This window comes from Eschrichtius robustus, chromosome 20 (genome assembly GCF_028021215.1).
Source record: "Eschrichtius robustus isolate mEscRob2 chromosome 20, mEscRob2.pri, whole genome shotgun sequence".
Classification (NCBI taxonomy): domain Eukaryota; kingdom Metazoa; phylum Chordata; class Mammalia; order Artiodactyla; family Eschrichtiidae; genus Eschrichtius; species Eschrichtius robustus.
Genome location: NC_090843.1, coordinates 53,651,744 through 53,757,473, shown reverse-complemented (window position 1 = coordinate 53,757,473; position 105,730 = coordinate 53,651,744). Strand labels below are relative to the sequence as shown.

At 42.0% G+C, this 105,730-nt stretch overlaps 3 protein-coding genes across 5 annotated transcripts; 1 reads left to right on the top strand and 2 right to left on the bottom strand.

The window, feature by feature from the left end:
* Positions 1-2,407: 2,407 nt before the first annotated feature.
* Positions 2,408-55,330, bottom strand: RPA1 (replication protein A1). Its single transcript, XM_068530682.1, has 17 exons — positions 55,185-55,330; positions 42,129-42,179; positions 40,592-40,670; positions 39,837-39,945; positions 30,702-30,790; positions 20,024-20,116; positions 17,627-17,759; positions 16,348-16,450; positions 14,714-14,782; positions 14,375-14,567; positions 14,077-14,216; positions 13,504-13,652; positions 10,315-10,447; positions 8,154-8,330; positions 7,514-7,621; positions 4,969-5,055; positions 2,408-3,359 (listed from the first exon to the last, which is right to left on the bottom strand). The coding sequence occupies exons 1-17, from the start codon at positions 55,215-55,217 to the stop codon at positions 3,252-3,254; spliced, it is 1,854 nt and encodes a 617-aa protein (XP_068386783.1). The 5' UTR covers positions 55,218-55,330; the 3' UTR covers positions 2,408-3,251.
* A 95-nt stretch (positions 55,331-55,425) lies between these two features.
* On the top strand, positions 55,426-91,397 carry SMYD4 (SET and MYND domain containing 4). 3 transcript variants are annotated; one of them, XM_068529709.1, is made up of 11 exons: positions 55,426-55,765; positions 56,632-56,777; positions 66,176-66,320; positions 70,074-70,163; positions 71,401-72,565; positions 82,883-83,065; positions 83,500-83,663; positions 84,842-84,974; positions 86,164-86,280; positions 86,485-86,608; positions 91,198-91,397. In XM_068529709.1, the coding sequence occupies exons 2-11, from the start codon at positions 56,644-56,646 to the stop codon at positions 91,220-91,222; spliced, it is 2,280 nt and encodes a 759-aa protein (XP_068385810.1). In that variant the 5' UTR covers positions 55,426-55,765; positions 56,632-56,643; the 3' UTR covers positions 91,223-91,397. The 3 variants fall into 3 exon arrangements, with proteins under 3 accessions (XP_068385810.1, XP_068385809.1, XP_068385811.1); XM_068529708.1 differs by lacking the exon at positions 91,198-91,397 and adding an exon at positions 87,750-88,626; XM_068529710.1 differs by lacking the exons at positions 55,426-55,765; positions 56,632-56,777; positions 66,176-66,320; positions 91,198-91,397 and adding an exon at positions 87,750-88,626 and having other exon boundaries at positions 70,100-70,152.
* SERPINF1 (serpin family F member 1) lies at positions 89,815-101,414 on the bottom strand. Its single transcript, XM_068529711.1, has 8 exons — positions 101,179-101,414; positions 96,846-96,931; positions 94,944-95,142; positions 94,173-94,328; positions 93,586-93,789; positions 91,989-92,131; positions 90,669-90,879; positions 89,815-90,200 (listed from the first exon to the last, which is right to left on the bottom strand). The coding sequence occupies exons 2-8, from the start codon at positions 96,921-96,923 to the stop codon at positions 89,941-89,943; spliced, it is 1,251 nt and encodes a 416-aa protein (XP_068385812.1). The 5' UTR covers positions 96,924-96,931; positions 101,179-101,414; the 3' UTR covers positions 89,815-89,940.
* Between the last annotated feature and the right edge of the window lie 4,316 nt (positions 101,415-105,730).

Genomic DNA, 105,730 nt, shown 5'->3' with positions numbered 1-105,730 from the left:
CAGATCTATTTTTATTGAAGTAGGAAAGAGGTCCATCCTTTAGTGCTAGGAGCAAAGTGTTACAAAATAATATGCATAATATCATCCCATTTTTAAGTTAAAACTATATACACATACAAGCACAGAGAAAAGTAGTCAGCTATACAAGCAGTTATTGCTGATTGGTGGGACAATTTTGTTTTTTGTTTTTTCTTGTCTGCAGGTTACTTTTCTACGATGAACATGGATTACTTGTGTTAAGAAATAATCAATGGTCCTAACAGTACCCATTCTTTTCCTTTTTTTCCTTGACATTAACAATACTTATCAGCTTAATAATAAAACATGATCGATCAGTTGAGTTTTTTTTTCCAAAACAATGAAAATTAAACATCTAAAGTCTCTCTTTTTTGAGGAAAAAAATGATTGTTCCCAAAAGTGTTTCTGAAAGCCAGAACTCTACCAGCAGAGTGGATTATAAAACTAAGAGCTAACAAACCGCATAAAAAGGGGAAGGGGAGTACGAGGGGGGAAATCCTCTCTTTGAGATAAGGAAACAATCAGTTTACTAGGGGGAGAAGTGGCTTTCTAACAAGTGACAAGGAAAGGAGATGGAACAGTTTCATTTTCTATAAATAAAACCTCAGAAGGCATATTGCCAAAGAAACACGTCAATATATAAACCTTTATATACTGGGCCACCAAACTTCACTTTTAGACAGTATATTAATTATATAGTCAATAACCGTGGGTTTCATTAGTGTATTAAACACCACGATCGATGTTATTTATACTTTTCGAAGACAGGCCACTCAGGAAAAAAATGTCGGGGAGGGGAAGTTTTCGACCCTGCAGTTCAAAAAGTCAGAACAAGCACACTGGAGATAAGCAAGGCTTTAATGGAAAGCATAAAACACTGAAAATACGGACAGAAATCAGATTATTACCCTTTTGTTTTCCCCCCTGCCTCCTTCACAATGAGACTGGAGGGAATCCAAGAGCCATTTAAAATAAAGGTGAAATGATTAGATTTTTTCCTAATTGCCTAACGCTGATGTCATGGTGTACGCAAAATAAACATTGATCTCTAAGTGAAAGATGAGAAATAGAACACGAACAGCCTTTCGAGGTAAACTATCTCCAAGAGAATTCTAAGAACTGTGGGCCAGAATCTATTTAGGCAACCCTTAGGGACCTGAAGCTCTTAAAAGCATAACAGTGGAGACGATTTCTGATGCTCCGCTACTGGTGATTTGATTTTTAGTAGGGAATCTGCTAAACATCCTCCCTTGAGGGAGCCGCCCTATCTCAGAACATCCCCTGTGGACTTCTAATCGCATCTGCGTAGACGTACTCGTGTCACCGTGTGGGCATCGAGAACGCGTGGCAGCCGGTACAATGTTCCAGAGACGCGTCAGGGTCGCACTGTTGGTCAGTGCTCTTCACGGGGTGGAAGCCGTGATGGGGAAAGAAGGCAATGCTGGGAGCAGCGGATATAAAAGACTCATTACCGGACTGAAAGCTAGATTGCCACTTCTAACCCACAATTTGTCAATCCACCAGAGTGCTGAAGAGTATAATCTTCTAGTCAGCGCTTTACACGCAAGGTCAGACAGAAAGGAGCTTCCATAAAAATCGTTGAGGCCTTGGCCAAAGAATCAAGTGCAGCCCAGTGGCCATCTTCTGAGACTAGAACGTGCTCAATTAGTGGGCCTGAGAAAGGGCCGCTCTACGTTCTGGGAAATGGGAGTCACCCTGCCTAGCGCCGGCTGGTTCCTCCCGAAAGAGGACAGCTAAGGATGACACAGACAGGACGTGATCACTGCCCGCCTCCACCAAGGGCCTCCACGTGCCCCACTTGCCCAGATTAAAAACCAGGGCCTGGTGCTGCACGAAGACTGCGACGCTGCCTAGATGCTTGGAGAGAGGTGCGCAGCAAATGCCAAGCGGTGGGCTGCAGCAAGCAGATAGGTAATTAATATGATTAGGAACACAGAGAGGAGGCATGCTCTTGCCGACTGAAAAGCCCAGTAGCATAATTACTGTTTTCTTACCAGCTCACTGTCTGTTCACATTTCAAAGCCTGGCTGGTGTTAAGACTGCTGTGTAAACATCAATAAAATCCCAAAGTGCCAGATCATCAGCATTCCAGGGCACAATGGCTCTTTGTTTTTGGTATTTTCATTCTTTTAAAGATGCATTTCGGGGTTGCAAACATTAGGAAGAATCATCTCCATGCTTTGGACTAATCTTCGAGTTTGTAATGAGTTAACATCTCCCCCCAGTGAACATTTATTATGAAGGCTAATTAATTGCTTTCCAGTTACAAGAGCCCTTTGCATTCAAAGAAAGTAGGATTCACAAGCAGAGAATATACTGTTTATTAAACAAAGCAATGGAAACAAAGGGCTTCTCCTTTCAAAATCCGTTCTATTTAACATAGCTTTAATCAAGAAAAGAAACATACAAATGCAAGAAATATGTACAGGTGGAAAAGGCATACCAACCAAAATGCAACATTAACGGAAGGGAAAACTAAAGCAGTGCTCTGTAGTTGCCTGGATGTCCCTAGGGGACAGCAAGTCAATGCTTAACAGCCTTCCTCAGAAGAGACAATTTTGATTAATATCAGACCCATCTGACTCAGTCCATTAGACCCTGAAGGAAGGATAGTTTCAGATAGAAAAGATATGACTTTGATTAATAATTCTACCCTATTGCCATTCCAAGCATTAACAACTACGTGGCACCTCTGGAAAGAGAGCCTCTGAATTCTAGGAAGACACGCCTACTGAAACACCCAGGTTCCGCTGCACAATCACTCCTCGGCTCTCCCTCCCGAGAAGGGACCCGAGTCCTGGAAGTGTCACCACTGGAGAAGTGGAAACCCTACTTACATAATTTATTTCACTGTCTGCAGATTTAGGGTCAGTTACTCGTGACATAATTCCTGGTTGAAGATAATGAAATCTTAATAAAACTGACAAAAGCCTAAAGACAGAGGGAGTGACTGTACTACACTCCCTGCCAGCTGACCCCCAGGTCTGACACGGTTTACACCACAGCCCTCCGAGCGTATTCCCTTTGCTGCCAGTGGGTTCCCAGATGCGCACAAGAGTTAATGGCTTAGTCCCCCCACAGAGAGGCACTCTGCACCGTGCAGCTAACGGAGTCGTCAGGCAGGGGGGTCGGGGGGGGGGGAGGTCGGGGGTCGGGGGTCAGTTCGCTTTAGCCCTCTGTCTACAAACTCCTGCCCCGTCAGCAGGCTCGGCTCACATCGCCGCGGCGTTTCTCCTGATGCTCGTGATCAACCTCCTGCCATACTCTCTGTAGTCCACGGGCTTCACGTCCATCACAGTGGCCTTAATTCGAGACTCATCCTTTGAAAAGAGAAAAGCGATTTGTGAACGGAGGAAAGCCTGTGGCCATGGGGCCATGGTTTCAATGATCCCAGCAGGAGAAATCACAAAGACACGCTGGGTTCAGAGTTCTGTCATTCCGATAAAGAAACAATGATGGTGAGAGCCCAGGGCAGAGTTTCTGGTGCCGGGAGAGTGGACAAAGGCCTCCCTTCGCTACAGACCCCTTCCACCTGTTCCTCGTGCTCCCAAACACTCAGGAACCTAGACTCCAAGTGCGATGGACCTTAGAGGGCTCATGAAGTTCAATTTATTCTCTTTACAGAGGGGGAAACAGGAGCCCAGAGAAGACAGTGACTTCCTAAAGCCACACAGCTGGCTCTGAAAGCAGGGACTGTGGGGAGAGGAGAAACACCCGTGGCAGAGGAGGGAGGCCTGCCATGGGCCCACCTCAGCCCTGAGAGAGGCGACCTCGCTGCCCTTCACCTCCCCTGTCCACACCACTCAGGGACCGAGCGACCCTTCCATCCCTCCCTCCCGACACCACCCTGACATCGTATCACTGACATCTGGAGTCCCTGTCTCATTTAACGCTCACAAAATCAAGCACAGCTATCAGCAGTTATTAGGGTTAAGGTCTGACAATAAAACAGAACGAGTAAACCCTGAGGCAAGCAGAGAAGTTTTCTGAATTCTCTCCCCTCGCCGGTTCACTAGGTTGGACGTTGCCTGCAGAGGCAGAACAGGGTGAGGCCAGCTCAGGGGCTCACACACTACAGTGTGCTCTGTACTGACTAAACCCAGTCGTATTTCTAAGCATGGTTGAGAGCAAAGCTCTGAGGTTGGACTGCCTGTGTGCCATTATTAGCTCTGCCACTTGCTAGCATATGAATTTAGGCAAGTTACTCATTCTCCGTATGCCTACATTTTTTTGCTGGTGAAAACGGGGCTAACAATAGTTTCTACACATAGGGTTACTGCCAGGATGAAGCGAGACAATGTATGTAAAGAGTGTAGAACAGTATCTGGCAGATAGTAAGTACTCAATAAAGGCCGTTTCATCATGACTTTACAACCGTATGATGTTATGAGCAATTTAAGGAATTTTCAAGGTAATTTTAACTACATATGGTCTTTGTTTCACATACTGACTTTAGAACCCAATCCATGTGGAAGATGTGAGTCCATTTTGTCGGGACACAAACCAAAAAACCCCAGGTTTTAACTGAAAAGGCCACACAGCGGGACTTCCCTGGAGGTCCAGTGGTTAAGACTCCGCACTCCCAATGCAGGGGGCACAGGTTTGATCCCTGGGGAAACTAAGATCTGGCTTGCCGCACGGCACGGCCAAAAAAAAAAAAAAAGGCCACATAGCGTTTTTTCTCTGGATGTTGACACTGGATGAGACCCTTAACCTCTCTTTAAGTCTGTTTCCTCATCTGAAAACAGGATGATGCTTGGTACCCCAGTGCTGGGAAGATTCAACGAGTAATAAATGCAGGGTGCTTAAGGTGTTGGGTCTGGAACACAGTAAGCAAGGAACTGACAGTTAACACTATAATGTTGCTGGGGGTGACAAACAGCAGTTCCCCACTGCTAACCCTCCTGCACCTTGGGTGATGTTACTTACATTGTAGGTCTCCAATTTGACCCTGATCCTGAATGTAAAAGATCTAAAGTTGGCATTCTGGAAAACTTCCTCAAATGCTTGCTCGTTCTGCAAAAACAAACGTAAAACTGTAGGCATGGAAACTACCAGACCATCTGAAAATGTCCGTAAGATTTCTGAAAAGACTTTGAAGAAAATCCTTGAGAAAATGATCACCCCCAGTGGTTTAAAATTTCTTAGGAATGACTAAGGTGACATTTCATCACATAAAACTGTTTAGGTAGAATTTTATTAAAAATTAAAACACTCTACCCGGAGTACTCAAATTCATAGGGACGGAAAGTGGAATGATGGCTGCCAGGGGCAGTGGAGAGTTAGTGTTTAATGGGTCCAGAGTTTCGGCTTAGGAGGATGAAAAAGTTCTCGAGCTTGATGACGGTGATGGTTGCGCAACAATGTGAACGTATTTAATGCCACTGAACTTACACTTAAAAATGGTTAAAATGGTAAATTTTATGTATATTTTACCACAATAAAAAAAAACTGAAACACTCTTAGGAAACACATTTCTAAACTTTAAAAGTCTGTGATGGAATAGATCTGAGGCTCCTATCTTCATCACAAATTAAGAATGGGAGGACACACTCAGAAAAAAGTTCAAGTTTTCATATGCATTATTTCAGCCTCTGGATTTACAGCTATGGATTTGGTGAGGAAGTGAGGAAGACAGGAAAAGTAGGCAAAGGTTAGGGAAAAAGTTTAAAAACGATACTCCTCTCTCCCTCTTTCTCTGGCCCCTCAAATACTATTTGATTAAGCTTCTGAATTAAAAAAAAAAAAAGTCTGGTAAACAGAGAGGGATCAGAGAAAGCATTTTATATAAATATGCATAAAATAAATGTACAGGAACTTTTTAAAAAATAGTTCTTTGCAAGCCACTTGAAACATGAAAATAGCTTTATTATATACAGAACTGTTCTGTGTAAAGGTTACTACACACACACACACAAAGTCCCCAGGCTTTCGGGTATGTAAATAAAACAATGTGTTAAACCTTCAGAAAATCATACCAGCTGCCATCATTCTTTCAAGATCAGTGAAAGCATGGAGCGCATACTCCAAGAATATCACGGTTCCTGAGGAAAGAATTTCTATATGTCCTCATTCACTGGCAGTGAAACCAGCCAAATGTAATAAGCTCATAAAAAATCCTGAAAGGCTGCCTCAAGCCTTAAAATCTGGTATGAAAATAGAGGACCAGGCAAAACAGATAAAAGATACCATCATACTTTAAAGTCAATTCCAGTTATTTCTGTAAAAGGGTTTGTTGGGATTATTTTTAGAGAGCTCATGGACAATTTCAAAGAGACACAGGGGCAGAGCTAAACGGACAGAAGAGAAGACAGAAAAGAAAAACACACACACACCAAAACAAATGACAAATCCTTTTTTTGTTAGTGGCTTTTATAAGTATCCTAACCGATTTGGAGGAAAACAGGGGAAAAAAATCTACAGATAGATGCTAATTTGTGTGGCCCAGAAAATATAGCTTTTATTGGTCTTTACATGTTTTATCTGAGCAAGTACCTTTCTTAAGTTTAGGATAATTAGTAATCTATTCCCTGAATTAAATAAAACTAATATGTGAAAATACTAATTTACAAAAATGAAATGGAGAAAGTTATCTTATGAAAGAAAGTTACTTCGTAAGAATTCCATCTGACAACATGAAATAAGCAAGTACCTTATACGTGAATTTAAACGAGGATTTGACTCAACTTTTCAGAAAACTGTTTATTACATTAAAAAGGCACATCTGGAATGGATAAAGATGTGGTACATATACACAATGGAATACTACTCAGCCATAAAAAAGAATGAAATAATGCCATTTGCAGCAACATGGATGCAACTAGAGATTATCATACTAAATAAGTCAGAAAAAGAAAGACAAATACCATACATGTGGAATCTAAAATATCACACAAATGAACCTATCTACAAAGCAGAAACAGACTCACAGACACAGAGAACAGACTTGTGGTTACCAAGGTGGGGAGAGGTGGGGGGAGAGGAATGGACTGGGAGTTTGGGGTTAGTAGATGTAAACTATTACATTCAGAATGGATAACAAGGTCTTACTGTAGCACAGGGAACTATTCAATGTCCCGGGATAAACCATAATGGATAAACCATAATGGACTTAAAGTCCAACACACACTCAAAAAAAAAAAAGGCACATCTGTACTTCAGCTTGTTTCAGAAGACACCTTCCAGATCTCAAGTGATTGCAGGCACACCAGCTCTTGGTGTGCTAACAGTAACAGGAGAAAAAAATGCTGGAAAGTGCTGTTTTTAAAGCATTTTATAGACACTACTTCATGCCTCATTGTTAGCACATCCAAGGTGGACACAATTAGACAGAATCGGATGAGCTCTCAAATAATCATCAGTGAGAAACTATACAACACCCAAAAGCAACAAACCAAAAAATATTAAAGAGCAAAAAATGGGTAAGTGTTACAGCATGGGAACTATTACAGTAATAATACAAGACGCAGCTGACCTTCTCTTTTAACTCCCCAAGATAAGCAGTGCTTTGTCCAAGGATGGCCTCTGCAGACTCCTGGAAACATGTGACCCACTGATTCTCTTGAAAATCAGCAATATTTACCTAAAAAACACAACTCTACGTTATTTCAGCTAAGAAATAATAAAAGGAAGACACACTAAGGAGACTGGGAGATTAACTTTTTCTACTCATTAAAATAATTTCTAGGGAAAAAACCCATTTCCACTATATATGCCATATTCTTTCCAAAGAATGTAAAAAGCATCCAAGAAAGAAGTTCAAAATGTAAGTCTGGATCACAGCAGGAACACGATGTGGTGTGGATGTGTGATTTCAGATCCCAGTGGAGATACAGCCCAGCTAAACTCTCCTTCAGACACAGAATCTGGGCACAATGGACTCAGTGGCCCTCCAGCCACAATGGCCTTTGGACTAAAGGTTTTAAACAAGCCACCAAAGTCCTCTGCCTTTTAAATTGTACATCCTTCAGTCACCAGGAGGCACTCCATAAGACAGCTCTCAGTCACTGCTGGCATCCCAGACAATTTGAAAGCCTGAACTAAGAGACAGTGCCAGGCACGTGGTACAGACTCAAGAAACACCACAGTGGTCCTCATCCACCCATTCTACTTACTGACAGGATCATGCGGTACTTGAAATTGGGAAATTCACTGTCACACTTTTCGCAGCGGTACAATCCATTCTGTTGATCAATCACTTTCTTATTGCAGTCCTGAGTTGGGCAGGCCTGGTACATACAGTTCTCTTTGCGAAGATACACCACTGTCGCCACAGAGCTAAAATAGTCGGGCTTCAGGAGAAAAGAGTGACATGAGACACAGAGCACAGGCCTATGTTCAGGACTGGACTTGCCCTTACACATGAGGAGTAAGTGTTTACATATTCTGATTCTCATTGATCACAATGTGATTACTGGGAATAATTCATTCTACATTTTTAGAAGTCACTTGTGCTGATTATAAAACCCATGAAGGTAATAAACCAAGTTATAAAGCATATTATTCCTTAACAATAAAAGAATTAATTCTAAATTAGACTAAATTAATTAAAACTGAAACAGATTATATGAAAGACAAAGACTTCAAGAGACAAAGACTTGTTCCTCCTGTTCCTCTGACCCTCCAAAGGTAACAGAACCAGGAAATACAGAGGAATGCAGTAAAATCTAGCACAGTTATGTTCAACCATTCCGCCCACACTAAAAACAACAGCAATGATTTCTAGCGTCTAGATTCAGCTTTATTTGGCCAGGTGTCAGCAAGCTTTTTCTGTAAAAAGCTAGACAGTAACTAATTCAGGCTTTACAAGCCATTGGGTCACAGTCTTTGTTGCAGCCACTCACCCTGCTGCTGTGGTGCAAGATCGTCCACAGACAGTACGGAGATGAGAGCGGGTGGCTGGTTTCAGTGCACTTGTATTTACAACAGGCAGCAGGCTGGATACGGCCCGTGGGCCTGTTTGTGAACTCCTGGTCTAAGTCATCAAATTTAGAATGCAAAAAGACTGAACAAGGGTCTTCAAAGTGGAGTCGTCCCTGATAAGTAAGTGTAGCAAGGGCCAAGTCATGTGCATGGGCTTTATGTTGCTATTTGCTTTGCCTTTTAACTCTCATGGAAAGGATACGGGATGAATAATTTTGGGGGGCAAGCAGTTCCCTCTGGGTGTACTCAATTCAGGGCCAGGTCAGCAGCCTCTGGGGCTTCCTGATGTTTCAGAACAGAAGAGGCAAAACAATATGGTGGATGTTTAAAGAGCTCGGGCAAATCCTCACTCTAAAAGGCCCTAGAGAAGGGGAGTCTCTGAGGAGAATGCCTGAAGGGTGTTTTCTGTATTTCCAGGTAAGGTCCAGATTCAAAGTGTGACTTGAAAGTTTGGGTGCGAACAGGTATTCTCTAGGCCTGATTTCTTGTTACACACTGTCTACCCTTAGATCTAAGAAAGAAACTGGTTGACAAGAGACACAGATCTGTCCAATGTTTCATTCTCAGGATGCTGTATAACAGCATTATGAATTGCAGTCATTGACAATGATGAATAAGAGAGTACAGCGAAATGAGACAGTAAGGAATAAAAACTATATTGTATAATATGAAAATAATAAAGCAGGAATTACTGGTTTGGGGAGCATAAAGGAGAAATAAATGATTTAAATATTGAACTGCTGACAGAATACAGGTTTAGATTAAGATGGGAGGAGGGTCATTAAATACAAACATTGAAAGGGAAGTTGCAACTAAAGTCAAATACCAGAGCCATTCTTGTCAGAGAATACCAGCAGCGCTCAGCCCACGAGACGTTAATATTCTACAGCCATTGAGGGCACATGTGAACCGCCCGATGTCTGATGCTGAGACTGACTAATGCTCGGTGTGAGCTATAATGTCGAAAGCCACCTTCTTCATATACGGGCATTTCAGTTTGCAGGAACAATCAGAGAAAAGAAACACGGACCCGAAGGCAGTTCATAAAATACACAACCTGATTACTACCACTTCGCTAAGATCCCTCTGAGAACTACACAACTCTCTAAGTCAAAGCTTGAACATCTTTCTGCCTCAACCTACCTGAGGGATGTAACATACTCCTATTAGAAAGCACAGCTCCTTCATTCTGGCTGGGATCCTCAACCATCACGCCATGCTCTGGGCAGAGCCCCAGGTAAGACTCATAGCTCTGAATTAAGGTCTAACAGCTGGTACCAGAACTGGGATCTGAAAACTTATTGTCTCGCACATTTTACATGCTTTTGTGAAGAAAGTTAGGAATGCAGATACCTTGTCACCTTGGCCCAAGTTCTCTGATTTAACCTCATATAAAGTTTTCCAGTTGGTGTTGCTCCCTCCTATTCCTCCACTCTTTAGATCAGAGATGGAAACGCCAGCTAAGGCTTGTCCTTCCGAGTCAAACCTGAAAAACAAAGAATAACAGGCACTATATATGCTTACTGAATATGATACTTGCTCCTACATGTTATATACGGGCTATCCACTCCCCATCCAACTTCTTTTTTTTCTTTCTTTCTTTCTTTTTTTTTTTTTTTGGCTGCGCTGGGTCTTCATTGCGCGGGCTTTCTCTAGTTGCGGCGAGCGCGGGCTACTCTTCGTTGCAGTATGTGGGCTTCTTACTGTGGTGGCTTCTCTTGTTGCGGAGCACGGGTTCTAGGTGTGCGGGCTTCAGTAGTTGTGGCACGCGGGCTTCAGTAGTTGTGGCACGCGGGCTCAGCAGTTGTGGCTCACGGTCTCTAGAGCAGCCTCAGTAGTTGTGGTGCATGGGCTTAGTTGCTCCACGGCATGTGGGATCTTCCCGGACCAGGGCTCGAACCGCGTCCTCTGCACTGGCAGGCGGATTCTTAACCACTGCGCCACCAGGGAAGCCCCCCCACCCAACTTTCACAGGTCATGGCCAAGTGAGCTGATGGTACTATCTTCCTCATTGTATCTTAAGTCTACTGAAGAAATGGAATGACCTCTTTTTTAATCTCAATTGCTTTGATGCCCCCTAGTGGTCAAGAAAGACAGTGCCCAACTACCACAGAAACTTTTCTTAAATGAGCCTTGCATATCAACGCTGGCCGGAGGGTCCAAGGCCTAAAAACAGTAACCCAGAAAGTCAACAACAAAAAAAGCAACAATGGAGAGCTGTGGTATAGTTCTTTGGGCTACTGATGCTCATTCTTGCTCAGCAGCTGCATTTTTATCATCACTGAAATGTATCAGGATAGAAGGGGACAGTTGACATATTTTAACAGGGTAGCAAAAAATGTTCCCATGGTGAAAGATCTTTTAAGCCTGGTATAATTTCAAAAGATTATATGATTCAAAGTAATTTATTAGACGGTATTTATCTGTTTCCTTGTAGATTTACCTTCCTAGCGAGATTTTACTCATGCCTATATATATATATATACACATATATATATATATATGTATATATATATACACACACACACATATATATATATATATTATAAGTTATTTTCTTTTTTTAATTTTATCTTTGGCTGTGTTGGGTCTTTGTTGCTGCGCACGGGCTTTCTCTAGTTGCGGCGAGTGGGGGCTCCTCTTTGTTGTGGTGCGCGGGCTTCTCATTGCTGTGGCTTCTCCTTTTGCAGAGCACAGGCTCTAGGCGCACGGGCTTCAGCAGTTGTGGCACGCGGGCTCAGTAGTTGTGGCTCACGGGCTCTAGAGTGCAGGCTCAGTAGTTGTGGCGCACGGGCTTAGTTGCTCTGCGGCATGTGGGATCTTCCTGGACCAGAGATCGAACCCACGTCCCCTGCATTGGAAGGCGGATTCTTAACCACTGGGCGCGCCACCAGGGAAGTCCCATTTATGCCGTTATTAAAGTTGAAATTAATTTATGTTAAATTATTATAAAATTGATTACATTTCTTGATCACATATCAGCTAATACGAAGGAAAGGGGGCCCGAGAGGAAGTGTCTCAGAAACATACTTGTGGCAGGGAAGAGTCAGTCTGAGACTAAAAACATGCCAATGTCACCCAAAAGGAGGGTAACTAGAAGTAACCACATACAGAACAGGCTCCTTAAAAAGAGAGCGTGGAACAGAATGGATGCTGCCCTAAGCTGCAGACAATTGCCTTTTTGTTCTGTCAGATCAGCGGCTAAATCTGTCACAGAGGCACAGCAAGGTCCATAAATCTGTTTCACCACAACTAGCTACATGAGTTTACGGTTTCAAAAACTCCAAGGAGACATTTGCCACCGAAGACAGCTATCCGGAGTCAACAGAGCAAGGAGAGAGGCAGCCCTTCTTACAGTAAAAACTCCACATCATTGCAACCAAGATCCAAACATCTCCAGTCCTTGCCTAGGTGGGACGTGTACACTGAGCTTCTCTTTGATCAATGCCAAGTTCTTTTATTCTAGAGGCAGCCATGTCTTTTTATGTTGACTGGGATCACAGTTATCGACAAGAAAAATATGAAGACCTTAATGTGGGGCACGCAATTAAACTGGGGTCGAGCTCCAGAGCCTGAAAGGAAATCAAGCAATAAGAACAAACCAAAGCTGTGATTACGTCTGGTCAGGTTATTAACGAATGGGCCTTCCCTTATAATGCAATGCCAGCTACCAGAAGAGTTAAATACAGATCCACAGGGACCACATGCACAAGGCTGGCTTAAGTGACATGGTCATGCCAGTAGATATTTCATGAAACTATTCAAATACTAGTGCAACTGGTTCACATGAGGCTCAAACGAAAGTGGGGAGTATGTAATATGAGCTAATTCCTTAGTCACTCAAACCCTAAGACTCCCTCGTGTGACCGCAGCTACACAAATTATTTAAGCTCAAGCTAGTTCCAGGGCTTTCCCTGACCACATCAACGCTTGCATACCATGCTTCAGTTTGAAGTGCTCTTTTAAGGCAGAGTTTTAACACCCTAAACAGCTAGACATAGCGAGGAGATCTTAGTAGGCTCTCCTCATCCCCCGAGTGCTCCATGAATAACAACGCGACGCCCACAAAGGCCCATTGTGCCCACCGCACTTGATCAGAGTCCAGTGAATACATACTAGAAGATGCAATCGGCACCAGAGGCTGGACGGAGCAAGAAGCACTCTCTCCCCCGACGCCGCAGAAGCCCACAGCTTTGAGTCATGAAAAGAAAGACGCCGCCGCTCACAGAGCTTCACCATACAGCTGCTACCGCCGGCCTCACCTGCTTCACAGGATCAAGGTCGGCAGGCAGCATTCCCGTCCTAATTGCTCCCTGCGACTCTCCAGGTTTGTCATGGGATTACAGGTCTGTCAGTTGAAGGGCTTTAGAGCCATCCTCTCAGAAGGCACATTGTCTCCAAGAAACACAGGCACTGCTCCACTCAGAAACGAAGCTCTCTGCTTGGCAGACAGCTCATATACCGATCGTGGGAACCAAAAGAACCAGCTCTTCTCCAAACTAAGGCTCAAATAACCCTTGTGTTTAGCCCCATAAAACCTACCATCCACGAAGCTTGTAGGCCTCTGGGATGTCAGGGTTCACAATGACGGTACTTGAAGACAGTACAGAGAGGCTCCGTCCACCAAAATCAGAAACTCTCGCTCCTCTGATAGCTATCACGGGTTGTCTAGAACCATCAAATCTATCAGCCTGCATAACAACAAAGACAACAAACAAACACAAACAATTGTCACTAGCAGGAAGAATGCACAGAACATTTTTACAGAAAACAAAGGAAACAGCCAACAGTAGAGTGAATGCAATAAATGGCACATGGAATCTATACAAGAGAACCTCACACACAAGAATCTGCTCAGAGATACATCAAAACTAATCGAGAATTAGAGGAAAGAGCGTTTCACTATGTAAAATCTAAATCATAGCAAATCTCACAGAAGTAAATCAAATAAATGTTTTCAAATACTCCCCAGATAGTCCAACCCTTCATTAGGAAGGGTCTACACAGACGACATGGCCAAAGCCCCACAGCTTCCGGGGCAAGACCACCACCCTGGAAGCTCTTTACGTCTTCGCCTCTCTGCACATGCTCTGACCACTCAACGTGGGTACTCACATCTTCTCCCCACAGAGTAGCATTCACCACTTTCCCTGACATGTCCATCAAATAGATATTCCTCTTAGAGACTTCTCTGTTGTTAGACTTCACTGTGATTTTAGTGACATCTTCATAGCTCTTGCAGATCCCGATTACGTCTAAAACACAGGCACAACGTTTTAGCAAGAGATGGTCAAGGCTCCCACTACAGCATGACCAGAGGCTGGACAGCAAGCACTGAAGTCTCATGCCTCCCCTGTATGTTGCAAACGCAACTAATAATCACCACTCTCTTCATTCTCACACACATACTTACCTACAAGTGAGTCTTTAGACTTGCTCTCTAGGTCACCAATCCCTGTGAAATCAAACTGAACTGTGGGTAAATGATGACCATCTTCACAGGGCATGACAGAAGTCTCATTATTGAAGGTCATCTCATAGTCGTTTTTGACAGCTGTGAATTGTTTGTTGGCGATCTTCAGGGTGCCTTTAGAGAAGTAATAGACCTGTAAAAGAGGCCAAGCTATGGAACGTGGGATAGGCCATCAAATCGGATATAAAAACCCTTTACAGATCACATAGCTCTCCAACAGACAGCACCCCCTCACCCCGCCGCTTGGCTGTTCCCGTTCTAGACTCCATGCTACTGTACCTTGTTCACATCAATAAGAGGAAAGAACTTGTCCGCTTGCTCATTGAAAGCAGTCGCTCTGATTTCGCCCTGCAGAAGCGTGCGAGAACAGGTTAGAATTGGGGAGTTCAAGTTTTACCAGTGAAAAACAGGACATCTTAGTGTCAAAACGACATCTTTAAAGCAGTAGCACAGTCACCCCAGAAACACACAGTTCACAGTCACATATTCAAGTTAGTAACCCTAATGAAACAACCCAAGTTTAACTGGTTGATCCCGTTACTGTGCTTCATTAACCTCAAGTTAGAAACCTAAAAAAATTAAAAAATAAATAAAAATTTTCGAACACTGAGTGACACGACTGAAGCCCCCAGGGAAGTGTGCTGAGCCACTGTGATTCACCAGTTTCCCTCATGTTTGCACCCAGCAAGGAACTACTTCATACTCAGGAGTCACTGCCAAAAATGTTAAAAACAAGTCATACTTTCAAGTTGCTTGTGATTGGATTTTCACTTTTACTTTTCCATCAGTCAAAATGCTACAGATGGAGAAGAAACTTAAATTAACAGCTGAATTTTTAGCCAAATGACAGATGAGACCAATAATTTGGTAAAAAAAAAATTAGGTTCTGACACCGATTCTGCCCTCACAGTCAATACATTTTAGGGTATTATCCCATCTTCGAAAAACAAACAAAAAAATAAAAACAAACCAACTGTTTTTTTCGGCCCTGTTAGAGGTTTGAACAAATAGGAAATATGCAGCAGTTTGAAAAGAATGCTTGAAGTATACATTAGGAGTTATAAACAAAACTAATGGACAGAGAAATAGCATGACAAGACTTTGTGGAGACTCCACAACGTGGATTTTTCGTCTCTTCATCATGGTTTGGTCTTGTTTAAGAAAAGCATATAGAGGGACTTCCCTGGTGGCACAGTGGTTGAGAATCCACCTGCCAATGCAGGGGACAAGGGTTTGATCCCTGGTCTGGGAAGATCCCACATACTGCGAAGCAACTAAGCCCGTGCGCCACAACTACTGAGCCCGCGCGCCTAGAGCCCGTGCTCCGCAACAAGAGAAGCCACGGCAATGAGAAGCCTGTGCACCGCAACGAAGAGTAGCCCCCGCTCGCCGCAGTTAGAGAAAGCCCGTGTGCAGCAGTGAAGACTCAACGCAGCCAAAAATAAATAAATAAATTTATTAAAAAAAAAAAAAAGAAAAGCATATAGTGTCTGCACAGCCAGAATCCATCTCCCACAAAACTGATCACTTATCACATATCAAGGCTGCTGCATGCCTTCTGCTGTGGCCCAAAGCTCCACTTGGCTCCTAAGCAGATATAACCCCCTGGGGCTTCGACTAAGCCTGCCAGCAAGTCAGACAGTGTCTCTGGTTTCTCCTGCCCGTGAGGCTACTTACCTTTAGAAAACTAATTTCTACTGCAACAAATGCTTTCGTTTGAGATCAAGGATTTTATTTATGACTTTAACCCTTTGCCCCCAGACAGCATCAGAAGACTACAATAGAAGAAAAACAAGAAGAATCGTGTTTCTTCTTGGCTTACTATTGTTTTTCACCTCACAGGCCTGCACAGAGATGGGCCCTCTGTTTCTCAGAGTCGAAGACTCCTCTTTCCCCACTTGACAGATACTCACACTCTCATCAACTAGTTCTATAGAGAAAAGCTTCCCTTCCCCTCGGGAATTGCTCCAGGTACGGATCTGACTTTTGTTGGTAACACGAGCACAAATAGTCCACCTAAAAACCAAATAGATTATATTAGTGTTTGGAGTCTTACTTGGGAAAGATCTGAAAGGTTCCCTATCATCTTCTTATAGCCTTTCTTATCTTATGCATATTCCATTTTTCAGTGTAAGCTGTATTTTAATCCAGCTAATTAAAACCCCACGATGACATCCAGGTTTGACAGTTTGTAGAATAAGCAAATAGTAAAACACACAAGGTGATTTAACACTGACTCATTCTCCTGTCAAATAAGTAAATTTATGAACGCTCTCCCTTCTCCAAAAAGCATCACCAAGGCAACACTATCCCCTTAATGAAAGGTTCTAAGCTAGAAAATGCAGTAATACCAGCAATTATATTTTGCCACTATTTTCAATCATGGGAGCTGATATAACTGAAGTCAAACTTCTGTCTCGTTTCCAAGACACACTGAATATAAATACAGGGGTATGGAACGCGGTGTTGGTTCAGGCACCAAAAGAAAACACCCTCAAGCACTATGACCTCAGACAGAGGCCACTAAAAAAGGAGGCACAAGGTCTGACATCCAGTCCTAGTGCCCATCCTGAATATAGGTGCTGGGCACATTAGCTACCTTACTCATAATTTCACAGGGGAACAGATCTTCCCTATATTGCAAAGAATTGAAGAACAAACAAAAACATATCTGAAAGAATTCTGAAACGAGTACTCACTAATTTTCCGCAGCTAAAATTAATTTTGAATGGAAAGAAGTCATATAAAAGAAATATCTGTTCAGGTTATATTACTATGGTTAATACAAACAGCACAGATTCTTTTAGCCAACTAAATCAGAGTAATAATTTTTAGACTAAAAGTCACCTATTTATATGATAAGATGAAATACCTTCTGAATTAGAAAATTTATTCTTACTCATAGGACTACCAACTGATTCTTGAAACATTAAATCTTTTAAATTTCAAATTATTTTAAAACGAATGAAATTCCATAGGCTATGGATGATTGCTCTTTTTGCCATTCTTTTATTGAGAGTTAAAGGTTGCCACAATTTGTTATCTCCTCCCCCTCTAGAGAAAAAAAAAAGGAGGAAACCTATTTTATGTGTGGTAATCCTGAAGTTCACATACAAGTAACTCAAGAGCCCATAATAACCTCTTATATTCTTTTCTAAGTCCCTTCTGAACTTATTCCATGAAATAACTCACTTGGACTGGTAAGGGGTGAGGCTGGCAATGGGTACCACTTTGGCCTGTGTTCCCCCGGAGGTGTTCCCTACGCTGGTACCTCCAGGTTTTCCAAATGTCTTTGAGGCACCAAAAATCTTAGATACAGTGGTACCTTTAAAAACAAACACAAAGAAGGACAATCATTATTTTATTTAAATTTTATAGTAAGCTTTGCAAGAACTCTCAATTACTAGTGACATCATACAAGACGAGAGACAAAGTTTTTCCTTTTAAATAATCAAGAGATCTGGACATCAAACAGAGACTGAAACAGGAGGCTAGAGGCAGATCTAGGATGAAGGCTGGGCACACAGATGTTCACGACTGTATCTGCTGACTTACGCCCTGAGGTCAAGATAATAATGGTAATGAATCCAGACACTGCTATTTCGGAGGTCAACCCTCTTAAACCTTTCCCGTGTATCAACAGGCAGGATAATGGGTCAGAGAAAGAAAATCAACCTTCTTGACTGGTAAAACTGATGACAAGTCACTAGTTGCATAAGAGAAAAAGCAAAAGGAAATGCTAGGAATTAAGGGACACAGTGGGTGAACCATCTGAGGTGAGGGATACCTATCACAAATATATCGCCTCAAAACATCCCCAGAAAACTCCCAGTTCTCAACTGGTCTTACAGGCACGGAAAGTCTAGAATGAAGTTTATGGGATTGGGTTTAGTTGGGAGCAAAGGGCAAGAATCAGTTTTCGGTTCAAGACAAGTAGGTGGCTGGCTTTCGGGACCCCTTCTTGACTCCTTTATCCAAGCCTAAGAAGCTGTCTTGCACTTGGGAAGGATACGTAATTACGTAAAGCCTGTAAGCAGATGAAATCTTTTACATGCATGCTGTTTCTATAAAGCTTCAACCTCCAAATTCAGAAAAGATAATTTCGTCCAATGATTTCATATATTCTATATCAAAACATTTCTTCAGAATGGCATCTGGCTAGAAATGTAAATCTTCCATTACTTGGCATTTATTTATTGAGTTTCCACAGCCCGTATTGCACTATTCTAGGCATTTGTAGCACTTAGTAAAAAATATACATACATGGTCCCAGATCTTCAAATTTTCTCTTCTAACTGGGGAGTCAAGAAACGACTACACACACAACAGTAACAATTACCTCAAGGTGACACAAGGAAGCACACATACTCTGCAGAATATGTGTGTGTGTCTCTATACATACCTAGTATACAATACACAATTACACAAAACACACACACATCCAGTTCTCATGCTGGCAGGCAGCCTCCCCTCATACACTTCCAGTCCTTTTTCTTTCAGCACCCAGTTATGTGTTATGGGAATGTTAACTGATTTTTTAAAATCAATCTCAATATAAGCCAAAGATAGACAACTGGAAAGATAAATCTGTAGGGGTGGGGGGTGGGAAGAAGAATAACATACTATTTGTATTTTAGCCTAGTAAGGAAGTGACTATTAGGGTATTTACCATTTTAGATAATCTATTCTACCACCCCCCTTCAACAGTACATAATTTGAGAGTTCTGTATAAATAGATCCACTTAGAAAGGGAGATGGATAGAAGATAGCTACCTCTTGCAAGGTAGATAAAACATCAAAGACTAATGGGGAAAAAGACTTATGTCCTGCAAGTTTCACAGAAACATCAGTGACGTCTTAACCCTGCTTTTCTTAGAATCTTAGCACTGAGAAACGGAAACTAATAGTTGAGGGGAGGGGAATAGGTGGTGTATGTGAAGCTGGGACAGAAAAAAGAAACTCTAAAAATAAATTCCAACCAAACTCTACAAATCATAATTTTCAATGGTGACATCCCACATGAGGAGGTTCCTAAAGCAAAGGCCAGAAAGTAAACAAGATGATTCCATTACAGCCTCTCAGGACCTGCTCAAGAGAAAGTTAAAAAGAAGAAACTATTCCTCATCCGTGAGACAGAGAAGCAGGACCTATGACCAACATAAATGATACTGTCTTCAAGCTAAGATAAATACCCACAAGAGCCCCAGATGGGAAACCTGGAGACAGACAAGCCAAATTTAATAAGCGGATCCTAAAGAGTTAAAAGGCGAGAATTTAAAAGGTATGTAATTCACAAAGTCAAGACGGTGTAAGTGAGAAACTACCAGATAAACTGTTAGCAAAGAACAGTGTATCATTCTGATTTTTTTTAAAAAAAGCATATTATGTATCTTTAAAAGACAGTCTTTAATCATTTTTTCAATCACACACTTTACAATAATTCCAAGAAGAACTGGAATTATTCTTTGCAAGAAGCAACTGTCAGGAATAGCATTTTGAAAACTCCCTTTAGTCTCAGATTAAATTTCAAACCATCATTCGAAAGCCTGCCACACACAATCAGCACGCATCCTCACGTGGCCGCCTCACCCACTCCCGAGCTCCCATTCTGTTGCTGGGGCCTGCTGGCTGGCGGACTTGCTGCTGAGACTGGAGGAGGAACTACTGGCTGTTGTCCGTGCCCTGGTGATCAAAAGAGAAAGACCATTTTAGTGCAAGTAATTTGGGTTAAGAGACTTAAACTTAAGTAGAAGAAATACTCTGAGGAAGTGTAAATTTGTGCTTTTGTCAAAGACTCTTGTGGGTTGGAATTCACGCTGGGGCACTCAACTGCATGCAGCGAATGTGCTAGGGGTTCACACTTATGTTTTCATTACCTAAAAGGCTGGCTCCATTTACCTTTCACCTGCTTATAATTGATAGCTTTTGGTTTTAATGAGGTTCTCCCCTAAAGCCTTGCCCATTTCTCCCGCGTGAACCTGAAGTAAAGTCCCTGAGCTGAATCTGTGACATTACCACTATTTCCATAGCAACAAATCGATGTTATCAACAGAACTGTGTTCACGGCAGGATCTATCAGAAGAAAAAGCTGGGTGGTAACAAAAACCTAAAAGCAGTTCAATTGTCTCTGAAGTGCTCCTGCTTCAAAGGGAAAGAAGACATTCAGAAAGGATTCTACCCTTTCCCTCCCAAACAAAGCAACCTTATTTTGCAACTGACAGTTGGTGGAAAATAAGAGTTGAAAGCGCCTTCGGTACTGTGAAGGCTAGTGAACTGTCACAGCAGGAGAGATGAGGATGGAGTTCAGAAGCAGCTGTGGCGGGGAGACAGTAAGATTAAAAGGAAAAGGAGGGGAAACGAACATGTCTCTCAAGCAGAAAATAAGAAATGCCACACCATCAGAGTATTTATTTGCCCCTCACCCCTTCTGCAAATGTTTATGAAACTGAAGAATGTTAAAATTGCAAAAATACACTTACTTTAAAAAAATAATAGATTTATGGAATTTGATGTTGCCTTTGTGATTGGCACTAAAAGTAGAAGTCAACCCAATCTGGGCTGCTCACTAAGAGTGCTTGCAGCACACAAGTGCAGCTCAAAACATATCCTGGAGAGCCCTAAGAACAGACATGGTGAGCACCCCTGGAAAAGCTCCCTGCCTGCCGCCTTGCCTCTGCTTCTTCCACCACTGAGTTTATTCCTGCTGGGTTTTCCAAGGCCCTAACTCACATGGGCACACTGCACACTGATTTCCTCTCCTCCTGCCAAAGGTACTCTTAACTGGTACAACTAAATGAGAGTTAACAGTGCCATTAGAGTAAAATTAATTTAGCATCAAATTAAAAGGGTTAAACAGAACTGTTTATTTAATTCTTCCTATAGAGAGAAAAATTGAGAGGCCTCATTTACAGGGAAAAAAGAGCCAAGATTATTGACAATGAATTTTTGTGTTTACGTTTTAGCTTTTCCATTACCTCTGAATTTATAGAGTGTCATATGAGATTGCTTGGGAGGACTGTTCTCCTTTGACAATGTGTCTTATGAAGGAACATTCTGAAATTCTACAGTGAACCTTTTTTTAAATCAGTAGGGAAAAGATGAATTGCTCAGTAAACAGTATTGGGGCCAAGTGGTTGGAAAAAAATTAATCTGTAATTTTTTTTTTTTTTTGGTTGCATTGGGTCTTCATTGCTGCACGCAGGCTTTCTCTAGTTGCGGCGAGCGGGGGCTACTCTTTGTTGCAGTGCGCGGGCTTCTCATTGCGGTGGCTTCTCTTGTTGTGGAGCACGGGCTCTCTAGGCGCATGGGCTTCAGCAGTTGCAGCACAGGGGCTCAGCAGTTGAGGCACGCAGGCCCTAGAGGGCATGGGCTTCAGTAGTTGCGGTACGTGGGCCCAGTAGTTGTGGCTCGCAGGCTCAGCAGTTGTGGCGCACGGGCTTAGCTGCTCCACGGCATGTGGGATCTTCCCCAACCAGGGGTCGAACCCGTGTCCCCTGCATTGGCAGGCGGATTCTTAACCACTGTGCCACCAGGAAACTCCCTTAATCTGTATTTTTACCTGCTTCATGAAATTTTATTCAAATGAACCAAAAGATTTAAACATTCAAAGATGGAACCATGAAGATACACAAATCCCTGCCATACTCCACCCTAGTTCCTCCCCCTCCCACTGTCTCAAACACATCTACACTCTCAAGTCCCTTCCTCCTCACCACGCCTGCTTCTCCAAGTATCTTGCTGAACAGGACATGGTCACAGGATCTTGCTGATCTCTTACATTCATTTCCATCAAAATGTAACTAACCTTTATGAGGTATCTATAGTAGAACGGTGGTTACCAGGGACGGGTGGGAGTGGGGAGTAACTGTTTAATGGGTGCAGAGTTTCAGTTTGGGGTGATGAAAGAGCTCTGGAGGTGGATGGTGGTGGCGGTTGCATGACAATGACTGTACTGAACGTCACTGAACGATACAACACAAAAAATGACTAAGATGTAAATTTTATGTTATGTGCATTTTAACCACAATTTTTTAAAATGTAACTTATCTATTTACCTATTGCCAGATCAAGATTTTTAAACATTTTAACATATGGATTAAAATTAATGCTATAATTTCTTTTTAGTAGTACATAATATAATGGTATAGTTTTATAATCATTGGATTCTTAGAGTCAATGAAAATAGTATATTTAACAAGACTCCAATTAGGCCCTGTAATAGACATGTTCATAATAGCTACAATTTTTTGAATGCTTACTATGTACCAGGTACAAGGTTAAGTGCATTATTCCGTTTACTCTTTAGCTCTCTCTATAAAATATATATAGATAGTATTATTGTACTCATTTAACAGATGAGAAAAGTGGGTTTAAGAGGTCAAGGAACTTGCCCAGAGTCACACAGGAAGAGACAGAACCTAGTCTTGAACCCAGGTTTGTCTGACTAGATCTATTCAACTTCACCACCATCTAGTTAATTTTTAATCCTAAGCAACCAATTCTGGAAGCCAGAACTCTAATTATATAAAACATAACTAATAACCACAATATCTGGTAGTTAGGAAAAGCTACTAATCCATTTATTAGGGCAATCCTTAATTCCTGCTTTGGACCACATTTGTAAATCTGGCACAAGAGACAAGAGACATTCCCAAGCCAAATGGATGGCAAGAATGTTAGTGCATTCTAAATAGCAACAACTGCCCTTCAATTTAATGCACTACAATACAACCAATGACCATAAGATGTAAAAGAAATCAGTACACAACTAAATAATAATCTCCCTAAAAATTAAAATTATACCCCAAAGCAGTAATACAGATATTCAGCTTCTGATAATCTTCAGTTTTATGTCACCTGCAAACCAAATCATTCCAATAAGGTGGATCAAGGTCATAATTCTTAGACCTTTTTGCTGTATGCTAGCTTCCTATCACCGGCTCTGACCCAGGAGGGATATAGGATATTTAAAAGCAGACTCTAGCTCCTCAAGTTACTTGCACTCACTTTTATTTTATTTTTTATTTTTTATTATATCATTTTTATTATCATTATAATAGTAAATGAGCCACCAGCTGAGAAAAATCAGCCAACCGACAACAGAGTATACAGAGTAACAAAAAACTCAATTTCTACCAACAATTACTTTCTTAACTTACTTTCTTAACAACCACCACAAAGAATTTAAGGAAGAGTCAATAATCCATTTCCAAGGCATTTATCCATTGATCCAATAATTACAATTTCTTATTGGCAGAAAATGGACAGAGTCAGGCTGAAAAAAATTCCAGCTAGTATCCTTCAATAATGAGTGATACTAATAACTAAGCAACAAGCTAAGAAATTTAAGTCTAAGTATAATACTGTGGTTAGAAACAGTGTAGGTTCATAGAACTAATATACATACTGATTAAAAACTATATAATGGTAAATATGGGAGATTTAAAGCCATCCAACCCAATATTGTATGAAAAATGAACTATGTTTGAAATTTTACTTCTCACATTTTGAAAATTCTCTAAGTATCTTTACTTAATGTGGTACTAGTACCATGAGACAATTTCAATGCACATTTTGCAATTCCTCTGCCTATTTCTGGGCTGGGTCTAGTGAGTTAGGTCATCTGATACGTCACAGGTCTGGGTTAGGTGCTAGGAGGATACAAATCTAACTTTAGTTCTCTATCTACTAATAACAGTCTCCTTGCTTTCCAATAGACAATTAGAAACCACTTCTGTCAAATACACCCATAAGGTAGTAGTCACTATAACAAAACTATTTTCATGATGGCCCAAGTAACAATGTGTTACTGATCCAGTTACAATGAAATTCAATAGCAAATACTCTTTAACAGCAAAATTTCATCTCATCCCTCTGCACTTTAACAGACCCTGAAGAAAGGGAAGAGCCAGAGGAACTGGGTATTGAGACAAAGGAGTGTTTTCCACAGTTGTATAGTTCAGACCTCAAGTGGTAATCATCTTTTAACCCTTTCATCTCCATCTTTACCTCAAATACTTTTGCCCCTGAAAGGCAAAATGTCCAAAGCAACCATTCAATTAAATACAACATAAAAAATGTAAGAAATCTGGCGAAAGGTGATAAGTTGGGCATAATCATCTCTCCCTCACCCCTAAGGCATCCAAAGATTTCATAGAGATTCTAAGTATCACTTTCCCTTGACTCTCCTTCCTAAAAGCTGAGAATAAGATAACCAATGTGCTCATTTTAACAAAATTTTACTACTGCAAAACAATTGTGATGTTCCAATTTAATATTTTAGAATTTTACCTGAATAGGCTCCAGCTTTCCCTTTCCAATTTAAAGCACCAAATTATTATGTTTGGTGTAGGTAAAAATTAAATCTAGAACATTCCATTTCTGGAAGAAGCATGGTGATGACCTAGTCCAAAACCTTCCTACTTCTTCTAAAAATCATAGAGAGCAACAAGAAGAATGAATACCCGTCCCATAAACAAACATTCCCACATACAGACTGCATCTTTAGTGAAACTAGGGGAAAGACAAATTGCAAATTATGTGAAAGTGAAGCCCAAAACACCACAAATCAAGGCATCACAACTGTAAGAGAGAAGCAGCATGGATGATTTAAATACAAACAATGAAACCGCACAAGTACTAGAATAAAACATGGGTGAATACCTTTATAACTCAGTGAGGAAGACCTTTCTAACTACGGCTCAAAACCCCAAAGTCATTAAAAAAAAAAAAAAGAACTGGAAAATTCAACTTCATAAAAACAAAAGTAAACTGCTGCATAGCAAAAAAAAACACCATAAGCAAAGTCAGAAAGACGTTGTAATTCATATCAGAGACAAAGGACTAATTCCTCTATTTTTTTTAAAGAACTCTCTTAAAAATTGAGAAGAAAAAGATACACAACCCAAAAGAAAAATGGACAACACAACAGTTCACAGAGAATAAAAAGCCCTTAAACATTTAAAAGGATACTAACCTTGCTCAGAATACAAATTAAACACTACATTGAGATGTGAGTTTTCATCTATCAGATTGGTAAAAAAAATCAAAAGATTAACAACATATTCTGTTGGCATAGCTGTGAAGAAACCAGTATTTTCACATACTGCTGGAATGCAAAATGATACTATCCTATGGAGGGAACCCAAGCATATCTACCCACCACAAAGGCATTTATCCATTGATCCAACAATCTCACCTCTGGCAATCAAACCCCCTCTGACCATGTACCTGCATATGTATAAAGTTATCTGCTGCAGCACTGTTTTATTAGCCAGAGTATGGAAACACCCAAGTGCCCATCAATAAAGGGCTGCTTAAACTATGGAATAGTCACACAACAGAATACTCTATACTGTTAAAAATAAATAAATAAAAATAAGGAAGATCTCTAAGTATATGTATGAAAATATCTCTAGGCCGAAATTTTAAAAAAACACAACAGGATAAAAAAAAGAGACAAGATAGTGTACACAGTATCCTGCCTTTGGTGTAAGCAAAGTGGATTATGAATGAAAATATATAATTTATGTATTTGGTTATATTTTCATTAAGAAACACCTGAAGGGGGAATTCCCTGGTGGTCCAGTGGTTAGGACTCCAGGCTTCCACTGTAGGGGGCCTGGGTTCAATCCCTGGCCGGGGAACTAAGATCCTGCAGCTGCATGGCATGGCCACAAAACAAACAAACAAACAAAACAAAAAACCACCTGAAGGGACTTCCCTGGTGGCACAGTGGTTAAGAATCCACCTGCCAATTCAGGGGACATGGGTTCGAGCCCTGGTCTGGGAAGATCCCATATGCCATGGAGCAACTAAGCCCATGCGCCACAACTACTGAGCCTGCGCTCTAGAGCCCACAAGCCACAACTACTGAGCCCGTGTGTCACAACTACTGAAGCCTGCGTGCCTAGAGCTTGTGCTCCACAACAAGAGAAGCCACTGCAATGAGAAGCCCACGCACCGCAACAAAGAGTAGCCCCTGCTCGCCGCAACTAGAGAAAGCCCACGCACAGCAACGAAGACCCAACACAGACAAAAATAAATAAATTTTTTAAAAAAACGATAAAAGATGTGGTCTATATATACAATGGAAAGCAAAAGCTTCATTCTTTGAAAAGGTCCATAAAATTGATAAACCCCTAGTCAGACTTATCAGGAAAAAAAAGAGACACAAATCACCAATATCAGGTCTAAAAGAGGTGACATCACCACAGTTTCTACAGACACTGAAAGGATAATAAGGGACTATATTTATTTTATCCAGTCTGATAGTTTCTGCCTTTTAATTGGAACATTTATTCTATTTACTTTGATATAGGCCAATAAATTCAACAACTTAAATAACATGGTCAAATTTCTTGCAACACACAATCAATGTGAATGACTATGTATCTGTTACAGAAACTGCATTTGTAGTTTAAAGCCGTTCCATAAAAAAATATATATGTATCAGGGCCAGATGCTTTCACTGGTAAACTCTACGAAATATTTAAGAAAGAATTAATACCAATTCCACATAAACTTTTGCATAAAATTTAAGAGGGGACACTTTCTAACTCATTCTCTGAGGCCAGGATTACTATGATACCAAAATTAGACAAGGTATGACAAAATTACAGACCAATACCCCTCATAATATAGATGTAAAAATTCTAAACAAAATCACATCACATCAAGTGGATTTGCTTGATTTAGCAAATCAAATCCAACAATACGTAAAAAGTAGAAAGAGATCATGACATAAGACGTACCCCAGAAATCATAGATTGGTTTAGCATTCAAAAATTAATGAATATAATTAACCAATGAAAAAAGAAAAACGATATGATCATCAACAGACACAGAAAAAAAATTGGCAAAATTCACCTTTTATTCCTGATAAAAACTCTCAGCAACCGAGGAATAGAAGTAAACTTCCTCATAGTGATAAAAAGAATCTATGAAAAACCTACAGCTAACATAATACTTAAAGGTGATAATACTTAAAGGAACAAGATGTAATAGTTAAAGGAACAATACAAAAATGACCAGTAAGGGTTAATATTTTTTCTTATGTATTGGCCATTTGTTCTCCTTCTACTGTGAAGTGTTTCTTCTCATCCAATGCCTGCTTTCCTACTGGAGAATTTTTCCTTGAAAAAAATAATATCAATAATAATAATAATAAATACAAAAAAATTTTCCCTTGTAAAAAATTTAGTAAATATTAAAGATTAACACTTTGTCAGACTTATCTTTTGTAACTATTTTATCCTAGTTTATGTTTGCACACCTTTCTAACATGCAAAATTTAAAATTTTAATGTAATCAAATATTCATTGTGAATTATTCCAATCCATTTATAGAGCCCCATTCTATTTCTTTAAAATATTTATTTTATTTTTATTTATTTATTTTGGCTGTGCCAGGTCTTAGTTGCGGCATGCAGGATCTTCACTGCGGCATGTGGACTCCTTAGTTGCGGCATGCATGTGAGATCTAGTTCCCCGACCAGGGATCAAACCTGGGCCCCCTGCATTGGGAGCGCAGAGTCTTACCGGCTGGACCACCAGTGAAGCCCCCCATTCTCTTTATTTATTTATTTTTTTAAATTTATTTTTGGCTGCGTTGGGTCTTCATTGCTGCGTGCAGGCTTCTCATTGCAGGGGCTTCTCTTGTTGCGGAGCACGGGCTCTAGGCGCGTGGGCTTCAGCAGTTGTGGCTCATGGGCTCTAGAGCGCAGGCTCAGTAGTTGTGGAGCACGGGCTTAGTTGCTCCACGGCATGTGGGATGTTGCCAGACCAGGGATCGAACCTGTGTCCCCTGCATTGGCAGGTGGATTCTTAACCACTGCACCACCAGGGAGGTCCCTATTTTTTTTTTTTTAATTTTTATTTATTATTTATCTATTCATGGCTGTGTTGGGTCTTCGTTACTGTGCAAGGGCTTTCTCTAGTTGCGGCAAGCGGGGGCCACTCTTCATCGCAGTGCGCGGGCCTCTCACTATCGCGGTCTCTCTTGTTGCGGAGCACAGGCTCCAGACGCGCAGGCTCAGCAATTGTGGCTCACGGGCCCAGCTGCTCCGCGGCATGTGGGATCTTCCCAGACCAGGGCTCGAACCCACGTCCCCTGCATTGGCAGGCAGATTCTCAACCACTGCGCCACCAGGGAAGCCCCTTTATTATTTTTAATGGTTTCATTTTTTAACTTTTCAAACAAATCTGGAATTTATCTTGGAGAACAATGAGGCTCTACTTTTTTTTTTTGGCCGTGCCGCACGGCTTGTGGGATCCTAGTTCCCAGACCAGAGATTGAACCCGGGCCCTCAGCAGTGAGCACACGGAGTCCTAACCACTGGACCACCAGGGAATTCCCTCTCATTTCATGTTTATTTGACTTGATGGAGGGGCAGACAAGCCTTCTGGAGTCAGTGATTTGATGATTCTTTTGACTTTTTTTCTCAACTATTATTGTCTCTCTTGTTTAAAGTAATTAAAATTTTCTGATTTCATTGGGCTTTCCTATATATTTTCACAAGAAAATAAAAGTTATTATCAAGAGATAATCACTGTTGAAAGGATTCTGGAAAGACAGCAGAGTAGGAAGCACCAGGAATCTCTCTCTCAACCTAGACTACAACTGCACTGGCAGAATTCGTGTTATAACTACTTTGAATTCAGAAGTCTATAGAAGGCTTGCAACTTCAGGGGAAGGCTTGGTTGGTGAATTTCCACCAATACCAGCCCTTAGCACAGTAACAGCTACCCATTCCCCACCCCTCAGCCATGTGGCACACAGCAGTGGACCTGTTCCTGGAGCAGCCTGCACACAGTTTCTGGAACTGAGGTGGGCAGAAAGGACCCTGTCCTCCATATATTGGCGATCTGTGCTGTGAATGCTGCTTCTGATCACAGAGGTGCAAAGAGACAGTGACCATTGCTGTTGCTTCCTCCAGTGTTGCAAGCCCTGAGCCCTCTGCTGAAGTGCTTTCCAGGGATTTAAGGGGCTGGCACCCTTTCTTCCCACTTCATTTTTCTCTTCTTCCCCTTTTGGGAGGCCGACATTACAGACTAAGATACTCAAAATAACTGCTAGAGGGGCTGGAGCAGCCCCTCGAACTAATCACCAATGATTCAATCAATCATGCCCAAGTAAGGAAGCCTCCATAAAAACCCCAAAGGGCAGGATTTGGGGAGCCTCTGTTGGTGAACACATGAAGGTCCGAGGTAGATGGCACACCAAGGGCATGGAAGCTCTGCACCCCTTTCCCCATACCTCGCCTTATGCCTGCCCTTCTACCTCACTGTTCCTGAGTTATAGCCTTTGTAATAAACCGGTAATCTCGTAAGTAAATTGTTTCTCTGAGTTCTGTGAGCCACTCTAGCAAATCACTCTAATTGAACCTGAGGAGGGAGTTGTAGGAAGCTACAATTTATAGCCAGTTGGTCAGAAGCATAGATAACAACCTGGACTTACTTTTTTTTTTATATTTTTAGTTTTATTTATTTATTTCTGGCTGCGTTGGGTCTTCGTTGCTGCACGCGGGCTTTCTCTAGCCACGGCGCGCAGGGGCTACTCTTCGTTGCGGTGCGCGGGCTTCTCATTGCGGTGTCTTCTCTTGTTGTGGAGCACGGGCTCTAGAGACGCAGGCTTCAGTAGTTGCGGAGCGTGGGCTCAGTAGTTGTGGCTTGCAGGCTCTAGAGCACAGGCTCAGCAGTTGTGGCGCACAGGCTTAGCTGCGCCGCGGCATGTGGGATCTTCCCGGACCAGGGCTCGAACCCGTGTCCCCTGCAATGGCAGGCGGATTCTTAACTACTGCGCCACCAGGGAAGTCCCAGCCTGGACTCTGGACTGAAGGGGAGAGGGGGTGAGGGGTGGAGGCAGTCCAGTGGAACTGAGCCCTTACCCTGTGAAATCTGAGGCTAACTCCAGGTAGCTAGTGTCAGAACTAAATTGAATTGTAGGAGACCCAGCTGGTGTCCACAGAGAACTGGAGAATTGCTTATCAGGGGGAAGAAAAAAAACCCATACATCTGGTCACAGAAGAGCCAGAAGTATGTATGACTGCTGTGTGTAGAGAAAAACAGAGAGGTTTTCCTTTACAGAGTCCTACCATCATTTCTTCAGTACTGAAAAAAAAAAAAAAATGAAAGAATAACCTGGGTTGCTAGACTCCCAAATCACTAGTTTTAGTAAGAGTAACAAATCAAACTATATCAAAAGGAAGAACTCCAAATCTATGAAGAGGTATTCAATTGAGTGCTACAACCTATAAAAAACATTTTACCTTCATTATAGGGCACTGGATTGCCAATCTTTAATCCAACTTCTTCAGCTGATTTCAAAACTTCTAACTCCATCAAAATAATCACTCTCCTACAAAGGCAAAGAAATAGAAACATGTTAGAAAAAATAAATTCAGAAGCCCTTCAAACGACAAGCTACTTAAAAAGCTTCCCCCAATAATCACTGTGATAAAACTATTTCCCTTTGTCAATTGTTTTTCATTACTGAATAACTTGAGAAACATATGATATCAATTCCTACATAAATATTTCCCTAATCTTTCATTGTATCATTATCAAGGGCTTTTATGATTGCAGGGTTTTCATTTCCCAGCTAGTTCCTTAATTAAAATGCAGTGTCCTTACTACATACTGTATCTTCAAGGAGCAAATGACATGATAAGAATTTAGATTACTAAACCCAAGAATATGTGGCACAAGAGATGATCTGTTTTCAGAAACATATACTTAGCTGAACAATTACCTTTTCCCAGTGAAAACCGTGACTATAGATATTTTTTAATTGTGATTACTATTAACTAAGAACTTCCAATTCTTTGTCCATCTTTAATTCTGATTAAAACCTTTCAATAACTTCTCAAGGACCTTCGGCCAAAAGTTAAAAACCTTTTCACACAGCCTACGAGGCTCTGTAAGGTCTGGCCTCGCACTAACCTCTCCAGCTCACCTCGCGCCGTTTCCCCGTGGTGCTCTGCTCTCCACCATCTGTTTCCTTCCAGCTCTTGGTGTACATTCCGCTCTCTCCTGCCACAAGGCCTCTGTACACGCCGCTTTCTGATTGTGATGGTCTCTCATTCTGCCTCATCTAATATTCAGACGCTTCCTTAATCTTTGGTTTAGATCAGTTTTCTGTTATACTCCTTTCTACAGCCATCATTTCTTTCCTTCAGGTCACTTCTCTCAGGTTTAATTAATATATATTGACATATAATTATTAATATTTGGGTTAATTATGTTCATTATTTGATTATTTACTCACATATGATATATTTTAGTTGTGTATTCATTATTTATTATCTATTTCTCTTACTAAACTGCACTTTCGGTAATGGCAGGTATCCTCCAGTGTTTACTGTAGCAACTGGTCCACAGTAGTTGCTCAATACGTGCTTGAACAAGAATGTCACAATCACGTTCGTATTTTAAAGAGGACTGCAATATGAAGGAGTCTGAGGGGAACACAACTGGAGGCAGAGGGAACAACAGAAGGAAGAACTGACGGGGCCTGAATTAGCATAGTTGAGATGGACATTAAATATAGTAGATGGGAAACTCAATTCCCTGGTAGTCCAGCGGTTAGGACTCCGTGCTCCCACCGGAGGGAGGACAGGTTTGATTCCTGGTCGGGGAACTAAGATCCTGCATGCCACACAGCGCAGCCAAAAGGAAAAAAAAAAAAGAGTAGATGGTCTGGAGCAATTATTTAAGCAATAATAAGCCCAACCTCATTGTGATGGATTCTTTAAATGGTCTGACTGCTGTATTTTGGATTTTCACATGCAATTGATCAGTTTGTGCTACCTTTATCAAGTTTTCATATCAAGGTTATATTACTTCAATAAAATAAGCTTGAAACTATCTGTTTCCGAATATTACATACAGATTCACTATAAAAACTCTCTGATAGATATTTAGTGGTATTTTAACTACCTTCCAAAAGTATCCAAATTTTGGATAACATAGAAAAATGGAAGGCTTATTATCATTTAGCATTACCCTAATACCAAAACCTAAGAAAAAGCACACGAAAAAAACCCACTAATTTTATTTTGTAATATACATACATCCTAACTAAAATATCAGCAAGATGAATCCAGCAACACATCAAAAGAATACACCAATATCAACTCACAGAAAACACAGATGACAAGGACACATTACAACTTTATAAAGATATAATCAGCAAAATCCAGACTGTGGGAAACGGTGCATGAGGATAAAGTACAAATGACCTGGTTTCTTCAACAAATAAACACTAAGGGAGGAAAAAAGATATGGAGGAGGAACTAGATTCATAGAGACTTAAAAGAACTATCAACCTACTGCAGTGTGAACTTTACTTTGGATCCTGATACAGACAAATTAATTACACACACACATGAATAGTTGGAAACTGAACAGTGACAGAGTATTTGATATTTTAGGTGTAAAAATGGAATTTTTAGAAAAGAATTACTACCTTTTAAAGATATATACTAAAATATTTGTGGAGGAAAAAATATGTCCGAGATTTGCTTCAAAATTATAGAGGAGGGTAGATGTGGAAGGTATTTAGATAAAACAAGATTGGATATCAAGTGATAATCTGAAGACAGATAACAGGATATATAGGGATTCACATACCATATTCTTGAATGGACTTAGTATGAAATACTATGTAAATTTACTGCAGTTCTTTGTATTCCGACAGGACTTTTGTTTTTTTTTTTTGATACTTGAAAGAATAAACATGGAAGAAGAATAATAAATATGGAAGAATAAATATAGAAAAACTACCAGGTGGGCTTCCCTGGTGGTGCAGTGGTTAAGAATCTGCCTGCCAATGCAGGGGACACACGTTCGAGCCCTGGTGTGGGAAGATCCCACATGCCGCGGAGCAACTAAGCCCGTACACCACAACTACTGAGCCTGCGTTCTGGAACCCACGAGCCACTACTGAGCCTGCATGCTGCAACTACCGTGCGCCTAGAGCCCGTGCTCCACAACAAGAGAAACCACCGCAATGAGAAACCTGAGCACCACAACTAAGAGTAGTCTCCACTCGCCACAACTAGAGAAAGCCTGCGCACAGCAACAAGGACCCAACACAGCCAAAAATAAATAAACTAAAAAAAGAAAAAAAAAAAAGAAAGAAAAACTACGAAGAAAATTTGGGGGGAGAAAAAGTAAAGGAAGACATCATCTGTAAGTTACTAAAATATTCTACAGATGATACTTTACCTGGAAACACTATGGCAGATGTAATTATCTGTGTTGATGAAGATGTGGAGAAACTGGAACCCTCATACATTGCTAGAGGGAACGTAAATTACTGTAGCCACTCTGGAAAATAATCTGGCAGTTCCTCAAAAATCTAATCATAAAGTTACCATTTGACACACAATTCTACTCCTAGATATATATAAAATAAATGGAAACATGTCCACACAAAAACTTGTACGCAAACGTCTACAGCATTATTCACAATAGCGAACAGGTGGAAACAACCCTAACGTCCAAACGACTAGATAAACAAAATGTGACATATCTATACAATGGAATACTATTTGGCCATAAAAAGGAATGACGTACTGACATGTGGTACAACATGGATGAACCTTGAAAATATCATGCTTAGTAAAAGAGGTCAGCCACAAGGGACCACATATTATATGACTTCATTTATAAGAAACGTCCAGAATAAGCAAATCCTATAGAGACAGAAAGTAGATTGATTAGTGGTTGTCTAGGGCTGGGAGGATAGGGAGTTTGGGGGTGATATCTAAAGGGTACAGGGTTTATTTGGAGGGCAATAAAATATTCTAAAATTAATTGTGGTAATGGCTGCACAACTCTGAATATAGTAAAAACTATTTTACACTTTAAATAGATGAACTGTACGGTATATGAATTACATCTCAAGAAGATGTCACCAAAAAAAAAAAAAAAAGAAAGAAAAAACAAACTCTGGCACTGACAACGGGACTAGACAAGCAGATCAAAGGAAAAGATGGCAAACAGAACAGTCAGATAAATGGAATACTAGTCTCTCTTTATCTGTTTTTGTCACCAACCATCAACTCTCCACACAGCTATGAAAATAATCTCTTGGAAACTAAAAAACTTAAATCAGACTGTACCAATACTCCCCTGCTCGAAAGCCTACAGCTTCCCATCACATTTAGAATAAAATAAACTCCTTACTGTAAGTCTTCCATGATATGGACTATCCATTTGGGAAAAATTAAGCTAAATTCCTCCTTCATACCCTATATAAAAGGGTATATAGGGTATCAACTATACTTCAATAAAAAACAAAATCAAAACCTTAAATAACTTAAAATAATCCCACTGCTTTTAAAACTAAAAAACAAAACAAAACCTCAGATGAACCAAAATCTACTTTAAAAAATCCACAGAATGTCTGAAGAACTAAGAAGTATTTTTAAATAACCCAGTCAGGAAGCTTCCTAAGCAAAATACAAAATTCAGAAGCCATAAAGAAAAAAATGGACAAAACTGACTAAATTTTTAAAAAATTCTTTAATTCCACAACACAAGACACCATAAACAGTCTATAAAGGTAGACTACAAGGTCTAATAAAGAATTAGCTAACAAAGAATTACTTGATATCCCTGATTTACAAAGCACATCCTCCACATCTCCCTGAACACACACACGCAAAAGACAAAGTATATCATCAAAAGCTATTCAGAGAAAAAGTACAAAGCGTAAGTATATGAAAAGACACTTGACCTCACTAACGGGAATTTATTATTTTATATATCTATTGTTTTCCTTTTATAATACAGAAATTTAAGTTAAAATAATGATGACTGGCAATTATTTTTTAAAAATCAGTAATATCTGCTATGTTGACAAGGTTAAGGGGAAACAAGTATTTTTTCCCCCTAAAAACAGGTTTATTGAACACATACCATAGAATTTATCCTTTAAAAGTATAATTCAGTGGTTTTTAGTATATTTACAGAGTTGTGCAAGCATCACCACTACCTAACTTCAGAACATTTTTACCACCCCAAAAAAGAAACCCTGTGCTCCATGGCAGTCACTCTCCATTCCCCCACCACTGGAAACCACGAATCTAATTTCTGTCTGTGTATTTGCCTATTCAGAAACAGGTACTCTTACACAAGGCTCCTGAGTATGTTAATTGGTATACTTTCTACAACAGACGTCCTTTGATCCCCACAACTCCTAAGAAATAACAGCATGAGCATGTAAAGATAAATGTACAAGGATGACTGCTAAAGCACTGTTGGGAATAAACCTAAATGACCATCAAACCTAACTGACCGTCAAGGTAAGGAATAAACCTGGTCGTACACACACAGGTTCTCAGCAGAGGCAGGAAGGAACACACGGCATGCAGCCATGCTGAGGCGGTGAAATAAGGCAAAGCCCACGGGAGTGGAACTCCACCCCAGACTGGAGTGAATGGAGCTCGAGGTTTAGTACTCAACCACAGCAATGCTCTCCACCCTCCCCTATACCATGCCCTAGAGGAGAGAAAAGTGGCTAGAAAGCACCACTCAAGCACTCCAAGGTAGCCTGGAGTGGAAGATAACAGGTCCCAAGTGGGAAGGTTGGCAAGGGGATGTACCTAGCCTAGACTATGTCAGAGCAAATGAAGTCTGGACAGAACTGTCCACATTAAGCATGAACAAGATAAAAAGAAATGACATAGCAACAATGTAACACACAACAGTGTATAAAAATAAAAGGAACAGAAGAGGCAGAGACAATTAACAATCCCATCTAGAGGAAAGCATAAGCCAAGAAAGGGAATACTTCCCAAGTGTGGTGTGCAAAATAAGACTAAGAGTTCAATAAAAGTCAAAAGATGAGATGAAACAAGAGACTGAGAAGAAAAGGGAGCTTGAAAAGTTAAGGAAAAAACAGAACAAAAGCAGTATCATTATACTTCTCATACTTAAACTATAAACGTCAAGGAACAGAACAGAGAAAGCTAAAAACTGAACTATAATATATAATATGTTGGAAAATCTTAAATGAATCCAATGCATGCATTAGAAAAAAGACTAGAGCAAACTGAAGACATACATGGAGAACAAAGTTATCCTGGAACTCAAATGAAACAGAAACATAAGTAAAAACTGGAACTCAAATGAAACGAAAAGATCATTAAGGAATAACTGAACAATCTCAACAAAAAGACAGATCTAACTCCTAACTGCAGACTGAAAGGGCACCATGCACCAGGGGGGGAAAAAAAAAAAAAAAAAGGAACCACTGACATTTGAGACATAGCCTGGTTAAGTTACTGAACTTGAAACATAAAGAATTCTTCCATCTAATCCACAGAATCCATTCAAGTTTCATAAATTGTCTTAATGATATGCTTAATAGCAATAGGATCCAGTTCAGGATCACTTGTTATATTTAATTATATCTCTTTAGACTCCCTGAATCTGGAAGGATTCTTTTACTTTCATGCTTGAAATTTGAAAATCAGTTATTTTATATAATGTCCCTCAATTTACCTGAGGCTTCCTCATGATTAGATACAGATTATGCATCTTTGGCAAGAATATAATAGTACTGATGCTATGTTCTTCTCACTGCATCCTACCAGGTAATACATGACTTCTGTTTGTCCCATTACTGGTAATGTTAACGTCAATCATTGGAATAAGGTGCTGTCTGCCAGCTTTCTCCACTATAAGTTGCTTCTTTTCCTTTTACAATTAATAATTATGCTCTGGGGAGGTACTTTTACCCTATAAATAACTTGTTCCTCCATCAAATTTTTACCACTTGTTTCAGCATTCGTGGTAGGCTAAATGACCACCCCCAACCAAAAGATATTCAAGTCCTAATCCCTGGAACCTATGAATGTTACCTTATATGGCAAAAAGGGACTTTGCAGATGTGATTAAACTAAGGATTGAAGTGGCAATTTTATCCCAGATTATCCGATGGGCCTTAAAAGCAACCACATATCCTTCTAAGAAGGAGGCAGAGGCAGACCTGGCATAGACAGAAGAAGAGATAATGTGACCATAGAGGGAGAGATTGGAGTGATGCAGCCGTAAGCCAAGGAATGCTAGCAACCACCAGAAACTGGAAAAGGCAAGGAATGGATTCTCCCAGAGCTCCCAGAAGGAGCCGGGCCCTGCCGACACCATGATCTCAGCCCGGTGAAACTGACTTCAACTTCTAACTTCCAGGGAAAATAATTTCTGTTGTTCTAAACCACCAAATTTGCAGTAATTTGTTACGGCAGCCACAGGAAGCTTACATAGCACCTATTAATGTTTCCTGCCTGAATTAATACTACGACGGTTGCCAAATGGTGATTTTCTAATTCCATCAATCCATTTACATTTTTACATGGCATTCTATTGTAAGAAAAAGCTTTCTGTCTGAGTGAACTGATGAGGATGAGTATAACTTTTGTGACTTTCTGTCTGAATTTAAAAAAAAAAAAAATCCCACAAGGACTCAGAGGCAAAGAATATACAAATCAATTTTCACTGCAAAGTAAAGGAGCTGTTACAGTGGAGGATTACTGGACTGAATGTCAATATTATGACATAGTATGAGTGTGTTTCATGTTTGGTAATTGCAATCATTGTTGCTTTTGTTGTGGTCATCCATGTACAATGCTTGGTGTCAGTCTATTTATCCCTTGTAAAAATAAAATACAGTGTGTGTGTGTGGAAAAAAAAAAAAAGACAATAAAACTATCAGAACTGCAAAAAAAAAAAAAAGAAGTTGAGGAATCAAGTGGGTTCGCGGACCCACTGTAAGAAGGGGACACCAGGCCTATGAGAGCTTGGGCGGGGTGACTCATTGCGAAGTGACAGGCTGCGGATGTGGCAGCGCCTGGAGCCGGTTCGTCGGACTAGCCTTTGGTGCATTTTGTACCTAAACCGAATGCCAGGAATTGCTTAGAGGTTCTGTCAAAAAAAACGCCCAACCTGGTGTTCGAACCAAGGACCCTGAGATTAAGGGTCTCACGTTTTACCAACAGAGGTAGCCGGGCACCCATGCTTGGTAGACTGCGGCCACGTTTGGAAAGTTGACTGGCTGTGGATAACCCAAAATGACTGGGCTGGGTAGGCCCCGGGGTCAGCTGGGACGTGGAGCACCCTCGGGCGACCTGCGTGTTGAGAATGCCCGGAATTCGCCGTGTCCCCAGCCGGAGAGCAGCTGGGGCGGGGGGAGGGGTAAGGCTCCACACTGACCGACGGACGACGGAAGGACAGACAGCGGCTCTGCCACCCCCGGGAGCCCTGAGGCACTGATAGAACTCGGGGCGGGCCAGCCCGAGATGATCCCGCGACGCGCGGACACGCGGCCCGAAATGGGACAATGTCAAGGGACCCACCACCGTATATGCGCAAACAAGCCCTTGAACCCAAAATAATTGTTAGACTTAACCGGATTCCACTTGTGCGCATAACTCCATCCATACTTCCTTTGAATTATCTAAAAGAAATTTATTTTTATTTAAAAACTTAAAAAAAAAAAAAAAAAAAAAAAAAAAAAGCTTTCTGTTCCCCACCCCCCGTATTCATTTATTCAGTATGGACTTACGAATTCTTATTTTATTCAGTAGGTTGCAGTCTGTTACTATTTATTTATTTACTTACTTACTTACTTTCAATTAATTAATTAATTTATTTATTTGGCTGCGCCGGGTCTTAGTTGTGGCAGGCGGGATCTTCGTTGCCGCGTGCCCGATCTTCGTTCCGGCATGAGGATCTTTTAGTTGCAGCATGCGGCATCTAGTTCCCTGACCAGGGATCGAACCCAGGCCCCCTGCGCTGGGAGTGCAAAGTCTTAACCAGTGGACCACTGGGGAGTCCCTATTTTTATTTCGACTTTTAAATTGCCCTAGATTTGGCAAATATGACTCTGCTAGCCAACAAAAAACGTCATATTTCAGCAGCGGTTAATCAGGTGTGAATAACAGTTCTGTTCACCACTGTATCTCTAGCATGTAGCATCTTGTAGGTATTTAGCATACTCTGTTGGCTGAAGAAAGCGTTTACTATGAAAGATTCAAGACTGCAAAAAGGGCAGTGTTACATAATTAATTATACCTTCTCCTTTGCCCTAATAAGTGATCCCATTTCATTAAAAGATACTTAAAAAGAGAATCCTAAAATCAGTGCTGCTGAAGAGATTAGAAATAAGAGTTCTGCATTCGGCTTTAATTTCCTGCTGTGAAACTTCCAGTTCGGTTCCATATTTTTCTCCTTTTGGTGCCACATTTTAGTTGCCTGAGTTCAGAACTCAATAGTTGTAAATTCTTAGCTGAAAGCTTTTCGACTTCTAATTGAATTTTGGCATCCAATGAACTTCTCTGTTCAAAAATTAGTCCCATTATACAACACAATAGAACAGAAAAAAAGATACCACATACCTTCCATCTTTCAGAGTGTTCACAATAAATCGGTTAATCTGGCAAATACAGTTGCTAGACAATCGTTCTTCCTCAACAAGAGGGTTCAACTGTGTTGCCAACATGAAAGCTGAAAAGCACAGAGATTACTTCAGTCTCTAAAACATTTCAGTCATGACAATCTAAAAGCCGATCATACCTGTACCAGCAAAGAAAAACAATGCCTTAAATATTAAAACTACTCAGACTCTGCATAGTGAAAAACAGTATTAATTTGATGTGCATTAAACAGCTGCTGCTACTCTGAAATTAGGTATTTCTTAAAGTGCCCCAAATCATCTTTTCCATCATTCAGGTTTCATGACAAAGACTAAAAAATCTTTTCTAGGTCCTTCACCTTGTGACTAGAGATAGTAAGTATATACTCTGCAAATTCTCTTTCTCCCTGTAAAGCTTCCAACACAGAAATAAAACCCCAAAAAGACAAGTATAGGACAGCTAACCAATCATATTCACTAAATGTCAATATCATCCTAAGGGAAATTAATCAAAGAAACCACAGAGCACCAGTTAGACAAAATTAATTAAGCCAAGTGGCAGCTTTCCACTCGACCCAGTCTATTGTTAGAATGCTCTCTGCCAGCTGCAATTCTGTCTTTACGAAGGCAGAGCCAAGCCAATGTAGACTTCTGGAATGCTCCAATTACTGCAATCAAAGTGTTGGGTGCACTTTTATTACTTAAATACAAATTCCTAGATTTATACATCATACGTACAAGACAGAGTATTCAATCCATCACTCATAAGCAGTCGATAACGGGGTGGATTATTCCCTGTAGCAATGGGACGGATGTTCTAGGAGAGAAAACATGATTCATTAGCCAGGTTGTCTGCTCAGTCCCCAGGGATCAGTAAACTTAAGTGGCAGGAGAGTGCGTTCGCCATAGTTCAACACAATTGAACTGCTTGCCCATTCTCTTGACACCTAAATCCAAGTAAAAGAAAATTGGATTTGATGATTCTCCCACCAACCTCTCTCTACTAACATTAAACACAACATAAACGAGAATAAAATAGGTTGCCAATACTCTTCTGTTCTCTCTCCCTTAACTCAAATTTGATTGAAAATTAATTAAAAAAAACATACAATAAGGCACCTAATATATGTATGGTACTGTGCAGGAAACATGATAAAGATACAAAATGGAAGAAAAAATCCTTGCCCTGAAGAGGCTTACAACTGGGGTGGAGACGGAGGCAGAGAGACATAGCAGAGGTGTGCACATAATGACAAGACATTTATTCCAGCTTGAAGGAAATCAGAGGCAGCTTTCTGAAGAAAATGAAATACGAAAACAGCCTTAAGACGACTGGCAGGGAGGGACTTCCCTGGTGGCACAGTGGTTAAGAATCCTCCTGCCAATGCAGGGGACACGGGTTCAAGCGCTGGTCCGGGAGGATCCCACATGCTGGGAAGCAACTAAGCCCGTGCGCCACAACTACTGAGCCAGCGCTCTAGAGCCCACGAGCCACAGCTATTGAGCCTGTGTGCCACAACTACTGAAGCCCGCACGCCTAGAGCCCATGCTCTGCAACAAGAGAAGCCACCGCAATGAGAAGCCCATGCACCGCAACTAGAGAAAGCAAGCACGCAGCAACGAAGACCCCAACAACGAAGACCCATCACAGCCAAAAGTAAATAAAATTTTAAAAAATAAAATAAAATAATAAAACTGGGATATTTGCCTTTAAAAAAAAAAAAAGATGACTGGCAGGGAGTTTGGGAGTAACAGGGAGACAGATCATCGGGCTTACTGACTCACAATCTGCAAGTATGATCCAGGATTCTGCTCCTATTGATTTTTAAAATTCTCACTAAAATTTGAGACCTCCTTAAATGAATGATAGGGTTAATGAAGAATTTTAAGCAGACAAGTTCCTTTCAGGTAGATCTCTCCAGAGGCCATATGTAAGGCAGATTTGAGCAAGACAAACCCCAGGGCAGACAGACAACCAAGGAGGCAGAAGTAATGATGCGTAGCGCTACAGTATCCACCAACTGTGGAAAGAACAGAAAGGCAAAGCCTCAAATGTGAACCTCCAAAGGTCAAACTCTGGCTAACACAACATTAAAATAAAGCCTGGTTCCTCTCTCAGAGTTACAACATGGACTGGACTATTTTTGTGATGATGAAGAGAATTTTGTAAAGTGGACACGTTTCCTAAAGTGGACTGTATGTCCTCTATCAAATGTAATTTATAATTATATGTAAGTTTAAAAAACGTTTGACATAAAAATATGTAGGTACTCACAATGACTTGGAGAATGGGTTTTATGGCTGTATCTCCCTGTTGCATTATGGCCTGGAAAAGTAAAAACAGATGCTTATGAGATAGGCACTCAAATCATGATTAAAACTTGACATATTTTTAATTTGGTGTCTGGAATAAACCACAGATGACATTATTAAAAGATCCTTTTCAGAGCTTATCATTTGAAAATCTACTTCAAGTTTTATCACTCTGGACAAATCATAAAATCATAAAAGTGGGATTCATACTTACGACAAGGATACTACATCTAAAAAGCTGGCATCGCATATGTACTCATTAGTCATAATAGCACATTTATTTTCCTACACTGCCCATTAATACGGAATCAAACAAGTAAGTACAGCAAATCCTTAAAACAGAATATTATGCAGCCTTAAGAAGATGTTTCTAGGGACTTCCCTGGTGGCGCAGTGGTTAAGAATCCACCTGCAATGCAGGGGACACGTGGTCGAGCCCTGGTCCAGGAAGACCCCACGTGCCGCGGAGCAACTAAGGCTGCAAGCCACAACTACTGAGCCTGCACGCCACAACAAGTGAAGCCCGCGTGCTACAACTACTGAAGCCCACGCGCCTAGAGCCCGTGCTCCGCAACACGAGAAGAAGAGAAGCCACTGCAATGAGAAGCCCGTGCACCACAATGAAGAGTAGCCCCCGCTCGCCCCAACTAGAGAAAGCCTGCGCGCAGCAACAAAGACCCAACGCAGCCCAAAAAAAGAAAAAAAAGAAGATGTTTCTATACCACTGGTTGCCTCTTGTGAGAGGAATTGGGTGATGGGGGACATGTGTGGGAGGCAGACCTTGCACTGCATCCTCTCTTATACTTTTTGAATGTTAAATCTCATGACTCTATTAGCAATTATAAAAATAATTTCTAACAAAAGCAAAATAACTATTAATCAGGCTTTTAGTTCGTTTTTAAAAAGGCATCATTTAAAGGTAACCATCAGAAAAACTAGCTAGCTAAAACTCATTGTCTGACGTCTGCTTTTGCCAATGCTGAAATAAGTGATACCAGACTAGCTCTTCCAACCATAAACTAAAAACTGGACAAAAATATATAAACTGTTTTCAAATACCAGGCAACAGGTAGAACAAGACTGTGATCCCTGAAAGGAAAACAAATGAGTTTCTGCACAGAGGCACTTTTGGACCATAGCATAGCGAAGGGAACCCAAGAAGAATATGGCAGTCCTGCTGAGCACAGATCAGTTTGGGGAGGTGAGTTATCTGGACTTCCTGGAGGCAGAGTACCCGACAGGAGGGAGCTACATAGAGAAAGAGCTTCAATAACCTATGCAGGGGTTCCCTTGAGTTTTTGGCTGAATTCTAAGTTGTGCATACACAGAATGAGGTGCCACAGGCCAGGTAAAGATTAGAGAACTACAAGCTGAAAAATTACTGGCGCTCACCCAGGCTAGAATACATTTGAGTTCCAATTAGCCATTTGAGTGGAGAGAACTCAATAAACACCTGGTGCATTCAGTAGAAACCCCAGAAAGGCCATGCTTTAGAAACAGACTAAACTATCCACAAAGTAAAAGCTACTCTAGACCCACTACAGTCTCAAAGGGCTCAGCTGATCTGCAAGTAAGTTAACAGTCTGCCAGAACAACTCAATATTCTCTATACACATAATCTAGACACTGAACAACGTATTGTTCATAATGTCCATTGCCATCTGGGGTCCCAAGACCTTTTCAGAGGGTACATAAATTGAAAACTATTTTCATCATAATAAACAAGCTTTTGTCCTTCTCACTCCCGTTCATTGAATACAACGAAAAACTGGCTGAAGGACTAATAAAACTTCATACTATTACCACTTATGAATGTCTACTGGATGAAAAATCAGTAATAGAAATCACAGCAGTTCCACTTTCTAATAATAAAGCAACTTGTTGAATTAAAGAACAAGATACATCATGAAGACTGAGTTAATATCTCTTCCGCGGAATTCTACTTTTGCCTTACGAATGGATGAATAGATAGATGTGGCTGGGCCGGCTGCTTTGCTTGTGTTCATCTCGTATCAGCACCAACTAATCATCTAGTAAGATCTTCTTTCGTGTGAACGCTTGACAACAAACACAGACTATGCTGAAATACTCAAAGTGTTGAATCACTTTCAAAACTCATGGTTTATCCTGAAACAGCTGTGTTGACATTTGCACTGATGGTGCAAAGCAGTGGCAGGTAAACTACGGGTGCCTTAGCCGAGTTACTATAGCAGCCGTCACTGTATGCGTCACTGCCCTGAACACACTGGGGAGGGGAGTTTCACTAAAAAAAAAAAAAAAGAAAGAAACTTGAAGAAATAAAATTATTTATTACATTAAATCTTAACCTTGAGGACAAAAAAATTTTAATATTCTATGCAACCATACAGAAAGTATGCCAAAGTACTTCTGCTGAAGTACGGCTGCGGCCTTGAGGAAAAGCACTGCTACAGCTGTTCGAGCTGCAAGTTGAACCGGCCGTTTTTTTCTCATGGAACGTCATTTTAACTTGAAAGGGCAAACGACAAACTGGGGTTATTCAGACTTGGGAATTTAGTGGATATCTTCTCAAAAATAAAGTGAGACAATTAACTGTATTTGTTGCCAATGATAAAAGAGTTTTCTAATGAAAGTCAGGACTTCTGAAAACCTGTATTCACCAGCTTCCTAATACTTACTGACTTTTCTTAATTAAATCAGTAATGATGTTAATAAGCATACATTTTTGTGATATAACAAAATATACCAACATTTGGAAGATCTGTAAAATGCAATGAACCAATATTTTCCAAATGACTGAAACATGGCGTTACAAATAATGCATAGGTAAAAGATCTATTCAAAATGGAAGACAGGCCAAATCTACATTCCAACTAACCTTTAAGAAACTACCATTTGTTGAGTTTTGATACAGTGCTAAAGGAAACCTGATTTTCTATTCAAAACACTTCTGACACCAAATGTGTGGGTTTTCCACATGAAGCAATTCTCTGCAGACACCAACTGGGCGTCTCACAAGTCAACTTAATTTTGACACTAACTGCCCAGAATTAGTGTAGACCCCACAGGTTAAGGGCTCAGTCCCACAAGACTGTCCAAGTGCCCACTTCATACACTAATCTCAAGTAGTGGGTCCCCAGGTGACCCAGTTTACACTTCTATTTGACTTGGCTACAAATTGTGTGGCTACAAATTCCTTGGAGTCCCTCACAGAACTCAGGGAAACACTTTACTTAGTATTACTGGTATATTATAAGAGAGAGTCAAAAGGATACAAACAAAAATCAGATGGAGAGGCACATAAGACAAGGTCTGGATGGGTCCCAAGCACAGGAGATTCTGTTCCTGTGGAGTCTGGGGGTGTGCCCCCTCCCAGCATGTAGATGTGTTCACCAAACTAGAAGCCCTCTGAATTTTGTTGTTTAGGGATTTTTCTGAAGGCCCCATTACATAGGCATGATTGATTAAATCGTTGGCTATTGGTGATTAGCTCAATCTCCAGCCTTTATCCTGTGGGGTGAGGTGTAGAGCAGAAAGTTCCAACCCTTTAATCACATGATTGGTTCCTGGCAATCAACCCCTGTCCTGAAGCTACCCTGGGGCCCACCAAGAGTTAGCTCATTAAACTTCAGGTATGGTTGAAAGGGGCTTATCATAAGTAACGAAAAAAGCTCCTCCCACCCTATCACTCAGGAAATTCCAAGGGTTTTAGGAGTTCTGTGTACCAAAAACTGGACAAAGACAAAACATATATTTCTTATTATATTACAAGATCACAAGGATCAGAAAAGAAGCCTGAAAAGGGTATTAAAATACTCCTCCTTTTTCCAACTACATATTTGAAGCCAGATTTCCTCCATATAGTTCGACCAAAAAAACCATATATCCATATACTGAACGCAGAAGCTGGTATGAAAATCTAGCTGTCACATCTTCTAGTAAGCCAGATATTAAAGCAATGTGCAAAAATGTAAAACAATGTCACTTTTCTATTCGTTTTGAACTATATAACTGTTTTTCCTAAAACATGTTATTTATGTTAACAGATGAGTTTATTACTATTTTAAATGAATAAATATTTTTAAAATATCTGTTATAATTTCAAATATGGTAAGGGAGATATAACCCACAAAAACAAAAGCTTTTGGCAGGGGGGGCGGCACTCAATGATTTTTTACAAATGAAAGGTATTCTAAAATCAAAACATTTGAGAACCACTGTGTTTTGGACCGAACATTTGTGTCCTGACCCCACCTCCCAATTCATATGTTGACGCTCTAACCCTCAGTGTGAGAGTATCGAGAGATGGGGTCTTTGGAGGCAACTACTTTCAGATGAGGTCACGAGGGTGGAGCCCCCATAATGAGATTACTGTCCTTATAAAAAGAGGAGGAGGGCTTCCCTGGTGGCGCAGTGGTTGAGAGTCTGCCTGCCAATGCAGGGGACACGGGTTCGAGCCCTGGTCTGGGAAGATCCCACATGCCGCAGAGCAACTGGGCCCGTGAGCCACAATTACTGAGCCTGCGCGTCTGGAGCCTGTGCTCCGCCAACAAGAGAGGCCGCGATAGTGAGAGGCCCGCGCACCGCGATGAAGAGTGGCCCCCGCTCGCCGCAACTAGAGAAAGCCCTCACACAGAAACGAAGACCCAACACAGCTATAAATAAATAAATAAATAAATATTAAAAACTCCTCACCGCATCTCAGTGTTCACAGGATAAAATCCAAACACTTAGAATAACATTCAGAACAATTTACAGACTCACAGGCCCCCAACTTGCTTTAAAAAAAAAAAAAAAAAAAAAAAGAGGAGGAGAGGGACTTCCCTGGCAGTCCAGTGGTTGAGACTCTGCGCTTCCACTTCAGGGGGCACGGCTCGATCCCTGGTCATGCAACTAAGATCCTGAATGCCACAAGGTGCAGCCAGAAAAAAAAAAAAGAGGAAGAGACACCAAAACTCACTCTCTCCCCACACAAAGAAGAGGTCATGTGAGCACAGTGAGATAGTAGCTGCAAGCCAGGAAGACAGCCCTCACCCAGAACTAAATCTGCTGGTGCCTTGATGGATTTCTCAGCCTCTAGAATTGTGAGAAATAAATCTGCTGTTTACATCACCTAGTCTACGGTATTTTGTTATAGTAGTCCAAGCTAGGATGCGTTGCCCTAAAACAGTCATTAAAAACGTAAAGCATCGCTAATAAGCCAATAGTGGAAATAAATTTTAATCATAAAAAATACTCAATCCAAAAGTCGGGAAAAGTTAAAAAATAGAAAAACAACAGCAAAGAAAAGATGGAACAAATAAAAAAAACAAGCAGCAAAATGAAAAACTTAAACCCAAACTTGTAATTATATTAAGTGTAAATGGTTCAAGTACTCCAATTAAATGGAAGAAATTATTGTAATGAATAAGACAGACCCAACTATTTGCTCTGTACAAGAAACACACTTCAAATATAAAAAGACAAATTAAAAATAAAATACTGGAGAAAGATGTATCATTAAAAGCAGGCAAAGTAGACTTCAGGACAAGGAATATTACCTGGGATAAAAAAGGACATTTCATAATAATAATAGGGTTGATTCCTAAAGGAGACACAATGGGGACTTCCCTGGCGGTCCAGTGGTTAAGACTCCATGCTTCCACTGCAGGGGGCACGGGTTCAATCCCTAGTCGGGGAACTAGGATCTAAGATCCACTTGCTGCACAGCATGGCCAAAAAAAAAAAAAGACAATGATAAATGTGTTCACCTAACAACAGGGGTTCAAGATACATGAAGGAAAAACTGACAGAATGAAAAGGAGACATAGACAAATCCACTATTATAATTGGTGGTTTCAACATTCTTCTCTCAGTAATTGACAGGGTAAATAGACCAAAAATATAGAAATAAGAATATAGAAAACTTAAACTATCAACAAACTTGACCTAATTAGATCATCTAACAACTGCAAAATACACATTCTTTTAAGTGTACCTGGAACATTTTCATCAAGATAGTCCATATACTGGGCAGTAAAACTCTCAATAAATGTTGAAAAGTTCAATTCATACAGAGTACGTTATTTGACCACACTAGAATTAAACTAGAAATCAATAACAATATGATATCTAGAAAATCTCCAGATACTTGGAAGTTAAACAACAACCTTCTAAATAACCCATCTGTTGAAGAAGAAATCACAAAAGAAATTAGAAAGTTATTAACAATGAAAATTAAAATACAATCTATCTAAATTTGTGGGATGTACCTAGAGCAATGCTTAGAGGGGAAAATACAGCTTTAAATGCTCTCATTAGAGAAGAAAAAGCTCCAAAGTCAATTATCTAAGATTCCACCATAAGGAGCCAGAAAAAGAATAAATTAAACCCAAGTACACAGAAGGAAAGAAATAATAAAAGAGCAAAAATCAATGAAATAGAAAATTGATAAATAATAGGAAAAACACAATTGAACCAAAAGCTGGTTCTTTGAAAAGATCAATAAAATTGATAAACTTCTAGCTAGTCTGGTAAAGAAAAAGAAAACACACATTCTCAATACCAGGAATGAAAAAGGCATCACTATAAATCATACATATATAAAATTTTATATATATTTATATATATATAATAAGGGAATATTAGGAACTTTATGAAACAACTTAAATGGATAAGTCCCTTAAAAAAACACAAATTATCAAAACTACATAAAAATACAGAAAATCTAGATAATTCTACATCTATTAAAGAAATTAAATTTATAATTTAAAATATTCCAAAAGAGTAAACTCTAGGTCCAGATGGCTTTACTGGTAAATTCTATCTAACACTGAATGACAAAAAAAACCAATCCTGCATAAATTATTTCAGGAGATAGAAGAGAACACTTTACAACTCATTGTATGATGTTAGCTTTACTCTGATAGAAAAAACAAAGTCATTGTAAGAAAGAAAAATTACAGATCTATATATCACTCATCAATAAAGATGTAAAAATCCTCTAAAAAATATCAGTAAATCAAATATAGCACTATATAAAATGTATATAATATGTCAAGACCATGTGAGGTTTATTCCAAGAAGGCAAGGTTTACTCAACATTCAAAAATCCATTATTGTAGTCTGTCACATTAACAGAATAAAGAAGAAAAACCACAACCATCTCAATAGATGCAGAAAAAGCATTTGACAAAATTCAACACTTATTCATTATAAAAAGTCTCAGCAAATTAGGGATAGAAGATAGGGTTAAAATGATAGCAGGCATCTACCAAAAAATCTAATTACCAATCACACTTAATGGCAAAACACTGAATGACCTCCCCTAAGATCAGGAACAAGGCAAGGATATAACTCTCATCACATTTATTAAATATGGCAGTAGAGCTCCTAACTAATGCAACAAGACGAGAAAAAGAAATAAGGGCATAGGGACTTCCCTGGTGGTCCAGTGGGTAAGATTCTGAGCTCCCAATGAAGGGGGCCTGGGTTTGATCCCTGGTCGGGGAACTAGATCCTGCCTGCATGCCACAACTAAGAGTCCGCATACCACAATGAAGATCCCATGTGCCACAACTAAGACCTGGCGCAGCCTAAATAAATAAATAGATAAATAAATAAATATTTTTTAAAAATATATTTTAAAAAAAGAAACAAAGGCATAAAGATTGAAAAGGAAATAATAAAACTGTCTTTATGTGCAGATAAAGTCACGTATGTAGAAAATCCTAAGGCATCTACAAAAAACTACTAAGTCAATTTACCGAGTTTTCAGGATACAAGGTTAATATGCAAAAATCAACTGTATTTTTATATACTGCCAATTAACAACTGGAAAATGAAATTTTCAAAAATACCATTTTAATACCGTTAAAAAAACCTAAGTCTAACAATACATATGCAAGACTTGCATACTGAAAACTACAAAACACTGAGAGAAATTAAAGAAAACCTAAGTAAATGAGAGCTATAGCATGTCCATGGTTTGAAAGATTCAATGTCTGTAAGAAGTCAAGTGATCCCAAATTGATCTATAAATGTAATGTATTATCAATCAAAATCCCATCAGGCTTTCTTTATTAGAAATTGACAAGCTGATTCTAAAATATATATGAAAACATAGAGAACCTAGATTCAGTAAAACAATTTTGAAAAAGAATGAAGCTGGAGAATTTATACTACCCAATTTCAAGACTTACTATATAACTACAGTTATGAAGACAATGTGTAAGTACTGACATACAGAGCAATGGCAGAATAGGCATTCCAGATATAGACCCACATATATATAAATTTTATCAAAGGTGACAACACAATTCAATGGAACATTATAGTCTTTACAACAAATGGGACTGAAAAAACTGAATATCTGCAATGGAAAGAATGATCTATACACCATACATAAAAAGGTAAACTTGAAATGGACTACAGGCCTGAATATAAACTAAAACTATAAAACTTCTAGAAGAAAACACAGGACAAAAGATTTGTAACCTTGGGGGAAACAAAGATTTTTGGGGACAGAAAAATACAATTCAGAAAAGGAAAAACAAAACAAAAAAAACCAACTGAACATCAAAATTTAAAACTGCTCTTTTAAAAAAACACCATTGAGTTTCCCTGGTGGCCTGGTAGTTAAGAATCTGCCTGCCAATGCAGGGGACATGGGTTAGAGCCCTGGTCCAGGAAGATCCCACATGCCGTGGAGCAACTAAGCCCGTGCGCCACAATTACTGAGCCTGTGCTCTAGAGCCCGCGAGCCACAACTACTGAGCCCACGTGCCACAACTGTTGAAGCCTGAGCACCTAGAGCCCGTGCTCTGCAACAGAGAAGCCACTGTGATGAGAAGCTCGTGCACCGCAACGAAGAGTAGCCCCCGCTCGCCGCAGCTAGAGAAAGCCCGTGCGCAGCAACGAAGACCCAACGCAGCTGAAAATAAATAAATAAATTTATTTTAAAAAAAAACAGCATTAAAAGAATGAAAAGCCTCAGATTGGGAGAAAATATATGTAATGCTTTTATGTAACAAAAGACATGTCCAGATTAAATAAAGAATTCTTACAACTAATAAGAACACGTCCCAATTTTTTAAACAGGCAAAAGATACGAACAATACACTTCACAAAAGAAGGAATACAAACAGCCAATAAGCACATGAAAAGATGCTCAAGATCATTAGTCATCAGCAAAACACAAATTAAAATCACAGTGAGATACCACTACACATTCACTAGAATAGGTAAACCTAAAAAGACTGACAAAACTAAGTGTTCGTGAGGAAATGGAGCAAACAGAATTCTCATAAACACTTTGGAAATAGTTTAGCAATTTCTTATAAAGTTAAATGTTCAGTTATCACATGACCCAGCAATTGCACTCCCCAATATTTATCTCAGAGGAATTAAGATATATTTCCATAAGAAGACTTGTACATAAAAGTTCGTAACACCTTCATTCATAATAGCCAAAAAGGAAAATAACCCAAATGTTCAACAGGTAAATAAACAAGTTGTGTTTATTCATACCATGGAATACTATTGGGCAATAAAAAGGTGCAAACTACTGAAACAACATGGATAAATCTCAAAAATCATTTTGCTGAAAGAAAGAAGCCAGACACAAAGGGTACATATTATTTGATTCCATTTATATGACGTTTTAGAACAGTCAAAACTGACCTATAGTGGTAGAAACCAGAACCCAGAACAGTGGTTGCCTAGGGTAAGGGCAGGGGATGGGAAAGAAGCAGATTGGGGTGGTGTATACATTTGTCAAAACTCATCAAACTGCATATAGTTTGATGTATTACAGACTGATATAGTTTGTAAACAATATGTATTATAGCTTTTGTTACATGTAAATCAAATTGAACTTCAGTAAAGGTGGTTTTTTTTTTTTTTTTAAAGGAACAGAACTGGGGGAAGGGACAGGTCAGTAATTTCATCAAGCACCTTTCTGTTTTATTTGATTCTAAAACCAAATACATGTAGTACTTTATCATTCTTTTAAATTTATTTGTGTCATCATAAATAGTGAATATAAGACTTGCTCTTCTGGGACATATAGCATGATATATACACTTAAGACAGAACTGACTTAAATTTTCCAAATTAACATTGCTAATAAAAATACAAACAGTGGTGATCATTTTGTAATGTACAGAAATATCAAATTACTATGTTGTGCACCAAGAAATAACACAGTACTGTAAGCCAATTATACTTCAAAAACAAACAAACAAATGAACAAACTTATAGAAAAAAAGAGATCAGATTTGTGGTTACCAGAGGCAGGAAGTAGAAGGAGGAGGAACCGGACAAACGTGGTCAAAAGGTACAAATTTCCAGTTATAAGATAAATAAGTACCAGGGATGTAACATACAATATGATTAATATAATTAACAATGCTATATATGAAATATAATTAACAATGTTATATATGAAAGTTATTAAGACAGTAAATCCTAAGAGTTCTCATCACAAGAAAAAAAAATACTTTTTTCTTTTTATTTTGTATCTATATGAGGTGATGGACATTCACTAAACTTACTGTGCTAATTGTTTCATGATGTATAAAAGTCAAATCATTATGCTGTACACCTTAAACTTATACAGTGCTGTATGTCAATTATATCTCAATAAAACTGGAAGGAAAAAAATACAAAACAACAGAATGGAATGGTTCAGAGCACATGTTCAAACCTCACCTCATGCACAAATTACTTAACTTCTCTGGACTTCAGTTACTTTATCTGTAAGATGGGGTTAATGATAAAAATCTACTTTACAGGGTTACTGTAACTACTGACTATAATAAAGTATCTAGCACATTGGAAATGATCAAAAGTATTTGTTCCCTTCCCCTTTCTTTGTATTACCTAATTACTCAAGATACAAATGCTATTAGTTCTATTTACTACAATAGTTCCACGCATAATCTCTTATGTTAGCTCTTGCCGAAAATGCACTATTTGTGTGTTAGTGCTTACCCTTTGGGGTCTATGTCTTTTGAACTAAAATGATATTACCTGCTTTAGCTGATAAACAAACTTGACAAAGGTACTCTACACTCCTTCACCACAAACACACACACACACAAATTTTCCTCATCATTTACGAACAAAACCTAAGTGATACTTCACCTAACACTGGAAATATGTTTCCTAAATTTTGAATATGGCAAAAACTAACTCATCAAATTATTTGAAAAATACCAGTCACTTTCCTTGAAAGTGAAGAACAATTCCTAATTTGTCTTAAAGATACAAGGTAGCAGCTATAAAGTAAACAAGGACTACAATTTGCAATCACTTCTCGGGGTTATTTCTAACTTATTAAAATATTCACTCAAAAAAAAAAAAAATATTCACTCAACTCTGCCAACTGTTCTTCCCCATCCATCTCTGTCCCTTTCTTTTCCCTGCCTCGTGCAATTAGCAAACATTTATTGGGCACCTAAAACTTGCCAGCAGTCCTTCCGGTATTGGGGAGACTATGTTGAGCAAAAAACGACATAATTTCAGGCCTCAAAGAATTTACAATCCAGTGGAGGGAGACAGAAAGTAACTGATATGAATCAAATAAACAACATATAAATGTAAGATCACATCTGTGATTATTAATAATAGGTAACATATAATGAGCATTTATTATGTATCAGGCATGGACTAAGCACTTTAAATTAATAGCTCATTTAATCGTCCCACTAACCTTAGGCAATAGGTACTAGGTATGATTAACCTCATTTGACAGAAGAGGAAAGGCAGAGTTTAATATCGTGAACAAACAGGAATTAGGGGTTGAAAATAAAGGGATTTAGCCTAGCAAGGGGAGTCAAGGAAGGCTTCTCTGAGGAAGTAACTGAGCAGAGACTTGAAGGTTACGTTAGTCAGCAAGGGGAGAATGAACAACCACCCAGGCAGTAGGCACAGGTTAAAGAATGTCCAAAGCCCCTGTGGAAGGCAGGAGTATGAAATATACCCGGATTTAAATTAAAAAAAAAAAAAAAGGAAAGGCTGGGAAGGAGGAAAGAACTGGTGGGAATATGCTATGATGGGAATGGCAGGAGGAGGGTTATGCTGGGTAGAAGTGAGAAGGCCAGGCAGAAACAATGGTGCCAGTGTGGATAGAGAAGTAGATGCATTTAAGAGATATGTGTGGAGGTAAAACACACCAGACTTGGGGAGGGACTGGACATCCAGGGTGACTGAATGTGTAGCAAGAATGATTCCACAATTTCTGGCTGGTATAACTTAATGAATAATGGTGCCATTCATCCAGACAGGGAACGGTAGAGGCCCAAATTTAGAAAGATAATGGATTTGCTTTGGGACATGTTGAATTTAAAATGTTTTTGAGATATCAAGTACGCAGCTGAGTACTCTTCGGAGTAAAGGTGGCTCCGGACACAGAAATTTGTGAGCAATTGACATATAGATGGTAATTTGATTGTCTCGGGAGAAGAGTCAACAAAAATTTACAGAGATCTCCAAATAAGACGGGGAAAGACAAGCCAAGCTGAGCCACAGAAACCGAAAGAAGAGGGTGTTACCAAAAGAAAGCGATGCTCAATAGTCAAACGCTGCTGAGAACTCGAGTAAATTTAACTCTCAAAAGTGTCTGTTGGATTTAACGACCTGGAGGCACTGCTGACTTCAGCCAGGGTTACTTCTATAGTGATCAGGGGAGTGACTGATTGGAGTCTGTTGAAGGGTTAATGGGAGGCGAGAAAAAGAAAGAACTGAAAACTGACAACTCTAGGAAAGTTAGGCTGCGGATGGGGGAAGGGGAGGAGAAAGAGAGTGGCTGCGGGAGAGAGATGGGCGAAAATCAACAGTTTATTTTGTTTCATTTCCTTAAGCAGGAAAAACATGAGCGTGTTTAAAAGACGATGGGAAAAATGCTTTGAGGAGTGATGATTCTAGGGAGTCACCCGGCGGTTCCTCCCCGGCCCCCTATGTCTCCTCCTCCCGTGTTCTCTACCCCCTTCTCCACCCCGCACAGCCCCAGGGCCCACAGCCACCCCGGCCCGCGCCCGGCTCGCAGGCGTCTCCTCACCGCAATGGCCCCCTCGCTCAGGTGGCCCACCATGGTTCCGCCGCCACAACTCCAGCTCTCCGACTCCCCTGCAGCCCTGGCTTTACTCCAGGGAACCCGCGCGCTCCAAAGCGATTGGCCCCAGGACCTGCGTGCACCGGGACGGCCTCCCGACGTGCGCACGGCACGGGGGCGGGTTTAGGAGCCGAGCAGCCACTTCATTGGCCGAGGCGCGGCGGGTGGCCCACGTGACTCACCGGAGCCCAGGTCCGGGGCCTAGTCGCTGGATTGCGGGGCCAGGGGGCGGGGCGCGGAACCGCGGAGCGCGCGCGAAGCGTGATGCGCGAAGCGTGACGCGGACGCAGCGAAGGGCGCGGAGAGGTCGAGTTCTGGCAGCTTTCCGAGCTGACTCTCGGAAACGTACCCCACTCGGCCTTTGGTGGGCAGACACTGACTGGTAGCCCAGAGGAGTGGTAGAGCTGTTGCCATAGTAACTCTGCTACTACATGTAGTCAAAGCATTGACTTGCTTCCTTCAGCAACCCAGAGTTGAACTCCCGCAGGTTCCAGACCCTGAGCTTGGCACAGTGGGGATCTCTCAAGGTAAATAAGACCTGGTCCCTACCCTCAGAGGAGAGCACAGTCTGTCGAGGGAGTTTCTGCTGTGAGGAGCACTAACTCAAGGTAGACGTGGTTTGGGCCCCAGGAGAGACACACAGTGTGCTGCTATCACAGGTGGAAAAATCAGGGAAGGCTTCCCGGAGGAGATACCATTTGAAATGGGTCTTGAAGAATGTTTGGAAATTTGCCAGGTGGACTCCAAGTGAGGGTAGGGCCAATGAATAGTCTTTGTAAAACCTAGGGAGATGAATAGCCTGGCAAGCTGGGGATAGCTTTGAGTAGCTAGGATAGTAGGGTACAGAGGAGGAAGTGAGACTTGAGCATTAGAAAGTAAGCCAAGAGTTAAATAATGAAGGGTTTGTACTGGGCTTCCCTAAATGCTAAGAGGAGCATTGATGAATTTAAGGCAGAGTACTGACATCTGTCTCAATGTGGAGGATGGACTGAATTTGGAATGGGGAAGTGGGGGGTCTGAGGGCGTGTAGACTAGTTATGACACTCCAGAAAGAATGCCGGACAGGAAATGGTGCGGGCTTGAACTAAAGGAGTGACCTGGGGATTGAAAAGAAAAAACTGAACTGGGTAAGAGTTCTGATTCATCATTGTATAACCAGTACCTAGTATGATGCCTGGAACAAAGTAAGCTTTCAATAAATATTTCTGAATGAAGGGATGTTGAGTGAATTGGGGTGAGAAACAATAGATGCTTCCTCAGCATGTAAACAACTATAGGAAGAGACCACAAGAATTGATTTTGTTGCTTCATGCATGCTTGAATGAAATCTGGACTTTCTAGAATTGTGCATTTGTAGAAATCCGAATTCCTTATTTTCTTATTCATTTTTTAGATTTAAAGTAGCATGGATCTGCCCGTGGATGAGTGGAAATCATACATACTTCAGAAGTGGTCTTTGCTCCCCAAGTCCATTCAGGTTACAATTTCTACAGCAGAGACTCTAAGCGATCTCTTTCTGCACTCATCTTCGCTTCTTCAGTAAGTGAATGGAAGCTTTAACCAGGGAAATTTTGATGTGGAAAACGTTGTCTTTTGTGATTTGCTCTCAAATTATATCTTTTTTTTTTTTTATAAATTTATGTATTTATTTATTTTTGGGTCTTCGTTGCTGCGCCTGGGCTTTCTTTAGTTGCGTTGAGTGGGGGTTACTCTTCCTTGCAGTGCGCGGGCTTCTCATTGCAGTGGCTCCTCCTGTTGTGGAGCACAGGCTCTAGGCACGCAGGCTTCAGTAGTTGCAGCACACGGTCTCAGTAGTTGTGGCACGCGGGCTGTAGAGTGCAGACTCAGTAGTTGTGGTGCACAGGCTTAGCTGCTCTGTGGCATGTGGGATCTTCCCAGACCAGGGCTCAAACCTGTGTCCCCCGTGTTGGCAGACGGATTCTTAACTACTATGCCACCAGGGAAGCCCATCAAATTACATCTCTTTTTGATGGAAGAGTTACGTTTAGATTTTTATATTTTGGGGCATTCAACAGTTCTTGCTGTTTACACAGTTCTTTCTAACCTACTATTATACAACAGGTAGGGATGCTATTTAGCTTTCTCGGTGTCAATATTATGTTTCAGTAATCAGTGCCTTGCTGTCGTCACTAGGCTCTGCACCTTGCTGTATCCCAAAGGATATAGTGGAGATTTACTAGCTGCACATAGAAATTCATGAATGCTCATATTTGGAAGGAACGATAGAGGTCATACAGTCTAACCCCAGTAGTTTTCGAACACTCTTGACTACACTCTTCAATAAGAAATATATTTTACATCACAACCTAGTACACACATACGTATATAAAAAACTGAAACAGGGGACTTCCCTGGTGGTCCGGTGGTTAAGACTCTGTGCTTCCACTACGGGGGGCACGGCATCCATCCCTGGTCGGGGAACCAAGATCCTGCATGCCGCGGCGTGGCCAAAAAAATAAAAAATAAGTAAATAAAAAACTGAAGCAGGAGTTTCCCAAACTTCATTCAGTGAATTTTTATTGAACATCTGTTTTGTGCCAGCCACTGTGCTCAGTGCTTAGTAAACAAAAAATACATCATTTAAAAAAAATAGACAAAGATCCTTACCTTTGAGGAGCTTAATTCTAGCAAGGAGGCACAGCCAATAAACATCATAAATAAATAAAATATATAGTATGTTAAAGGTGATAAATACAGTAGAGTAGACAAAAAGGAAAAATTGAACAGGGTAGGGGAAATAGGCAGTGCCGGGAGCGAGAGTACAGATTGTAGTATTAAGTAGTATAGTCAGATATGCCTCATTGAAAGAGTGAAAGTGGAGCAAAGTCTTGGAGATACAGGAGTTAACTGAGTAGATATCTGAGAGAAGAGCATTCCAGGCAGAGATCCTAAGGTGGGAGCGTGTCTGGCATGTTTAAGCAACAGCAAGCTGGATGAACAGCTAGTGGTGGATGAACAGAGTAAGCCAGAGGGAGAGTGGTAGGAAATACCATCAGAGAGGTAATGGGACATGCATGGGAGTTGGGGAAGAGCAGGTGGCACAAATCGAGTTGACCCTTTCTTAGTGCCTTATCTTTTTACCCTGAGTAGGAAGTTATTGCAGGGTATAGTAAGCAGAATTCTAGAAATGCCCCCCGCCGCCACCAAGCCAGCATTCTGGTCCCCTGGTTACTCAATCTAACATTAACCTAAGCACTGCTGGGAAGGGATTGGGCTGATGTAATGAAAGCCCCAAGCCCCCTGACTTTGAGAGATAATTACTGGGTGGGTGTAACCCAATCAGACCAGACCTTTAAAAGCAGAGAGTGCTTCCTGGCTAACAGCCAGCAAGGAAATGGGGACCTCAGACCTACAATTGCAAGGAACTGGCTTCTGTCAGTTCTAAACTCAACATCCTGAATGAGTTTAGATATAGATTCTTTCCCAGATCCTCTCTATAAGAGGTCACCTTGATTTCAGCCTTGTGAGACCCTAAGCAGAGAGACCAGGCAAGCCCACCTGGACTTCTGATCTACAGAACTGAGGATAATAAATGGGTATTGTTTTAACCTGCTGAATATGTGGTAGTTGTTACACAAAAATAGAAAACTAATTCACAGGGTTTTGAGATAAGAGTGATACGATCTGATTATATTTTAAACAGATGTCAGCAAACAACAACCCACAGGGTAAATCCATCCCACTGCCTGTTTTTGTGTGGCCATCAGCTAAGAATGGTTTTTACAGATAAATATTTGTAGTCGATTTGATGATCGGGAACATTGGCTTTGAATCACAGTTTAGCAAAATGGTATCCATTTTTATTTTTTTTATTTTTTTTAAAATTTTATTTATTTATTTATGGCTGTGTTAGGTCTTCGTTTCTGTACGAGGGCTTTCTCTAGTTGCGGCAAGTGGGGGCCACTCTTGATCACGGTGCGCGGGCCTCTCACTATCGCGTCCTCTCTTGTTGCGTAGCACAGGCTCCAGATGCGCAGGCTCAGTAATTGTGGCTCACGGGCCTAGTTGCTCCGTGGCATGTGGGATCTTCCCAGACCAGGGCTCGAACCCGTGTCCCCTGCATTGGCAGGCAGATTCTCAACCACTGCGCCGCCAGGGAAGCTCTACTTTTTAATTATAACATTAGTTAGACCTCTGATGCAATGTTGAATAGTAACAGGCATTTAGGACATTGCTATAGGTTTATAGTATATACCCTTTATCAGTTTAAGGAAGTTGCGCTATATTGTATCACAAATAAGTGTTGAATTTTATCAGTCCTTTTTTTGGATATATTTTGGGAGGAATGATCCTTTTCTTATTCCACTTTAATCTGTTAAGGCAGAATTGACATCAGTAGATTTACTGAAGTTGAACTGTTTTGGAGAATAACTCTGGTTACCATATAATATTTTTTTTAACACAGGGCTAGATTCAATTTGCTGAGGTTATTTTTAGGATTTTTATATCTATGTTCTTAAATGGTATTAGACTATATATTTTTTTGTGTGTGCTCTATTCGTCACCTCTTGGTATCAGGGTTATGATAGCCTCATAGCATGAATTGGAGAGCTTCCCATATTTCTCTATGCTCTGAAATAATTTATATAATGTAGGGATTATTTGATTCTTTAAAGCTGGTAGAAAAATCCTGTAAAACTATGTAGACCTGGTACCTTATTTTTTTTAAATATTTATTTATATATTATTTATTTATTTATTTTGGCTGCACTGGGTCTTAGTTGTAGCATGCGAACTCTTAGTTCCGTCATGCATGTGGGATCTAGTTCCCTGACCGGGGATCGAACCCGGGCCCCCCTGTATTGGGAGCACAGAGTCTTACCCACTGGACCACCAGGGAAGTCCCTAGACCTGGTACCTTATTACATGGAAATAGTTTCCTTTTTTAGTTTATTTTTTATCAGAATAATATGCATATAGTGTAAGAAGTCAAATAGTACTTCAAAACATATAAAGAAAAACAGCAACTCTCACTTACTCTTCCCCATTTCTATTCTGCAAAGACTGATACTTAAAATCATTCTGTTTCTTCCAGCATTTAATTTCATGTTACTAAACAGTATGCTAATATTGCTATTTTTGAATTTTTAGTTTTAGTTGCCAAATGTAGCTCTCTTACCCCCACCTCACATGTATATACTTAGTTCCAAAGAGCTGTTTGTAAAACTATTCAATCTAAAATGACCATAAAAGATTTAAATTTCTAATCTCCATATGTTTGCCCAGTAAATGAAAGTATGAATTGGGCCTTTAAAGCTTAAAGCCAGGCATACACTCTTCTTTCTTGCCACTTACAGTCTTTGAGGAATGTTTTCCCAGATTAGATGCGTTTTGTCCATATCAAAGACCTTTTGATCGCTTCTCGGCCTTTTGGCTAAGATCAAGTGCAAAGACCTTTTGAGACAAGTGGACCTCTCGCATTGATAATCTACAGTGTCCTAGGGAATCCGTAACACACTCAGTATCCGCACTCACTGCCTTCCTATTTGTTTTGATTTTACACTGATTCAAATGGAATGCTTTGTTTTGCCAGAAATCAAGGAAATGCTCAAAGACTAACGGATTTAAGTAAAAAAAGAACATAGGAGCCAGTCTGAAGAGGTTTCCATCGGACAAATTTAGGACAATATGAGCATCAAAAAGTATAATGATGGTAATGGTTTATAAGAATGAATTTTTTTAAGTCCATGGTGATACTCAAAAAAATACATAAATAAGTAAAAGGAGAAAAGGGGGAAACATTTGTCTTTACAGAAAAATGCTAATTAATAAGTTTAGCAATAATGATAGAATTAGAAAAATCACCATTTTGTAACTCCCAGTGTAATAAGTGATTCTGGCAATAATCGTCAATGGATGCTCAAAACATTAGAAGAAAGATCACTGGGAAACAGGTTATTCACATGGTCTCAAAGTATGGCCCCATAGATTACTTATTAATGTTACTTATTACAAGGGGAAAGTTATCTTTATATTAGAGAAATCCAGCAGTCACCACTCTAACCAAGTGACCAAACAACATCACCAGTAGTGATGGGACTGCCTGACATGTGTCTCCTGGTTTGAAACAACAAGAAGTATACAAGATTTAGCGATGGACTAATATTCTTGACAAAAATTGTTCGATCTGAATCTAATCATGAGGAAACAATGAGACAATACCAGAATGTGTAACGTTTTCCTGGCCTTGAGTCTTCAAAAAAACTTAATCATGAAAAACAAAAAAATTATGGGACTGTCTCAAAAGAAACTAATGAGAAATAACTAAATGCAGTACGTTAGAACCTTGATCCGGCATCAGGTTGGGGTAAGAAAAAGAAAGAAAAGACATTTTAGGAATAATGGAGAAATTTTAAATGATATTTGAATTAGTGGGGTTTTTTTAAATTTAATTTAATTTATTTATTTGGTTGCATCGGGTCTTTGTTGCTGCATGTGGGCTTTCTCTAGTTGCATCGAGCGGGGGCTACTCTTTGTTGCGGTGCTCGGGCTTCTCACTGCAGTGGTTTCTCTTGTTACGGAGCTCGGGCTTTAGGCGCGCGGGCTCCAGTAGTTTTGGCACGTGGGCTCAGTAGTTGTGGCTCGCGGGCTCTAGAGCTCAGGCTCAGTAGTTGTGGCGCACAGGCTTAGTTGCTTCGCTGCATGTGGGATCTTCCTGGACCAGGGATCGAACCCGTGTCCCCTGCATTGGCAGGCGGATTCTTAACCACTGTGCCACCAGGGAAGTCCCTAGTGTTAATTTTTTAGGCATGATAATGATATTGTGATATCAAGATATAGGAGAATGTCCTTTTTCTTAGCAGAGGCATGCTGAAATATTTAGAGGTGAACTTCCATGATGAGTGCACTTACTTTCAGGAAAAAAAATGTGTATGTGTGAATGTGTGCAAGTTATTAAGCTACAGTTTCTCAGCTGTGATCTTCTGTATTCTCGGCTGGGGCTGGGACTTTCTGCTTTCCCAATTGACCTTATAAGAGGCTTTACCTCTCTAGGGCTCTAGAAAGAGAAGGCACGGCTAGAAGAAGGAACTTGGTTCTTTCTATCTGCTTCCTAGTTAGACTCTACATGCCAAAGAATGAAGTTGGACCTTTACCTTACACCATATGCAAAAGCTAACTCAAAATAACTCAAAGACCTAAACTTAAGAGCTAAAACCATAAATCTCTTAGAAGAAAACATAAGCCAAAAGCTTATGACATTGGATTTGGCATCTTTTTCTTGGCTATGACACCAAAGGCACAGGCAACAAAAGAAAAAAATAGGCAAATCAGACTTCATGAAAAGTAAAATATTTAGTGCATCAAGTGACTATCAACAGAGTTAAATGGGCAACCCACAGAATGGGAGAAAATATTGCAAATCATACATCTGCTAGAGGATTAATATCCAGACCATATAAAGAACTCCTAAGACTCAACGACAACAACAAAAAACCCAGTTTAAAAATAGGCAAAGAGCCCCGCTCACCGCAACTAGAGAAAGCCCATGGGCAGCAACAAAGACCCAACACAGCCCAAAATAAATAGTACATTTTTTTTAAAAATGGGCAAAGGACTTGCATAGATATTTCTTCCAAGAAGATAAGCACATGAAATAAGCATATGAAAAGATGCTCTTAACATCACTAATCATTAGGGAGATGCAAATCAGACTACAACAAGATACCTTATTATCCTCATACTCATTAGATGGCTACTATCCAAAAAAATAAAACAGAAAATAACAAGTGTTGGTGAGGATGTGGAGAAATTGGAGCCCTTGTGCACTGTTGGTGGGAACGTAAAATGGCATAGCCACTATGAAAAACAGTATGGCAATTCTTCAAATAATTAGAAATAGAATTACTGGGACTTCCCTGGTGGCGCAGTGGTTGAGAAGCCATCTGCCAAGGCAGGGGACACAGGTTCGAGCCCTGGTCCAGGAAGATCCCACGTGCTGCGGAGCAACTGGGCCCGTGAGCCACAACTACTGAGCCTGAGCTCCAGAACCCGTGAGCCACAACTACTGAGCCTGCGTGCTGCAACTACTGAAGCCTGCGAGCCGAAAGCCTGTGCTCCGCAACAAGAGAAGCCACCGCAATGAGAAGCCCGCGCACCGGAACGAAGAGTAGCCCCTGCTCGCTACAACCAGAGAAAGCCCGCACGCAGCAACGAAGACCCAGTGCTGCCAAAAATTTAATTAATTAATTAATTATTTAAAAAGACAAGTAAGGCACCAATTTAAAAAAAAAAAATAGAATTACTATATAATCCAGCAATCTTACTTCTGGGTTTATACCCAAAAGAATTGAAAACGGGACTTGAACAGATTTATTTGCACACCAGTGTTCAGAGCAGTATTCATAATAGCCAAGAGTGAAAATAGCCCAAATGTCCATTAACACATGAATGGATAAACTGTGATATATACATATAATGGAATATTACTCAGCTATAAAAAGAAATGAACCTAGGAAACATTATGTTAAGTGAAACAAGCCAGACGTAAAAGGATGAATACTTTACCATTCCACTTACATGAAGTACCTAGAGTAGACAAATTCATAGAAACAGAAAGTGAAATAGAGGTTATCAGGGGCTGGGGAGAGGGAGGAATGAAGAGTTATCATTTAATGAGTGCAGAGTTCTAGTTTGGGCTGGTGAAAAATTTCTGGAAATGGATAGCGGTGACAATCGCACAATATTGTGAATGTACTTAATGCCACTGAACTATATACTTTAGTTAAAATGACAAGTTTTTAAATATTTTAGCACAATAAAAAAATTAATTAGAAAATTGTTCCATCTCACTTCCACAAATTTTTTATCATAACATTCCAGAAGAAAATTTGAAATATTAAAAAAAGAAAGCTTTTCAAAACTTTCAATTAATTACTGAGTTAAACCTGGTGCAAGAAGAATGAATTATTGCAGCTTAGTTCTTAATTACACTGAAGAACAATTAAAAAAAACATTGACTTAGGGGCTTCCCTGGTGGCGCAGTGGTTGAGACTCCACCTGCCAATGCAGGGGACACGGGTTCGTGCCCCGGTCCGGGAAGATCCCACATGCCGCGGAGCGGCTAGGCCCGTGAGCCACACCTACTGAGCCTGCGCGTCTGGAGCCTGTGCTCCGCAACGGGAGAGGCCGCGACGGTGAGAGGCCCGCGCACCGCGATGAAGAGTGGCCCCCGCTCGCTGCAACTAGAGAAAGCCCTCGCACAGAAACGAAGACCCAACACAACCAAAAATAAATAAATAAATAAAATTCAAAAAAAAAAAATTTGAGTTTGTCATCATTTTGGATTAAGATTAAAGAATATACATTGTTAGGCAAGAAGAATTTTGCTATTATTACTGTTCATCACAACTTCTTTGTTTGAATAGGGTTTTCAGGTTTAACCTAATTTAAAACAACATAAAGACAAACAGAACAAAGAATAAGATCTATGGTGTACCAGATATTCATGGGGTATTGTCCTCATATTTTCTGGACTGGAATAAATTTTGAACAGGCAAGCACACCTTCTGAATTAAATAAAATCTTTACTTGTTTTTCTTTTTGTGTTATTTATTTTGAGATTTTTTTCTGTATTGTGTTTAAATATTAATAAAATCATATTTGATATTAACTTAAAGATCAATAGTGTTTTGTGAAATTTCCATATATACGTACACAGATGCAGCTTACTGAATCACAATGTGAAAGGTATTTCTTTTTTGTTGTTATTGTTGTTCCATTACTGCCTTTTTGGGTTTTTTGTTTTTAATCTTTTATTTTTGGCTGCACTGGATCTTTGTTGCTGCACTTGGGCTTTCTCTATTTGCTGCGAGCCGGGGCTACTCTTCATTGTGGCGTGCCGGTTTCTCATCGCCGTGGCTTCTCTTGTTGCCGAGCAGAGGCTCTAGGTGCGCGGGCTTCAGTAGTTGTGGCTCACGGGCTTAGTTGCTCCGCGGCATGTGGGATCTTCCATGTGGGATCTTCCCGGGCCAGAGCTCGAACCCATGTCCCCTGCATTGGCAGGTGGATTCTTAACCACTGCGCCACCAGGGAAGCCCGTGAAAGGTATTTCTTATTGTGGGTCTTTGTAAACAAACATTTGATAAACACTTTTCTAAACATTCTGCAGTTTTGTCTTTGATTTCCCCTTTGACCTAGGAGTTGCTTAAGAGAATTTTTAGTTCCCATGTTATTCATATTTTGCTTCATTGCATTGTATAGTCAAAGAGTGTAGTCTAGGTTATTCTATACTATTTCTTTTTATTGGAAAAAAGGTGTATGTTTGTGTATTTATACATTAGAGAATTCATATACTTGTTTTTAAAAACTTTGCAGGTTGCAATAATTTCAGATTTACTTGCAAAAATAGGATAAAGAATTGTTGTGCAATGCCCTTCTTTCAGATTCCCCGAATGTTAACATTTCGCTACATTTACTTTATGATTCATCCCATCTCTTCCTCTTCTTCCTTCTCCTCCTCCTCTTCCTCCTCCTCCTTCCCTCCCCCTCCTCCTTCCCTCTGCCTTCCCTCCCCCCACTTCTTGTCTCTCCCTCCCCCTTCTCTCCCTCCCTCCCCTCTGTCAGCCATTCACTCAGGTATTTTCAACAAAGTTTAGGTGGCGAGTATACCTTGGTGCAAAGACTTGTGTATTGTCGTTCTCCACACCCAAGCTTCTATGTAATGCATTATCCAAGGAATGGTTTATTGGCCAGTAACTGAATAAAAAACTTATATTCTGTCCTAATAGAAATTCCAGTCCCTATGTCTCTGAGACCAAAGATTTTTCCCCCCAGTCACATTACATAACACACCCAACCTCTTTTGTCCCAGTATTTTGTAGGCAGTCACTCCTGTTTCAGGTGCAATGGTTAGGAGTTTTCCTAGAAATAACAAATTTGTGCTTTTTTGTTGTTGTGGTTGTTCTTTCTTCATGAAGACCGGAGGATGAGATGTTTTTAAAAAGGCTTTCTAGAGGTTACCTTGTTGGAAAGGACCCCAACGCTCCCCTTTTCTACAGAGAAGAAGGAAACAAAAAATTTCAGAAGAAGGATTATATGGGAGCCACAGTGCTGTACTCTAAGGTAAGACGACCGCGCCACCCCCCCACCCCCGGCCCGGCTCAGCAGGAGGGGCTGTCTCAACAATTTAACAATGCATATTTCTTCAAAAGATAGAACCGTTACTGCTGAATTGTGAATTGTGTAGCCACTAGTAGCTTTGCCTATGAATTTTGGATTGGATTTGAAAAAGAAAACTGACACAACTCAGCTTTTGGTCCTATTCTGAAACAAAGGATAGTTTGTATTATACGTCCTGAATTCCATCCAGAAACTTCCATTCTCATATTCCTTCAGACACAGTGTAGCAAGTCTTGTTGGATGCCTTGGCCTCCCTCCTCCATGTCTGTCAGCTCTTACTGAATTGTGTGCCTTTTTTGTCTGAACAACTGGTGAGGCTGCTGGTGTGATAGTCCCAGTTTTGAGAACAGCTGGATTTTGGTTGGCCACCATGTTAGCTTATAGCCAGTATGACTTAGGTAAAGTTAGGAAGGAAAATAAGCTCAATCGCCACAGCCCAGTTGAACTGCATTTTGAAGGTTGTCAACAAATATTTAAAATTATTACACTAACCATCAATGAACTAGGTTTCAAGGAGGAATAGTGGCTTTTAACAATCTTGCTCTTGTCCTGCTTCTAGAGTAGAAACTGGAACAAGATCCCTGAGAGATTTCCTTCCATAATTTTTTAGAGATAAATACGGGTTTAAAGCAAGAATATATCAACCTCTTAAACCAGGTCTGTGGACCCTGTATATTGAAAGAATGAGTGTGAATTTGAAGAGTGTACCCCCTACTTTGCATCTTTAACAGGCCTATGCTTAAAGTTTGGAATTAGTTTTTGAAAAACTATCAGACCTACAACAGCATCTTTTAAAATTGATAAAAGCCCTGCTTTGTAATGCTGAATAATGTAAGCATTAGTGATTGCTGAAGAACTAAAATCCATTACATGTAATGATCACTGATAAATGGCTTAATAGTAGTTCTTTTTCAGAGCTAATCTTTCTTCAACTGTATGCATGTGTGTCATAAATGTGATCACAGGGGAAGCTGTTCAAGGAAAATAAGTAAACTAAAAAGTGAAATCAGACAAAAAAATTGAGCCTTCCTGTTTCATGAAACTAGTATTTTGTTGATTGTGGTACTTTGCAGTTTTCCATAGAGCTGCTATTTTCTTTCTTTTTTAAAATAATATTTGTTGTTTTTGTCTGATTGTAAATGTAATATATGTTTACTTGGAAAATATAGAGAAGCATAAAAAGTAAGAAAAAATCCCATAACCAGTGATAAGCACTGTTAACATTTTTGCTTATATCCAGCCAGCCACTTTTTCCTCTGAAAATATGTTTTTCTTGTACAAAATGGCAATAATACTGTACTTACTGTTTTGTAACCTGCTTTTTTTCCCCTCAGCAATTTATTGTGACCGTTTTCTCATGTTGTTAAATTTTCCACTAAAACATGATTTTTTATAGCTGGCTTAGTGTTCCATTACAGGGAACTATACTTGATTTAACACCTAGTGTTGGCAGAGTGTTTGGTATCATAAAGCTGCAAGGAGCATCTTTCTATGTAAATATTTGTACACACCTGACTATTTCCTAAGGATAAATTCCTAGAAGGGCAATTGCTGGGTCAACTGAATGTATTTTTTTTTAAGGCCTTTGACACTTGTTGCTGAATCATTCTCCAGGAAAAAACTAGTTATATCCCTTCTAGCAGAGTATGGGAATGTTCATTTCTCTATATCCTAAGCAATATTGGTTATTTGGTATTATTAACATTATTTTTTCTTTTTATTTTGGAATAGGAAATGTGTTTACATAGTTAGAATTTTTAAGATGCAAGAGTATAGAGTGCAGTCTACTTCCTCTGTCCCCCAGCCACTCATTTCCCATCCCCAGAAGCTAGCACTGTTAAAGCTATCTTTCCAGAGGTACTCCAGCGTATATAAATAAATACAAATAATCTCCCACTCCTGCACACACATACTCTTTTTATATAAATAACATTCTATACACACAGTTCAGCACTGTGCTTTTTCCACTTACATTCTGTTATATGGATATAATAGTAATTTATTTAATTAGAGTCCTTTAGATCACTATTTACCTTTTTTCCTATCTTTTGTTACTTCAGACAATTCTGTGATGAGAAACTTTGCATGTATGTTATTTCGCACATATCTATAGGATAAAGGGTTATATCTGTTGGATAAATCCCTAGAAGAGGAATTGCTGGGTCAATGGAGATATAGATATATGTATTAAAAGATATATATTGCTAAATTGCCTCCGTAATTGTGAGACCAATTTACACTCCCGCTAGCAATGTATGAGAATGACCATTATCCCACTCCTATGCCAACTCAGCATGCTATCAATTTTACTTCTTTGCGAATCTGATAAGTAAAAAATGGCATCTCAGTAGAGTTTTAATTTGCATTTTGCTGATTATGAATGAGGTTGAGCATCTTTTCGTTTGTTTAAGAGCCATTTATATTTCCCATTAGAATTGTTCATATCATTTGCTTATTTTCCTACTGAATTATTGGTTGCCATCTTATTGATCTGTAGGAACTGTTCATAAAGTAAAGAAATGAGCCCTTTGCCTGTAATAGGAGTTGCAAATATTTTTTCCGGTTCAACGTTTGTCTTTTGATACTGCTTTTATTGGTTTTTTTGCTACAAAGAAATTTTTTATTTTTATGTGGTCAAATTCATTAACCTTTTATGACTTCTGGGTTTTGTGTCATAATTAGAAAGGTATTTCTGACTCCAACATCACTTTAGATTATTTATATAGTTTCTTCTGGTGCTCTCTTAGTTTCAATTTTTATATTAAGATTTTGATCCATTTGTTATTTATCCTAATGAAAGTTATATTATCATATATCGAGAACCAACTTTATTTTTCCTCAGTGGCTACTTGTCCCAATACTTTTATTGAATAATCCCTATCTTTTCTCCAGTGATTGGAGATACCACCTTTATTTTTATTTTAAAAAGTTTTTTTTTGGCTGTGTTTGGGTCTTCGTTGCTGCGCGCGGGCTTTCTCTAGCTGCAGCGAGCGGGGGCTACTGTTCATTGCAGTGCCCAGGCTTCTCACTGCGGTGGCTTCTCTTGTTGCGGAGCATGGGCTCTAGGCGCGCGGGCTTCAGTAGTTGTGGCGCGTGGGCTCTAGAGCGCAGGCTCAGTAGTTGTGGCGCACGGGCTTAGTTGCTCCGCGGCATGTGGGATCTTCCCGGACCAGGGCTTGAACCCTTGTCCCCTGCATTGGCAGGCGGATTCTTAACCACTGGGCCACCAGGGAAGTCCCACCTTTATGATTACTATTAATCCTTGCCAATTTGGTGGTAGAAAAAAGTAGCCCTTTTCTGCTTTCATTTTCATGTATTTGACTATCTGTATATGAATTGTTTCCCACGTATCATTTGTGTTTCTTCATTTGTGAATTTCTATTTGTTCCACTCACACTTCGTTATGTGCCGGATTATCTCCTCAGTTTTCATTTACCTTTAGTACTGTTTGTGGCTGAAGCTGTGTCTGAAGCTGCTGTCTTCAAAGTGCTTTACCTATTTATTTCCTCACTTGATCTTCACACCTCTGCTCTAAGGTAGTTAAAAATGAAGCAGGTGAAGCACAAAGAGATCCAGTAACTTACCCAATTTCATACAGTCTTTAGTAGCAGAGCCCCTATTATCGGGAAAAAAAAAAACAAAACTCTAAAGACGCTAGTTTCCATGTATACCTTTAACCGGTGCATTGTTCTGCAGGGAGTATCGCATTCAAGGCCCAACTCTGAGGACATTTCACTGTGTTACGCCAATCGCTCTGCAGCCCTCTTCCACCTGGGTCAGTATGAAGTGAGTATCAGGATGCCTGGTGTGATTGGAGAGGATCTGCAGGGGGGTTCCCTGGAGGACTAGACCTTCATCCCTGCTTCTACATTAGAAAGCTAAAATTGGAACTGGTTGAATTGGAAGCAAATTGATACCCTCCCGAACTTGTTCTTTCTCCTGATTCACTTCACCTGTCTCAGGTGATTACATGGGGTAGTGTGGGTTGGCAGGAAAGAGACATGCACATTCCCCAGGGCCATGGACTCTATCCAGTGGGTCAGCAGTGCTCAGTGTCAAGATCAGCTATGAGATACGTTGCTAATAATACTTCAGGTTCCAAGTGTTTGCACACTATTTACTTGTTCAGGGTGGTATTTTTAATAAGTAGATGAGCATGTTCAAGAATATCCCTGCAATAATAAGTCTCACCCTCAATATAGATTTTGAGCGGGAAAGTAAAAGTTGCACTGAAATGCCTATTGGGTGGGGGGACTTCAGATGAGTGGCTTCCTCCTCATCCCCAAATTGAGGTCAAAGGACAAACTCTAAAATGCCACTTGGGCACATCCATTTTGGAATTCTACAAATATTTAAAGTATACCCTAGAGTTAAGAACTATTTGAGTCACCGCAAGTTCACACTTAAGCCCTTTGGACTAAGAGAGAAGAGCAAGAATCTAAGTCCAGGCCCTAAGCAAGAAAGGCCTGGGCTACTATAGACAGCAGTGGGAAGACCTTGTGAAACGTTTAGCCCTTTATAACTTCCCTATATTGTTACTTCTTATAATAATGATTCCCATGTATTGAGCACATACTATGTTCCAGGCATCTTTTTAACACTTTAGATATATTACCTTATTTTCATTTTTATTTCTATCCTGTGAGGTATTATTATCCCTGTTTTTCAGATGAGAAAACTAAGACACTGAGAAATTAATTCATTTGCACAAGGTCATACAGCTAGCAAGAGGCAGAGTCCGTACTGGGATGCCCTCTTAATCATCATACTATGCTTCTTCTATCTGTAAGACTTTTTTCCTTAGAATCAGAAATATTTAATGACAGTTAAACATAATATCTTCTTCTGTTTCTAATCATTCAATTAAAAGATCACAGTAGAATATGATTTAGAGAAATAAGCACATGATCGTAGTTGCTCCATTTTTAATAATCCTTAACTTGTAGATTTTTGTTAAGACTTTCAAGTGGACATTTAAGAGTAGGGACCAAGGGTCATTTTGGGATTTTCTTTCTGTTTGCAGACATGCCTTAAAGACATCGTCAGAGCACAGACACATGGATATCCAGAGGGATTGCAACCCAAGTTGCTGTTGCGTAAGGCGGAGTGTCTGGTGACCCTGGGGAGACCACACGAGGCAAGCCAGACCATCAGTGATCTTGAAAGTAACTTTGCTGCCAAACCAACCCTAGCAGCTTCCCAATTTCAGATTCTGCAGAGAACCCTCTGTCGTCTGAAAGTAAAGGTACAAGAAAAGGGGAATCTCACAGAAACCTCCCCAGCAGCTCTAACCAAAGCCTTTGAGGATATGGACCTAAGGGAAGAGAATGAACAAATTTCCAACACATCATCATCTGTCAGCTTATCTACGGACCCTTTAAAAGGCCGCTATCTGGTTGCCACAAAAGATATTCTCCCAGGAGAGCTTCTGGTGAAAGAGGATGCTTTTGTGAGTGTCCTTAACCCAGGAGAAATGCCACCATGGCATCATGGCCTCGAGAGCAAGTGGGATACCAGAGCTACCAATGCGGACCTCTACTGTCACCGATGTTTGAAGCACACTTTGGCCCCAGTTCCCTGTGATGGATGCAGTTATGCCAAGTATTGCAGCCAAGAGTGTTTGCAGCAGGCCTGGGATCTCTACCATAGTATAGAGTGTTCTCTAGGGGGGCTGCTTCTCACACTGGGTGTTTTTTGCCACATTGCCCTGAGGTCGACTCTTTTAGCTAGATTTGAGGAGGCTGGCAAAGTCATAAATAAGCTTTGTGGTGAGATTACTAACAGGGATATCTGTTTACCTGAAAGCAAGAATCTGGCGCAAATACTTAGTTATGACCTGGGAGGGGAGAGTAAAAAAAAGGGCAAAACAGTTGAGACCCCAATTCCTGGGTGTGATATTAACGGGAAGTATGAAAATAATTATAATGCTGTCTTCAGCCTTTTACCCCATACCGGAAACCATAGCCCTGTGCACAAATTCCTCTGTGCTCTGAGTGTTTCTGCACTGTGCAGGCAGCTCGAAGCAGCCAGTTTACAGGCCTTCACAACAGGTCTGAAATCGTCTAAGCTGAAAGCAGCAGCGGCTCCTATGTTGTATCCAGAGTTGAATATTTGGGGAGTGGCCATGCTGAGACACATGTTACAGCTACAGTGTAATGCTCAGGCGATAACAACCATACAGCAAACAGGTAAGAGGGAAACTCTTTTTTCTGCCTTACAGTATTCTTCTTGATGTATGTAGCTAATGTTTGCGGAGAAAGGACTGTAAAGGAGAACAGTAGCATTCAAACAAATCAGTGGCCTAAGGGAAAACACAGCTGTCTTATGATTATGCCATTGAGAAGCTATGTGACCTCAAATTATTTTGATCCTACTCTGCCTCAGCTTTCTCATTTGTAAAATGGATAGTTTAATCGCGTCTACATTTACAGAGTTGTGAAGCTGATGTGTTTGTTTGTAAAAATACTTTAAAACCCTATTACCAAAAAAAAAAAAGGGGGGACTTCCCTGGCAGTCCAGCGGTTGAGACTTTGCCTTCCAATGCTAGGGGTGCAAGTTCAATCCCTGGTCGGGGAGCTAAGACCCCACGGGCCTCATGGCCAAGGAACCAAAACATAAAACAGAAGCAATATTGTAACAAATTCAATAAAGACTTAAAAAAAAAAATGGTCCACATCAAAAAAAAAATCTTAAAAAAAAAAACTACACTGTTTAAGAAAAAAACCTATTACACTATTAATTTCTGATTGTGGAGGAAAGCTGAAACAATGGATAAACAAGACTGCAGAAGGAGCAGGGTCTGTAGTTAAGGTATCAGAATCCTAACTCACTCCTTTGACTCAGCTACTCTCTTCTGTTTTCAAGTGCCAGGTTTTCTCCCATTCTTCTGTTTTAAATTTCCGAGAAAGGAATCTGGCCCATCACAGCTTTTCACACAATGCTGCTGTAAGCTGTTGGCCAGCCTGTGTTTGGGCTGGCTTCTGGTCAGGGGGCCAACAATCTGGGGGCCACCTCTAGGCACAGACCAGCCTAGCCCTGCTTTCCTGAACCAGACCCTATAGAAGAGGCTGTTAAGGTAGATGGGGAGGTTGCACGTGCCCAGCATCATGAGTGCCATCTCTAATATGACTGTACTGAACAATGGGTACTATTATTAGAAAAGAAATGGCGTTTCCAGTATTTCTATTGTGTGATCTCCATTTTAGCAGATAATGTGTTTCAATTCAATCAGCTCATTATACTTTTCTCAATTTCCTAATTAACCCTGTGGAGGGGAGGAATTAGGTCATATCTACACCTAGGATTTATAGGCAGATTAATATTAAATGTGGCTTCACTAAACTATATACGTGCTTAAGTCTTCTGATCATGTCATATTAGGTAATCTAGAATTCTGTCAACCTTTTGTTTATATATTTTTACCTTTAATTTTTTTTTTTAAAGGAATTCCTTTGTTTTTATTATTTATTTATTTATTTATTCATTTATTTTTTGGCTGTGTTGGGTGTCTTCGTTTCTGTGCGAGGGCCCTCTCCAGTTGCAGCAAGCGGGGGCCACTCCTCATCGCAGTGCGCGGGCCTCCCAGCATCGCGGCCTCTCTTGTTGCGGAGCACAGGCTCCAGACGCGCAGGCTCAGCAGTCGTGGCCCACGGGCCCGGTTGCCCCGCGGCACGCGGGATCCTCCCAGACCAGGGCTCGAACCCGTGTCCCCTGCATCGGCAGGCAGACTCTCAACCACTGCGCCACCAGGGAAGCCCTTTTACCTTTAATTTTAATTCAGCTGCCAAGTTGTATAGTGTATAGTATTTCACTAGAGGTATTTTGGGGCAGGACTCAATTCCGCATCCTGAAGTGCATGGAACATCCAAAAATAGCACTGGCCTCATCCTATGATACAACAAAATCACACTGCAAGCTAGTCTCCGTTTTCTTCTCTGCTTTTGCTGCTTTGAGCCATTGCTACCTTCTAAAATATGTATCTGTTGAGTGTTTTTCCAGAATTATATTTCCCCTAGGGTACATTCACTGCCATTTTAAAAACTACTGTTTTCATTTTGTTTTGTTTTTCTGAATATAAAAAATAGTATATGGAGCTTCCAGATTATACGGCAGAAAGCTGCCAACTCTTGATTCTGTTGTGTCTTGCCTCTAAAATACTTAGTAGAACATACAAAAAAGATGTAAATGTCAGTAGCTCTAAAAACTATGGAAACTATTTTCTGGGTAAACAATAGCAGTGACCACTAACTCAGGCTGAATCCCTGAGGCAGGATGGCAGAGCGATAGGGACAAACGAAAGTGTTTTCCATTCACCTTCCTTCATTGGCCTCCCTCTTACAGTCAGAGAATCTTAGCCTAAAATTTGTTGCTCCTTGTGCCTGAGATTTCATTACAGTCAATTTTTTATTTGCATAGCAAGTTTTGAGTAAAATTTTTCACAAGTTGTTAAGAGTGAATTTTGGTAGGAAGACTGTGTATAGCCAGAAATACCTGTATTTTCTGTGGCTAAAAAGGACTAGAAAAATAGATACGTAGCATAATACTGGAGACCTGGAGTGACGGAAAGAGGATTGGAGACTCTGTCTTCATCTATGAGGTTCTAATATTTTATGCATGATTTATTCTTACTTATATGATGTTTTAAATATATCTATACATAGAAAAAAATAACACTAGAAGTAAAAATACCAAAATCTTAATTAACAGTGATGAATTCTGAAAGTGGAAATATGGGTGATTGCTACTTTTTTCTTTGAACTGTTCTATATTTTTAAAATTAAAAACACTTATTCACATGGTGGTAACTTTAGTAAATTTAAAATTGGTTGTAAACCTTTCCCTTCATTCTAGGGAAAAAACAAAAAACATTAAAAAAAATAGTTCACAGAGCAAAAGATAGGAAGATGATAAAAATGAGTCTATAGTAGTAAATAAAAATGGGCTAAACTCTTAAATTAATCTTTCAGAATGGGTCAAAAAGATTAAAATCCAAGTATATTCTGTTTACAAAAGTGACACTTAACACAAAGTGGGCAAGACATGTCAGGAATCACAAGTAAATCAGGGTGTTAATATTAATATGAAACAGTAGGGCTCAAGGTACGATATATAGTAAAACAAAGAAGGCATTTTATTTTTGTAAAGGAGACTCTTCTGCAATATATCATCAACCTTAGCTCTCAGGAACATAGAGATTGTGTCTATAAAACAAAAGTGACTGAGTATACAAGGAGAAACTGGCAAAAACTCCATAGTTGTAAGAAACTTTAATATACCACTCTGACTTCGATCAAATATATTAATAAGGATCTGGAAACCAAGATAACATAATAAAATAGGGGATTCAGAGATATATCCACCAAAGCTTGTGTCCTATAGACCAGGGTTTGGCCAACTTTTTCTGTAAAGCGCCACATAGTAAATATTTGGGGCTTTGCAGGACGTATGGTCTCTTTTGCAACTACTCAACTGCCCTTGTAGCATGAAAGCAACCATAGAAAGTATACATATGAATGAGCCTGGCTGGACTCCAATAAAAGTTTATTATTGACACTGAAAGTTGAATTTCCTAAAATTTTTCATTTCATGAGAATTATTCTTTTCACCTTTTTTCAACCACTTAAACATGTAAAAAACAGGAATTCCCTGGTGGTCCAGTGGTTAGGACTCCATGCTCTCACTGCTGAGGGCCCAGGTTCAATCCCTGATTGGGGAACTAAGATTCCACAAGCCTCATGGCATGGCCAAAAAAAAAAGTAAAAACCATTCTTAGACCACATATGTACAGAAAGAGGCACCAGGCAGGATTTGGCACACAGGCTACAGTTTACAGACTCCTGATAGAGACAAAGATTTGGCAAATCTAATTAAGAAATCTAGGGGAAAACGCCACAAAGTTAGAAACGATGAAGGGGATATAGCCAATGATATAAATTCATTCTAAAATTTATAGCAAATATTTAATACAATTTTAGATTATTGAATTTGAAAATAGTAAATAGACAACTTTGTGGAAAAATATAAATTGCCTAAATTTTTCCAGAGGGAGGAAAATACTTTAAAAATCTAGTAATTGTGGAAGAAATTGAAAAAGTTATCAAAATAGTTCCATAAAAACAAGGCATACCCACTCTTTTTCATGTGAGTTCTTTAAAACTTTTAAGGAACATATTTAGCCACATTTTTTAAAGATAAAAGGAAAAATATCTTTCAAGGAACAGATCGTTTTTATACAGTATAAACTGTTCCAGGGCATGGAGGAACCAAGAACCCTTTCCCACTCATTTTACAAAGCCCGGAGTAAAAACTATAGACCAGTCTCACATGTGAATATGGATGTAGAAACCCTGAAAAAAAATCACTGCTATGTCACATCCAGCAGTTTATTAAAGGAACAATCATATATGACCAAGTAGGATTTCTTCCAGAAATGTTGAAGGATATTTTAATTTGGAGGGATATAAAACAAGGCTTGGATAAATGCAGAGACATGCCAGATCCTTAGAAGGAAACACGGAACACTGTAAAAATGGCAGTTTCCCCACATTAACCTAATCAGTCTAATGCAGTTTCCACCAAAATCACAGTTGGATTTTTCTTAAAATTTGACAATGATTCTAAAGTTCATCTTGAATAAATGGGTAGGAATAGCCTTTTTGTGGGACTTCCCTGGTGGTCCAGTGGGCAAGACTCTGCACTCCCAGTGCAGGGGCCCCAGGTTCGATCCCTGGTCGGGGAACTAGATCCCACATGCATGCCACAGCTAAGAGTTTGCATGCCGCAACTAAGAAGCCCGCCTGCCACAGCTAAGAGCCTACATGCCACAACTAAAGATCCCACATGCCGCAACTAAGACCTGGTACAGGCAAAATCAGTAAGTAAGTAAATAAATAAATATTAAAAAAAGAAGAAAAGAGTAGCCTTTCTGTTTTAAAGAGTACTGAAGGGGCTTGGTACTATCAGATTTCATATCAGCATTGAGCTACAGTAATTAAAAACAGTATGGCACTAATGTGATAGCCCCCCAAAAGTATTAGATTCTTTCTTCAAGCCATTAAAAAGTTAAATATTTAAAAATTCAGGAAATTCCCTGGCAGTCCAGTGGTGGTTCTCCAAGCTTTCACTGCCAAGGGCCCAGGTTCAATCTCTGGTTGGGGAACTAAGATCCCACAAGCCACGCAGCTCAGCCAAATAATAATAATAATAATTAATAAATTAAAATTAAACCAGAAAATATCTAGAAAAAGATAAGTGAACTTTTACATCGTTTTAAGGTGGTAAGAGAAGCTTTCTAAAGTATATAATACCAAATTTAGGTAATTAGAATATAGCTAGATTTAACTTAAATACCAAATTTCAAAAACGCTATAATCAGAAAAGAAGACAGAGAATGTGGGTGAAAGAGGTCCTTGAAGGAATGAAAACATTGGACTAGGAGGCAGCAGACCTGAGTTCCTGTTCCGCTCAGTCTAACCACTTACCCTCAGCTCAGGGACTGAACCTTTGTGTGGGTCAGTATTCTCATATGGATAATAAGAGGACTAGATGAACCTCCAGGCCTCTAGGGAAGACTCTGCAAAAATGACCACAACAGTTCCTCCCATCCCTGTATGTTTGCCCCTTTGCAACTTGACATTGATTTTTCTCCCATCAAGGAGAAATTTCCCCTGCCGAATGCAGTACAAGTGATGTTATGTGACTTAATGAGTCTAAGCCTTAAAAGAGACCTTGCAGGGGCTTCCCTGGTGGTGCAGTGGTTAAGAATCCACCTGCCAATGTGGGGGACACGGGTTCGAGCCCTGGTCCCAGAAGATCCCACATGCTGTGGAGCAACTAAGCCCGTGCGCCACAACTACTGAGCCTGTGCTCTAGAGCCCGTGAGCCACAACTACTGAAGCCCGCGTGCCACAACTACTGAAGCCCGCGTGCCTAGAGCCCGTGCTCCGCAACAAGAGAAGCCACCGCCGTGAGGAGTCCACACACCACAATGAAGAGTAGCCCCCGCTCGCTGCAACTAGAGAAAGCCCGCACGCAGCAACGGAGACCCAACACAGCCAAAAATAAATAAATTTATTAAAAAAAAAAAAAAAAGAGACATTGCAGCTGCCATTGTTACCTTCTTAAAATGATGGTGTGGACTGTGAACAAGCCTGGGCTAGCCTCCCTGAGGACGAAAGACCACGTGCCAGATGACTGCAATCATATGGGTAATCCCAGGCAAGACTAGCAGAAAGAACGTTCAGCTGAGCCCAAGCAAAGTTGCTGGCACACAGCATTGTCAGCAAATGAAATAGTTGTTGTATTAACATTCCCCACCTCCAAACACCCGTAAACAAAAATTAAAATGTGAGTGACAAAATGAGAGAACATCTCTAGCAACTATGCAGCTCATTTTTATTTTTTAATTTTTTTTAATTTTTGGCTGTGTTGGGTCTTCGTTGCTGCACACGGGCTTTCTCTAGTTGTGGCGAGCGGGGGCTACGCTTCGTTGCAGTGCACAGGCTTCTCATTGCAGTGGCTTCTCTTCGCAGGACACAGGCTCTAGGTGTGTGGGCTTCAGTAGTTGTGGCACGTGTGCTCAGTAGTTGTGGCTCACCGGCTTAGTTGCTCCGGGGCATTTGGGATCTTCCCGGAGCAGGGGTCGAACCCGTGTCCTCTGCATTGGCAGGCGGATTCTTAACCACTACACCACCAGGGAAGTCCTTTTTTTAATTTTAATATACATTTCAGGTTAGGGTATAAAGAAATGGCCATGATATATTAAGTGAAAAAGAAATAACTTACAGGGCTTCCCTGTTGGCGCAGTGGTTAAGAATCCGCCTGGCGGGCTTCCCTGTTGGCGCAGTGGTTAAGAATCCGCCTGCCAATGCAGGGAACATGGGTTCGATCCCTGGTCCAGGAGGATTCCCACATGCCGCGGAGCAACTAAGCCCGTGTGCCACAACTACTGAGCCTGCACTCTAGAGCCCACGAGCCACAACTACTGAAGCCTGTGTGCCTAGAGCCCATGCTCCGCAGCAAAAGAAGCCACCACAATGAGAAGCCCGCGCACTGCAAGGAAGAGTAGCCCCCGCTTGCCGCAACTAGAGAAAGCCCATGTGCAGCAATGAAGACCCAATGCAGCCAAAAATAAATAAACAAAAATTTTAAAAAAAAAAAGAATCCGCCTGGCAATGCAAGGGACACAGGTTTGAGCCCTGGTCCAGGAAGATCCCACATGCCGTGGAGCACCTAAGCCCATGCACCACAAATACTGAGCCTGTGCACTAGAGCCCGTGAGCCACAGCTACTGAGCCCACATGCCACAACTACTGAAGCCCACGCGCCTAGAGCCTGTGCTCCACAACAAGAGAAGCCACCGCAATGAGAAGCCTGCGCACGGCAAGGAAGAGTAGCCCCCGCTCGCCGCAACTAGAGAAAGCCCACGCACAGCAACAAAGACCCAACACAGCCAAAAATAAATAAATAAATGTATTTTAAAAATAAAATAAAAAATAATAATTTTAAAAAAGAAATAACTTACAAATCACCATGTGCACCATGTTGCCAATTATGTTAAAAATCCATATATAAGGCTAGAAAGAAGACTAAGAAAATGCACCAAAATCTTATAGCTGACTGAGAGGATTATAAATGACTGTTATTTTCTCTATAATTTCCAGTTTTTTAATTTTTTTCTCATTGCCATGTATTTCTTTTTTAATTTAATTAGTTTCTTTAAACAATAAAATAGTTCAAATGATAAGAGCATTTTTTTACGTGAACATTTTTAAGGCACTTGATACATATTGCAAAATTGCCCTCCAGGAAAGTTGTACCAGTTACACGCCCACCAGCAATGTTCACTTTCATTTGTTAATTCAGTCTAATTTTATCTCAGTCTGCTAATATTTCTAATCTTGTTTCATCCCTTTTTATTATTTCTTTGGGGTTCCAACACCTCCCAGTTTAGTGTTCTCATTGAATTTCATTAGCAGCTGTTTCATTAGTAGCACAGAAGAAGGATTAAAGTGTTAACTTGGATAGACTTTGACAAAACCTATAAAAATGTATGTTATTATCTTTGTATAAATCCTATTTAATCAAAGTTCCTCAGAAATCTCTCTTTGGTACTTATTTTAAGGGATAGAACTGGCCACTGATGGTATTCCAGACCTTGGTGTATGTGGATCTCTCTCGGTGGGAATGGCATATTCGTGATGTATCTAGATTCACATCATAACGAGGCTTAATGAGGTTCTGTGGAGGTTCAGATCAGTTCACTGCCGTTTGCTTTCACTCTTCAGCAACCGAGGAATCTACCTTCCCTGTGGGTCCTTGATGGCTTGTTTTACACAAAAAGTTCTTGTTTTGTAAAATATCTACCAGCATAGGTATATTCTGAAAGTATTGTGAATGAATCTTTTTTTCTTTACTAAATGTACTAAGGATATTAGCGAGGTACACTTTTCGTAAAATATTCAGGCCCTCTTTTTTTGTTTTTTGTTTGTTTTGTGCACAAAATGTCACATATTAAATTTGGTAGTTAAGGTACATACACATTCTCACTTTCTATGATCTCTGCTAATAGATGACTAATGCAAAATATTGAATAATTTTTAAAATCAATACTTAATTTTGTAGAGATAATTAGAGAGAAATTCAACTCTGACATAAATACTCACCCCACTGTGTTCCTGGGCCTACTTCTGTTAGAGGATAATCCATAAATAATTCACGAAGCTGACATTACTCATGTGTATTGTGATAATTTTCTCTGGGAACATTTTAGCAGCTGTTCTAATATAGATTGCCAGTTATCAGTAGTTGGGAATGCAAGTCAACTTTTAATTATGCAGAGGCTGATTATTCAGACGACAGACTGCCCTGTGCTGCTCCTTCCTGCTGCCTCCTTACCTTTTAGCATTTCTACTGCTCATTAGTACATGTACCAGAAGGTAGGCATTGGACAAGGGTTGGGGGGAGGGGACACTAAAATCAGTTAAGCTCTTAGGAGAAGCTCTAATGAAAGATTTCAATACAATCTGTAGAATTGTTGACTAAAATTGAGTCATTTGGATTCCCTGCAAATTTTATTTACTTGTTCTAATTCTTGTCTTCCACAGCAGCAGGTAATAGAATTGTCTGCAGAGAGACAGTATTATTCCTTATAGTTAATGTTTTCCTTTCTAAAACATTTTCACATGATGGTTTGTATTTTCTTTATTCATTTCATATGTATCTAGACCACATTATTTGGTGATTGGTGCATTGAGATTCCTGGCATATATGGTGATAACACAATTATCTGATGGCTTATCAGTTTTCCAGAAAACTGAAAGTTCCCCTCTAAGTACCAATATCTTTCATATTTCATCCAGCTTTGTCAGAAACATTATCTCCTCATGCTTACACCACGGCTGCTGAACACAGTTTAAGCCTTTCTGTATGCCCAAGGTTATCTGTACATGCATCCTCCTGAGACATAGATAGCTATGACAAAAACCCGTGCAAGTATGGTGTCAGTCTGAGAACCTCTGGTTAAGCTCGAAGTGGTGCTAGTGTTTTTGTTTGCCTGAGGCTGTTATTCTTGTATAAGTTTTCTGCCTCCTCCTCCAGTCTGTCCCCGTCTCCCTTGCCATTGTCAGAAAACCTGCCTCTTATTAGTTCTCTGTTTCTGGACTGTGGTGGGCTGAGAAACTGAATAACCACGCCAGTTCGAACTGTGACTAAAATAAGAGGAAGTGGGCCTGCAGCAGAATACAGAGAATTCACATATGAATGTAAGTGCATGAGCCTTGGTGCAGAAATAGCCTCACTGCTTAGAGGCTTTTTTCTTCCTTCCTTCCTAATTTTCAATCACGTGGTTAAATTGCTGGTTTAATTGTGCTTCAAAGAAGAGATGGTTAGGGACATGAGACTGTCTGGAATAGAAGTGGTCCAAAGAGTTTTTTCAGTGAGAACTACTGCTTGACTGATTTCCCATCAAGTTGGGACAAAGGGCAGAATGTAGAGATGAGCATAAGAAATATTGATTTTTAAAAATATATGACAGGCCTATTTAGTTTAGGATAGTAATTAGGTTACTTGTTCTATTAACCAACCAAAGACCAGTTAAACAAAAACACTTGGACTCTAAAAGTCTTTAGGAAATAACCTCATCTGGTACTCTGGTTTCCATGTTGTCATGAACATTATGAAACTGTCTATCTGGAAGGCTCCCTACTGATAATTCTTTTTTTATTGCTCCCTATAAATTCTAATCTTTGGATTTTTTGTGGTATTGAGACACAGTGGTTAGGTTCCAAGATGCTGGTGGACTTTTCATGTGCTCATTCGCTTTGCTTCCCGGGAACCAGAGTTGGCTCTGAGTCATGCTGCATCTGATTTATCTCGGATCCAGCTTGTGGAGCTCTGACTCAGCCACGCTTCAGGCCCGACTGCCCAGCTCGTCTGCTGAGGAATGGAGGGCGAGGCCAGGACGAGTGTCCTGACACATTTTTCCCTTTTTCCCCTTGCACCCTCAGGATCTGAAGAGAACCTCATTACCGACAGCAGGCAGGTGCGCCTTGCCACGGGGCTGTTCCCCGTCGTCAGCCTCCTGAACCATTCCTGCAGCCCCAATACCAGTGTGTCCTTCATTAGCACCGTCGCCACCGTTCGGGCATCTCAGCAGATCAGAAAAGGGCAGGAGATTCTCCACTGCTATGGTGAGCCCTCCATCCTCTCTCCTGTCCATCTTTCTCCAGCAGAAAAGGACGGGGTGCATTTGCCTGAGCAAGTCACAGGGCAGGTGCCTCACCTGTGCAGAGTCTGCATCCTGGCAGAGGCAGTGCATACTTACGGGGAAGAAAAGCCTCCTCACTAGGCCCTGTTGTGTCTACACTATCGTGTAGACACTCCCTGCTCGATCCCTGTAAATGTCCTATTCTGAAAATAGGCCAGGAACAACTTCTTGGTTTCTTTTTCTTCCTGTCCCCGCAACTTAGAAGCCTGTTTCTCTATCTAGTTCCACAAATGTTTGAGTGAAAGGTACCTGTCGCATGATGAGTGATTGACCAGACCCTCCGCTAAGCTGAAGTTTTTTAAGTAGTGCTTGATGCTCTTTTGCTTTAAATATTGGCCAAGCGTGGTGTCTCTGCAGGGCCCCACGAGAGCAGGATGGGTGTTGCCGAGAGGCGCCAGAAGCTGAGGTCTCAATATTTCTTTGACTGCAACTGTCCCCCTTGTGAACGTGAGAAGCAGAGACCCTCGCAGGGGCCCAGGTGGGAAGCTTTCTGTTGTCACCGTTGCGGAGCACTCCTGCAGGTGAATCTCTTTCTCCCTTCCCTTCTCTTTGCTTTTCCTGGCGGTCAGTTATCCAGCCTAAAGGCCTTAAATCTTTAGGAGGAAACCATTGGGACTTAGAGGTGCTGATAGCAGTACTCTCTCTTCCCTTTTGCCCATCTTCCCCGCACATTGATTACCCCCCTGCAGGAACCACAGGGAAAGGTTGGATTTAGTGATCTCTTTCTTGCAAAGAACAGAAAATCCCACCTAAACTGATTTGGGGTTCAGGGAGACCGGGAATTTATTTGCTCAAGTAAATCACTAAGAAGTCCCAGGGTAGGGGTACTTCAAATACAACATGATCCAGGGGCTCAGATAATGTCACCAAGACCTAATTTTTCTTTCTACCTCCCTCAGCTCCATTTTCTGTATTATGTAGCCCAACCTCAGACAGACTTCCCTCTTGTGGTGACCAGATGGCTGCTAGCAGCTCCAGCATCAGATCCCCCCGGTCCAGAAGGATAAAAACATATGTACTCTAACAGAGATCTGGGCAAAAATCTTATTGTGTTTTATCAACCTGATACCTGCGTCTGGAGGAAAATCAGACTCACAGTTTCCCCCCAGCCATTTGGGCTAGATCGGAGCCACATGCTCCCCACTCAGCCCCCAGGCCCTGACTTCAGGAGGGTGGGAAAGGATCCTCCGGAGAAGTCAGGTTGCTCTTGCCAAATGGGGCCACAGATTCTGGCATCTGAAAAACAGCAAATGTCTTAGAACCGTAAGTAGAACATGGAGCTGGTTGTGTTGGAAAGCTGAAGTCACAAGCCCGAGGACAAATGTGGGGAGGCCTCACCCAGCACCTTTTTTCTATTTGCTTCCTTATGGCTTTTTCATAACCACTAGAAATGTGTCTGTCATCCAAAGTCCCAGCCCCAGAGAGAAATAAGAGAGGGGCTATCAAGATGGAAAGAAATTGTGGTCTGTACCAGTTTAATTTGGTTGCAAAAAGTAAATCTCAAGCAGGGATCAGCTCCTGCTTTCATTGCAATTGCCGCCATCAAACCAAATTCAGTCTGCCCTTGGTCATGGTGTGTTACTGCAGGAGTCTTTCCCCCAGTAGGGTCGGAAGCTCTGGAACAGTCCTATAATGTAAGCACATGCAGTGTCGCTAGCGGACTCTGGTACAGGAATAAAGACAAAACTGACTTCCACAGGGAGGTGATGTTCTGAGCTGTGGCAGCACATCTTGTACGGAATCAGTCAGCAGAGATCACCTAGTCTCTCAGCTACAGGACCTTCAGCAGCAGGTGGGGATGGCCCGGAAGCTTCTCAGAAATGGCGAACTAGGTGAGACTGGCTCCCTGCTTTGGTCCTCCAGCCCCTTCCCTTTTATTCATTTTGAGATCACCTTGAATTCAGGGATACTCAGTGAAGACTGAAGAATTGAATTTAATTATCCCCATGCCAGCCACAAGATGGCTATGTAGGCCAATGAGACCAAACCCTTACCAGCTCAGTTTGCATGGTGTCCTTGAAAAAGGGCCAACTGATTTAAGCTGTTGTTCTCTTAGGCATCAGAGTTAGTTAAAGACTAACGGGTTATCTCTGACACCCGTGATCTTTGTGCATATCCAGAAGTTCAGTGTCATTTAGTTTAATTCGAGGGCCTCGTGACCTAATTTACTAGAGAAATTGTTCTGCCCTCATCAGAGCATCATCTCTCTTCTAAAGAGCAGTGGGGGGACTTCCCTGGTGGTCCAGTGGTTAAGAATCCGCCTTCCAACGCAGGGGAGGCAGGTTTGATCCCTGGTCTGGGAACTAAGATCCCACATGCCGCAGGGCAACTAAGCCTGTGCACCACAACTACTGAGCCCACGCACCACAACTAGAGAGCCCACGTGCCGCAGCTACAGAACCCAAGCACTCTGGAGCCCGTGCGCCACAACTAGAGAGCCCGAGCGCCACAACTACTGAGCCCATGCTCTGGAGCCCGCGCACCACAACAAAAGATCCCACGTGTGGCAACTAAGACCTGAGGCAGCCAAAAATAAATAAATAAATAAATATTTTAAAAAATAAAAATAAAGGGCAGTGGGGCATGTGCCCAATGGGTGTAAGTATCCTACTTTTTCCAGAAAGGGAGTGATGGAACCCCTCGTTACCTTCGAAAACTCTGCCTTAGAGCTTGACATCGTGGGAATTTATTTACCCTATTTTTATGAAAGTTGACCTTTAGCTTAGATTTCTGAGTCAAGAGAAATAATGACCATAAATGGAATGTAGTCATTCCACTTCAAACTGAAGTTGGAAACCCACAGTAAATGAGGGAAGGCCTCACCCAGCACCTTTTGCTATTGAAAGAGAAAACATAAGAGAACAGCTTTATTGGAACAAAAATTGTGGGTTGATCACAAGCCAAGGAGACAAAGTGGGGTTTCCACATTCAGCCCAGCCCATAGACAATTTAAGGGCTGGGTTCTCATTTCTAAGACGGGGTTTGTGTCTGTAACGAGGCCACTTTCCTTTGAATTGATAGAGCGAGCCATTCAGCTGTTGTTGGCATGCCAGCATGATGCTGAGAGCTTCCTGTTGGCGGAACACAGCGTGGTGGGAGAAATCGAGGATGACCTGGCCCAGGCCTATGCTGCCTTAGGTAAGGTGTGTGTCTTCACCTTCCGCTCCAAGGAGTGAGCCTGCCTTGTGTGTTTGGTCATGATCTTAGCCTCTTCTGGTTGGTTCTCTCTTAGTCTTTTGGCTGAGGCTGCTCTCACTTCCATTTAGCTTTGCTTACCCTGAAAATGTTCATCCACAGTTGACTGTGGTTCTTTTCTGGAACCAGATTTTCCTTTCTTTGCAGGGGACTGGGAGAGGTCAGCCACCCATCTACAGAAGAGTCTCCGAGTGGTGGAGGTTCGCCACGGGCCATCCAGTGTTGAGATGGGCCATGAACTCTTCAAACTGGCCCAAATCTTCTTCAACGGGTAAGTCTTTCTCTTGCTTCCTAGCACTTCACCGGGCCACATACTGTTCTTTTATTAGGCTCTTCTGTGTATTCCTTTTTTTTCTACAGTGCTTTTAAGCATGTTGACACGTCTTTATTTTCCCTTTAGGAGAGATTCTTCCTTCTGTTCTGCTGACAGACTTGAAACTTTAGAATTTCCTCCTGAGAGATATGGGGAAGCTCTTAGCTCTGAAGGGAGTTTCCCAGGGAGAACTTGCCCAGGCCCCCGCCCCCCAACCCGCCACCGCCAAGTCATAGCGGTTCTTCTCAGTCCCCTCCCCCGCCCCGCCCCCACCCCAGGCAGTTATTCACACCTCCCCCCCTCAGCACTCATTCTCAGCACCCTCAGCTCCAGGGCCTCTTCCTTCCCCCTGGTCCTATTCCTTTTAAAGCAGCTGTAATCAAGCACGAGTCATCTGGCTCCCCAGGGGACATCTGGCAACGTCTGGAGACATTTTTGATTGTCATGACTCAGGGTGGAGGACAGTGCACGGGACAGCCCCGCACACACACAGCTAAGAAGCATCCGGCCCCAGATGTCAATAGTGTCAAGGTTGAGAAACCCAGCTTTAAAGGTTCAAAGGAAAGAACAGTAGGGTTGATGAGTTGATGCCTCACCCGCTTTTGTAACTGAGATCACTAGGAGGCCCTAATGTCAGTATTTCTAGATGGAATATGTCCAGCCTTGGTAAAGCTGCTGTGTGGTAAAGTGTTTGAAGCTCGGTCCTAGGATTATGAGGTGGGTGGACCTGATACCCAAGACATAGAGGCAGTCCACCCCGTCAGAGAGAGGGAAAGGGCTGCAGAGTCAGGCCATAGGCGGACTCCGTGACTCTAAGGCAGAGACTCCTGAGTAAACCTTGGGGTAAATATCAGATTAGTGCTTTGAGATCTGCCTGTTTCTCAGAATCCTGGAATCTTTATACCTTTTTTTCATAACTTTCATCTCAAACTCTGCCTTTCAGTGTGTTTCTGAGAGTCTTATCTGCCCTTGTAGATTGTAAGATCCTTGAAGACAAAAAAGATCTACTTTACATTCTCCACAGGGTACGAGTAGGCCCTCAGTTAATGTTTGCCTGATTGAATGGGTGGATTCACTCCTATTACCTCCTTCGGTTCAGGTTTGCAATACCCGAAGCTCTGAACACAATACAACAGGCAGAAAAGGTTCTGCTGGTGCACTATGGCCCTTGGAATGATGAGATCCAGGAGCTACAAAAGATGAAATCCTGTTTGTTGGACTTGCCGCCCATCCCTGTGGGACCCAACGAATAGGGTCCCAAGGGGGCCTTGACCAACAGGAAAGGAGCCCGTGTGGGAGGAGTTAAAGAGGGTCTGTTGCTGCTGAGCTGTCGCCAAACAATACAGGACTTGCCCGACAATCACAAGCCTAGTGTATGAGGGGAGGGGAGGGCTTAGAAAGCTTTGCAGTTGGCGACGTGCTCACCTGTTTTGATGCATGTTTCTTGAAGTAGTTAACTGCTCTGCAACAAAAACTCCCGGTTCCCAGAAAAAACTTAAAACTGGTATCTGGAGAGCCTAAGCCCTTTAAAAGGATTTTAGCTGATCTGCAGGCATCTGGATGTTAGCCTGGGGTTTTGGCTAGACGCCACCTCACTAAATGATGATAGTCTGTTTCCCTGGAACATTCCTATGGTTTCTAGTAGTAATGAAATGTTGTGTACCACTCCAGTGGGAACTTAAACTCTTAATAGTTGTATTGTAATTGAAAAATAATTATAAGCAAGAAATTAGTGAGGCTTCTTACCTCTGGAGATATAGTTTCATTTATGGTACCTAGCTTCCTTGAATCCTTTGTTAAAACCGGTGGAGTATAAATTGTGAATAGAGAAATAAATATGGGGCCATTTTATTGTTGGGCAATTTCTTCCTAGGATGGCAACTCTAAATTTGTTTTCTACCAGTTTTCGAGTCCTTATTCTCTGGTTTTCATTCTATACTCTGGGCAGACTCACTGACCAAACACTAATAAAATCAAGCTTGTAGCAATGACTTTATAACACATTGTTTCTGAGTTCTGTTTATTAGCAAGCCTGAAAAGAGACCGCTTTTTTCTACCTCCGCAAGCAGGCAAATGAAATACAGACTGCATAATTACTGAGAAGGAAAAAAAAAAAGCAACTTCAGAAGATGTTGAGGGTGCGGGCATTGCTCACACTTAAGAGACAAAAAGTAGGAATGATAGCCGTTGTCTACCTGGATGTGTAGCAATAGTCTAAACCCCATCCCGGTCAGAAGGCCGGGAGACTCTGGATCTGAACCCTGGGTGCTCTATCACCACTGGGGACCAAATGGTTCAGATGAGTTGGTGGAAAAGAATACACGCTGCTTTGAGAGCTTGCCCACCCCGGCCATGCCCAAGAAGTGCCCAGTGGTTGCCCCGGCATTATAATCAGGAACTGAATAGCCCTGAAGCTGCCTGGCAGTAGCTTTTCAGGAAGCTGAGTGTTCAGAACATGGTTCACACTCAAATATTTGAATGAAGGGCAGGCAGAATCGCATTTATCTTCCTTTCTACTAACTCACTTCGGCAAGGGCTGTGGCCAATGAGATGTTCTGGTAGAGCTAACTCTTTCAAGAAGAAAAATTTAGTCTTGTGACCAATTCTGTAGTTCTTTTCCAGACACTTGGCATGTTTCATGTTCCTGAAAAAGGAGGATCTGTTGTACTTTGTAAAATAGGCCCCCTTCATTAAAAAGAATATGTGTAGAATTTTACATAGCAGACCTCATTTTATGTGAGCTTGAGAGCTTTCTTTAAATGCTCTATAAAATAAAGAATTATTTCCTGAAGTTACAAACTTCCTCCCTTATCTGTCTGCATGTTATCCTGTGTTGTCAGGTGACATTAGCTTGACTGGGGGATATCCGTGCTTGCATTAAAACCTAAAGTCTGGTGTATTTAAGAGCATGGTCCACTGATTGTGGAGACAGGAAATCCCTTCCCAGGGAGATTAATGTCCTAGTCTGTAAACCCCACAGAGCAGAGAATCAATCCCGACATCATACAATGCAAACAACTACAGTTCTTATCTCACCTGGTGACTTTCTGCAGAGTTTAGTTAGACCCAGGCTATAAATACGGGACCAGCAAATTCCTAAAGGGTTATTTATCTTCATATTAAATTTAACATAGCTCAAAATAGGAGGAACAGGATAACAAAAGTTAAGGATAAAGCACTTTTATTGCAAAGTATACATTGAAACATAGGGGCAGCCTTTGTGTAATATATAATCTGCCATCCCTCTAGCGTTGTCTTCTTCTGGGGTATTTGAACATTAAATTGGAGTATTAAGTGCCCCTGGGGTCCAGAATTTTGCCTATGAAGAGAAGGGCCCCTGTGTCTGTGTCCCTCAGTACAAAGATGAAAGGTTGGTTAAGGTGATAATCCAGGGAGAAGGTGAGGTGGGCAGGCTGGAGCCCTGGGCTGGGGGTGGTACCCGCCCCATCTTCATTCCACTCAAAGCCAGTGCGATGTTCCACTTGAGTAAGTTTGATAGGTTTTCCCGTGATCTTGCTAAAGTCTGGTGAATCAAACAAGGACTGCAACTCTGCAGAGATTGAGAGAGATTTCCGTTAAAACCTTTGCCTCATCAACACCCTGAGGAAGAGTACAGTCCTGATTCTTAAATTCTGATTCTCAAGAAGGCAAGCAAGCCGGGAGTGGAACACCACTTTTGACCTTCTTTGAGGTATGTAGAGCTCTGGGCTGGTTAAGGGTTAAGTGACTTGCCCAGGAGCACACAGCAAGTGAGGTTAAGATTAGAAACCAGGTCAACAGACCTATCTTGAGAGGCAGTGTTCTGAGTTGCTGTTATAGGACGTATGCTCTTGGGGCTGAGGAATGAGTCTGATAAGGAAGGCAGTTCAGTCTTCCCCTCCAGCACTATTAGAATTAAGGAATCATCCCTGGCCTCGGTACAATGCCATGGAGCCTTTGCGTACTGCTTAGCAAGGTGGAAGGCTCAGAGACTCGACCCCACCCACCCCAGGGGCAAAGAGGTCTTGAAGAAACATACTCAACTCCTGCACGGACTTTGTGAGTTCGCCTTCGTAACTCAGCTTCAGCTTGGGGATGGTCAGGACCGCTTGAACAGTCTTCAGTTCTCGGTCTATGTCATGAATGAACTCAGAGGTGAGGCTCTCTTCTATAATGGTCAAGTTCTGGGTCACTTTCAGAGGCAAGAAGAAAATGATACTCATGCTCCCGGTCAAGGGCAGCTGGGCAATCTGAAACAACAGGGAGGAAGCACATGCGTTAGTCCTTTGGAGCCCAGGAGCCTAGAGGTAGACACACACCCCCAAGCCGCCTTCTCCTCTCCTGTAACCAGGCCCGGCCACGCTTTCCCAGCCCCTCATCTATGTAACAGTTGTCCCTCTAAGCTATTGCTTTCCGGCAGCAAGATGTCTACTGATGTTTCTTCAAAAAGTAGGCCATTGTCTTTTCTTACCTGGGCCTAATACCAACTGAAGTTATCTGCTGAAAGAATTTTTTCCTGTGGTTCTAAAGAGCTAGAATTGAATTCCAGGTCTGTGTTTTCTCCCAAGGTTTGTCTGCCAACAGTTAAACTGATCATCTGTTATGTACAGAGCCCTGGACCGGAAATGGGGACGCCGGGCAGAGCACACAGAAGCAGCAATACAATGGCCCTTTGAGCAGAGGTCCTTAACCTCAGGTCCACAGGACAGATGGCATCAGAGGTCCCAAGAGCCCCTAAAATCATCTACAGAAATGCATACGTGGCATTTCTCTCCAGTGCTTCAGGTGTTTTGTCCGATTTCCAAAGAAAAAAGTTAAGAACTACTGACTTCGAATTTTCAAAAGTCAGGTATGAAAGACTTAGAATGCCAGCAGTTTGGAGTTTGTGACAGTTTTTGAAAGTTTAACTTTGACTTCTAGAAATATAAGTTCTCCCAAAAAAAAAGAGAGAAAAAGAAGGAAAGAAAAGACAAGAATTAACACCAGCATTTGAGTGCCCAATCTTTTTTTTAAATTTTTTAATTTCATGCTTATTATTAGTTCCCCAAACCCACATCCCCTGCATTGGAAGCGCAGAGTCTTAACCGCTGGACCACCAGGGAAGTCCCTTGAGTGCCCAGTCTTGAGGGCCCATTTCACATTACCTTATCAACCCTTACAGGAAACCCTGAGTGAGAGGATAAGTTTAGATAACTATGCCCCTTTATTTTGAGGAAAAAAGGCTCAGAGAAACTATTAACTTACTGAAAGTCACACAGCAGGTAAAATTTAGACAGCTGTCAGATCTCAAAAGTCATTCTATTCCCACTACACCATCCAGCCTGTCCCCGCACCCACTACTCGCCCTTCCCCTACAGACCTTGCAGTTGAGATCAGAATCCAAGCCGTAGCGTAAAATGGCCTTAGGGTCTGACATCATGGGGACTTTCACGGTCCTCTCCTCATCCAAGTGGAAATCATCTAGGGAAGTCTTTCTGGAGTCAAACTTTGTTACCCACTGCCCTGGAATGAAACAAATGGAGTGCCCTGAGCCCCAGGAGACCAGAAAGGCATTGGGACCGTGCTGAGGCCAAAGCATATTGCTGAAAATTGCCTGGCTACAGGAATCTTAGTCGTCAGAGGCCCTGACACATCAGGGATAGCTCTCTCTCAGAATGTGCAGTCTGGACCACAAAATTTCTAGGGTCCTGAATACCTTCCATACGTAAACTCAGGAGGAAATAGGTAGATTGTCGGGTTTATTCAAGTTCTGTGATAGCCTAGGAGAAAGGTAAACTGGTGTACACTTCTACAGTGTTGTGTCCGGAAGACAATCCAGGGAGGCCAGAGCTGGAAGGGACCTCGACGTCATGCCATCAACCCTCTCATAGCTGAAAAAGCCCGGAACCCCAGAGAGGTGAAGTGATTGCCAGCGCTCACACAGCAAGCCGATAGTTTAATGTGGCCTTTAACATGCTGGTCTGTAACGGCTTCTTTCATGTCCTGGAGCTCAGTGCTTCAGGGAGGACTTTACTCTAGGAGTTTAGGGGTCCACTCTCAACACTGCCTGATAGACATTTTAAGGGGAGGCTGCCCAAAATCCCACCCAAGGCTCATATGAATAGGGCTGGCCTCCCACTGGGCCCGTGGAATAGACTTGGGCACATCAACACAGCCTAGAAGAATGTTGTTAGAAAACTAACAACGGTTTATCAACTAACTGCCGTGTGCCCCGGGCATGATGCTAGGGTCCATGTGAAGATGGGAGATGGGGGAAGGGGAAGGGTAAGCTGGGATGAAGTGAGAGAGTGGCATGGACATATATACACTACCAAATGTAAAATAGCTAGTGGGAAGCAGCTGCATAGCACAGGGAGATCAGCTCTGTGCTTTGTGACCACCTAGAGGTGTGGGATAGGGAGGGTGGGAGGGAGACGCAAAAGGGAGGAGATATTGGGGATATATATATATATGTATGGCTGATTCACTTTGTTGTAAGGCAGAGACTAGCACACCATTGTGAAGCAATTATACTCCAATAAAGATGTTAAAAAAATTTTTAAAAAGATGGGAGACGACACAGACAGAGTGTCCCTGAAGTCAGTGTATCATCCCCAAGTGAGAGACGAGAAAACAGGCCCAAAAAGGCTATGAAGCTTGTGCAGGGCTCTCCAGCCAGTACAGGCAGAGCTGGGCCTGGACCCTCACCTGGCTCCAGCCAGAAATCTACCAGTGCCTGCCCCAAACAGGTGCAAGAGTGGGAGTGCCCCCTTATCTCTGCTAGTCTTTCTCCACGGCCCCTTACACTTTGTAGGCACTTATCCAATGTTTGCCTTGGGTTTGATGACAAGCAGGCAGCCCTCAGGCAGGTGCCTCTCCTGGGTCCTCCTCTGCCGCCTTTGACTTCCCCTCTTTCCTGGCCCCATCTGACACTCATTGTCTACCCTTGGCCAAAAGCCAAGTGGAGAAGCCCTCACCCTTGAAGTAAGCCACACCAAGAAGGAGAATGCTGATTCCGCTGGGCATTTCCCTCGTGGACCTAGCGATTTTCCCTTTCATCCGGGCCTGCACCCAGTTGTTAATCTCCTGAAGGTCCAAGTGATTGTTGCCAGTCAAGATTCTGGGCCTGGTCCCATACGACTTTTCCAGGGGTGCGACAAAGCTGGCTTTTATCCGCAACTCTGCGAAGAGACGGGGCAGAGGTTAGTGTGCTCTGAGAGCTAACCCAGCATCCTCTCTGAGAGGTTCTGGTTGACCCTCAGCAGGCCCTGACTTCTGGCATCCTCCTGGGACGCGCCAGGACTCTGTGCCAGCTTCCCCAGGCACTGGACGGGGAACAACAGATCTCACTCATTACTGTTTCTCTTCACACTACTGCCCTCGCCCGACCCTCCCACTGCCTCCCTCAGCTCATTTCCTCTTTCCGATCCTCTCTGGGCTCACAGGGCCCCTTCCTGCCCACCAGGGCCAGGCCTGGCCGGGGCAGACGTGCTCTGGTGTTTAGAAGGAAACCTCCATGTGCAACACAGAGCCCCATGCGCCTCAGGCAGCCCGGGCAACTCACTCCTCTCAAAGACGATCCGGGAAGCGCTCTTGAGGTTCTTCTCCGGGGCGGTGACAGAGGCAAGGAGTCCCTTATAGGTACTGTGAATGTCTGGCTTGCTGATCAGGTCATAGTAGAGAGCCCGGTGAATGCTGGCTTCTGTCCGCTGCTCCGCTCCTGCCAGAGGGATGGGCGTGTGAACCTCTGTAACTGCCCACTGGGGCCCAAGTCAGGCCAGCTCCTGGGACAGAGCAGGGACACTGCACCCTAAGTCTGGTACTGGAGACATTCTAGGTGGAAAGGAATTTGAAGGCAATGGAGGAAAAATAGATTTTCCTGAAGGTAGGCTAAAGGCATCAGGCCTAGAGAGATATAAGGGTGGGAGTGAGGGTTCAAGTCCGTGCTTCTCCCATCACAACACTTACCACACTGTTCTGCAGTTTCCTGTTTATTTGTTTCCCCCGTGGGCTCAGCTGTGTGACCCGAGCGAGGGCACAGACCGTGCCTGTTTGTGTGCAGTTATGTCCCCAGAACCTAGCCACACTGGCGAGGCTGGCACATAGGAGAAGCTCGCTTAAGGAATGTCAATAAGTGGTCCCGAGGCCACACACCCGTGTCAGCAGTGCTCTGCCCCCCTGAGCTCCCACTCCGCACACGCCGGGACCCCCAGGCCCAGCCTCTCGGCCCTCTTCACCCTCCCTGAGTGAAGTGTCTCCAGGGCTTAGAGTCAGATATGTGCAGAGGCCGGGGGGCAGCTCTAGGATCCAGGGCTTTCTGCATCCAGGAACTCACCCAGCGAAAGGGCAGAGAGCGCCGTGGCCACGCTGAGCGGAGACAGGAGCACGTTAGCAGCGGGGCTTTCCCTGGATCTCACGCGGTACAAGTCGTAGCCAAAGTTGGAGACGACGGCCGCCAGCTTGTTCACAGGGACCTTGAAGAAGGGATCCTCCTCCTCCACTGGCACCCCCGTGGTCTCGGGGGCCAGGGAGCCCTGCATTCGAGCACAAGGACCAGTGCAGATGAGCACGGGATGACTGGTCTCATCGCTTTGTGTGGGACTGTCCTTCTGGTCCCTGAGGGCTGTCCTGCCTGAGGATGGTACGCTTAGCCTAACGGAATGAGTCTGTGCCCCCTGCTCCTGTAGGGGCGCTCTGCTGGGGAGAGGTTAGCTGGCCAGCTTTAAGCACCAGTGACCTGTGAGCCTCAGGCCTGTAACACATTAAAAATAAATAAATAAAAGGAGAGGAGTCCCCCTTCCCAAGAAATTCTGTTCTCAGGCCAGACAGGGTCCCTGTCTGCTTACCCTTGCTCACTGCTCCGGGGTCTCCACCTGGACCCTCCTATCAAACCCTTCCTGTCTTTCATGGCCCTGATTAGGTATCACCCCCTCCACCACAGACCTTCCCTGATGGCCCCAATCTGAAGGCACCTTTTGGTTTTCTGACCATTTTTTCAGAGTCAACTACCACCTCTGTATTAACCACCTACCATGTGCCAGCCTCTGTGCTAGTTCTTTTTATTTGACTTACTTCATTTCATTCTAGTCAATGTAGATGATACCACCAAAGACTACTATCTCAAAACACTGAGTTCCTTGAAAGTCAGAACTGAGTCTTTCATATTTCCACCCATCCCCAGCACCTACAGAGTAGGTGTTCAGTAGATAAAAAATAAGTGACTGTCTGTGATGGCCCTGTAAGGATATTTTTAATCCCATTTTATAGATAAGAAGACAGACTCAAGTAACAATGACTTGTCTAAGATGATAAAGCTAGTGAGAGGCTGAACCAGAATTCAAACTCGGAACTCAAGACAAAGTCCAGGGGCTTCCCTGGTGGCGCAGTGGTTGAGAATCCGCCTGCCAATGCAGGGGACACAGGTTCGAGCCCTGGTCTGGGAAGATCCCACATGCCGCGGAGCAACTAAGCGCGTGCGCCACAACTACTGAGCCTGCTCTGTAGAGCCCACGAGCCACAACTACTGAAGCCTGCGTGCCACAACTACTGAAGCCCCCGCGCCTAGAGCCCGTGCTCCACAACAAGAGAAGCCACTGAATGAGAAGCCCGCACACTGCAACGAAGAGTAGCCCCCGCTCGCCCCAACTAGAGAAATCCTACACACAGCAATGAAAACTCAACACGACCAAAAATTAATTAATTAATTAATTTTAATTTTTTTAAAAAAGACAAGGGACTGGTCCAGAAGTGCCCTGGTCCCTTGTGTGACAGTCACTCCCCACGCCCACTGTCACATAGCATAGGCTTCTCAGCATCTGCCTTTGCAACCCGACTGTGCTCTCTCTGAACAGGAAAGAGGCCTTTCCACACTCTTACACCTCTGCTGCACCCTGGTCAGGACTGGAACAAATATCCAAGGCCACCACCCACTCAGTGAGACCCACAAGTAAAGCAAGGTAAGGAGAAAAGGTCTTCACTGAAGGGACAGCCCTGGACTTGTTAGAGCGCTTTTGCCTTTCACCTTGTTGGATCTTACGTTTGTCCCCACTCTGTTCTGTGAAAGGCAGGGTGAGACACTATGTTTTGCTGATGGAAAAACCAAGGCCCTGTCTGGACAGAAAGGCCAGAGCCTGGCCTGCAACCTGGGTGTTGTCCTGTCTCCCATGCTGCCTACTGAGGGGGGGCTGGAATTGCTGATGCCCCCCCAGGCCCCCACCACACACCCCCCGCCTCTGACCTCCTCCAGGCTGGTGTTCTGGCAGCTGCCGTACCCGAGGAGGGCTCCAGTCCAGAGGAGTAGCACAAACGTCTGCATCCTGGGGCCTGCAAGAAAGCAAAAGAGGTGGCAGGCTGCTTCCCTCACGCACCACCCTGCAACACACGGCCACCCTGGGCAGGTAGCAGGGCCTTGGCAGGGCTAGGCACCTTCCCTCCAGCCTCCCCGGGCTGGAAGTGGACCCTCAGCTTGCTGATCCCTCCCTCTCAGCACCACAGGTCCCCAGACCTCCCCCTGCCTCACAGCCCACAGTCCTATGGCGAGCTTGTGCTTTCATCCATTGTCTGTGCCAGGAGACCCACCTTTGAGCCTAAACCTCTAGGGTAGTGAAGACCCAGCAGTGGGCTCCTCTGTGTGGACATGGGCTTTTCCGTGCGGGCACACTGAACACCTCTTGATATAGGATTTGGGTCAATGTCTAGTAAAAGCATGGGGGCAGAACCTAGGTCTCAGATGTAGAATCACAGAATATAGAGAATGGGGGCATCCGGTCCAGCCCCTGCTACCCCCAAGTTCTCAAACTCTCTCCTTGAATTCCTCTGCCCTGGAACCTGTGGCCTCATAAGCAACTCGTTCCCTTCTCGGACAGTTCTGTGTCAAAAGCTCTTACTCTCATGGTTGGGAGTGCTGGGTCTAGTGTCAGACAGCCTGGGTTCAAATCTCAATTCTGTGTCTTTGTGCGGCTTGCGGGATCTTAATTCCCTGACAAGGGATCAAACCCGGGCCCCAGCAGTGAAAGTGCTGAGTCCTAACCACTGAACCGCCAGGGAATTCCCCTCAATTCTGTGTCTTAATACCTCTCTAAATCCCAGTGTCTTCTCTTGTAAAATGGAAATCAAATAGTACTTACCTATTGTGATAAGAATTAAATTAGATGATGCCTTCATAGCACTTAGCAAGCGACACCAGAGACAGGTGAGTTCTCCAATGATCCCTGAGCCAAAATGTGTCTCCCTACTCCTGGAACCCCAGGGCCCCCCTTCTCTCTGGGGGAAGCCAGGTCCTCTTCCCCCTGCTAGCTCGGATCTAGCTCTGAAACCTCCAAGGATTCTTTCCTTCAGGTTAAGTAACCCCACTTCTTAGTAAGACCACCCAAGTCCCTTTACCTCCTGAGCAGTAGCCTCTTTGGACAGGACTCTGGTCTGACCCCTGGACCACAAGGGAAAAGGGAACTCTGGGTCTAGGGCTCCCCCATCCCTTGCCCTCCTACATTCATTGCCTCTATGAGCTCACCCCTGGAATCAGGATGTGGAGGTGGGAGGGAATGCAGGCAGCTGGGGGTGTTCATAAATAAGATCTTCTGAGAGGCCTTCTAGTTAGAAAGTGGGACAAGGTCTCAGCAACCAGGACCTCTGCTCTCCCTCCATCCATACTGCCATGTCAAGAACTTACCATCTGGGCTTCCCTGGTGGCGCAGTGGTTGAGAATCTGTCTGCCAAGGCAGGGGACACTGGTTCGAGCCCTGGTCCGGGAAGATCCCACATGCCGCAGAGCAACTAAGCCCGTGAGCCACAACTACTGAGCCTGCGCTCTAGAGCCCGCGAGCCACAACTACTGAAGCCCGCGTGCCTAGAGCCCGTGCTCCGCAACAAGAGAAGCCACCGCAATGAGAAGCCCGCGCACCGCAATGAAGAGTAGCCCCCGCTCGCCGCAACTAGAGAAAGCCCGCGTGCAGCAAGGAAGACCCAATGCAGCCAAAAATAAATAAATAAATAAATAAATAAATAAATAAATAAATAAACAAATTTATAAAAAAAAAAAAGAACTTATCATCTGTCTTCCCTGCCCCTCCCCTCCCCTGCAACACAAATACACCGGTGTGTGCACAAACACACACAGACCAAGGGTCTCAAGCTCCTTCTTCCTTTCATATACCCATAAACACACACATACACACACACACACACGCTTTCCTGACTTCTCAGAACAAATAGGAAAATTAAGAGTGCAGTGTGTGATTTTTGGTCAAAGTCCTTAAAATTAAGTCTGATAAGCCACTGGACAACATTGTAGAGCATGAAAGGCTGCAAAAGAAGAGATGGCCTCTGAGTTTGTTCGGCTTACGGCTGGACGGCCAGTGGGCCCCAGCCCGGCTCTCTCTCTAAACCCTGATCTCCAGCATGTGTCTTGCAGTAAGTTCCACAGACCCTTGTGTTCCCAGCCAGCTGCTCTTCCCCACGGCTGCCCCTGCCACTCAGGGAGAAATCTTCCATTGAGACAATGGGAAAAGCTTTCTGCAGTGCAAGATAGAGCCCTTAAGGCCATCCAGGCTCACAGCTGCTTTCTCCACCCGGCCAACCCCACCCAGGGCTGGCAGGGGCCTTCCCTGCCTGAGCCTCAGCAGACTGGATTAGCGGAGACTGGAAATTCAGTGAGGTGCAGGGCTAGAGGGAAAGCTGTTAGCTCTAGTTCCTGGGCCAGGGTAGGGAACTGAGATAGGAGGGAGGAGGTGGGAGATGTCATGTCATCCTGGCATGGCGTTTAAGGAAACCAAGTACAAGTGCACCTGAAGATGGATCTTCTCTGTAGGAGTCCCTACAGAGTCTGAGCCCAAACCTCGGGTCATGTGATCACTGTCACCACGTGAGTGGACTGAGGACTAAAGATGAGGTGAGCCACCCTGGCAGGGAAAGGCACCTGGGTCCACAGCTGGCCCAGAGCCAGTCTCCAGGACGCATAGTATTAATGGCCCCTCCTTGAATCCTCCACCTCAAGCCCGGGGGATGAGGGAAGTGGAGAGATGATTGAAAACCCCCTGCAAGGGCAATGAGAGGGTAGAGAGTAAGGGTCTGCACAGGGGCCCCCTCTGAGCACACTCGGTGTCCTGTCCAAGATGACTGTTCCGTGGGCTTGTCCAGGCCTCCACCGCCTGGCCAGGGGCACAGGGACAATGGTGCCATCCTGTCCAAAGGGCAGTGTCCAAGCCAGATTCCTGTCCTACCAGGCGGGGGAGGGCAGGGGGAGGAGGTAGATATCCTCCCAGTTGGGCCAAACTCAGGCCTGCCTTCCTGCCACATTGCCCAAATCAAGAAACACAAGGAACTGATTTTGTGATCTTGCCTTCAAGCTGGGAGGATAAATTTGAGCCAGTACATGTGTTTCAGATTAAACCCAGCTGGGAGACGAACACCATCCCTCCTCCTCCTCCCAGGACCGCACAGCCTCCAAGCCACATGGCAGTGGACCTCATGGGCAGTGCAGGGAAGGGCACCACCCTCTGCCCTGGCTCTGGGAGGGAGATTCCGAGGGGTCCCTCCAGGCCCACCCCACCGTGGTGACCCCGTCAGTGCGCAGGCAACTTTTTTTCTGAAGTTTTGGAACCTGAATGAGCAGGGCCAGGGCACCCATGAGTTTCACCTGCCCACACCCCAGAAGGACCAGCCTTAGGGACAGAAGTGCCTGGCCCGCTTCCCCTCCCTCCCCTCAGCCTGAGGGCTGAACTCTTGGTGGACCCGCCTGGGCCAGACAATGATGGGGTTTCTGGGAAGCCTGAAGTTTTTCTTTGGCCCAGACCCACTCCTTGCTGTGGCTTGTCCCAGGGAGCACCAAGGGTGCGGGCAGCCCTTCTCTCCAGCTCCGGCAGCTGAGCCCCCAAATCCCATACACCGGCTGGGCTAAATAGCGGTCATTGTTGGTGAGAGGCCAAAACCCCACTGGTCGCCCAGCTTTTACTGGCAGCTGATTTGGCCAAAGAAAAAGGTTGGGCACTGTATAGAAGGACCCAGCTGTCCTCCATCCCAGCCCTGCCCGGAAGCCTCCCCACACGCCAGCTGCTTGGCAGTGTCGGGAAGTTACCTTTGAGATCAACAGCAGTTGATTTTGAAAAGGCAGCGGGGAGCTGAGCCCAAGCCATGGCCGGGCTGCAGGATGGGCTGCTTCCCTGGCTGCCCCAGTGGAGGTACAGCTCCCCCACAGCCTCCTTCCCCCAAGGCTGCAGAGCCCCCTGAAGTGATGCTCAGACCTGACCCAGCAGCCAAGCTCTCTGCTTCTTCCCCGCCACCACCCCCCTCCATTGTTTCCCACCCATTTCATTCAGGAGTCTTTCCAGCCTCTTCTCCTAGTGGTTCAGTAGGGTTGGGGGATAAGTGGGTTCTGAGCCCCAACTCCCTCTGCCCTCTCTAACCTACTCACCCTGGTGCCCAAGCTGCAGGAACTACTGTCTCCCCACCTCCTCTCCCTGACACCCCTCTTTTCTGCTCCCTGAAGTACCCCTGCTTCACCCCCGTCCGCCCAGCCCAGAGGAGCCTCCCGTCTTCCCCAGACACACATGCAGACCAGACAGGGAGCTCTTTACCTGTGAGTGCACTGCAGCTCCGCGCCTAGCCTAGGTCTGCACACTGAGGGGGCTTCTGTAAGCACCAGAGCTTTTTCTGCTGCCTCCTAATGCAGTGTCCAGCAGGCTTCAGATTACAGCTACTCCTTTCTTAAAGCGACCTGCACTCAATTTGGAGTCTGTGATTGCATCATTGTCCGGTGTTAACTTTAACCCACTGCTGCCCTTCTACCACACACCCCCAGACAGACACATTCACACACCCTACTGCTCCACCAGACCTTCTTCGGGGTCCTGGCCTTCCCACCCGACAGGACAGCCTGGCCAGCCTGGGTGGGAGCCAGGACTGAGGAAGAGTCTGACAGGAAGAGGCCCAGGAGGAGGCCGGAACAGAGGAAACAGTGGCCCAGAACTGGGACTCTGGGTTTTTCCTGGTCCTTGGTTCTCGTACTCGGATTTGGGGCAAGACATCACTCATGGCTCCGACCTTTCCTCAGCTGGAAAATGAGGGGTTGGTACTGGGATGTCTGTGTGCTTTTTCAGCCCTGAAATGCTCTGATTTCTGAAGATCAGAAAAGGCAGTGGGGAAATATCTGACCAGAGGAAGAATGAGATAAACTGTAAACATTAGTCCTGAGAGGAGGCTGAGCGTGTGTGCCTGCCGCCCACCTGGGCACCGCAGGGATCACCTGGGAGGAGACCACCGAGGCCTTGCTCACCTTGGGGCGTTTAAGAACTTGCAATGCAGTTGTGAAACTAAAATAGTGACATGGGAAATAACTAGAGAAAGTACCACAACGTTTTCTAGGCATGTGTGGATCCTGGTCAGAAACCCAGTGGTCATTCAGAGAAGGAGGGATCAGAAAAGGAAGGGAATGCCTCTGGGATATTTAGAGGAAGAGAAAATTTAGGGGAACTTCACCTCCTGTGAGGCTCCAGGGAGCAGAGCTAGGGCCCCTGGAAATTTCCAGTGAACCAGATTCAACTTTATATAAGGAAGAGTGTAGCAACAGTCAAGAGTTCATCCGTGGCGGTCCAGTGGTTAGAACTCTACGCTTCCACTGCACGGGGTCCGGGTTCAATCCCTGGTCAGGGAACTAAGATCTCATAGGCTGTGTGGCGCAGCCAAAAAAAAAAAAATGAGTTCAATCATTTCTCTTTTTTTAAATTTAATTAATTAATTAATTAATTAATTGGCTGCACCAGGTCTTAGTTGTGACATGACGGATCTTAGTTGCTGTCTGCAGGATCTTTAGTTACAGCATTCAGGCTCTTAGCTGCGGTATGTGGGATCTAGTTCCCTGACCAGGGATCGAACCCAGGCCCCCTACATTGGGAGCTCGGAGTCTTAGCCACTGGACCACCAGGGAAGTCCCCAGAGCTCAATCCATTCAACCAAAAATTGAGGACCTCTACTCAAAGCACTCACTAGGTACACAGAGAAGGAGTACCTAGATGACTAAGACTCAGTGCCCGCCCTTCAGAAGCTCACTGGCTAATAACAGAGGATGATGTGAGGACAGATCCTTCCAGTATAATTCGGCACATTCTTTGATAGCGGTCTCTACAGCCATGCCATCCAATATGATAGCCACTAACCACATGTGGCCATGGAGCAATTGAAATGTGGCCAGTCTGAGTTGTGATCTGCTATAAGTATAAAGTACACACTAGATTTTGAATATTTAGTATGAAAAAGAATGTGAACTATCTCAATAATTTTGACCCCGATTACATATATTAGGTTAAATAAATACATTGTTAAAATTAATTTCACCTATTTCTTTTTTAATGTGGCTGCTAGGAAATCTTAAATTACATATGCGGTTTGCATTGTAATTCTACTGGACAGCACTGCTCTATAGGGTGTCATGGCAGCACAGCTGGAATATATGAATCTAAGCTGAGTCTTGAATAAGAATGAGCTAAGCATAGAAAGGTGGGAAGGCGTGACTATCCTGTGGACAACTTAAAACTGGATCCCTGTCTCACACCATGCACAAAGATTAACTGTAGGTGCATTAGAGGTTTAAATGTTTCTGAAAAACAATTTCTGTTTTTGCAGAACCTTTTTTCTTTTTTTTTTAATTTTTTTTTAAATTTATTTTATTTATGGCTGTGTTGGGTCTTCGTTTCTGTGCAAGGGCTCCCTCCAGTTGCGGCAAGCGGGGGCCACTCTTCATCGCGGTGCGTGGGCCTCTCACCGTCGCGGCCTCTCTTGTTGCGGAGCACAGGCTCCAGACGCGCAGGCTCAGCAATTGTGGCTCACAGGCCCAGTCGCTCCGCGGCATGCGGGATCTTCCCAGACCAGGGCCCGAACCCATGTCCCCTGCATTGGCAGGCAGACTCCCAACCACTGTGCCACCAGGGAAGCCCAGAACCTTTTTTTTTAAAATATTTTTATTTAAAAAAATTTTTTTTATTGGAGTATAGTTGATTTACAATGTTGTGTTAGTTTCTGCTGTACAGCAAAGTAAATCAGTTATACATATACATAATACACTCTTTTTTAGATTCTTTTCCCATATAGGTCATTACAGAGTACTGAATAGAGTTCCCTGTGCTATACAGTAGGTCCTTATTTGTTATCTATTTTATATATGGTAGCGTGTATATGTCAATCCCAATCTCCCAATTTATCCCTCGCCCCCTTTCCCCCCTGGTAACCATAAGATTGTTTTCTACATCTGTGACTCTATTTCTGTTTTGTAAATAAGTTCATTTATACCACTTTTTTAGATTCCACATATAAGCAATATCATATGATATTTGTCTTTGTCTGATTTACTTCACTCAGTATGACAATCGCTAGGTCCATCCATGTTGCTGCAAATGACATTATTTCATTCTTTTTTATGGCTGAGTAATATTCCATTGCATATATGTACCACATCTTCTTTATCCATTCCTCTGTCAATAGACATTTAGGTTGCTTCCATGTCCTGGCTATTGTAAATAGTGCTGCAATGAATATTGGGGTGTATGTATCTGTTCGAATTATGGTTTTCTCTGGATATATGCACAGGAGTGAGGTTGCTGGATCATACAGTAGCTCTATTTTTAGTTTTTTAAGGAACCTCCATACTGTTCTCCATAGTAGCTGTACCAGTTTACATTACCACCAACAGTGTAGGAGGGTTCCCTGCAGAACCTTTTTAATGACTTTTAATTTAAATTATTCACTTATTTTTTTGAATAGGTATTTTTTTAATATGGTTCAAAACTCAAAAGCAACTAAAGATATACAGTGAATGACTCCTTTTCACTCTGATCTCCAGTCACCTGATTCCACTCCCTGGAGACAGCTGATGTTAATCTCTTTCACATGTATCCTTTCAGAGATAATTTTAATGGCTTAAGAAACAAATGCAAACACAGATACACAACAGGAAAAAATGTAAATATTTTAGAAAAATGTATAGACGGATTTCTCTGTGATCTCTCAGTAGGAAAGTTTTTTTAGAAAGACACCAAAAAAAGCACAAATTATAAAAGACTGATAAATTTGGCACTAAAATCAAAAACTTGTTTTCATGAACAGATACCATAAAACAAAATGAAAAGACAAGCCTCACACTAAAAGAAAATATTTGTAACACAGATAACTGACAAAGATTACTAACTGTAATATAGAAAGAACTACAAATCAATTTTTTTAAAAAAAGAAAGAAAAAAGCAATGCAACAGAAAAATAGGCCCAGGTAATTCACAGATGAAGACTCCTGAGTGGCCAATAAATTTATGAAAAGATGTTTTTCACCCGTAATCAGGGGAATGCAGATTAAATACTTTGATAAGTGTATTTCACACTCATCAGATGGGCAAAATTGAAACATCTGACAATACCAAGTATTGGTGAGCGTGCGGACGGACGGCCAGGATCTCTTAGGCCCTCCTTATGCGAACATAAATTGATACAATCCCTTTGAAGAACAATCTGGCAACAAATGGCAAGGTTGTGCATAACCTTATGTGGCAGCCCTGGCAGTGAAAGATGGAAAACCCAAACCCACAACTCAGCAATTCCACTCCTAAACATGTGAGCCGAAAAGACTCTGCACACGTGCACAAGGATGTAGCAAGAATGTTACAGCAGCACTGTGTAATGGCAAAAAAAAAAAAAAAAAAAAAAAAAGGAAGCTCCCTCAATGTCCAGCAACGGGAGATTAGATAAAGGGTGAAAAAAAAAAAAAAAAAAAAAAAAAAGCCTACAGCTTTGAGAAATACTAAAGGGAAGCCACTTACATCAACACAGATTCATCTCACAATATGGAGTGATGCCAAGTTGCAGGATGATACATTTGTGGAAGGTTTAAAAACACACAGAATGATACGATTCATATATACCACTCAGGGATTAAAACTCATGTGGTGAAAGTGAAAGAAATGCATGAAAATAATAAAAAACAAATGATGGTTTTGGGGGCAGGGGAAGGATTGAGGAAGGGAATGTAGGACTATCATTATCCTGAGAATATTTTTTAAGCTGGACAGTGGCCTTATACGATTTATTATACCCTTTTGTATGTCCTAATTATTCATAATAACTTATAAAGAAAGAAGATTTCTCTTT

Coding starts and splice junctions, on each gene's coding strand:
- RPA1 (XM_068530682.1), bottom strand. CDS start 55,217: ATGGTGGGCCACCTGAGCGAGGGGGCCATTGCG. Junction 20,117..30,701: donor TCCAGTGCCCTATAATGAAG/GTAAAATGTTTT, acceptor TTTGATCACCAG/GGCACGGACAACAGCCAGTA. Junction 3,360..4,968: donor TCAAATTGGAGACCTACAAT/GTAAGTAACATC, acceptor CTCTTTTCAAAG/GATGAGTCTCGAATTAAGGC.
- SMYD4 (XM_068529708.1), top strand. CDS start 56,644: ATGGATCTGCCCGTGGATGAGTGGAAATCATACATACTTCAGAAGTGG. Junction 70,164..71,400: donor TCCACCTGGGTCAGTATGAA/GTGAGTATCAGG, acceptor TTCTGTTTGCAG/ACATGCCTTAAAGACATCGT. Junction 83,066..83,499: donor GGAGATTCTCCACTGCTATG/GTGAGCCCTCCA, acceptor GTGTCTCTGCAG/GGCCCCACGAGAGCAGGATG.
- SERPINF1 (XM_068529711.1), bottom strand. CDS start 96,923: ATGCAGACGTTTGTGCTACTCCTCTGGACTGGAGCCCTCCTCGGGTAC. Junction 90,880..91,988: donor ATTCTGATCTCAACTGCAAG/GTCTGTAGGGGA, acceptor CTGTTGTTTCAG/ATTGCCCAGCTGCCCTTGAC. Junction 90,201..90,668: donor AAAGTCCGTGCAGGAGTTGA/GTATGTTTCTTC, acceptor CAATCTCTGCAG/AGTTGCAGTCCTTGTTTGAT.